Source organism: Pelodiscus sinensis, chromosome 26 (assembly GCF_052426305.1).
Source record: "Pelodiscus sinensis isolate ZL-2025 chromosome 26, ASM5242630v1, whole genome shotgun sequence".
NCBI classification, from domain to species: Eukaryota; Metazoa; Chordata; order Testudines; family Trionychidae; genus Pelodiscus; species Pelodiscus sinensis.
In genome coordinates this window covers 15364815-15507094 of record NC_143077.1, presented here as the reverse complement: position 1 = coordinate 15507094, position 142280 = coordinate 15364815, and the positions used below count along the sequence as shown (strand labels likewise).

Below are 142280 nucleotides of genomic sequence, written 5' to 3'. Positions count from 1 at the left end.
CAGGAGCCTGACAGGGGCCGGAGAAGGCGGGCGCCTTCCTGCTCCAGAGTGGAGATCATGGACTTTATTCAGGTTTGGGGGGGGGGATGCCCCCAACTTCCATGATCTCAGCCCTAGACGGAGGAATGCAGCCGTCTATGGCAGGATAGCTGCCAGCCTGGCCACCAAAGGCCACATGCAAACCCAGGAGCAGGTTTGCATGAAAGTCAGGTTGGTCCAGCGAGACCCCCAACCCCTCCCCCTGAGTTTCCCCTCCCCCTTTTTCCCCTTGCTTCCCCCTTCCAGTTCCCTCCTCCCAGGTTTCCCCCACCCCTTTCCAACCCTCTCTCTTCCCCTCTCCCATCTCCTTTTCCCAGTCTCCCCAGAGATCCATCCCCCCTCCCCCAGTTTTGTTCAATAAACCCAGTTTCTATTTTTGAACATACGTGTCATTTATTTGACATCAAGAAGCGGGGCTAGGGAGGGGTAAGTGGAAAGACATGAGGGAGGAATGGGGCACAAGCCCCCAGTGGGGAGGACGGGGGAGGCTCTGAGGGCTTCTTGGGGTGGATGCTCTCCCTCAGGGCCTCCTGGATCCTGACAGCCCTCCGATGGACTCCCCGGATGGCAGCCTGCAGCAAGTGCAGCTGGGCTGATGGCAATGACCCCACAAGATGCACCAGCGTGCCCAGGGGCAGCTCTGGCTCCATGTGGCCGAGTGCTGTGGTGTCCCGAGTGCGGGCACTCAGGGCACTCCAAGACAGGACTGCTTTGCTGTCCCTCATCGAGGTAGACAAGCAAGCGGGGAACCCTGAGAACTGTCTGTCCAGAGTGGGGGTCGGGTCCTTTAAGCACAGAGCTCAGTTAGCCTCAGGCAGAAGCCCCACATACTAAGTCCTAACCTGATGCCCTGCCGGCACTGGTTCTGGCCAGCCTTAGCTTCGGTTCAGGGTCCACTCAGTGTGGATGTGCTATTTCAAAATAGTTTTTGTGTATAGATGCATTATTTCGAATTAGCTTAATTCAAATTAACTATTTTGAATTAAGCTAATTTGAAACAGTGCTGTAGTGTAGACATACCCCCAGAGCTTGCACCTCTCGCCCCTTCCCATACCCAAATCCCTCATTCCTACCCCAAAGCCCACACTTCCTGTCTCAACCTAGTAATAGTGAGTAAGGGCTGGGGGCAGAAAGATGGAGAGGAGGGGAATGGAGAAGGTGGGGCCTCAAGGAAGGGGTGGAGTTTTGGGGAGGGGATGGGGTAGATCTTGGCTTGCCCTGTCACATCCCTGGGCCATTTCCCCAGGATCCTGTCCCATCCAGCCCTTTCTCTAGGGCAGGGATTCCCAACCTATGGGTCGGGACCCAAATATGGGTCGCCATTACATTTCAAAAGGGGCGCCAGGTGGCTCTGCCACCCCTCCTCCCCCCGTTTTTGAATTGCCTTGGGTCACCAAGTCTTCCTGAAGTGTCAAAATGGGCCCCCATCTGGAAAAGTTTGGGAATCGCTGCTCTAGCACCTTGTGGTTGAGTTCCCCTTGTCTGGGGTTCTACAGAGTTGTCTTTGGCTTCTTGGTTAGCCTTCAGTCACAGGACCTGGCTCCGACCAGATACGATGCCCCAGCTCCCACCCGGAGCTGTCCAGAGTGCCCGTGTTCCTCAGTCAGCCCTGAGGTCTGCTTGTGTCAAGCTCCATGAAGGAACTGACAGGCTCTAGCCTAGCAGCTCCTTTTATATCTGCCTGCTGCACCCTGATTGGCTGCAGCAGAGGCTGCCACTCTGTTCTGCTCGGTGGTCAGGGTGCTGAAAGGCCTATTGCAGGGGACTTTGTCCACCCCATCACACTCATGGAAAGCTGGAGTTGTTATTTTGAAATAACCAGCCCATTATCTGGAAATAATAACTCCTGCTACCATATATATAGCAGCCCAATGTCTGTGACTCTGTAACGCTGAAATGCTGGCTGTTCCCTCTGGGCGGCGCTGTTGCCTCCCGCAGTGGGGCTCATCTGACTTCTGCGCCACTCAGCCGGGCTGCCGCGCGGGAGCAAGCAGCACAAGCAGCCGTTTGGGGTCCGCAGCATGGGAATGAAGGGTCCAAACAGCTGCTTGCACTGCTTGCTCCCGGGCGGCGGCCCGCCTGAGCGGCACAGAAGTCAGCCGAGTGCCACGGTGGGAGGCAGCAGCGCCACCCGGAGGGAACAGCCAGGGGGCGGGGCCTGGACGAGCGTGCATCTCCGACATCAGGAAAGGGCGCTGGATTCAAAAGGAGGAAAGCGGAGCAGACAAGGAGGACACGGAGGAGACAGAAAGGAGAACGGAGGAGGCGGAGGACAGCGAGAGAGAGAGTGAGAGAGATGCAGCAGGAGGAGGAGAAGAGAAACACAGTGTGGGAGGTGGGAGGGGGAGAAGAGAAAGAGAGAGAGAGGGAGAGACAGGCAGGAGGTGAACGAGAGCTGAGAGAGAGGGAGTAGGAGGAGAAGAGAGAGAGAGGCCGTTTGCGTTGCTTGCTCCCGCGCGGCAGCCCGGCTGAGCGGTGCAGAAGTCAGCCGAGTGCCACGGCAGGAAGCAAGGGGGACAGGGCGGTGACATACACGCCCAGGGGGTGGGGCCTGGACAAACGTGCATCCCCGACAGAGACAGAGGAGAGTGGAGAGTGAGAGGCAGGAGGGGGAGAAGAGAAGGAGCGAGACGGAGAGGCAGGCAGAAAGCGGAAGAGAGCTGAGAGAGAGAGGGGGAGGCAGTAGGAGGAGGAGAGAGAGAGAGAGATGGAGCAAGAGACTGGAGGCTCAGGAGAGAAGACCGACGTGGAGGAGCAACCTGAAAATCCCGTCTTATGGAGGGCTAATTGGCTAGTTTTGAAATAACAGGTTATTTTGAAATAGTGAGGACGCTCTGCTTGTTAGTTCAAAATAACTCCCTAGCATAGACCAGGGCTGAGTCTAACGTGGTGGGAGTGCGCACAGATAAATAACAGGCAAACAACAGCTGCATGGGTGGTTGGTGAAGGCCCCTTCTTCTGAGGCCCCTCCCCTTCCCCACTCCCATCGGGAGGCAGGGCAGCGCGCCGTGTGTGTGCTCCCCCTCCCAACCATGCTCAGCCCGGGAGGAGGGTGCACCATGTGACCTGGTGCAGCCCAGCCTCTCCAGCCCCGGAGCATTGGGGGAAGAAGGGGGGTGCTCTGTGAAGCCCCAAGGGAGGGAAGAGGGCAGAGGGCGTACAGCATGGCCCCAGCCTCCCCAGCCCCGGAGGAGGTCGGCGGGTGCACGCTGAGTGGCATGACCCCAGCCTCCCCCACCCCGTAGGAGGGCATGTCACCTGGCCTGCCCAGCCTGGCCTCTCCAGCCCGGGAGGGCAGGTGCTAGGGGCAGCAATGCTCTGCCCCAGAACACCTACAGCAGACATTCTGGGGGCAGGGTGTGGGCAGGGCTACGCCTGGTGGTTTGGGAGGGCAGAGCCTTCCCCTGCCTTACATACTGGACACTCATGAACAGCTACACTGGGGGCTCTAGAGGGTGCATGTTACTGGATGCAAGGAAATGGGGTAACAAGTGGCAAGGGAATCTTGGTTTCAAGTGAAGAGAGGAAAAGAGTCAAGGAAGTCAAGGAAGAGATCTCAAGGAAGGCCTTGGAGTCACTGGCAGATACAAATAAGCTGGTGGGGTTGCCTGAAAAGCCCAAGCTTGGAGGAACAGAATTGAGAAAAATCAGAAACGTCTCAAAGGGAAATTGATCGTTGGGAGACTTGGCTTGTCACAGTAATTGATTTGCTACCTGCCCAGCCAATGTTTCACCGGGGGATCATGCCTCTTCAAAAACCGGAGCAGCCATGCTCCAATCCAGCCAAGCTTCAGATCTTTCCTTGCTTTTTCAGTTTTTAATTAGACAGTGCCAAGAGGTCCTCCTTCATTTCCTCTGTTCCTTCTCATCTCCTTGCCACGGCTCTGCCAAGCGGGAAATGTTTACACTGTTCTAGAGGTGCTGCAGCAGCAAACGTGGTCACCTTGCCTTCTCTGCTGTGCTCCGTAGGTCTTACAGCCTAAGCCAGATAGTTTTGCTTGCAATTGGCTTCTTTTACTTGCAGCCTGATCTGAAAGAAGGAGGAAGGAGCAGTCTGATGATGTATTGAATGGTTTCTACAGTTTAGATAGGAAGTCAAATCTAGATATGAAATAAGAAATTATTTTTTAAAATGCTGTTTGTTCTATTGAGACAAGTTGTTCTATAAATAAGACATTGTAGATCCCCTGTGTGGTGTTTTGTTTTGTTCTTTTCGTTTTTCCTCCTATATAATTGCTTTAATTATAAAGATTAAATGAGATCTTTCCCTGGGGAGATTTATATAAAACACAGAATTAAATTACTATTAGCATTTTTATTATACTTGTATCAAGAATCTATTGTTTTAAATAAGCATCTGGTTAGCATTTTTATGCAACATTTCCTGTATACAAGCCACACTAAGATACCTAGCTGCAAGAAAATGTTTTTCCTTGTAAAGAGCCAAATTCAATGTGGTACTGCTGGCCACAGTCGGTTCTGGAAGTTATTGGTGCTTGTTGCCTCTCAGGCTCTGGCCCTAAGAAAGCTTTGCTGCTCCAGGAAATAGATTTACAAATATGTCAGGATCTCATGTTTCTGCATTGCCATTAGTGCAAAGAAGCACATTCATGTTTCATTGGTAAAATAAGGCAGGAAATGAATAAACTAAAAATTCCAACAGTGACAATAGCTCATCTGTACTGCACAGCCATGCATGATCCTGAAGGAAGATAGGATTGGCCTGTTTTCAACCTGGTTGAACATAAACAACTTTCATTGACTTTAGTGGGACCTGTGAGTGCTCAGCGGGTGTAAAACTGAGGCCATAAAGGAAGTCTTTGGGACCCTGTCCCATGCTACCAAAAAATACGAGTCCTTAGTATCATGAGTCATCCTACTGCAATCAAAGACAGAGTTTCCCAAACTATGGGCCCAGTACCGGGCCGCGGGAAAAAAATACCGGGCCTCAGCATGGCTGCCGGGAGAGGAGCGGGGTGGGGCAGGCTGGGAGGAGGTATGTGGGGGGGAAGGGGGAACCGGCTGCTGGGAAGCAGGGTTGGGAGCAATGGAGCTGTCCGGCGCAGATTGGGGGTGGCCAGCTGGCCGGCGGAAGCAGGATTGAGGGCAGCGGGGCTGTCCGGTGGAGATCGGGGCGAGCATAAGGCAGGGGGCTAGCCGGGGGAGTTTGGGAGGAGGAGGACTGGAGAACCAGATTCCAGAAGTAGGGCTGGATGGGGGCAGCAGCTGGCCAGGGGAGATCAGGAGGAGAAGCGGTGGGGAGGGGAACTAATTGGCCAGCGGGAAGCGGGACTGACCTGGGCATATGCAGACCTGGGACCACGAGTGAGTCCGGCCCTGGGGATTCCATTCTCCACCCCCCATCTCCCGAGTAGTTGAGAACTGCCTGGCTGGTAGACACACTCACGCAGCATGAACACATCTACCAGCCAGGCAGTTCGCAGCTACGGACTGATACACCTAATAATAAAACTTACCTAATTAGAAAATACCGCACATTTTATATGTCTGGTATTTTCTCAATTTGTTTCCTGGACAGAACCCTCAAATACTGGACTGTCTGGTACAAAACTGGACATCTGGCAACCCTACCCCTCCTTGCACCCTTCCTCCTAGCCAGATACCCTGCCCTCAATCTGCTCCTGCTTCCGCCTCCTAGCGTACCCCTGCAGCGCCGCCTCCCCCAAGCCCTGGCCCAGGCTGGGCAGAGGATGCAGCCGGGTGAAACACTGAAAATTTATTCATTTTTAATTCTTTTTTTATATATGCATTTATATTTTTGGGCTACAAAAAACAGTACTGAAAAAAAAAACAGGTTCCAATTAAAGTAAAAAGTTTGGGAAACCCTGGTCTAGCCAGCTTTCTATCCATCTTACAGTCCATTTATTCAATCCATACTCCCTTAACTTGCTGGCAAGAATATTGTGGGTGACTGTATCAAAAGCTTTGCTAAAGCTGGCACTGGGGGCTTTGGGAGGACCAGAAACAACTTATTTGAATATTCATCATTTGCTTAATGAATATGCAAATACAGGCAGTCCCTGGGTTACGTACAAGATAGGGACTGTAGGTTTGTTCTTAAGTTGAATCTGTATGTAAGTCGGAACTGGCGTCCAGATTCAGCCGCTGCTGAAACTGACCGCCAGTTCTGACTTACATACAGATTCAATTTAAGAACCCCAAGCTTCCCCAAGTCAGCTGCTGCTGAAACTGATCAGCAGCTGATTCCAGGAAGCCTGGGGCAGAGCAACTCTGCCTCGGGCTTCCTGTAGTCAGCGCTGGTCAGTTTCAGCAGCGGCTGACTTGGGGACGCCTGGGGCAGAGCAGCTGGGGTGCTGCTGGGTTGCTCCAGTAGCACCGCTCCTCGGCGCTACTGGACCAACCCAGCAGCACCCCAGCTGCTCTGCCCCAGGCGTCCTGATTCAGCCACTGCTGAAACTGACCAGCAGCGTCTGAATCAGGACCTGGGGCAGAGGAGCTAGGGTGCTGCCGGGTTGGTCCAGTAGTGCCCAGAAGGCGCTGCAGGACCAATTGGCAGCCCCAGCTGCTCTGCTCCAGGGTCCAAAACAAAAGCCTGGTCTGCTGGGGGGGGGCACACTAGCCGCGCCCCCCCCCCCAGCAGACCAGGGATACGGGAGCAGAGCCGCAGCGGCAGCGGGGTGCCGCGCCTCTGAGGCTTTGCTCTGGCAAAGCCTCAGAAGCGCGGGACCCCCCCCCGCGGCTGCGGCTTCAGTCCCGGTGCCTGTGGTCTGCTGGGGACGGTCCCCAGCAGACCACAGGCACCGCGACTGAAGCGGCAGCAGCGGCGGGTTCCCGCGCTTCTGAGACTTTGCTTTGGCAAAGCCTCAGAAGCGTGGGAACCTGCCCGGTGCCCCTGGTCTGCTGGAGACGGTCTCCAGCAGACCAGGGGCACCGGAGCAGCTTACGAACGGAGCTTTCTCGCCCCGGAGCTCGCAGGTAGCAATCCGCCACCTCGACCTCCGGGGTGAGAAAGCCCCGTTCGTAAGTGCGGATCCGACATAAGTCGGATCTGCATAAGTCGGGGACTGCCTGTATGCAAATGAATGCTACCGGTCCTCCAGAAGCTCGTAAATGGATTTACTGGTCCCCGTGTCAAAAAGTTTGGGAACCCCTGATCAAAGAGATTACAGGCCTGTCTACACTAGCAAATTTGGAGTAGCATAGCTATGCCAATGTAGCTAGACAACTTCAATTAGTGGAGTTTATCCTGATGTGGCTTGGTAATGTACCAAAGTAAATTGCACCATTGCCGCATATTTATACTGTGGTGGATTAGGGGGGGGGGGGGGGGGAAGGGAGGAGATTTCCAGTAGTGTAGCAAAATCTTTCCAAATTTCCATAATGTAAATAGAAATGTAACCTATTTCTTAATGCCCCAGCAGCTGGAACCCTGCTATTGCATGATGATCACCCAGAAAGCTGACAAACCAGAAAGACCAGGAAAAAGAACCCAACATTTCATTTATTTTTCTTTCCCCTTCCCCTTCCCCTTCTCCTTCCCCTTTCCCTTTCCCTTTCCCTTCCCCTTCCTTCCTTAACAATAATGTTAGCTTTAGGTCCAGACTCCCAATGGAATTCCCTTTGGGCTTTAGTAGGGTGGAAAACAGGAAAGCAGCCCAGAATAATCCTGTTTGAAAGAGGAGTTTATAGCGGCACAGTCAGGTGGGCCCAGGCACTGTTTGCACCAAGCAGAGTGTGCTTAACTTGCCATGCCTGTCCATATAGTGCCTGGAGGAGCACAGCCATGCATCCGCTGGGATTGGGGGGCTGCTCTCTGGGGTTTTAGCTCCAGGGAATCTTTGCTTTCTCCCCCTCCCCCATTTCCCAGTCTGGGCCCTTCGCCCCCTCAGCAGGCTCAGAGGGACACCCCATGTTCAGGTCCTGTTTGAAGACATGGGCTGGTGGGATATTGTATGTAGAAAGCTGCTCCGCATCAGACTGTGCTACTTAGAGAGAATTTAGGGACACTGAGCATGCTCAGTAACTCTGCTGAAGCCCTGGCCCTTCGCCCTGTCCACTCTATGTACTGTACACGTTTTTGCTGACTTCATTTTACAAGGGGTTAAAAAAGAAGAAAAGGGGCTAAGAAAAAGAGGGGAATAAAATGTGACTGGGCGGGGGGTGAAGCGGCTGCAGGGAGGGTTAGAATCGGTGATGAGGCAAAATCAGGGCTGGTGGGGGGAGAAGCAGCAGGTAAACTCTACCGCTAGAGGGACACAGAGGGCAAAGCCCCAGCACAGGCAGGGCAGGAGGGATAAAAACAGTCACCCCAGTGGGAATGAGCGGCCATGGCAGAGGGGCTTTTTAATGTGCTTAAACCTGCTTTTTTTTTAATTTACTCAAATCAGACACACTGAGCATGCTCAATAGCTCTGCTGAAGCCACTGCCCTTCGCCCTATGTGTAAGTTTCTGCAGACTACATTTTACAGGAGGTTAAAGACGGAAAAGGGAGCTAAAGAGAGGACGTGAAGTCTCATAACATTTCTCACATTTGTCTTATCTGCTGCCCGTGGCTCACTCCAGTGCACTCCCATCACTGTAACCCATTCTATGGTAGTTTTGCTCCTTTGCAAGTGTTATTTCTATTACTTTTATTACCCTGTGTAATGCATGTCACTGTACTGTTTGTTTTTGTTTTAATAGCTAATGCTCAAAAACACTCAAGTAAATAGTAGTTACTGATGTTAGCAAAGCTTGCTCTGATTCTCTTAGAGCACTTGCTACCTTTTATTTTTACTGTTACAGCGCAGCATTCTTGAGGGCATAATATCCAGTCATGCCGACTAATGAAAAACCTTCCCACAACCTCCCCATCTCCCCAGTCTCTGCTTGAACCAAAGCCAATCAGCAGATATGGGGGAAGACGCACCTAAAACCCTCTGAAAGCTCCCCTAGCTTTATGAGTGTCACTCCATTCGTATACAGAATGGAGAACAGACGTCCAATGCAAGAACCGCATTGAACTCTGGGACACATAAAAGGGAAGCACTGCCTGATGAGAAATCCCCACTCCAGATGCTAATGACCCCTTGCCTACCCACACCCAGAGCAGTAATTATCAGGCAAGTTCTAGGAAAAAGTCCTCTATGGTATCCAAAATACTGAAACTGCCTAGAACATAAGAACAGCCATAAGGTCCATCTAGCCCAGTATCCTGTCTGCTGACAGTGGCCAATACCAGATGCCCCAGAGGGAGGGAACACAACATGTAATCCCGTCTCCCACTTCCAGAGAAACAGAGGCTACAGTCACCATTCCTACCCATCCTGGCCATTGATGGACCTAACGTCCACGAATCTATCTAGCTCTTTTTTTAACTCTGTTAAAGTTCTTGCCTTCACTGTATCCTCTGGCAAGGAGTTCCATAGGTTGACTATGTTAAGAAAAGTAAAGAAAAACTTTCTTTTGTTTGTTTTAAACCTGCTGCCTATTAATTTCATTTGGTGACCTCTAGTTCTTATATTGTGGGAATAAGTAAATAACATTTCTGTATTCACCTTTTCCATACCAGTCATGATTTTATAGACCACTATCATATCCCCTTTTAGTCTCCTCTTTTCTAAGCTGAAAAGTCCAAGTCTTTTTAATCTCTTTTCATATGGGACCCGTTCCAAACCCCTAATCATTTTTGTAGCCCTTTTCTGAACCTATTCCAATGCCAATATACCTTTTTTGAGAAGAGGCAATCACATCTGTACACAGTATTCAAGATGTGGGCATCCCATGGTTTTATATAGAGGCAATAAGATATTTTCTGTCTTATTCTCTATCCCTTTTTTAATGGCTCCTAATATCCTGTTTGCTTTTTTCACTGCCGCTGCACACTGCGTGGATGCTTTCAGAGAACTATCCACAATGACTCCAAGATCTCTGTCTTGAGTAGTTGTAGCCAAATTAATCCCCATCATATTATATATATAATTGGGATAATGTTTTCCAAAGTTCATTACTTTACATTTATCAGCATTAAATTTCATTTGCCATTTTGTTGCCCAGTCACTTAGTTTGGTGAGATCTTTTTGAAACTCTTCACAATCTGCTTTGGTCTTAACTATCTTGAGCAGTTTGGTATCATCTACAAATTTTGCCACCTCACTGTTTACCCCTTTCTCTAGATCATTGTATTAATTGTATTATGAGGTCCCTCTAAGGCAGGGATGGAGAACCTATGGCTCGCAGGCTGGGATGCTCCAGACAACCTGCAACAGGGCAACTCGGCATTGGCGCTTCAGCCATGCAGGGGAGGGGCTCCGAGGCTTGGTGCCCCCCATCCCGTGTAGCTGGAGCCCCAGTGCGTCTTGTTCTGCTGCAGAGGGCAGGGGACCCTGAGCTTCGTGGCCTGGATCCAGGCAAGCCACAGGCTGCACAGGGAAGCACTATCCCTACAATGTCTTGCAAGCTACACCCCAATTGCTCCCACTGGCCAGTAATCATGGCCAGCGGGAGCGGTTGGGTACAAGCGCAGAGCCATGGAGAATAGGGATGTAAGAGTGTAACCGTTTCAACAATCAACTGATAAACATCAGCTTATTGGTTTCCATTACGGTTACATGTCGTTTCCCGGCTGCCGGCCTTGCTCCCGGGGAGACGGCTGTCACCCTGCGCTGTGGGCCCTATAGTACAAAACTCGTACTTCAGAGCCCTCAGTGCACCCAGCATCTGGAGCACGGCCCACAGTTAGGAGACAGTGTGCACTTATAAGGCGGCTCCCAGCATGCAGCAGCCAGATGCACCGCGGGCTCTGCACTATAAAGCTGTGCAGTCTGTAGTGCGTGTAACTGTGTAACCGGTTGGATTTTTACATTGTAGCCGGTTTTATATCCCTAATATACAGCCATTTGCATCCCTCCAGGAGGTGTCCCACATAATCAGCCCCATGTCCCATCCTGCCCGGACCCTCTAGGCCCCCACCCTTTCAGACCTTGCACCTCTACCCACAGCCTGCTCTTGCAGCCCACTTCCTGCCCAGACTGCCCACCTTCATGCTGCTCTTGTCCCAACCAGACCCTGAATCTCCACCACCCCCCAGCCTGCTCCTGCACCCCTCGACCCTTCCAGACTGTCCAGGTACAAGAAGCTCCTGGCCCTCAGGGACCTTGTATGGAGACCACGGCTTTGGAGACCAGGGTGGCTGAATTGGAGGAGCTAAGGAAGGCAGAGAGGTACATAGATGAGACTTTCCTGGAGTCAGTAGAACAGTCCCATCCCTGGTCACACAGCCTTTGTGCTGTTGAGGAGAGTAAAAGTCTCAGGGAAGGCGAAATGTTACCACTCAAGAAAGATCTCTTCGAGTATTGAGGATAGTTCTCTGAAAACATACACTCAATGTGCAGCAGCAGTCAAAAAAGCAAACAGATTGTTGAGTATAATTTTAAAAAGGGATCGATAATAAAGAGAGATAAGAAGAAGTTACTCACCCTGTGAAGTAACGATTGTTCTTCGAGATGTGCCCCATGGGTGCTCCACTCTAGGTGATGGGTCCCGTCCTGGCGCTGCAGCGCAGAGATTTCTCATAGCCGTGCTCCACCGGCTCACGCATGCGTGCTTCCCCAGTGAGGCATTCGCACCTTTGATCAGCCGTGCACAAGCCAGTAACTGTCAGTTCCTCTCACCCGCCCATCTGAAAGAAACAAATAAAGAATTCTGGAGCAGGGAGGAAGGGCAGATCGTGGAGCACTCACGGGGCACATCTCGAAGAACAATCATTACTTCACAGGGTGAGTAACTTCTTCTTCTTCTTCAAGTGGCCCCGTGGGTGCTCCACTCTAGGCGACTCCGGAGCAGTACCTAGGATAGAGTTAAAACGCTCTGGAATCAAGACTACCAGCACGATTAAGTACTGCTGTAGCCAAAGAAGAGTCTGAAGCAAACTGATTGACTATAGGATAGTGCTTCATAAAAGTCACATTAGAAGACCATGTTGCTGCTCTGCAAATGTCATGAAAAGACACTCCACTCAGAAAAGCTGTGGTTGTAGCAACTGCTCTAGTCGAATGAGCCCTTGGAAGAGAAGGGAGAGGCTTCCCTCGTAGCAAGTGACACATGGATATACATGAAACTATCAGCCTGGAGATGCACTGAGAAGTTAGAGGTTGTCCCTTCGAACGTTGTGCTAAGGATACTATCAAGCAGTCTGTCTTTCTAAAATCCCACGTTCTATCAATGTAAAATGCTAAGGATCTCCTCACGTCCAACGTGTGTAGCAGCATTGCTTGCGTTGAGGTATGGGGTTTAGGGAAGAAACATGGTAAAACACCGGCTCATTTACATGGAATTCAGAAGAAACCTTTGGAATAAACACTGGATGGGTCCTCAATGTCACCGAATCCTTGGAAAAAATAGTATATGGAGGTAAGGCCATAAAAGCTGCTATCTCACTCACTCTGAGAGCAGATGTGAGGGCTAGGAGGAAGAGATGCTTGACAGTAAGTAAGCATAATGGTACTGTAGCCAAGGGCTCAAAGGGAGGACGAGTCAAATTTTCTAGGACTAGATCCAAGTTCCATAGAGGTGGAGGAGGTCTCTGCGGAGGATGAAGATTCAAGAGCCCCTTCAAAAACCTTTTTGTAATAGGGTGAGCAAGAGACATCCTCATCCCTATGATGGAATGCATTAATTGCTGCCAGATGTACTCATAGAGATGCGACTGCTAGACCGTTGTCATGCAGTTCTAAGAGGTATTGTAATATACAGGGTAGAGTTGCGCAACGAGGATCTACATCATTATCCGCGCACCAAGCTTGGAATCTGGACCACTTAGCTGTAATAGCTGATCGGGTAGATTGTTTCCTACTATGCATTAACACTTCCCTGACTCGCTGAGAACAGAACTGCTCAGAGTCAGTAAACCAACAAGCATCCACGCCGTGAGGTGCAGAACTTCGGGTCTCGGATGACTGTTGTCTTGGGTCAACAAATTTGGAAGAGAAGGCAGAAGATACGGTACTCTCACTGACATATGGTGGAGCGTTGAAAACCAAGGCTGACAAGCCCATGCTGAGGCTAGAAGGATCACCCGGGCTCTGTCTGTGTTGATTTTTTCGAGAACCTTGGAAATCAAGACTACTGGGGGAAAGGCATATAGTAACGATCTTCCCCAGTGGAGAAGGAAGGCGTCCCCCAGAGAGTGACGTCCTATTCCGGCTCTTGAACAATAGGTGGGACATTGCGTATTGTGTTCCGTCGCAAATAAATCTATCGCCAGAAACCCCCATCGGGCAAAAATACAAGTCAGTACGTCCATGCGAACCTCCCGCTCGTGGTTGTGGGGGAAATGCCTGCTGAGAGAGTCCGCTATTAAGTTGTCAACACCTGGAAGATACGAAGCTGTTGGAATGGTGTTGTTGCTGATACACCAATTCCATAAGCGAATGCTCTCCGCACAAAGAGAACGAGACCGGCACCTCCTTGTCTGTTAAGGTAAAACATGGTCGCCACATTGTCCGTCAGAATCCTGGTACAGTAAACTTCTGATAATCCGGCACCTTTAGGACCCAGGGGGTACCGGATTATCAGATATGCCTGACTATCAGAAGGGGGGGGTTTGAGGGGTCTGGAGTGGGGTGGGAGGGGATGCCACCCCAGACCCCTCATAGCCCCCCCTTACGATAGTCCGGCTCTGCCCCAGGTGTCCCTGATTCAGCCGCTGCTGGTCAGTTTCAGCAGCAGCTGAATCGGGGATGCCTGCAATAGAGCAGCTGGGGTGCTGTCGGGTTGGTCCCGTAGCGCTGCCCCACAGGGCTGCGGAACCAACCCGGCAGCACCCCAGCTGCTCTTGGGGACGCCTGGGGCAGAGCAGCTGGAGTGCTGCAGGGTTGGTCCCGCAGCACCAAAGGACGGCGCTGCGGGACCCACCCAGCAGGACCCCAGCTGCTCTGCCCCAGGGGTCCCCGATTCAGCTGCTGCTGAAACAGATCAGCGGCTGATTCCAGGAAGCCCCGGGCAGAGAAGCTTGTCAAACGGGAGGTCGTCAACCTTGCTTTGCAACTCCCTTGGGGCTCCTGCAGATGACAGCCATGATGATCTCCTCATGGCAATACCTGTGGCAGTGGCTCTAGCTGCTGTGTCAGCCACATCTATGGCAATCTGCAGTGCAATACTACACGATGCGTACACTTCTTACACTATTGCTTTCAAGAGTGGTTTCTTGTTGTCCGGGAGATGATGCAGTAACTCCGCTAATTTTGAATAATTATCAAAATTATGATTGGATAAATGGGCTGAATAATTAGCAATGCGCAGTAGAAGTGTGGCTGAGGAGTAGACTTTCCTACCAAATATATCTAATTTTTTGTTGTCCATGTCCAGAAGCTTATTTTTGTACTGTGGCGTCTTAGCCCTATGTTGTGCTGTGTCCACCACTAACGAATTAGGCTGGGGATGACTGAATAAGAAATCTAATCCTTTCGCCAGTACAAAATACTTTCTGTCTGCCTTCTTTCTCGTAGGTGTAACCGATGTTGTGGTTTGCCATATCTCATCCGCCACTTCCATGATCGCATCATCAATGGATAAGGCGATCTTTGCACGTTGTTGTGAACGGAGGTTTTTCAAGAGACGGTGCTTTTTAACCGGAAGATCCGTTAGCTGTATTTCCTGTGTGTCTGCCAAACGTTTAAACAGGTCTTGAAATTGTTTCAGATCATCCGGTGGAGACACATCACCTGGGAATATCGCCTCATCTGGAGATGATGAGGAGCAGTCTGCTGGAGAAGTTTCCAGTTTGGGGTCTTCAACATCAGACAACTGCCCCTCTTGCAGCTCGGACTGATCTAGTTGGATCGTTGGACTCTTAGATGGAGAAGGTGAGTCTAGGTGCTGTGATTGATGTTGTTGCCAAGGAAAAGACATTTAGAGCTGTTATGTTCAAGTCTCTTTAGATTCCATCTTGTTTTCCTTCTTCTCTCTTTGTTACCCTTTTCCCGCCAAAACCTAAGTGCACCCCACACTATAGTTTGCACTCAGTCCAAAACTGTGCACTGGGCACTCAAATGAGCTGCACACCGCTCAGAAATAGTGCACCCCTCCCTACTGGAATGTTGCACACGGCACCGATTGCTGCACACAGCCCTTACCACCCTTTTCCCGCCTTGAAGGGCTTATAAACTCTGACCAAGGAAGAGTTCGGGTTCGCCACTGTCCGTCCGTAGTGTAGTCTGTCAGTCATTATCTGTCGTCCTAAGTCCTGTCAGTGTTTGTTCGCCTCCCGTGGTGCTCCATTTTAGTTTGTGGGTTCGGGTATAAGGATTTTGTTCAAGCTGAGAGAGAGAGAGAAAGAGAGAGAGAGAGAGCCTCGCGAGTGTGGGAACGCCCCACTTTAGGATTATTGCTTTCTGCCACACGGACTTGAACTTATCTACCGCTATCCTTACCTGCTGGATTGGACTGGAAGTCGAAGGGCTACCAAATACCAACCCCAGAGGGAATCTACCCGACCCATTAGAGGCAAGATCCACCAGCAGGAGGGCCATTCAACTGGACCACCTTTCCTTGTCAGCGAGGGACTCCCTGCCGTCCTCCCCTAAGGCTTTACATTAGCTGCAGGGTAGAAGGTCGCAGGCCTCAATCACCGCCTGCCTCTGACACTGTAAAGTATACTCCCTTTGTTGTATCCGGGGCTTATATATCTTCTTTTCTTCTGGGATAGGGTGAGTTTGTGCTGTTGTTGTTGATGTATGTTCCACTGTTCAAAATATATGATTTGGCCCTAAACATTAGTCTAGCCTGATTTGTGGTTACCCAATCCAACGGTGACTAGATACATAACAATGTGGTATTTAATTTGCACTCGATGGTTGACAAATGCAGGAGAATCCCCTACGGGAGGACGATGTATGATCACACCAGGGACGATCATTGTATGGTCTATGGTAGCTCTCATAATACCGCTCAGAACGCAACAGGGAGGAGTGGCATGACAAGCATGCACTACCATGCTGAATTTAATAGACGCGGCATGGGGAGCGTCTAACAGACTCGTATCTTGAGGATGGACCGGGTGAGCGGGATCGTGAATGGGTCCGACGTGTTTCTAGATACACTGCGTCCCTATAATTACACCGTCCATACGTGACCCGTGTAGGAGAAACTCTACAGTCACGATAGCGACCATACCTTTCTGGTGAAAAATCTGGAGACAGGGATCTGTTTCTATAATGAGTCTTTGATAATGCCTTCTTAGGTAGGGAGGTGTCTTCTACCCTGACAGCCACAGGAGAGCCAGGCACCGAATGGCAATGGAGTGGTGCCGGGGAAAGCAGCTGTTGCTGCGTTGATGCTGGCGCTGGCAGAATGCCCGGTGCCGGAGTCAGCAGCGCTGCCGAGGCTGAGGCATCAAGACCTTCTGCCTCGGAGCCCAGTGCCAGACGAAACAGTGCTGTGGGGGACGGTGTCACCATAAGCGGGGCCGGTGAGGCAGGCACTGTTTTAGCCGGTGCCGCTGAAGCCGGTGCAGAGTGGCTGGTCAATTGCGGCACCAGCGTCAATTTCAAAGAGCGCACAGCTGAGGCCGGTGCAGGCTTGCCGGCTAGCTGTGGCACCACTCCCGATGCCGGTGCCGAAGCCGCTCTCGCTCTCCTCGGTGGGGGCTCTCTGATGGCTGCCCCAGCAGATTGTCCACACCCCCCTGGGGTCACTTTAGACGCCCCTGAAGACATTCCAATTGCAGGGAGGGATCATGCGGGAGACGGCTTCGAATGCTTTGAGTCGGCCAGTCCCGTTGAAGCCGCCCTCCATTTTTGTTTTTGTTCGGGGGCTTTTGTGGTTGCAGGAAAGATCAGGTCAGGCTGCAACGCCTTCCCAAACATCAGCATGCATATCTTCATCTCCCGCTCTCTCTGGGCTCTTGATGTTAATTTTCTGCAATGGGTACTCTTCTCAGTGACATGTGCTTCCCCTAGGCCCCTAATACTGGTGTCATGGCCGTCAGCTGTTGCCATGGGCTCACGACATGCCAAACACTTTTTGAATCCGGTCGATCCAGGCATTTTCAGTATGGGTACAGATTAAATGACTATACAATGGGTACAGATTATAAGCCCGGCGTGAAGCCTTGTCAATTTCACTTTTAGCGCTTTGCGCAGTGCTTTAAGAGAAGCAGCTTGAGGAAAAAACTTCTTTTTTTTTCTTTTTTTTTACTTTCTTTTGAACAGGAGAACAAACTAACAGGAACACGACTAACACTAACAAATTTAACTATTTACAGATGCAAAAACTAACTGAAACCATTCTGAAGAGAGAACTCAGGGAGCTCCGACCACGACCTGCGGCGGTTGAGAGGAACTGACAGTTACCGGCTAGCGCGTGGCTGATCAAAGGCGCGAACTCCTCGCTGGGGAAGCACGCATGCACGAGCCAGCGAAGCATGACTATGAGAAATCTCCGAGCTGCGGCGCCAGAACAGGACCCGTCACCTAGAGTGGAGCACCCACGGGGTCACTCAAAGAAGAATATCTTATTACTGCTATAAAACTTCATGGTATACCCACATCATGAATAGTGCATGCAGATATGGCCTTCTCATCTCAAAAAAGATATTCTGGGTACATCAGCTAGAAGTTTGTAACTAATCAGGGTAAGTCAGCACATAACAATCTCATGTTCTCGTGGTAATGGGGGGAGTTCAACTGTTTAGACATCTGGTGGGAAAGTAGCACAGCAGCACATAGATTATTCACTAAGTTCTTGGAATGTATCGGAGATAATATTTTATTTCAGAAAGTGGAGACTCCTTTCTGGGAGCCTGGGGGGAAGCTGCTCTACATTTGGTTACGACAAACTAGTTGAGAATGTGAAAGTGGAAGGCACTTTGAATGAAAGTGATCGGGAAACGACAGAATTCATGATTCTAAGGAATGGGAGGAGGGAGAACAGCAAAATAAAGACAATGGATTTAAAGAGGGCAGACTTTAGCAAACTCATGAAGATGGTAGGTAAGGTAAACAAGTAAGTCCAAAGAGAAAAACAATTGAAGACAGCTGGCAGTTTTTCCCATTTGGTAGAGAAGACTGGAAGTATAGCAAGAGACAGCCCTGGCTTAACCATGGTGTCCTCGGTGGTCTAAAAACCAAGAAAGAGTCCAACAAAAGGTATAAACAAGGTCAAATTACAAAGGATGAATATAAAAAAATCACACAAGTATGAAGGCACAAAATTAGAAAGGCCCTGCACAAAACAAGCTCAATCTAACTAGAGACATAAGGGTAACAAGAACGCATTCTATAGAAAAGACCAAAGGACAAGGTAGGCCCATTGTCAATGAGAGGGGAAAACGATAACAGAAAATGTGGAAATGGCAGAGGTGCTTCATGAATTATTTGTTTTGGTTTCACTGACAAGGTTATTGGTGATTGGATGCTTAATATAGTGACTGCCATTGAAAATGAGGTAGGATTAGAGCAGGGGTCTCCAACCTTTTTAAGCATGAGATCACTTTTTGAATTTAAATGCAATCCAGGATCTACCTCAGCCCAAATACTCTTGCCCTGCCTCCTTCCCACCTGTTCTCAGAGGCCCCGCCTCTTTTTACTCCATCTTACCTCATCCTCACTCACTTTTATCAAGCTGGGGGCAGAGGTCTGGGGTGTGAGGGAGGGAGATACGGACTCTGATCTTGGTCTAAAGGATTTAAGTGTGGGAAGAGTTCTGAGCTGAGCCTGGGGCAGGGAATTGAGATGTAGGTTCAGGGTGCAGGCTGTGGGAGGGAGTTTGGGTGCTGGGGGACTCAGGGCTAGGGCAGGAGTTTGGGGTGCAGGAAGGTTCATCTCTGGAGATGGGGTACAGAGTGGGGGGCATCCTGACATTAGTGCCCTCTCCTTTTCTTCCTGAGCCCTGCACAACAAGTAAGAGGTTCTGGGGGGGGGAGGGGTGAGCAGCCCCAAGGCAGAGGGCAGGAGCAGCATGGCAGTGCTGAGATGGCAGATAAAGTGCCAGCACTTGATAGCCTCCTATCCAAACCTGTCAGGATCACCTGTCAAAGGCTCCAAGATCTACCAGAAGATCCCAATCTACTAGTTGGTGGGCACTGGATTAGAGGCAAAAATAGGAAAAGAACAAGTTAGAAATTACTTAAATTAGATGTCTTCAAGTCATCATGGTCTGATGAAATGCATCCTAGAATACTCAAAGAGTTGTCCAAGGAGATATCTGAGTCATTAGCTATTATCTTTGAAAAGTCATGGAAGATGGCAGAGATTCCAGAAGACTGGAAAAGGGCAATTGCACAGCCAATCAATACAAAGGGAAATAAGGACATTAATTTGTATAACAGGAAAGATCACAGAGCAAATAAATAAGCAGTTGTGTCAAACCAACCTGATAGCTTTGACAAGGTAACAAATCTTGAGGATGGCAGGAAGCGGTTGACATCTTGACTTTAGCAACGTTTTTGATACTAATGAAATCGAGATGGAGCTACAATAAGGTGAGTGCCAAACTGGTTGGAAAACAGTGCCCAGGGTGCAGTTATCTGTAGTTTACAGTCATGCTGGAAGGGCATAAGGATTGGTGTCCTGCAGGGATCAGTTCTAAATACATTTCTGCTCAAAATCTTCATCAGAGCTGTAGATAATGGCTTTGAGATGGGGAGAAAGGGGGCGATAGGGGGAGAGGCACAAGCGGTAACAATCTCCCAAAATGTATGGGCAGAAGCACAGCGATGCGGCCAGGAGAGCAAAGAGAACTGGGGCTGGCTTGCTGTGCTTTTCCCGTTTATAGCTGGTCTGTGGGGGGTGTCAAAGTTAGACAGGACTCACAGATTTGTCAGACCGCTCTGTTTATTCAGCAAAGCTGCTCTGCTAAATTAACCCAGAAAATGTGAGTACCATACAAGGTTCAAACCCCTTGATTTATATAGTAAAAAAAAAAAAAGCCAAGTTAACAGGATTAAAAGGAGGGGCAAAACTTCACATGATTAGTGTGAGACTTAGTCAAGTATCTTCATTTCAACATCAAGCACACAGCAATCTCCTGTCCATATCTCCCTGGTTATTTTAATTGCTTTCTGCTTAACACTTAATGTTCCTTTTCCTGTTAACTCAGGCCCACCTGGCTAGCACATTGATCTGCATACCTACAAACAACATTAACATACTTTTCTTCTTCCCGTTCAGAGACAAACAGTATTCCTTCAACTTATTCAACAGCATAATTCATCTTTCTCTTACAGTATAATTCTTTCTATTTTCACAAGGGATGAGGCAGGGCAGAGGAGGAGAGAGAGCAGCAGTTGTTCTGGTCCCCCCTCACCGGTCACCTCTGCTTAGAGAGTGCACTTAGAAAGGCTGTGAATGATAACACAGTCAGAGGGGTGCAGAGGGGTTTGCAAGTGCTTTGGACCACAAGCTAAATAGGAGTCAACAGTGTAAAACTCCTGCAAAAAAAGCAAACCTCAGTGTTGTAAGCAAGACACAAGAAATCATTCTTGTGCACTGATAGAAGCCTGAACCATGGGAATAGTCACTCGCGGCTATAAAAATGTGCTACATCTGGTATTAGTGTTTTACAACAGCAGTTTCTTACACGTTATAGGTACGTAACCGCTCCCTGTAGGCTTTTGCTACATTCTGTAGCAATGTCTTATAACAGAGGTGTTAGTAACTGCCACTGGTAGCACATTCCCTCAAGGAGCAGTTCTACACAAAGAACTGATAAGTAACTGGAAAAACTTAAAAAACAACAAATAATCCAGTAGCACCTTAAAGACCAACAAAACCTGTAGATGGGACCATGAGCTTTCTTGGGCACGGCCCACTTCTCCAGACCACCATGGGTTGCATATCCAGAACCAAAATAACCCCAGGCAAGGGGCGGGGTCTCCCGGGCAGTGGGCGGGGCTGACTGGGCGAGGGGCGGGGTTCCCAGGCAGTGGGCGGGGCTAACCCGAGCCAGGTGCAAGCGCTCCAGAATAGTGGGCTGGGTGAGCCAGAGCGAGGGAAGGCGGGGGGCGCGGCTCCCGTGCAGTGGGCGGGGCTGACTGGGCGAGGCACACGTGCTCCAGGACAGTGGGCGGGGCTGGTACGAGCGAGGGGCAGGGTCTCCCAGGCGGTGGGCGGGGCTGACTAGCCGAGGGGCGGGGTTTCCAGGCGGTGGGCGGGGCTGGTACGAGCGCTCCCGGGCCGAGGGGCGGGGTTGCCAGGCGGTGGGCGGGGATCCCCCTCGTGACGCGCATTGCCGCGGCCGCTTGTCGCTGCTGCCTGCGGGATGCGGCTGGCGAAGGGGGCGCAGCTGCTCCGCGGGGCCCGGCCCCTCCTGGGCACCTTCCTGCGCCCTCGGGCAGCGCCAGCCCCGGTCCCCGCCCGCTCCCTGGCGCTGGTCTATGAGCGGCACGGGGAGCCGGCCCGGGTTCTACAGTAAGGGGCTGCCGGGCGGGGGCAGGGCTGCAGGAGGGAAGCTGGGAGGGTGCTGGGGGGCAGGGTGCAGAGGGGGGTCCCAGGCTGGGGGGCAGAGCTGCAGGAGGGAAGCTGGGAGGGTGCTGGGGGGCAGGGTGCAGAGGGGGTCCCAGGCTGGGGGGCAGGGCTGCAGGAGGGAAGCTGGGAGGGTGCTGGGGGGCAGGGTGCAGAGGGGGGTCCCAGGCTGGGGGGCAGGGCTGGAGGAGAGAAGCTGGGAGGGTGCTGGGGGGCAGGGTGCAGAGGGGGGTCCCAGGCTGGGGGGCAGGGCTGCAGGAGGGAAGCTGGGAGGGTGCTGGGGGGCAGGGTGCAGAGGGGGGTCCCAGGCTGGGGGGCAGGGCTGCAGGAGAGAAGCTGGGAGGGTGCTGGGGGGCAGGGTGCAGAGGGGGGTCCCAGGCTGGGGGGCAGGGCTGGAGGAGGGAAGCTGGGAGGGTGCTGGGGGGCAGGGTGCAGAGGGGGGTCCCAGGCTGGGGGGCAGAGCTGCAGGAGAGAAGCTGGGAGGGTGCTGGGGGGCAGGGTGCAGAGGGGGGTCCCAGGCTGGGGGGCAGGGCTGCAGGAGGGAAGCTGGGAGGGTGCTGGGGGGCAGGGTGCAGAGGGGGGTCCCAGGCTGGGGGGCAGGGCTGCAGGAGAGAAGCTGGGAGGGTGCTGGGGGGCAGGGTGCAGAGGGGGGTCCCAGGCTGGGGGGCAGGGCTGCAGGAGGGAAGCTGGGAGGGTGCTGGGGGGCAGGGTGCAGAGGGGGGTCCCAGGCTGGGGGGCAGGGCTGCAGGAGAGAAGCTGGGAGGGTGCTGGGGGGCAGGGTGCAGAGGGGGGTCCCAGGCTGGGGGGCAGGGCTGCAGGAGGGAAGCTGGGAGGGTGCTGGGGGGCAGGGTGCAGAGGGGGGTCCCAGGCTGGGGGGCAGGGCTGCAGGAGGGAAGCTGGGAGGGTGCTGGGGGGCAGGGTGCAGAGGGGGGTCCCAGGCTGGGGGGCAGGGCTGCAGGAGAGAAGCTGGGAGGGTGCTGGGGGGCAGGGTGCAGAGGGGGTCCCAGGCTGGGGGGCAGGGCTGCAGGAGGGAAGCTGGGAGGGTGCTGGGGGGCAGGGTGCAGAGGGGGGTCCCAGGCTGGGGGGTAGGGCTGCAGGAGGGAAGCTGGGAGGGTGCTGGGGGGCAGGGTGCAGAGGGGGGTCCCAGGCTGGGGGGCAGGGCTGCAGGAGGGAAGCTGGGAGGGTGCTGGGGGGCAGGGTGCAGAGGGGGGTCCCAGGCTGGGGGGTAGGGCTGGAGGAGGGAAGCTGGGAGGGTGCTGGGGGGCAGGGTGCAGAGGGGGGTCCCAGGCTGGGGGGCAGGGCTGCAGGAGGGAAGCTGGGAGGGTGCTGGGGGGCAGGGTGCAGAGGGGGGTCCCAGGCTGGGGGGCAGGGCTGCAGGAGGGAAGCTGGGAGGGTGCTGGGGGGCAGGGTGCAGAGGGGGGTCCCAGGCTGGGGGGTAGGGCTGCAGGAGGGAAGCTGGGAGGGTGCTGGGGGGCAGGGTGCAGGGGGGAGTCCCAGGCTGGGGGGCAGGGCTGGAGGAAGTAGATATGGGCTACAGGGCACACTTGGTGGGATGCAGGATCCTGGGCTGGGAACAGGGGTAGAACTGGGCTGGAGGAGGTAGTTGGGGAGTGTGGGGACAGGGTGTAGAGGGGATCCCAGGCTGAGGTGTAGGGGGAGGCCTGGAGGACGTAGGGGAGGGTGTACTGAGGGGCAGCGGGCAGGAGCAGAGGAGAGCTGGAGGAGGTGTGTGGGGAGGTGAGTGCATGGGTAGTGGGGGACCCTGAGTTGGGGGTATTTAACAGAACTGCTGGTTTGACAGCTTTGGCTGGTCTTCTGTGTTTCCCCTGTAAAGTGTGTGTGGAGAGGGGAGGGGGTTAGAAAGAGGGTCTCCAATGAATGCCAGTGCCCTGCTGCATGGCTCCCATTGCCCTGCCAGAGGAGGGTACATTAAGAGACCTGTTGGCTTATGTCAGGGCTGCCCCTGTTACACTCCCTGCTGGTGTGATAGTGCCAAGGCCACTGCAAACGCTTTGTATTGGGCCTCCAGGACATGCACGTGCTAGCTCCTCAAATCCCATCCTGTCCCCTGGCCCATGTGAAATGGGATGGGAAAGACCTGTGGTATTGTGGAGCCTGGGTGGGTAAGCTGACTAGAGACCCATCTCATTTGGGCTGCTGTGAATGTAAGGTAACAGTTCCTCCAGGGTGAATCCAGTGCAACTAAGACTGGGGTTTGGCCTGCTGCTCTTGTGGTTGACATTCGGTAGGATTCCTCTGGAGATCAGGAGATGAGAAGTGTAATAGCTAGTGGAGGGAGTTGAAACTCCTGACTTCTTTCTAGCTGTGTGACCTTGATGACTCTCACTCTTCCTGAGTTTTCTGTACTATATGGACGTTACCACCTCCAGTATTGACAGGGTTAAGTAAAGGCACTAGACTCACTGTCGGGTCCAAATTGAAAACATTACAGATTGTTTATATAGTTCTCTTGAAACTTTTGTAAGTTTCTTTGAAGCAATGTAAAATAGAGCTCTCTTGCTCCCCTCATGTTTGTAAGGAAAAGCAACAATGAAATGGACTGGCTATAGCAGTGGTTTTCAACCTTTTTTAATTTACGGACTCCTAAAAAATTTCAAATGGAGTTGTGGATCCCTTTGGAAATCTTAGACAGAGTTTGCAGACCACAGGTTGAAAGTAGGGATGTAAAGGTTAATTGCTTACTCGGTAAGCATTGCCTTACAGGCATGCTTACTGGATTAACCGGCCTCTAGCCTGGTTAGAGCAGTCCCTGCCTGTGGCATGGTATGGCAGGCCTGGCCCAGCCTTGCTGGAGCAGCCCACAGCGTGGTTGGCCCAGCCTCACTGGAGCAGCCCCCTGCCTGCAGCGTGACGTGGCAGGCCTGGTCAGGGTGGAGCAGCCGGCTGGACGTGGTTAGCCGGTCATTCGTAATGTTTAGCCGGTTAATTTTTTTAATGGAATTTTACAGCCCTAATTGAGAGCTACTTTTCTTGGGTAACAACAGCATTTTGCAGGGGCCATTTAGCTGTAGTGTGTGGACCATCTTTGGACCACAGACTGAAAACCCCTAGGCTATACGAATGAAACAGCCAGCATACAAAGTCTGCCACATGCCTAAAGTAAGCCAACGGGGGAAAAAGAGAAATCTTGTTGCCAGCTTTTCCATTGCCATGATTTTAAGCGGTGTTTGTAATTCTTAGAGGGATGTAATTTTTTAAGGTGACTGTGTCTCTAAAATTTGCACCGTCATTGCATTGCCAATATCTGGGTAAGTCTCATTAGGCTCATCTGATTCCTTTAAAAAACGTAGACCTTTCAGACTTGGCTGGGGAATCCCACAGTTCAGCATATGGTGGCGTTGGCTGCTGTGTAGCTGGCGCAACTGATTTGGTATTGATTTCTGTAGTATCTTTAGTAATATATTGCTGAGTCAAGTGGAATTGTCAACTAAAAATGTACTTGTAGTATAAGCCAGTTGCCAGATTGTATAATTGATTTCCTCTGGGGAGGTTATTCTGCCCTCTCAAAGTCCTATTTTTAATGTGATGTTTTGGTCTCTCCCAAGAGTTATCTTCAAACTGTTGGTATTTATGCTTGTTTTCAGATTGGTTTTACTATTGGTGGTTTTGAACAGCATGCATACTGCTTTTTAAAAGTATGACTTTGAATTCCCCAGAGATATGTATAGAAAAAACAAGGTGTGGGTGATATAAAGAAATCAGCATTACGATGTCTAGTTCTGCATTACCTCCAGCCCCAGTGAAAGAGATGACAGACTCTGATGTCCCAGTTGCACTTCATAACAATCCATGGTTGTACAATTGCAGCCAGTTGTCCTATAACTACACACAGACAAGTCAGTCAATGAATAGTGCCAATAGCCAGTAAGGAGGACTGATCCACTGAATTGGATCCATGATATTCCATCGAGAGCAGTTACATTGATATGTGAATCTTGCAGCTCTTTCTAATGTACTGGGCCAACACGACTCACTCTGTTGCGCCGTACACAACAGGCGATATAAAGTATGCGTGTTTGGTTCAGTTTATAACTGATGCAAACATGTCAATGAGTGTTGCTATTGTGGCTTAAAATGGGAGAGGGAAATCGTTTAAGAAGTACGTCTACGCAAGATGTTTATGTGATCTTGACTCTTCCACTCTATACACTGCCTCCTGGTTCCAGCAATGTCCTCTCCAGTAGCATCTGCTGCAGACCCCAGATTCTTTACAGCAGTGGAAAATGCTGAGAGAAGGGGATTCTTAGACTTCCTTCACCACCTCCACACTGACTGATGCTGTGAGCTCATGGCATGAATGCAGAGGTGCCATTGCCTACTCCACACAGGCTTTGGCTGGCATAGCTCTGCTAGCAGAGATGCAGCTTGTACTTACTCAGGACCTTCTCTTGCCAGCCTAGTTCAATCACCTCTTTAAACAACGTAAGCTCTGACAGCACGAAGGCACCTTTACTAGTAGACACAAGGGCTTTTGCCAGCATCACTAGGTGGGTTTGGGAATCTTCTGTTTCCACATACCTATGTGATATAGCTTTGCTCTCAGAACTACTAGTTTAGACAAGGCTTATATTTCGTAACCCTATGGAGGCTTTTCATAGAATCATAGAGCTGGAAGAGACATTAGGAGGTCAAGTCCAGCCCCCTGCCCAAGGCAGGACCAATCCCAATTAAATCAACCCAGCCAGGGCTTTGTCAAGGCGAGACTTAAACACCTCTAGGTATGGAGATTCCACCCCCTCCCTAGGTAACCCATCCCAGTGCTTCCCTACCCTCCTAGTGAAATAGTTTTTCCTAATATCCAACCTAGACCTCCCCCACTGTAACTGTAACTTGAGACCATTGCTCCTCATTCTGCCATTTGTCACTACTGAGAACAGCCTCTCTCCATCCTCTTTGGAACCTCCCTTCAGGAAGTTGAAGGCTGCTATCAAATCCCCCCTCGCTCTTCTCTTCTACAGACTAAATAAGCCCAAATCCCTCAGCCTCTCCTCTTGGGTCATGCACTCCAGCCCCTAGTCATTTTGGTTGCCCTCCGCTGGACCCTCTCCAATGCGTCCACATCCTTTCCATAGTGGGGGTCCCAGAACTGGACACAATACTCCAGATGTGGCCTCATCAGAGCCAAATAAAGGGGAATAATCACTTCTGTGGATCTGCTGGCAATGCTCCTCCTAATGCAGCACCCCACACTGTTGAGAGTGGTGGTGCAACCCTCTTGGGAGAGAGCCCACCGCTGCAGCGTCTCTGCCGGGCGTGCTCCCGGGCAGCGGGACTAGATCCGGCAGGCACTAGGACCCAGGGAGAAGGCTGGGCGCCGTGCACATCAACGCAGAATGCCCAGCATCAGACACAGCTGGGGGAGCCGGCACCGGCCGATAAAACGGCCGGGATTGGGGCCAGGATGGGGCGGGGGGCGGAGGAGTAGAACAACCTGCCGGACAGGTAGGGCCAGTGACACAATTTATTTGATATTTATCATTTGCTTAATGAATATGCAAATATGCAAATAAATGTTACAAAAGCTTGTGAATGGGTTTACTGGTCCCCAGTATCAAAGAGATTGGGAACCACTGCCATAAAGTTTGTTTACAGCAGCCAATCTTGGCTCTCAGTGTTCTGTGCTGTTGTTTAGCTTTGTTTAACCCCTACATGTCCTGTAAGAGCGCAGCAAGCAGTGGCAGTGTTGCTAATGCTGTTAGACAATGTTGACATCCTGTTGTCTGGCAAATTCTGTGGTTTGGCAGCGGTCAGGTTCTAAGGGTTCCAGATTAGAGAGGTTCAACCTATATCTTAGAGTTTGGGCATAGACATTTTTTCCTTCTTCTTCAATGTATGAAAGTGCTTCACATTAGTCTTCGTTCTGGGGTTTGCTGCACAGCATCAGCTCTCAGAAGTCAATGGTAGTTGTAGGCGTCTGGCATGCCCTTCATGCCTCAAAGCTACAATCCTGGAGAATTCTGGGTCCAGTCTTGTGCTCTTTGAACCTTGCCCAAGGAAGGCGTGTAGGGGTAGGGCATGGTTTGTTCCTTCCATGTGATATTGGAGAAAACACTAGTTTTGTGCACGTGTCCCCTATACCATTAGATGACCCAGCCAAGTATGTGTTCTGGGAGCAAACAGGTGCATATCCAGGGGCTTTCAATGGGGCTGATAGGGGGTTTGGGCTAGAACAGGTTTCCTACCTGCTGTGTAAATATACCCTCAGACAAGGAGACAAAAGGAGCCGTATGATCATTCTCGTACATTCTCTTTCCCTGCTTGTTGCATAGGAGTAAATGCTGCCTCATGATGATCTAACTCTCCATTTCTCAAAATCATGTCCTGCTTTCTGAAAATGCCACTGCTGTATCCATCTTCCTCCTGAAACCAAAGCCAACATGTCAGGAAAATACGTGGCCAGCATCTCGTAAATTAAGCAATGGGTTTCTTACACCATTTCCTGATCAGTCAAGGCTACTGACCATTATTCAGTTAGATGGCATAATAATGCCAAAGTTGGGTGACTATAGCAGTGCTCTGTTAGTACTCTTGTAATTAATGACTTGGCAGAATTTCCATTATAAAACCATTTTTTCAAGGGAATTATAAATTAATTGTAAAATCTTGTTCCAGCCTACATTTTCGATTAAGGGCTCAAATAGGATTACTCCTCTACTGGCTTCTAGTGGATTCCCTGAAGGGATGTTAGAGTTTAACCAGTTAACCGATAAGCTGATGCTTCTTAGTTAATGTTACTGGTTGAAAGCTGCCTGTCTGGGAAGTCTCTCCCTTCCCTCCCTCCCCTCCTCCCCCCGTGGCTCTACATTTGAATTTGGAGCCAGCAGGCAGGCTCAGTCCCGGCACGTGCTGGGACCCAGCAGCTGGCCCTGCTCATAAGCTGCTTCCTCTGTGGCTCTGCATTGGAAGGTGGAGCAGCCCGAGAGCCGGGGAAGCTATTAAGACCCAGCACGTGCCGGGACTGATCTTGGACCAGTCTGTAGCCAGGTTAGCTATTGTGTCTACATCCTAGAACAGCTACCTTTCTCCATGCAGTCTTTGATATCTGTACATATTGTGCATGCATACATTCCCATTGGCGCTAATGGCTGTAAATGAACCAGCGGGTCCATGATCCATTGAGTTAAATCACTGGGATTTTACAGCTTTGAATGGAGTCATTATAGCTTCTGTGGAAGAGCCTTAATAATTGTTGAAATAGCATTGTATCAAACCTAATTCCAGTAATTCTGGGCTCTCTTTGTATAGAGGCTAAACATACAAAAAGTCTGTTAATATAACTCTAAAGCCATCTCGTCTAAAAACTTTTGCCAGAATTTCCCCTTTAAAGGATTCCACAAAATCAAGGAAATTCAGAGTTGTCCCCTCTCCTTGCAGCAATCATTGGGTGTTGCAGTATAGTGTCCCACTGGTGAGTTAACCTCCTTGTGATGCTTTGTGTGGATAATTGTTCAGTCCTGAGGAAAGGCTATCTCCACAGTTCCCTCATAACAGCTCTCTTCATTCCTGACCCACAGAAGTACTGCAGTTCCAGCCCAAGGCATCACAGGATCTCCCCTCCCTCTGCTTGACTCTGCCTATGTATCTCTCTTCCTATTGACTCTATTTAAACTATTTCCACCTTGATTAAAAAATGCAAGTTGACAACTCTGCGGTTCTGACGCGGGATAGCATGTTTTGGTGAAACTAGCATTCCGCTGAATGCCAGGAGCGCCTGTATTCTAATCGTGGAGCTGCTACCAGCTCCCTCCATGGTCTGGGATAAAACACTTCACATCCATGCCTCCATTTTTCCCATCTGCAAAATGGGTATAAGTTCCCTTGGAGGGGTACTGTGAGCATGTGTGGGTTACTGTTATTGTGTTGAACACAATGCTATGAATTTGTTAAACTTTATTGTCCTGGGGACATGTAAATCTCCTGCTAACCTCTGCATAGTTGTATCTGATACCTTGTGAAAGACTGAAAATGCAAGTCCATCTTCAAGTGAATCCTTGAGCCTGCTTGCTTGGCAGGTCACAAACAAGGCACGAGCCAAGGGAGAGTGAAGTCAGATCTTGCTCCTGAGGATCTTGCTACAAGGATGTGAGTTTGCTTCAGAATCCCAGGCCCTGCCTTTTTTGATTGACCAAGATCCATTCCAGGCCTGGGCCACTCTGGAGAAGCCTACTGTGCAAAACAGAATGTGGCCACAGTAGCCATGGTGTAAGTAGCTGGTTACATCAAGGGAGGATTTGACGCAGTGTGGGGTGGCTTTGGAATGTGAACAGGTGGCTTTGAAGGCAAAGGGCTATGTACTGTGCTCAATTCCTGTTGATTCAGGGCCCTCAAACATTAGGCTAACGTCTTGTTTCATTTGTGACCAGCCAGAATATGAGCCCAGGCCTCCGTGGACGCATACATGCACATTTTGCTCTCAGCCCCCTTAAAATCTTAGAGCAGCTTTTTGTCTTTAAATGCATGATTACAGGATGCAGATTTCTAAGTGCTAAAAGCCTTCTCGCAAGGACATCTAACTGGTTAATTGAAAATTCAGTTTTATCAAGACATCAGCCATTCAGCTTAACGGGGGAAACATTTTGCCAGCACAGGGCAGCAGTGAAGAGAAGTGAATTTATTGCTTCTAATGGTACATACTGAACAGGATGTGATCCTAGCTAAAGTTCCTAAAATTGGCAGCTGACGTGCAAGATCCACATCAGGCCCTCTTCATCTCCACTAATGCCCTAATTTTTAAAACCTTTAATGGGTTTGCTTCAGCTGACCCGTTTGTCCGCAGTAATCTAGCACTGGGCTTCTGCGTCTCCTTCCATTATCTCACTACTGTTGGTACAAGAGATGCCATTGTAGCTCCTGGAGTTGCTCTCCTGTGTGTATCCAGCTTGGCCTGCAGCACATCTGAAAACATCTTTTTATTCCTTGCCAATACCTCTGTGCTGTGTAGCTCACAGCTGCAGAATCCAAGGCTTTGTCTACAATGGAAAGTTTCATTTTTTGTATAACTTCCCCATGTGGACACTTACTCTGGTATAAGAGGGGCTGTTGTTGTTTGTTTTAACACAAACCCCTTTCCAAACAATATAATCTAAACTGCAAAAACACACTCGTGTTCCACTCTGTGTCCACACAGAAGCAGGTTTATTGGTTTAAATTCACACCTTAGTTTATAGTGAAAAACTTTTCCCCATGCAGAAAAGGCCTAAACTTTGCCTTAACAATTCACAAAGGTCTTTCCTGACACTATCTCTGAGAGGTATGAACAGCTCTAGTTGTCTTGGAGGGCTATGAACACAGCCACTGCTTGCTGTAGAAGAAACAAGGCTATGTACAGCACTAGCAGCAGGGTTCCCTGTAAGCTTGTGGTCAGAGATTCCAGTGCCGCCCAGCTGATTAGTAGAGCGCCTACTGCTAGGATTTCTGTTTCTACTAGTGGTGCACATTTGCATATGCTTGGATGCACATAAAAATTATTCCACACAAGAATAGAAACAGTTCACATAAGGTTGAAAAAGATTAGAGGGAACATTGACTAGCAGATAAGGTGGACCAGGAGATCATGAGTTCGAGTGTTTCCGTCCAAAAGGGGAAGGAATGCAGAGTTGTGCTGATTAGCCTAGGGGGCATTGGAGGGCAGAAGGTGTGCAGGAAGGCATTGCTGTATAATTCTGGGCTCCTGGCTGCATAATACATAACCTGCTGTGCAGGCCATGGAGCGGGAGGGATGGGATGGAATGGAATGGCCTTTGTTCTAGGATACACTTTGTGTCAAAGACTTTTGTTATACAAATGTTAATTCCACTGAATTTTGTATATTCCTTTGTTTAGATTAAAGGACCTAGAGCGAGGAGAGCTAGGCCATTCTGGGGTCTATGTGAAGATGTTGGCAGCTCCTGTCAATCCAGCAGACATCAATATGATCCAAGGTAACCTCAGTTTCTTTGGCTGAGTTGACTTGATTACAAACAATTTCCTTTTCTTTCCATTTCTAAAGTGCTGTGGAATTGGCTGATTGATTGGCCATGTGCTGTCAAATGAATAATTTACATAAACCTACTGTCAAACCTATGATATCCCCTAGAGGATTTGTGTACAGGAATTAGGGCTGGAGTCCCAGGGCAGCAGGGGTTAGAACCAGGCCTCAGAGAACAGAATTTGAGAAAGCAACTTGCAGTTTGTTCCTTTTTAAAAATGCTGTGACATTTCTGCTTCTCCTGCAGGGACATATGCCCTTCTCCCTGACTTGCCTGCAGTAGGAGGGAATGAAGGTGTTGGACAAGTGGTGGAAATTGGCAGTCATGTGACTTCTTTGAAGCCGGGGGATTGGGTTATTCCAACAGATGCAGCATTTGGTGAGTGTTTTTGAATAAATCATCATGGTTCTAGTGACTTTGTGGCAGTTTCTTCCACTCAGGATCTGCCCATTGGCCTTTCTCTGGCATTGCTAATCTACATATCTCAAAGTGTTGTACAGCTGTTAGTGAGGTACATAAGTATCTCTCCTTACAGATGGACTCAGGAGAGAACTGAGCCATGGTGAGATACTGACTTAGCCCAGTGCATCAGTCACAGAGCAGAACTGAGTCTAGACCGCAGACTTCTGCTTTGCATTCCCCTGCTCTGCCCATTAGATGATTGCCAGTAAGCTTTGGCTTAGGGATGTGAAAGTGTAAATGTGTACATGATTAACCAATGAGCCAACTGATGTATCAGAGGCAGCAGAATGGGGTGGAGGTGGGGTCCATGGGAGCTGGACTGCCAGTAAGCATGGGGAGCCGAGTTAAGAACCTGCTCTCCATGCACACCAGCTCCTGGGAGCTGCCTCCCCCATCCGCCTGCATCTAAACTTCTGTGACCTTAACACTAATTAATCCATCTTCCAAAACTCCTATGAGGTAGGGCAGTATTATCCCCACTTCAGAGGTTTGGACTGAGGCACAGAGTGAATTTTCAGAGGTACTGCACACTTCAATCTTCCAGTGTAGTCATATGTCTGGGGTCACACGGGATGATAACTAGATGCTAAAAATCATGGTTTTAATAAAGACAGTGGGTTTATGGGCGTGCTACAACAATCTGTAACCCATTAACCTCCCTTTTTTGTCCTGTTACTATGGGGGTCTTAACATGCCATTTCACCTTGAATGGTATCCTCTTTGGGCCTGTATTTAGCTGTGACACTCTGGGTACCTGAAGAAGAGCTCTGTGTAGCTCAAGAAGTTGGTCCAAGAAAAGAGATTATTTCACCTACCACAGGAAACTTACAGTGTAGCTGGGATTGGACACAGCTCTCCCCAGGGTACTGTCCTAATCACAAATCATCCTTCCTCTACAGCTTGCACCCATGTGCTTTGCCTGATGAGCTCCTAGTTTAACACTCTGAAGGGAAGGGCTGTGAGATCTTAAACACCTGGCGATAATGCATCTTGTAGCAAAATTGTTACTCTCCAAAGTGCTGTTTTAGCTTGGTGCAGCCTCAGTCATGTACATAGCTTAGTTACAGCAATTACATGTAATCAGATGTGATTAAAAAAAACTCAAAAAACTCCATCAGAGAACGTTCCAGGCGAGGGAAGCAGCAGTTGGAATCCATTTAGCACCATATTAGTCAAATTGCAAATGTAATAGGTTATATTGTCTCAAATGAGAAGCATCTGTGTAGCCAGTGGAGTTGCACAAGGCACTCAATTTCATAGCTGTTTTTATGCTGCTTCTAATCTTTTTGGTCTTTTTTTTTAATTTTAAGGGTTTAAAACTCGTATTCTATGCAGCCATACTGACTCAGGTTATGAGCTCATCGGTTTTCAAAGCTCAGAAGAGACTGTGTTTATCTGCTTAAATGGGAGATGGCCAGAGAAAATCCAGATGTGGCAAGGAGTAGTGTTGGTGATTCAGTAGTTAGCACAAATTCTTGTGAATCATAAAATCCTAGCACTGGAAGGGACCTCAAGAGGTCATTGAATCCAGCCCCCTACCCATACAGCAGGACCAAGCATGGTCTAGATCATCCCTGACAGGTGTCTGTCTAATGTGCTCTTAAATATCTCCAGTGATGGAGATGCCACAACATCTCTAGGCAATTTATTCCAGTGTTTCACCACCCTGACTGTTAGCAAGTTTTTTCTAATGTCCAACCTAAACCTCCCTTGCTGCAATTTAAGCCCATTGCTTCTTGTCCTATCCTCAGAAGCCAAGGAGAACAATTTTTCTCCCTCTCCTTGTAACACCCTTTTAGATACTTGAAAACTGCTGTCATGTCCCCTCCCAGTCTTCTCTTTTCTAAACTAAACAAACCCAATTCTTTCAGTCTTCCCACACAGGGCATGTTTTCTAGACCTTTAATCATTTTTGTTGCTCTTCTCTGGACTCTCTCTAATTTCTCCACATCTTTCTTGAAATGTGGTGCCCTGAATACTCCAACTGAGGCCTAATCAGCACAGAGTAGAGCTGAAAAATGACTTCTCGTGTCTTGCTCACAATATTCCTGTTACTGAATTGCAGAATCATGTTTGCTTTTTTTGCAACAGTGTCACACTGTTGACTCATGTTTACCTTGTCATCCATAATGACCCCTGAATCCCTTTCAGCAGTTCTCCTTCCTATACAGTCACTTCCCATTCTGTATGTGTGAAACTGATTGTTTCTTCTTAAGCGGAGAACTTTGCATTTGTCCTTATTAAACCTCAGAACATTTCTCTAGTTTATCCAGATCATTTTGAACTTTGACCTGTGAGTCAACACATCAGTCATCAAGACCACTCATAATAATGGAAGTTCCCAGGACACTTTTGCAAGACTAGAGCATTGGCAACATTTTCCATTCTAAGTTCTACTTTCTGTATCATAAACCAGATGTTGTTGTTTTTTACTTGCATCCGGACTTGTTAGTAGCATCACATTCCTCCCCAGAAGAGCTGTGCTCCATTATTCCTTCGTGTTATCTGTACTAAGGCTTTTACATGGCAAGCGTGATATAGACACGTTTATTATGTTTAGCTGCTGTCATCTCCTTTAAATAAAAAAGTGGGGGTTTTCAAAACAAATGTCTCTTCGCCAGAAAAGACAGTGGCCCACTGTTTGCCAATTCCATTTGCTCTGTTCCAGTTTCATTTTTAATAGCTTTTCTACTGAATTAGGAAGGTAAACAATCCGCTGAGGGGGAAGGGCATTAAGAACATTCTGCTGAATCAAGTGTACCTGTTTTCCATAAGCTATAATGGGAGTTGGTAAATATTTGAAGGCAAAAATGAATATTAGATTAATTCAGAGATGAATGAAGGGGTTTATTACTAAAATCACTAACTTTTTGGACTTTCAAAAAAAAATTATTTCTCTGAAAGATTACGGGAAGTTTCCAATGTAGTACATATTCTCTGTGCTCAGGCTGTTTCCAGTAAAATCCAGGTGTTCTCATAGGTAATTGCTATCAGTTCCTTAAGTATTATAGGATGAATTTTATCAAGCTGAACTTCTGCCTGATCAGTTACCTACTCATATACATCTAACTTAGCTAAATATTCTTTAAACTGTTATTCCACTGTTTTGGCCTATGTTCCTACCCCCTTGTTGTTAATATTAATTGTGTTAACTACCTGATCACCATTAACTGTTGCAATGGATACTAACCCAAAATAATCATTAAAATCCTCAGCTTTGTTGATGTTCTCCTTCCCCACTAAATAAAAGACCTACATTTTAAAAACAATTTTACTTTTTACTTTTGCTCCTGAATTATTTAAAGATCCTCTTCTTATTATTGCTTATTATATTCCTTGCTAGGTGTATTTCATTTTGTGCTTTAGCCTTTGCGATTTTTTGTCCCAATTGGATTGTGTGATTCTTTTGTATTTCTTCTTAGCAATTTGTTCATGTTTCCACTTTCTGTAGATTTTTTTTTCAGGTCATTAAATAGCTCGTGAGGGAGCTACATTAGCTTCTTACAGTTCTTCCTATCTTTCCTGTTCATCAGGATAACTTTCAGTTGTGCCTTTCTCTCATAGAGAAAATGCCAATGCTCCTGAACTTCTTTTCCATTAGTCTTCTCATGGGACTTTATCTACCAGTTCTGAGTTTGTTAAAAACTGGGAGGAGGATTAAGTCCATCATCTTTATTGTGCTGCTCACTTCTGCCTTTCCTTAGCATCATGAAATTGCATCCAAATTGTCTTCCACCATCAGATTCACAACCGGTTCCTCCCAGTTGGTCAGAATCAAGTCTGAAATGGCTGTCTCCCTGGTTACTTCCTTCACTTTCTAAAACAAAAAATTCTCCCTGGTACATTCCAAGAACTTGCTGGAAATGTGTTTTGCTGCATTATGTTTCCAACAGATGTCTGCGTAGTTAATGTCGGCCATTACTACCGGGTCTTGTGGTGTTTGTTCTGGAATTGCCTCATCCTCCACCTTCTCTTCCTGATTTGGTGGTCTATAGTAAACCCTATAATTTTGGGTGTCAGTGATAGGTAGGTTGCATCATTGCTAATTAGCCACCTTAAATGTTTCGTTTTAAAGCAGCTTTCTGTTTTGGGAGGGGGCTGGACTCACCCTCCTGAGGTTTCTTCCAGCCCTATGATTCTATGATTAGTTGTCCTTACAACTTTAATTTTTCCTTTGTTGCACATAAATGTAGAACATGAAATATAAAAATAAAAATGACACAGGAGGGACAAGTTATGAGTTGTGCTAGCCAAGCTAATAAAGGCAGCTGCAGTGTCCTGCCTCATTCACTGCACACCAGAGAAGATGTATTAGAGAGCTACATTAACCATGTACAAAGGGACTTTAGCACCTCAGGAAAATCAAGCTTCAAGTTGCTTGCACAAAGCAGGAAATGGAATCTGTGTCCAAACCAGAACTGGGATACAGGAGTCTTGCCTCCCTAGGCTGCGCTTGGACCTCAAGGTCACATTTCTCTCTCCAGTTTTATTGAGTCTGAAAACTTTCACCTGATCAGTTACTTGCTCAAATTGCCTGCAGCTTTCTAATGCTTCTCATAGCTTGAATGAGCTTTGTCCTTTCAACCAGGAACGTGGCGAACTGATGCAGTGTTCAATGAAGACACCTTGGTGAAACTCCCACGTGACATTCCTTTGCTGTGTGCTGCCAACTTGAGCGTCAACCCCTGTACAGCCTATCGGATGCTGATTGACTTTGAGACCCTGGGGCCAGGTACGTCTCTTAAACTGCACCCTGCAATTCGTTGAACATGTAGCTGATTTTTACACTCTCCTGGAGCATCCCATCATTGAGCAGAATCAGAAATTCCTTCTAATTAGTAGTTTATCCATGCGCGTAAATAAAGCTCTATTTTCTTCTGTATGAAAGTACTAATACTGAGTAGTTAGAATAGGGCAGGGGTGGCCAACCTGTTCCAGATGAAGAGCCAAGATCCAGATGGATCCAGTGAGAAGAGCCAAAGCAAAAAGTTGTAGGGGGGGGAAAGGAGCCCTCCCCCCAAAAAAAAAGAAGAAAAGGAGCCTCCAGGCTTTTTGGCCTCAGCAAGCGCCTGTCGGTGGCCGCCATATTAGATCTGTCATTTTGATCCGGACGATTCCCCTACCCCGGTGAACACAGGGGAGCAAGGAGGCATGGGCCATGTTCAGGGAGTGTGGGGGTGGCTTTGTGAGCCGCACTGATTGGGGGGGGCGGGAAGAGCCGCATGTAGCTCGCGAGCCACAGGTTGGCCATGCCTGGAATAGGGGTTTGGGTTTTATCCCCAGCTCTGCCACTGGCTGCATGACCTCAGGCAAGTTGCCACTAGGTTTCTTACCTGCTGTTTCAGAGTTATTTATTATTTATAGTGTGATGCTCATGAACCAGGTCCGCATTGTGCTGAGTTCTGCATAAACATAGCCAGAGAAATGGTCCCTGTCATAGCTAAGGGAGCCAACAACCTGTGCAGGCCCTGGGCAAGGTGTGGGAAGGGGGTGCTCCACATTCCCAGAAGGGACTGGGCAGAGGGCAGCCAGCCCAGACTGCATGCCCCACCTCCTTGGCTCTCAGAGCCACATGGAGCACACAGCAGTCTGGCACTGATTTAAAGGGCCTGGAGCTCAGCCACCACCGCCTTTGGGTCACTGAGCCCAACCCCCTTCGCCCCTCATGTCTGCCCTATTGGTGAGTCTGCTCATAACTCACTATTTTAGAACACTACATCCTACTGAGATGCAGCATTTCAGCCCCTTGGCCTCGCCCTCCTTCTCTGGACTTCTGTGGTCTGCTGGTGACTTTTCCCTCTAGCCTGGGCCCTATGAGTCCCACCTTTTCAAAGTAACAGCGTCCACACTTAAAAGCATGGAAAGTTGTCGTCTCTCCCTCATCTCTGTTCTTTGCGGCTCTTCACCCCCTCTCAGGCTTCGCATCTTCTATTTCAGCTGCCTCTGAGGGCTTAGTCTCTGGTGGCCTGGCTTACCTTGAGCTGCGGAGTCTCCATCTCACCAGCTTGCCTCTTCTTTCAGGGAACAGACTCCTTCCTGCATACACCTCAATAGTTCCTATTCCAGAGAGAAAATGCCCAACCACCTCTCTCCTGGGTCCTTCTCCCTTTTGCTCTCTAGTCCTTTCTTTCTAGGAATCATGTTGCCTAGTTGTCCCCAAATGGGCCTAACCCTTCCTTACCTAACCATTCTCTCCTCCGGGTGCCAGAGAATGGGCAAACTAGACTTTCTTTTCCCCCTGTCTTATTCTACCGTATCGCTGTCAGCATAGGGTTTAGATACCCTGTCTCAGACTCTAGGGTGCTTACCAGCTGAGGCTAAAGGAGTGTTTGTAAAGTACCTGAAAGAATGATTTGATATGGGGGGCAAATTTTAGGATCAGTATCATGTGCCTTCAAGGTTCTGGGTCAGAGGCAAGTCCTTCTGGCAAGCCTAGGAGGAATAAGCCTCGGCTTATAATAGGTTGCTGAGTATAAATCAAAGCCGTTCCAAGCAAGTTTTAATAAATGTGTCTATGAAGTTCTCAGATGACTGTATAGTGATGGAATTAAGCCTTTCAGGTGTTGTTTTTTAGTTTAAATGTAGTTGTAGTGGTAAAAAGGCTGTTTCCATCCGAGGACCTATATGAAATAAGTTGGTGGGTCTTAGTTCAGCTTTTGGAAACATCTCTGCATCAAAACCCACCACCTCTGTTGACCTCATCTAGCACTGAGAAGCCTCCCTTGTTGGCTCTCAAAACAGTGAAATTATTTCCTTACACCTATGGCTGGCCTTCCAGGTAGGGATGAGCCACGGTGCCAGGGCAGGGAGCATTGCTTCGCAGCAGTCTGTGCTGTTCCTGTTCTTGACCATGTTCTCAGCCCTGAAGACTGAGCATGGACCTTTCACTAGCACTAAAACTGCTTGAAGCCAGAGAGCATGTGGGTTTGTTTCACTGCAGGTGATTCCATCATCCAGAATGGAGCCAACAGTAGCGTGGGACAGGCTGTTATTCAGATTGCAGCAGCTTTAGGCATCAAAACAATCAATGTGATCCGCAATAGGTGAGTGTATGATGGGCAGTGGCTTTTAGAGACTTACAAACTAGGTCATTTGTTAAAATTGTCCTGGTTTAACAACTCTGTTTACTTTATCCTGGCCTGTTTGGTTCCCTTTCCTTTCATTCTGCAGTCTGCTCTGCATGTCTGAGTTAGATTCTCAGTGAGCAGAGAGGGGATTCTCTGTTGGACATGAGAAAGATGTCCCTCAAGGTTGTGTTGTGGCCAGTTGAGGGTAGCTCCATTTAAATGTTTGTGTCTTGGTCTGTCTCAAGTATTTCACTTCAACTGCTCTGATATGAATCTTCACGAGGGAAACTCACCTGCTGGAATTATGGTATGGAAAGAGGTGGGGACTAAGAGGATCACCGTTCCAGAACATGCATCAGTTTTTGTCTCCAGTCTACAAATAGTCTGAAGTAAGCTGAGAGAAACATAAGAACGGCCGTACTGGGTCAGACCAAAGGTCCATCTAGCCCAGTAGCCTGTCTGCCGACAGTGGCCAGCACCAAGTACCCCAGAGAGGGAGGACCAAAGACAATGATCAAGTGATTTGTCTCCTACCATCCCTCTCCAGCCTCTGACAAACAGAGGCCAAGGACACCATTTTATCCCCTGGCTAATAGCCTGTTATGGACCTAACCTCCATGAAATTATCTAGCTTCTCTTTAAACTCTGTTATAGTCCTAGCCTTCACAGCCACCTCTGGCAAGGAGTTCCACAGGTTGACTACACGCTGTGTGAAGAAGAACTTTCTTTTATTAGTTTTAAACCTGCTACCCATTAACTTCATTTGGTGTCCTCTAGTTTTTCTATTATGGGAGCTAATAAATAACTTTTCTTTATCCGCCCTCTCCACACCACTCATGATTTTATATACCTCTATCATATCCTCCCCTCAGTCTTCTCTTTTCGAAACTGAAAAGTCCCAGTCGCTTTAACCTAACCTCTCTTCATATGGGACCTGTTCCAAACCCCTAATCATTTTTGTTGCCCTTTTCTGAACCCTTTCCAAGGCCAAAATATCTTTTTTGAGGTGAGGAGACCACATCTGTACACAGTATTCAAGATGTGGGCGTACCATACTTTTATACAGGGCAGTAAAATATTTTCTATCCCTTTCTTAATAATTCCTAGCATCCTATTTGCCTTTTTGACCGCCGCTGCACACTGTATGGAAGTTTTCAGAGAACTTGGAGCTATCGTGGATAGTTCTCTAGCTCGCCAGTAATTTCTGCCAGTCTTTCTGTCTTTCCTGCCCAGACCCAACCTCCAGGAGCTGGTACACAGATTGAAGTCCCTTGGTGCGGACCATGTCATCACAGAAGAGATGCTGAGAAAGCCCGAGATGCAAGACATATTTAAGGTACTATACTGTTGAGCTCTGCAGAAAGAAGAATCCTAGAAGGGAGGCAGGAAGCTACTTCCCAGGATTCAGAGACAACACAGGAATATCTGAATGGCCAAATTGGATCAGACTGGGATCTATCCAGCCCAGTGGCCAAAACTAGATGCTGCAGGGAAAGGTGCAAGAATCCTGTTAGGGGCAACTATGGAGTAAACTTCCCCTAGGGGAAGCTCTTTCCTAGTCCTTGGGCATATGGACAGTTGTCTGAGGCCCATATTCTCAAAGGTATTTGGGCTCCTAACTTCTGTTGAAATAAATGGAAGCTAAGAGCATACGTATCTTTTAAGGGTCAGAGCCTTATTCCCTAAAATCATGAGTGTATATCCCTTGCTTTATTTTCTCTTGTAAGTGAATGTCTCATTAATCCATATAAATATCATTTAAAACTGCTAGGCACTTGGCTTCAATCATATCCTCTGGCAGTGAGTTCTGTTGGAGTAAAATAATAATCTCCTTTTTATCGCTTTTAAAGTTGCTTTTTAGTTTGATTTGGTTTTGGGATGATTCTACACCTGCCTTTGGTTTGAGCAAACTTTCGGGCTGAAGCACATGAACCTGCCTCCCTCAGCAGTTAGAGCGCTAACCTTGGAATTCAAAATATGGCCATTAAAAGTTTCTTGATGGACAAAAAATCTGACTTGAACCTCTATTTTGTCTGTAAAACACGGACTCTTTCAGAAAGTCCCAAAGCCCCGGTTAGCTCTGAATTGTGTTGGAGGAAAAAGTACCACTGACATGCTGCGCCACATCCAGTAAGTGTTGTCGTTGTATTTGCACTCGGAGAAGTACCTGTTCAAAGAATTGATTTGTCCAGCTTGGGGGTAGCGGTCAGGACCAGGTCAATAAATGGATATAAACTGCCCATCAAGAAATTTAGGCTCAGAATTAGGTGAGGGTTTCTAGCCATCAGCGGAGTGAAATTCCAGACCAGCTTTCCAAGGGGAGCAGTGAGAACAAAAAACCCAATTGGCTTTACGACTGAATGTGATACATTTATAGAGGGGGTGGTGTGACAGAACGACATTCAGTGGCATGTGGCTCATCATGGACTGCCAGTAGCCAAAATCCACGGTGATTGGAAACAGGACACTAGATGGGGAGAGCTCTTATTTACGACAGAGATTTCTTGCCCAGGTATCTGCTACGTGTGCTTAAGATCTAACTAATAGCCATATCTGGGGTCGGGAAAGAATTTTCCCCAGGACCAATTGGCATAAACTTTGGGAGTTTTTCACCACCTTCTGCAGCATGGGACATGGTTCACTTGCATGTTTAAACTAGTGTAAATGATGAATTCAGTATAACTTGAAGTCTTTAAACCCTGGTTTGAGTAGCTCAGTTAGAAGTGAGGGGATTATTTCAGGAGTGGGGGAGGTTCTGTGGCCTGTGCATGCAGGAGGTCAGATTAGATGGTCACGATGATCCCTTCTGACCATAAAGGCTGAGTCTGCGTATGAGTCTCTTGTTTAAAAGTGAGGCTGGGGGTGGTTTTCGGGCAATACAGTGAGTGAAATCTAAGACTTAAAGCAAATCTGCAGAAGTGACACACGGCAACAGACTTCTGAAGACTAGTAAGAGTGGAAGGTCATGTCCAGCAATGAGGGCAGTATATAGCAGATGAGGGCAGTATACAGTACTACAGTCTCTTGCTCGGTGTCTTGTGGCTTTTGCATTGGGAGGGGTCCATTAACTCTTGGTCAGCATTTCAGTTAATGGCTCTTTGGAGAATGAGGGGGAAGCCAAGAAGCAAATTGAGCAAGTAACAAAGTAACTGTTCAGCAATATAATTGAAAAAGCCCCTGTGTACCAGCATCTGTATCGGGGGTCAGAACTAACGGAGGAAAGCAGGTCTTGTTGAAGATCTTTTTTGGGGGAAATCATTAATTGTCTGACACCTGATTATCCATATAGACAGAAGGGGACCATGGTTACATATGGCGGGATGGCAAAACAGCCTGTGACTGTCCCTGTGGTAAGTAACAGATGCTTGTGACACATTCTCTGTAGTCACGTCAGAAAGCCCCTATTCAACAATGCCAAAACATTCCAGGCAAAACATCCGCTGTGGGCAACTGGCTGCCTCACAGGGTTGGCTTCACCACATCTATACATGGTCCCTTAACTCCTCCTCCGTTCCCATGCAGCAGCATTGCTCCCATTATGAGTGACTGGGTGAAGTGCATCTTTGACTTCCCAGGGCTCCAGTGCTAGCACACTTGCACACCACAGCCAATGTCCCACTGGTTGAAGTGTGCCAGGAATGAGTTAATTCTTGTTGGTTTTATGGGGTTTGGGTGGGTGTCGGTACCACTCCTGGCAGTGTTTATGAAGCGACTGGCCTGGCGTGTGTGACTGGCCCAGCCATTGCAAGCTGTAACCGCAGCATCTGCCAGGCAAATCCTCATTGCAAAAGTGGCCTTCTAAGGTGCACACGTAGAGCAGATCTTCCCCATGGCAATCCTGGTTGCGACCTGGAATAAGTAGTTAAGGCATCTCTTGCCAGATCAGAACGATTAACCTCTGCACTCATGGCTGTGGAGAGTCACTGCTCATGCAGAACATTTTATCAAAGAGAATTTTTAAATTTGGGGCCAGATGGACATCAAGAGAGCCTGAAAGTGTCTTGCCACAAAACAGGCAATGGGCAGTGTTAGTTTGCAGTTCTGACAGCTTTGGCAAGAATGTGATAACTTCTGAGAGAACCAAACTGTGGTCTTATCTCGTATTTACAATCCAGCATGTTGTGAAGGAAAATAAGGTTTTGCAAGTGTTGTGTAAAGTTTTTTTTTTTTTAAGAGAATCTGAGTTGTCTGAGTGAATTTATGCCAAGTTAAAGCTCTTTCCTATGGCCCGGGTGTAGCAAAATATGCTAACTGAAGAATGCACATTGTAAATAGTTTCCCCTAGAATCATAGTGTGTCTCCCCTTGTTTCTACAGAGTGCATTCATCTTTAAGGATGTGAAGCTTCGTGGGTTTTGGATGACTCAGTGGAAGAAAGACCAGGCCCAGAGTAAGTTGAAGATCATTTCCATGAGGCAATAGCCCAGAGGAAATCTGTTGAAGTATGAACATGTTCTCTTAAGGGCTCCTTTTCCCAGAGGAAAGTAAGCACTGTTCCTGCTTCTCTTGGTGAGGCATTTGATGCATAGATGTGGAGTGATTGGTTCAGAGCCACAGAAGGAGTCATTGTCAGAACAGGAAGTAGCACTTGAGTACTTGTGTTCCTGTCCCATCTGGGCAACGAGTTACTGCTTCTCTCATTCCTGCTCTTAGGGCAGCCCTAGAAACCGAGCCCAGAACACATCCTGAAGAATCGCCAGGTTTTAGTTGAGCAAACGCCCTTTTGGGGAAATCCTGACAAAGCAGCCCTCACCCTCAGTGCCTGAAGAGCAGATAACTGTTTTGCTAGCTGGGTTTCTAGACATCAGAAAACAAGTTGAGTGAAGCTGGTGACAAGTTTTGACCCAGAGAGTTTCCTTCATTAATCCAGGGAGTGACCAGCTGAATCGTTCCCCTGCCATGGCCTCAGCAGAGTGGGATAGAAGCACCTGTTAGTGCAGTTTCCTGACCAAATGCAACAAACTGCAGTGTTGAGTCGACTCAGCTCTACTCTGATGTTGCTCAGCGCTTAATGAGATGTAAAAAGAGTCAGGCATTTTACATGTTTCAGGCCCTTTCTGCTTTGAGGCTGTATGGACCGGGCAGAAGCTACCTAGACACAGCCTTAAGTTCAAAGCAGTGGGCACCAATGGTTGCTGACCAAGCTGCAGTGCAAGGGGCAGGTAATCTGGAGTAGTGAGCAGGCCAGGCAATCAAACAGGATTGGAAAGAAAGGTCATAGGGGCCGTCTCCCCTCTCATCAGAATAAATGAGTTGTCCTGCTTGGCAATCCTGCGGTCAGTACAAGGGAGTCATGTGGGATCATCTGCCTTGTGCCAGCCATATAAACTGGATGTATTTCCCTCCAAAGCCAGTGAATGCTGCTGTGTGTGTTAAGTGTGGAAGGTGTTGCTGAAGAAACTGAGGCCACCTGCCCCTATACCGAGCTGCTGTCCCAGGGAGCTTCACACCTAAATTCCACTCCCTTGTGTTGTATTGCTAGGCAGCCAGGGCAGCCAAGACCAACTCACTTTGCTTGTCAGTTGTCTCATTTCCTCTGGGGGGCGCTGTGGGTCTTGGTCACCCTCCGCTCTGGAAGGAGCAGGATTACTCTCTTCTCTTTCCCATGCAGATAAGGACAGATTTTCTGGGATGATTCTGAACCTGTGTGATCTTATTCATAAGGGGCAGCTGAGGGCTCCAGCCTGCACAGAGGTCCCTCTGAAGGACTATCAGATTGCCCTGGAGGCCTCTATGAAGCCATTCACCACATCTAAACAGGTGCTCATCATGTGAGGCTGCTCTCATGGACAGTCGTGCACCCTTTGTTTCCAGAGGATTTTTAAGAGGGAGCGGAATCACAGCCAATGCTGGCGACCTTGGAAACAATACAACGGGTTTCAGGCAGGGCTTCAGGGCGTCCCCACTACAACTCATCCCTGTATACATCCGTTCCACACTAAAGTCATTGACGTTTTTAGGAACTGATGCGTTGTAAGTCCTCCCATTCCCCGCTATAAGTCATGCAAAACACTCCCTCCAATTTGCTTAAATGGAAGTCAGCCGCAGGAAAAAAATGTAAGTTGTTTTACTATAAGTCCAATTTTTTGGAATGTATCTTGGACTTATAGTGAGGACAGCCTGTACCCAGTATTCAGAGGAGAGTTGTTGAAGAGGTCCCCCCAACAGTGGCCCTGCTAACCCCAATACTGTCCTGTACAATCCTTAGGGAAATTTTAAATCTGTAGTTTGATATTAAGGCAGTTGCAGCTGAAATAAAGGTGTGTCACATTGTATTGCAAACCTGTCATCCAAGTTCAAGAACTGTGAAACAAGCCCCTGAAATGTCAATGATTGTTCAGAATAAATGCTATAATTTTGAGAGACTGTTTTCTTCCTGGGCTGTTTTTCCATCAGCTGGGTTTTTGCACAATGTGTGCTATGTAATAAAATGTAGTTCCTCTGATGTGCTTCAGTTAGAGTAGTACAAATTGTCACAAGTAGTTTATTTTGTTAAAATGTTATGCTATAGCCTCCAAGGCTATGTCTACCTTATAAGGTTTTTGCGCAAAAATAGTTGTGTTTGTGCAAAAACCGGCAGAGCATTCTTACCTCAAGCGTGTTTTTGTGCAAGAAAGTTGACAGAACAGAGGGCTTTTGCCGGTAGTTATTCCTCTTCCCACGAGGAATAACTCCTTTTTGCGCTACAGCTCTTGTGCAAAAAAGGAGGTGTGGACGCTCCCAAGGGGTTTTTGCATAAGAAACCCCTATCGGAAAAAACACAGGTGCTCTGATGGTCATTCTGTGAATGGCAATCAGAGCTTTCTTGCACAAGAGTGTCCATGCAGTGTGGACACTCTTGTGCAAAAGCACATCACTTTTGCGATGCACTTTGAGGTCTGGACGCGCTTTTGCACAAGAACTCTTCTGCAAAAGGCTTCTTGTGCAAAAACCCTGCAGTGTAGACAAAGCCCATGTGTTTGTATTCCAATGCTTTTCGAGGTTGCATTCTAGCTTGTTCATGCAGACTCCCAACACCAGTCAAGGAGGCATGAGCAACTCAGACCAGCACTGATAATCACTGCCCCTGGTTACCTCTGGGCTAATGTGTGCAAAGCATAGAGGTCTGCCTTCCCAAAGTGAACTTCATTATCTGAGAGCTCACTGAGGGGGAAAAATAAACTGTAGGGTGTGGGACAAATGGCAGCCCTCATCACATTGTTACACGTTCCCCTGATAGGTGCCTAGTATTTCACGCTAGGTGTGGTTCCTGACAAGCAGTGGCAGGGAGGAGGGGCCATTTTCAATAGTCCAGTGACTCCCAGCTGTGTGCTGCTAGCATGGCAAACTACACAATGGAAGTTCTCATTGCTCAGGGTCTGATGTTTTGACACTGCTGGGATTAGCAGAACATAGCCTGCCTTCCCTTTGCAACCAGTCTCCCACAGAAACTAGACTGACTGATGTTCTGATCCTGTATAGCAACCATGTAAATTATCCTGTATAGCATCATGTAAAGAGGGGAATCTCAAGTCGAGAGGTCATATTAATTCTTTCTGGTAATGTTGTAACCACTGCTGGAATCCTGTATCCAATTCTGACATGCACAATTCATGAAGGATGCTGCTAAATGGGAGAGTGCTCAGGGAAGAGCCATGAAAATGGCTCAAGGACTGAGCTCTTGGTGTTATCCAGTCAGTTGAGCATCATGCAGAGAAGGTGAAGGTGTGACTTTGATCAGTCTGTAATTACCTGCTTGGGGAACAGCTATTTAATTAGAGTGCTTTCCAGTCTAGCTAGTGAGAACACCAGCTGCTCAGTCAGGATTATTTTTAGGGACAGGAGCAGGAGCCTTAGCCTCTAGACTATGGGCTCGTCTAGAGTACGCTGAAGTTTCGAAAGAGGATATGCAAATTCGGCAGGAGTGGAGCTTTCGAAAGTAAAAGTGGTTGGGACACATGGGTTTTTTGGCAAACCCCTCCCCTTTTTCGAAAAGCCGCTTAAACCTCATTTTTTGAGGAAGATCTTTGCTTTTGAAAGTGAGATTGGAAGAACATATGCAAATTCCATGGGAATTTCGAAACTTCAGCGTAGTCTAGACATAGCCTAAGACTAAAACGTAAGTGACACTTGATTTGCTCTGACACTTTTGAATCCAATTCTCAATGTGCTTATTTAAATGCAAGACTGCAAATTGGATTTGAACACACATCTTAAACAATGGAGGAGAGATTTACAGCACTCCAAATGCCTAGAACTGCACAGCAATCCAAGGGGGAACTTAACCAAATACACTGTCAACACCTTTCACCCCACAGGAGAATAGTCCACACTTCTAGCTTCTCTCCGCCCTTCCTCTCTCAAATGAAAAGAGTTTAATGGCTTTTATTCATGCCAAACTGTGCTGCAACAGATTGAGATGGCTAAACAGGAGTTGGGTCTCTTCAGCACTTGTGGTGCATAGTTATTCCTCTGACAGTGCTGTGTGTTTCTGTTTTAGCCTGGCTACTTGAACTCACGGCAGCCCCTATAAATATTGCTCAGATGAAATGCTCAGGTTTGGAGGCCTAGGAAGTAAAGTACCTTGATCTTGAATCTCTTGAGAATGTCAGTAGCTATCCAAAGTGAGATTGCTGGAGTCTGAGCAAGCAAAGTGGGTCACAAGGTGTCCATTGCAAATCATGATAAAGAGGCCACTGCCTGGAAGAAATAGGTAAAAATGTATTTGTAATGCACTGCCAATATCTGATACTGCATCCCCACTATTAGCTTAAAAACCAAACTCTCTGGGCTAGATGCCGGGGGTGCGTCAGTACTTTAACAAAATTGCTTGTGGTTAAACCAAAGCAGTTGCTGCTAGACTGCGGTCAAACCATTTCAGCTTTGTTATGTTTGTAGGGCTGGCCCCCGCATGTATGCCCCTTTAGCAGCTGTAATAGGAAGGGGAAATGAAGGGAGTCCACCTGAAAATAAACTGAATGTCAACCCAATCTGATAACTTTCTTTGATAGGATATCAAGCCTTGTGGATAAGGGAGAAGTAGTGGACATGGTATACCTAGACTTTAATAAGGTATTCAACACGGTCTCATGTGACCACCTTATCGATAAACTAGGCAAATACAACCTAGATGGGGTTACTATAGGGTGGCTGCATAAGTGGCTGGACAAATGTTCCCAGAGAGTAGTTATTAATGGTTCACAATCATGCTGGCAGGACGTAAGTGGGGTTCCACAGAAGTCTGTTTTAGGACAGGTTCTGTTCAATATCTTCATCAATGATTTAGATGATAGAATAGAGAGTACGATCATTCAGTTTGCAGATGATACCAAGCTGGGAGGGGTTGCAGCTGCTTTGGAGGGATGAGAGCTTTAGGATCTACCCCTGGCCCCAACACAATCCCATTGGACAGAAACTGGCCATTGCGAGCTGCCTGTTTCAATAATAGGCAGCCAGGAAGCCCAAGAGGCTCCAGAGCACAGGGCTGCAGCCTGTGCATGTGCAGGGGAGGCAGGGAGGCTTATTCAGGAATGGCTGGTAAGTATCCTGGCAGAGCCTACCTCTGGCACCCAGTCCTTCCCTTCTCCAACACTCTGCCCCCTACTCAACATACCCAAATTCTTTGCCCCCTCCTGTACCCATATCCCCTCCCACATCCAGCACCAAAACCCCTGCCTCAGATCACAGTCCCTTCCTGCCCTAGCTCAATTCAAATCCCTGAACCCCCTCCTATACCCCAATTCCCTGCCCTAGGTCACAATCCAATCCCCTGTACCCCTGTCCAGTGTTCCAGGTCACAATTGCCTCCTTGCCCAAAATCCCTTCTGCACCCAACCTCCATCCCAGACCCCGCACCTCCTCCATTAATATCGATCACTTTCCAAATTCCTGGAGTGCCCCCCTCCCATCAAAAATTATTGCCCACCCCGATCTAGACAGTGCTTGGTCCTGCCATGAGGGCAGGGAACTGGACTCGATGACCCCTTGAGGTCCCTTCCAGTTCTATGATTCTGTAAATGCTTACCAAGTGCTAGCCACCAGTGCCACACCAAAGGGAACTGTTTCATCACTGTGAAAGACACATCACACATGTCAGTGCTAACAGCCCCTTTCTCCAAGAGAGTAAACCCATCAATAATCTGCTAAAACAGTGCTGGCTAGAGATTCGCGCTACGGCCTAAAGAATCAGGACTCTTGGGTTCTATTTCTGGTTCTACCACTAACTTCCTGGCTCTGTGAGTATTTATGATTGGGTTTGTTTTGCTTGTTTTTTGGCTGGGGCACAAAGCACTTAAACTGTGTCATATTTTTCCTCATCACTAAATGGCTAATTGGATTTCTCAGGATGGGCAGTGGAGAAAGTGACATGGCTCAATGTGAAAGATATTGAGAGCCCTAGATTAGAAGGGGGCAGTGCTGTTTCTGGAGTGTGTAGTCCTATTTTTAAGGGGCATGCTTATTTTAGTTATCACCAAGCATTCAAAAATCATGAGTCAGATCCCTTGCCAAAAATCAAGTCTTTAAAAAATTCTGGGTTCTTTTTAAGTGCTTTCTGGTTCTGAACCTTTAGGAGTCATATTAAGCTTTCATTTACCCTCAGAAGGGCTAGAAGTATGTATGTAAGCTGAAGCTATCTCGAACACTTGGCTCTAGAAGCTGGGGCTTAAAGAAAAATGCCATATGCTGTGAAAGTTACATGCACACAAACACCACTGCTCCTAAGGCTAAAGTGATATTTGAAAACACACTTAGTTTGCAACATCTTCAATATAAAAATGAGAAAAAAATTCAGTTCACCATTTGCCCTGTTTTGCTCTTCCTCCTTTCCACCAATACACTTCTAGCCTGCCTCGCCTGCCCTGCTCTAGGCTTTTTCCGTACATGCATGGAAAAGCCCAGAGAAGGGCAGAGTAAAAGGAGATGTGTTGGAGGGATCTGAAATAATGAATGGGATACAGAAGGACAATCAGGCTGCTTTCTATCCATTTGATTACCAAAGGGCACTTCTAATAAAAAGGCAACAAAAGAAGGGATATATTAAATGTCTATCCAGATTGCAAATGGCTAAATACTAGGATACAATATGGCTTAAGCCAAAGCCTACTGCAGTCCCCGGAGAGACTCCCATCAGTGTCCATAGTCTTTGGATCAGGTTCTATATGCAGTGTGGTATTGTGGCAAGCAGCTTAGTGTACTTCAAAAAAGGATCAGACATGTCTATAAATGAATCTAGCATCACATTAGCGACTGGAATTACAGGGACTCGTGAACGCAGTGTTGCTGGAGTCGTGATGGTCTCAAGATCTTGGATTAAGGTGACTAAGCTCATATGTTTTATTGGACCCACTTCTGTTGGGGAGGGAGACAAGCTTTTGAGCTGTGGGTATTACCTCACCCACGTTGCTGCTCCAAGGTCCTTGTGAATGCAGACACCCTTTCAAATTTAGTATTCCATAACTGATCAAGTGCAGCCTGTGCAGCCGAATGCATAGTGATGGGAGGGCCTTCCACTACTGGCCACAAAGGGATGCTGCACTGGATAAGCTATTGCTCTGTTCTGCTACAGCAAATACTATGATCCTAGGTCATCCATCTTTTTGCTAGTCCATCCATCTGTTCATAGATCTGTTCCTCATTCCTTCCCTCAAGTGTTTCTTCACTCATCTGTCACCCATTAATTTGCCTACCCTACTCTCCCTGTCCATCTATCTCAATCCTGGAGTACTAAAGTTCCTCTCCGACAGTTAGGAAGCTGTGCTGTTGCAGCGGAAGCAGCTGCAGTCGATCATGACAAGGCTTGAGCATATAAATCATGCCATCTCCGAGACCAACACCGTGGACTAATAGGCAGGCAAAATAAATGTGGATCAGACACTGTATGGCTTTCCCATCCCTCCCCATGGATAGATGGTAGCTGTTTTTCACCTGGTAAAATGGCTTTGTGTGTAAGTAAGTGATTAGTTTCTCACTAAAAACCGAAACAAGAAGCTAATGGCTGGGGGTAGCAAGCTTCCAGCCCCTTTGCTGAGAAATGATGGGGCCATTTCCACTCCATTAGCACCAGTGGGATGCAGATGGTGGCATCTGCCTCACTGAACTTGTGCTGCAAGACAAATGAAGCCCTCTTCCCCTATGTTCATCAGAGCCGCAATGAGTAGGAAGGAAGAGGCTGTTCCATGTAGCACAGGAGTTAATGGGACAGAACAAACATACAGGCCAGGACTGGGGAGAGAGGAGGGAATGGAAGTGACAAACCCATTTGGAAACCATTTCCATAGCATTGCTTTTTGTAATGTTCATATTTACTTTGAAGCTGTTTTCAATTTTTGGTCTCACTGGATCATTAGTCTTTTAAATATTATTATGTTCAGTTGTAGTGGGGTATAGCGTGAGGAGGGAGAAAGGAATAGAAAGGAAATTTGCATCCTGATATGCCCCCTGCCATGGACTCTTTGGAGCCTGAGGTTCTATCCGCCAGTCCTGTCCACTGCCACGGATCCTTCAGACCTCGCAGCATTCCAACTGCCATGGATCCTTCAGACCCCCAGTGTTCCATCCACTAACTGCCATGGATCCTTCAGATCCCCAGTGTTCCATCCACTAACTGCCATGGATCCTTCTGACCTCCAGTGTTCCATCCACTAACTGCCATGGATCCTTCTGACCTCCAGTGTTCCATCCACTAACTGCCATGGATCTTTCAGACCCCCAGTGTTCCACCCATCTATCGGGTCCTCTAACTGCCACAGAGCCTTCAGGGATCTCAGTATTCCACCTGGCAGCCCCTCTTGCCTTGCCCAACTGCCACAGAACCTTGAGGGCCTCAGCAACCCACCTGAAGCCCCTATACCACCTCCAGCTGGGCTAGGCACGTTCCTGAACAGTGGCTAGCTCCAGTTTATGCCTAGCAGAGAGAAAGGTGATCCACACACTTCAGATCTCAATTCTGAACAAACAGCAAAAAAGGAAGGGGTGCAGGGGAGGAAAGGGCGGGAAGAGGAGAAAAGGATACATCTGAGGTAATAAGTTTAATACACCCCACTGAAAGGAAGGCAGCTTTTAAAAGAGGAAGGGGAAAGCATATGGTGACTGGATAATGGCACATGAGTATTTTGCAAAAGTCATGGTCCAATTAATGAACAGTTTCAGGTCCAATTACAGGGAAATTCCTGCTGGATTTATTCTTAAAACCATGCTCATGCAGAGCTATTAGGAAACACTGAACAGTCACCACTGCTAGGGTGGAAAACAGCAGCAGAATAAAACCACACAGCACTACTATACTATAGCTAAGGAATCCCCTACACACTTCCAGCTGAAACTGTTCTGAGAATTGAAGCCTGCAGTAGAATGCATTTAGCTAAATTAATTTGACTGGAACAACCCACCCCCTTTCAACTCACCTACAGAGGTCAGTGCCACGTGGACCAGTGTGACAGTGATGGCGTAGTCCCAGAGCCATCGCTTCAGCAGAATAGCAAAGAGAAGGCTGCTAGCAAAATAGGTCAGTTCCATGGACAGCAAGTTGACTAGAGAAATGGTAAGGGAAAACAACCCTTATTCTGAATTAAAGACAGATACAGAAAACCCCCGAGATGCGACCGCTCGAGTTACAACCCCCCACACTTACAAACATTTTTGTAAGTGCGGAAGGGGCCGAAAACCCACAACTTACATCCTCAGCCTGCATTTACAATGGTGCACGGCACCTATCGTAAATGAGGGTTAGAGTAAATGATGGAACTAATCACATCGCAAGTCGGGGGCCACATGTACAGCTCACAGCAGGGAGCAATGTTCCCTCTAATTTTTTCCATCATGTGCAGAATAAATTTTGTTATGCACACAAAGCCATGTGTGAATGTGCCCCAACAGTAGAAACACATGCTGCTGGCAGTGGGCACTCTGCTAATCAGCTGGGAGGCATTTGAATTTCTCCTGGATGGCTGCCCAAGCGCTCAGCTTACATGGGTCACTGGCAGGGAGCCCCGGATGTACAGAGTCCTTGCCCATAGGGTGCAAAAGAAAAACCTCAAAATCATCCTGGAGTTAATTTCCTGGCAGAGTTTATCAACATACAGTTTCTGCTGATTCTAATGGGAGGTACTGTGAGGGGATATACACAAAGTCCACTTCCATAAGACAAAAAAATCCAGTGGTGTCTCCTTACAATAGTGGGGACCAGTTTACTGTTCTCCCAGTGACTATGCTCAGAGAATCCAACTTCACACATCCTTTCCTCTCCCAGTTAGATGTTAACACATTTTAGGCCTTGAAAGATCCCTGTGATGTTATCCATTCGAAAGTGATTGTTCACATCACTTACCCAGATATTTGGGATTTGAGTGAGATGGTTCTGTGTTAAATTCAAAGGGGATAAGTCCATCAAATGTGTCCAGCCTGAAAGGAAAAACAAAGAAAAATTTTAGGAAATTAAAAATGATCAAAGACTTTTAAACTGATCCCCACTAAAAATACATTTGCCAACAGTTACTGCACAGAGAGATCTGAGATAGCACATGTCATTGTTACAGGGCCAGCTGCATCTCTTGCCCTTTGTGGTCTCTCTAGGGTGTGTCTACACTGCACCCTTACCTTGAAATAAGCTACTCAATTTGCATAGTGCAAATTGCGTAGCTTATTTTGAGGTAATTTTGAAATAAAGTGCTATTCCAACAAGTCCCTTAGCCCTTGCGGAACAAAGGTTACAGGGACGCCAGAATAGCGCACCTGTTATTCTAAAATATACTTTGAAATAACAGGCATGTTTAAAGACATGGAATAGCTGTTTCAGGATACCAAAACCAAAATCAAAAGAAAAATAAAAAACCCCTCACTGATGCAACCCCCTGCTGAGAAGGAGAAAGTGGGTTATTTTCTGCCCTTCTTTCCCTTTCTGTGTGGTTTCCCCAACAGCCCCCTATTAAACTAAGCCAGTGATACTATCTATATTTTTTGTTAGTCTCTAAGGTGCTACAGGACCACTTGTTTTATACATTTTTTTTACTTACAGACTAACACGGCTACCCTTCTGAAACTTTAAGTCAGTGTATTCATAGCATAAGCATCCCAATAATCAGGTTAGCATACAGGGCCCGTACATTAATACAGAGCAGCTACTAATCCATCATATTGCAACCACCCTACATTTAGAACAGAATATAAACATGGCTCCCGTGCAGTACTGATTGACAAGTTTTGACATTTAAATGGCACCACCATGCCGTCTGCAAGCTGGTTTGCTGCCTAGAGGGTAGCCTGTCTTGCATCCACGGACTGGTGTCTGCTTCATACAAATTGCCTTCTCCAATTGATGCTAGCTGGCCCCCTTTGCTGATACTCTTAGCAGAGAGGCTGGCAGTTTAGGTTGGGATTTTCAAAAGAGACTCAGGTATCAAGAGCCACTTCTATTGAAATTCAGTGGTGCTGAAGTCCACATCTTCAAAAGTATTTAGGTATTCAGTGGGAGTTAAGTGTCTAGTATCTCTGTGGCTTTGGGCCTGCATACTTGACTCTTACTTCCCTTGAAAATCCCAGCCTGACTGAAGATGTAACTCTTCTGTCAACCATTGAGGTGATAGGTGGTTTCCCTACACAGACATGGTCTTGCTGGACCAGGGCCAGTGAGATGCTTGCCCTCCCATTGTCAGGGCTGTCCTTGTCCAATGGATAAAGAGAACCTCAGGCTCCATATTTCACTATTTACTAAACTGAAAATAAAGTGGTCAGCTGTGGGACAAACCACTGAGCAAGAGTCACATGACTCTGGCTGGGAAAAGAAAAGCAGGAGTCCCACAGCGTAACCCTCACATTTTGGAAGAGTCCAATCAAGGGAAGGCAACACTGAAAGAGGTCCTTATTTCACTAGGACAACTCCGTGTAATATCTGCTCTGCTCAGTTAAAAAAGAACAGAAAGCTGAAAGCTCACCTGAAAGCTCCAGAGCAGATGCTTCCAATCATGTAATAGACTGTGTAGAAAGTGACCAGGCACAACAGTAAGTGAATGAGGATGGTCTGGAAATCATAGCAGAAAAGCACAGGGATCAGCACCTGCCGTAGTGAGTGGAACATTTATTTACATCCCACCACACAGAAAGACTGTAGCAGAGGAAAGTTTCTTGGGAATTCTGTGCCAGTTGCAAACAACTGGATCTGAGGCTGAGCCCTGTGTGAAATGAGAAGCTCTGTTCTGTTCATCCAGCTGGCCATTTCAATGATGAAGATTTAAATACATTCCTAGTGCTTCATGGGATATGTGCAAATGTAACAATGACTCCAGCTCAGTCATTTGCAGGGACTGAAGCTGGGAGCTCTGGATCTAAAACAAGCCTATGTTATCTGAGCTAACACAACAGATTTGTATATTTCCAGACAGTAGCAGACTCTAGGGAGACAAAAAGCCACCTTGTGATAGTGTAAATCCACAGTCAGGCAAGCACTATGCAGCTATAAATGGATTGTCAATAGTCGTACATTTCTGCAGCTCCAGTCAAGGACCCCCAAGAACTTCACAAATTGGTCCATCCCCTACCACCGGAAAGCAGTCTCCTCTGAATTGGAAGGCAACAGGTAGACAGAACAACACCACACAACTTTAGGACAGGGCATTTTGGAAAGGACATCAGGGCAAAAACCCTCCTCTTCTGGCAATTGTCTTATAATAGTTTGTTTCCACTTGGGACAGAAAGGACTTGGTTTTTAACATCTGCATTGGGAAGACAATAGAGGCCATACATCCTGCCAGTCCACTAAGGTGCCTGGATCTTCCACAGAGGTGCTCAGAAAATGGCTCACAAAAGCTCTGCTGTGTGCTTTATAAGAGGCAGCAAGACCCAGTGCAGCATGAAGGAATGGCTAGCTCCTCCTGTCTCTGTACACACCATGCAGGGTGGGAGTAGAGGAGCTGTAGAGCCTTCACACCAGCGAGGCCGTCCCCCTGCACCAGGGTATTCCCAGGAGATGGGTTTATTTATCTAACTCCATCACTGTAACTTCTGAGCTCCTCATAATTTTAATGTGTCCTACTCACACCCCCTGGCTGCGTCTAGATTGGCATGATTTTCCGGAAATGCTTTTAACGGAAAAGTTTTCCGTTAAAAGCATTTGCGGAAAAGAGCATCTAGATTGGCACGGACACTTTTCCGCAAAAGCACTTTTTGCGGAAAAGTGTCCGTGCCAATCTAGATGCACTTTTCCGCAAAAAAGCCCCGATTGCCATTTTCGCGATTGGGGCTTTTTTGCGGAAAACAAATCTGAGCTGTCTACACTGGCCCTTTTGCGCAAAAGCTTTGCGCAAAAGGGACTTTTGCTTGAATGGGAGCAGAATAGTATTTCCACAAGAAGCACTGATTTCTTACAGTAGGAAGTCAGTGTTTTTGTGGAAATTCAAGCGGCCAGTGTAGACAGCTGGCAAGTTTTTCCGGAAAAGCGGCTGATTTTCCGGAAAAACTGGCCAGTCTAGACACAGCCATGGGAGACTGAGGCACAGAGAGGCTAAGGGGATTACCCAAGTCACATAGGACATCTGTGTCAGAGCAGGGATAGATCATAGCCCATCCTCTCACTGGTACAGCACCCTACCCAATCTGTTCTTCACTTCACTTGACCCAATATTTTTGTGAGCATGGAAGTGGTAGAGAATGCATCCAACTGCTACTTACACAGCAGTGTGTAGGAGAATGGTACAAACACAGGGCCAGAGGGCTCAGGGAAAGCCAGGGTGTCACGTTACTGGATTTTAAGGGGATCAGCCAGATCACTGCTGCACCCGGGGGAGGAGGTATTTGCCCCAAAAGTGTATGATAAGGGGGCCATGTGAGGTTTCCAATGAAAGCTTGTGTTCTACTGATTCTGTATATGCTATTCATGTACTTGTATAATATCTGTATGTGGAGTTATAAACATGTACTCTGCAAGGAATGCTCAGCCAATGGCTATACTAAATAGCAAGGAGACAATGAATCTCTAGGTGCCAATACACATCTCAGGAATGTGACTGATACCTAAGGGCTACCAGCATGGAACACAGGGATAGGTCACAGACCAAGTGACCTGCTGCAGCCATAAAGATGCCAGGAGATATATGTGCCATGTGGCACCCTCCATCTTGGTCTTCAGCTCCACTCTTGAGCCCAGAGGCAGCCTTGCAGGGAACCATGAGCCAAAAAGAACTGTGGACCCATCCTGACATAGAATGTACACCAAAGACTTATAAGCCAGCAGTTATATCTCTGCTACGAACCTGTATCGAGAACTGGGTGATTCGATGCATGTAATGTAATATCCTTTAACAACCTTACTCTCATGCTTTTCTTTCTTTGAATAATAAACCTTTAGATTTTAGATTCTAAAGGATTGGCTCAGCATGTTCTTGTGGGTAAGATCCAGGGTATAAATTGACGTGGGAACTATGGCTGGTTTATTGGGACTGGAGAACCCATTCGGGGTAGGTGAGATTGGGTCCTATAACCCCTCACCTGTGTGTTAGGCCCGGGGCTGTTTGGGGCATGGAGAGAGCTGGGATGTCAGAGGGGTTTTGCTCGTGAGGCTTCTGGCTGCCCAAATAGGCAGCTGAAGTACTCGGTGGGACTGGTTTGTAGCCTCTTTGGGAAGGGCCTCCAGTCAGTGGCCGTAAGGAGCCCCGAGTTTGAGCAATTCACCCTGAGCAGATACCCTCAGTCGTGCCCATACCCAGCACGGTCAGTTACACAGGGCCAAAGAGCCAAGATCACTTTGCAAAGTGCACTGATGGATAGTTCGCTATTAACAGTAATTGATCTTGAGTTAGCTCTTAAGGGGTCCCAAGCACCTGTGACTCCACCAGTGACTAGATGCACCTAGTCTGGGAAAGAGAGAGACTGGTGGGGGGCATGTCAGGTATCTGGCTGGGAAACACATATCCATCTAAGGAAGGCTACTGATGCCCGGTTCTTGTAGCTGGGAATTTCACTTGCATAGTCAGTTTCTCTGTCCCTGCCCCTGATCCCGGACTCTCTTTGAATCTAGCAAGGTAAGAGAGGGGGTTATCCCAAGCACCGGGGAGAAATGATTCTGGCTTCTGTGCCAGAGTTAGCTCCAGTGTGAATAATTATGCTTGGAACAATTTCACTAGCTGCCTTTTAAGTTAATTAAACTTTGCTTTTAACTAAACCACTCCTGCTCCTGGCTGCTCTCCCGTGTGCCCCACGCGACTCAGCAGCAGGACTGGAAAAGCCTTGGGCTTCAGCATGTCTGGGAGGCCAAGCTTTTGTTCTGTGAAGCAGCAAATGCCCCCCCGTTGACCGCCTTCATCTATTGCCTTTACTACTTACAGCAGAATCCATGTCACATGATCCTGCAATCTAATCAGGCCCAGATGCCGCTGCTGATCCACAAACCCTTCAGCAGCCAGCTTTGCTACGCTTTTCCCTGCTCCCCAACAGAGCAGCAGTCCTATGGGCTTTACCTTGATGCCTGACCCACTGCAGCTTTGGGGGGCCATCCGTGGTGATGGTTCGCAACGGCACAGGGCAGGCTCCAAGGCTGTAGCCTGGGATATCTCTTGCTGAGATGCTCTAGGAGAGATAATCTGGGCTTCTGAGTCACCGGAAGAGAGAAGAAGCTGCAACGCCAACTAGAGGCAAAGATCAGACAGGCAGAGAGAGGAGGCAGTGAACAGAAGGAAGCCAGCTGCTGCTTAGGCTGTGCCTGGGGTAATTACAGGCCATCCATTTCTAACACCAGCACCTTAACTCCAGCTAATTTTATTTCTGAAAACACAACAATAGCTGGGTCCATATGGAAAGCAATGGCTTCATACGTGACGTATTTTATGCCCCTTCTTCATTACTCACTAGTGCAGTGGTCACTGAGGATACAAACTTCTTCTGGTGATCCTGCTAGGTCTCTATGCATGACTTTGCTCTGGACTCCTAGTGACTCCAATGGCAGTGCCACATATGCAGGGCTGGTGGGATCAGGCCCAGTGTTATTAAGGGGTGCTAGTGTCAGGAAAGTGCAGTGGTGCTAGGACTACAGACTAGCACAGAGTGTGCCAGGTCATGGCGTGCCTGGGCTTCACCAAATCCAGGAGTTGAATAGGAAATGGGTCTCCCAGCTGTGGTGTTTACATGGGGTAACACACTACCAGATCAGGAATGAGCATTCTAAATGTACTGGTGTAAATGACGTCACACGGTGCAGGGCAAGGAAATGTAGGCAGCCCCAAGACTACCAAGAGTGAGGAGACAGCTGGCTACTTCAGTGTACCAGTGGAACTTTTCTCTTTGATTGGCTTAGCCACTGAACAATCCAAGAAGCTCAGGGTAAATCAAGGCTGGGAAGAGTGTGGTACCAACCAGAGACTCAAGTTCAGGGTTTGTTTTTTGGAGGATGGGATAGTGGTTGATAGTCCCAGTATCAGGGAGAAGTTGGACAGTAAAAATGGGGTGGGGTGGACAAAAGGGGCTGGAACAATGGGGCAGTGCCTGCTAACCAGGACAGTGTTTTAGCAGGGAGCTGCATCTGCAAGCTCTGTGTCCCACAGTTAGCACCCGACTGGAAGAAGGGGGAGCAAAGTTGGTCTGAACAGATAGAAGTGCAGTTATGTGGTGGATCCAAGGCAGCACAAGCAGACAGTAGTTCTAGTGCAGATGCTTTAGCAGAGCTGAGGAGAGATTGGGACAAGACTGTAGTAGCAGAAGAGATTGCAGGCCTTGACTGAGGCATGGAAATCTACAGAGCTCCTGGCCCTGTAGTGGCTGGCTCAGGCTCCCATTGGTGCTATTAGTTCTTCATTTAGCCCATCACTTAACTTGCTCATGGTGCTTGGAAAAGAAGAAAAATTGAGACATATGGAATGGAAGAATATAGCCATAGCTTTGTAGCCAGTGAAGCGTTGTAGCCCTGGGACTTAGAAGTGAGAAAGAAAGGATGTGTCTTATGAGCCTGTGAAAAGATCTGTTATCAAAATGGACCTGTCAGTTTTTTAAAATTCAGAAAACTGCCATTGTGAGAAAACACATCAGACTTTCAGCCATGTCAGCAGGGAAAGTTATTGCAAATGACAGCTGGGTCTGATAAACTATTACAGGAAGAGAGTAGAGGCGGTTTATGCCAGCATGGTCAGCTATGCAGACCTGAAGTAAAAAAGCTAAACACCTCCCCCCTTCCCGCCTCAGTCTCCAGTATATACAGGAATTTGGAGTCAATGGGATTTGGACTCAGGTTCTTATCTATGGAAAAACTGGAGCCAGATCCTCACTGGGTGTAAATCAGCACAGCCATATTGACTTTATTTTACTCTATCAATGGATCTCTGCTGATTTACACATGTTGATGATTCAGCCAGCCTTTTATTTTGTAGCCAAACAAATGATGGACAATTATCAGTTAATTGGGATTTTAATGCAAAATCTGAAGAATTTAGCATAGGTGCTCTCAGAATAGTAACACCAACTACCACTGTTTGTAATCCTGAAAAAAGATCCCAAAGCAATCTACAGACTCAACATATTTTACACAGGGATCACTTCTTCCACTACACCCACATCTGGGGGGAATGCAGCAGCTGTTTGACTGTGCACGTCATGGGGTGCCTGGCTCCTTAAAAGGCGATGGGCTCCAGCTCCACTTGTGGTAAGACCCATTCACCTCCCCAGGTGGGAAAGTGACTGTGGTCATGGGATGAGACTAACTTGGGCCAAGCCTAGGGATATAGGGTTGAGAGGCCTGCAACTCTGCAGTAGGCAGGGCTTGGACCACCAGCTAGGATAGATACCTGTGAAGCTATAGCTGGCCTGAGGAAGTAGCTACAGGGAGCAAACTGGTTACTGCAAGGAATCAAAGGCCTGTTTGATTCTAGCCCAGCTCAAGAAGAGTGAGGCACTCAAGTGACAGCCAAAAGCTGGAGAAAGCAAGGCAGCAGGTGGACACTCTATTTTGATCTTAAAGTAAAATCCCCAGCAGGGGAATTTTGTCTTACACCTTTTTGGTCGGTGTGGAGCTGAAGAGGAAACTGTGTAATGTGCTGCAGAACCATCCATGGGGGGTGTTCAGGATGCAAACAGGTCTTTGACAGTTCAAAACAATGGTACTGAGCAGCTGAGGACAGAAAACGAATAAAATACCATGTTGCCAACTGACATTCCTTCCCTCTGCAGCTACTACAAAAATTAGAAGACTTTTGCAATGTCAGAGCGGGGATTAGAACACAGGATCCTGGATTACAGATTGGAGCTTGGCCCACTAGGTCATGTGACCACATTTTGACTACGTGGTGGTCTTAGAGGAGAAGGGACAGGCCACTCCTTTCTGATTGTGGACTACAAGGAAGACAAAATGGAATCCTATCTAGAATTATTTTTTCCTACCATTTTTCAAAGCTCGTTGCTGGCTTTTGGGCAAAAGCTCCTGAAGACTCATGATTTGCACTGGAGAGTGAGGCATTGTTAGATAGTGATAATATCTTAATATTAACTAATGCCTTCGCACAATGCAATTCTACTTCTCAAGATTATAAGAGATGCTAAAGAAAGCAGTAATGATTTCATTAAGTTGTCCAAATTTGTAAGTCTTTCAAAACACAAATGCACCTCCAGCAGTACCTAGTATATTTCTCACTGCTGTTGGGCTCACCAGTGCACATGGAACTGTAACAAAAGCTTATTTCAGCAGGTGTTGGATCCTACTGTAGCACCCTACATGGAATTTAGAGGGAGGAGTCCTGGTTGCAGGAGGCCACCAGTCATACTGTGTGCACATGGCTAGAATGCTGGCTGCAGTGGCAGCATCTCTGCAAATAGTTATCTTAACAAAGAGACAGTTGCTTTATAAGCCTGGAATCCTTTTTTGTTGTTACGCAGTATGTAATTACAAAACACCTGCTACCTCACTTTCCCTCCTTCAGGAAAATACCCCCCCCCCCCACACACACACATCCAGTGCATTGGGGTCATTCTCCTGTGTTCAAGTCTGGTTTATTAACATAAAAACTAGAAATTCCCAGCCTTCTTCTAAAAGGCCAGGAGTCCATTATGTTATTCCTGGGCTTCCAAGCTTTTTCCTGTGGCTGATGTGGAGAGCCCTCCTGGAGGTCCCCTGGAGTCTTTCTCCTCTTTACCCTGGTCTCCAGGCCCACTCTGGTGAAATCTTCTTTAAGTCTGCCATAGCCTTGATTACTTTCTTTAATGCAGCAGACTCCCTCTATTAGGAAGTGTCCCAGCAGTTTGTCATGTGATACCTGTTCACATGGCCTAAACTCAAACCCATCCCATATAGGTCATAAAGCACAAGGTGAGCTAAGGGGAACACAGGGACACTACCCCTGGAAATTTCTTTGCCCTCTGTGTAAAAATGCATTCCATTTTCCCTCTAAATTCTTAATCTGAGGTCTGAGCTACACAACAGACATATTTCTTTATAACATTCAGTGTGAAAAATCCATGTGAGATAAACTCAGCAGTGGCAGACATTCTCAGATTGTAAGTCTCTATGCAATTTTTTTCAGAGGCATGAGACTGCAAAGACTCATAGAAATAAGGTAAACTGGAAACCTGGGAAATCATCCTCAGTAATTTGGAAGAGATTCAGAGTATTCTGTCAGACTGCATGAATGGGTATGCTGATCTGTCCATGGAAGCAAGAGGACTGTTGGAAGTTACAGAATCATCTACATTTCTTCATCTTTGCTGAGGTTATGAGAATGATTTTGAAAGCTTTGGCTTCTGTGAACTATTTCCTTCAAAAGAAACTAATGCACCTTGCTAAAGGAGGTGAATCGATGTCTCTTGCCTGTGAAGAACTTCAATGGAAGAAAAATGTTTGAAGATTTTTCTCAGAGATTGCACCCAAGCCCCTGGTTTTGAAAGATGCATTCGATGGAAGCATCAACATTAAGATGTGCCACCAAAACAGCCATGGTACTGCCCCTGAAATTTTAAGAATCCATAGTCACTGAAGTCTTACCAAGATTTCAAAGTGTAAATGAATATCAGCGATCCCAAACTAATCATTAATTCAGTTTAGAAAAGAGGAGACTGAGGGGGGATATGATAGAGGTCTATAAAATCATGAATGGTGTGGAGAGGGCCGATAAAGAAAAGTTATTTATTAGTTCCCTAAATAGAAGAACTAGAGGACACCAAATGAAATTAATGGGTAGCAGGTTTAAAACGAATAAAAGAAAGTTCTTCTTCACACAGCGTGTAGTCAACCTGTGGAACTCCTTGCCAGAGGAGGCTGTGAAGGCTAGGACTATAACAGAGTTTAAAGAGAAGCTAGATAATTTCATGGAGGTTAGGTCCATAAAAGGCTATTAGCCAGGGGATAGAAATGGTGTCCCTGGCCTCTGTTTGTCAGAGGCTGGAGAGAGATGGCAGGAGACAGATTGCTCAATCATTGTCTTCAGTCCACCCTCTCTGGGGCACCTGGTGCTGGCCACTGTCGGTAGACAGGATACTGGGCTAGAAGGACCTTTGGTCTGACCCAGTACAGCCGTTCTTATGTAATTGATTGCAGAAACCATTGGCAAATTGCAAAGGAGACTTTCTGCAAAGAACTCCAAGTTATACAAAAGCTCGTCAGCAATCTATTTATTATACCAGCTCTCCAGACTTCTTGCAACTGGAATCATTGTAGACTTTTATTGACTTGCTTGGATTAGATTTTGTTCAAAGTTCAAGATGAAATGGCTGGGCTGAAATCATTGATAGAGAAGAGAAACTGCAAAGAATTTGAAGAGGTTGGATGTGCGGCCAAAGAATTAAAGGAGGCTTTCCCGTGTATTTCTGACACGTCTGCAAGTGGTCTTGTCTGGAGCATCCATTGCAGAGTATGAAAACTCCTTTTCTTGCTCGAGAAGGAAGTTCTCTCTCCAGAGGAGAAAGGGACCCGACTCTCCTGTCGTAGGAAAGCGATTTGACTTCACAAGGGAACGTGGCGCCCTGGGGGTGGCGGAATTCAGGCAGGATTCCCCAGGAAGACACTGAGGAGCCACAATGTGATTTCTCCTTATTCGACACACACACGGTGAAAAAGGCGTCTGGGAGCGAGTTGTTCAGGGGCCACGGGGAGCACGACGCCCCCTCCCTGTCGAGGGCCGCGTCATGCTCCGGCAGCGCCCGCGCGGACAGCCCCACATGCCCGCCCCCCGCGCGCGGCAAACGCCGCCTCGGGCCAAGGCGCGCGCTAACGGCGCAGCTCCCCGCTGTGGCCCCGCCCCCCGCGCGGGAGACGCCGCCTCAGGTTAAAGCGCGCGCTAACTGCGCAGCTCCCCGCTGTGGCCCCGCCTCCGCGGACAGTCTCCACGTACCCGCCCCCCGCGCGGGAGACACCGCCTCAGGTCAAAGCGCGCGCTAACGGCGCAGCTCCCCGCTGTGGCCCCGCCCCCCGCGCGGGGGACGCCGCCTCAGGCCAAGGCGCGCGCTAACGGCGCAGCTCCCCGCTGTGACCCCGCCCCCCGCGCAGGAGACGCCGCCTCAGGCCAAAGCGCGCGCTAACGGCGCAGCTCCCCGCTGTGGCCCCGCCCCCCGCGCGGGAGACGCCGCCTCAGGCCAAAGCGCGCGCTAACGGCGCAGCTCCCCGCTGTGGCCCCGCCCCCCGCGCGGGAGACGCCGCCTCAGGCCAAGGCGCGCGCTAACGGCGCAGCTCCCCGCTGTGGCCCCGCCCCCGCGGACAGCCCCCACGTACCCGCCCCCCGCGCGGGAGACGCCGCCTCAGGCCAAGGCGCGCGCTAACGGCGCAGCTCCCCGCTGTGGCCCCGCCCCCCGCGCGGGAGACGCCGCCTCAGGCCAAAGCGCGCGCTAACGGCGCAGCTCCCCGCTGTGGCCCCGCCCCCCGCGCGGGAGACGCCGCCTCAGGCCAAGGCGCGCGCTAACGGCGCAGCTCCCCGCTGTGGCCCCGCCCCCGCGGACAGCCCCCACGTACCCGCCCCCCGCGCGGGAGACACCGCCTCAGGCCAAGGCGCGCGCTAACGGCGCAGCTCCCCGCTGTGGCCCCGCCCCCCGCGCGTAGTTGGGCGCAGGGAGGCTCAGCCCCTTTCAAGGTGGCGGCCCCTTTAAGTGGCGCGGCCAGAAACGCTCTGGGGGCGGTGTCTGATTGCGGCCTCGCCCCGCCCCTTCCCTGCGGCGCAGCGGCGACGTGACGTGCGGCCGGCGCCCCACCCCCCTCCTCTGCGTGCGCGTTACGCCGCCGACCCCCATCGCCCCCCCTCCCCCGCGCTGAGTCAGCCGCCCCGGTCGCGGTGAGGGAGCGAGGCGGGGAGATGCCGCGGGTCTACATCGGCCGCCTCAGCTACCAGGCGCGGGAGCGGGACGTGGAGCGCTTCTTCAAGGGCTACGGCAAGATCCTCGAGGTGGATCTCAAGAACGGGTGAGTGGCGGGCCCGGACCGGGGGCGCAGGCCCGTGGGGGAGGGGGGCCCGGCGGGCGGGCGAGGGCCGAGCTTCGCGGCCCGGCCAGGCAGCGCTTCCTGCCTCCCGCGCGCTGAGCGCGGCCAGGCCGGGTGCTGTGTACGCATGCGCAGACAGGTGGGGGGGGGGGGCTCGGTGCGGAGCCTGGCCCCACGCGGGGAACCAGGGCCCCTCAAATCCCGCTGCCCACCTGCGTGGCCTCGTGGCTAGGGGCCCGGGTCTGGCCCAGGACGCCAGGATTCCCTCGCTAGCTGACCTGCCAGGCGTGGTACACCCGCCCTCATTCCCTCCACCCGCTTGTCAGTGGCTCTGACCCAGACTGCGGGGGTGGCCTGTGCCTAGTAAAGCATTTTCCTTGGGGGAGAGGGGGACCAGTAGCCTCCCCAGGAACTGAAATTAGGGGGGGGGGTGTTCGTGTTTACAAGGGGTGTGTCGGCCGATGAGGGGTGAGACCGTGAGGGTGAAGGTGGGCTGTATGGCACCATAGTTCACAAAACGGCGGGTATTGGGGAAATTCAGGGGGGTATACACATCTATGGGGAGTGTAGGGAAATCCCTGAGGGGGACGACACATAGCTAGAAACCCCCCTTACTTAGGCTATCATAGCCTGGCAGGCCTGTACACAGGCCTCTTCCCCTTGCGCAAATTGTCTGTTAAGAGGATAACAGTCCTTGATGATGGTAACAATATTTGCTTTCTTCATTGATACCACTTGGAGAATGTGATGGCTGTGAATTGGCAGACTTGGGAAAATGGTATGGGGGAAGATCACTGCTGTGCTGAGTCCTAGCTTAGCTGCTGCTTACATGTGCTGTGCTGGTAATTGACAACATACCACAACAGGGTCCTTACATCCTGCCGTTGCGTTGCTTTGCAATCCATTCAAACTTAGATTCTTAATGTAGGCAGAATTGGTGGTTTAGATTCTGGGACTGACTTAGGTGAGTCTTGGCATTTTTACTTGCCAAGCAAGATCATAAGCAGTGATGTAAAAGGTTAGCTGGTAAGTCTTACCCTTGACGGGTGAGGCTTATAGGTACTCCAGCCCCATAGGGCCTGCTGGAGCAGCCCCTGTCCATAATGGGCCAGCCAGCCCCTGCCCCTCCTCCCCCCACCGCAGGTTACACATTCTCCCTAGGAGCAGGCCAGCCCTGCTCCTAGGGAGCTGGCTGCAGAGCCTGCAGCGAAACCCTCTCCCCAGGAATGGGGCCAGCTGGCCCAGCACTTGGGAGGCTTTGCTGCGGGCTCTGCAGTATGAAGCTTATATAGAACAAATGCTTATTGGATAGTTGACACACTAGTTGACCAGTCGCTTCGTGTCTCTCTCTCTCCACTCCCCCGCCTTCCCCCATATGTTTCCTTGGGTCTCTTATCGGAAAGCGGCAGCAAAGTTGGGGGGAAGGGGTGCTTCAAAGCGGCAGCGTTGCATGGAGCCCAGGGTCTGCTGCTTTGAAACACCGCATGCAGATCTCAGCTGGCCCGGGCTGCAAGCAGTGTTTCAAAGCAGCAGCACCATATGGAGCCTGGGGTCAGCTGGGGACTCGGTGCTGCCACTTTGAAATGCCATGGAGAGTACCCTACAGCGCTTTTGCCTTTGAAGTTTGGCAGCAGCCCCTGGGGCTGTTCCACACTTCAAAGGCAGAGGGGCCTTTATCGACTAATCGAATAGTCAATGCAAATTATATTGACTATTCTATTAGCCAATTAATCTACGTTTAACATCCCTAGTAACCCTTATGATTTTTAGCGGTTACATGATTACACTTTTAACCGCATTTTTATGTCCCTAATTATAAGTATCATGAAAGTGTAGACTGGAGTGTAGGTTATATAGAGCTAGCCAGGGCTTGTTAGTTTTTGAGCTAAAAGGACTTATCACGAGGACATATTTGTCTTGTCGGGTTTAAAGGGTTAACAGGTGGTAGCTGAAGGCACAGCTTTTCAAAAAAAAAGTCAGTCTTTCGCCCAGTATTGCCCCAGGTAATGCTAAAGATTCCTGTTACTGAAAGATTTGAACAGTCTATTTTCCAGTTCTACTGTGTACACTTGAGAGCACTTTGTGTAATCACTGTCTACCCCAGTATAGACAGAGCTTGCTGTGTAAAAGCTCCATGCAAGGAAATAGATAGGAAAGTTTCTTAAAATAGGAAGGGGGTAAACTACAAAAACTGGCAGGGGAATCAGACAGTTATGCCTACTGTTGATTCTCTGAAGTCACCTGGATTTCATATTGGTGCCCCTTTATTAAGTTACTATATCTGAAATGGGTTGTGCCCACGAAAGCTTATGATACCATATACATGTTTTGTTAGTCTTTAAGGTGCTACTAGACTATTTGTTGTTTTTTAAGTTTTTCCTGTTACAGATTAACTTGGCTAAATTAGGAATCTCATAATGGAGTGATGATTTTAGAAAACCTTTCCCTCTAGTTTGCTGCTGTGCATTTGACTTTCGCTACAACTGAATGCAAGTTAATACCATATGGTAGGTATTTAGCCTAGGCCAAGGATTCTCAGGCTTTCTCATAATGTGGACTAGTGATGTTAGCACGTAGTCGTTTACACAGTTAACCAATAAGTCTGGGTTTATTGGTTAATCCTAATTACTACACTTACTCACCCCACCCCCCCAACTTCTGTATCAGGCTGCAGGAGCTGATATGCATGGGGGGCAGGCTTTTAAGATGGCTCTCCATGTGTGTCAGCTCCCTCAGTGCTGCCTGCACCTCTCCCCGCCTTACTGCTTCCCACAGAGGCAGCAGCATGGGGGAGGAGGGGCCAGCCAAGGAGCCAGTGCTCTGGGGGAGCCGGCTTAAAAACTGGTTTCTCCTAAGCACTTACTCCTGTCTTCCTCCCCTCCCCCGACAGGTGAACCTGTAACCATTAAAAATCCAGCGGTTACACATTTACACAAATACATGTTAGTTAAAATCCCTAATGTGGACTCTGTCCTAATAGCATTTCATGGATCAATGACTCACCCACTTGAACATCCATAGTAACGTCCCTGAGGCAACTGCAATTGCTTTTTAGGGAAAATATTTCATATTTATCTTAATGTTTATTTAGCTGCTCAAAACTGGGAAAGTTAGCACTATACAGACCTACGTACCAGCATCAGCAAATGTTCCAGACCACCAGTGGTCCATCAATCATTGTTTCAGAATCTGACTTCAATGTAATAAACTGGAGACAGCATTACAGTTCCTAGCAGACAATTTACATTACAAATCCTACCATAATAATTGGCCTGTGGACCTTTGCTCTACTTTTGTTGGAGATTTTAGCCCTTCCTTGAGTTACATCTCCGGTTGATTTCATTTAGAATGTGTAGGATCGGAATCCATCTTCTAGAGCAGAGGTTCTCGAATGTCATTGCACTGTGACCCCCTTATGACAACAAAAATTGCTATATGATCCCAGGACCCAAGCTTGAACCTGCCAGAGCCCCAGTGCCATGGAGGAGAGGAAGAGAGAGGAAGACAAGGCTGAAGGGCTTGAGTCCCAGGCAAGGGGCCTGTAACCTGAGTCCCAATGCCCCACACAGTGGCGCTCACGCTTTGGCCCAGGACAGGTCTAATGCCAACCCTGGCGACCCTATTAAACTGGGTTGTGATCCACTGTGGTGTCCTAACTCAGTTTGAGAACCACTATTCTAGAGAATTGTTTTGAAGCAGAGATTTTGATCGGAAGATGCTAATACTATTTGCCTAGCTAGCGAAGTGGGATTAATCTTGCTTTAAACTTGTCTTCAAAACTTTATAAAGGCCTAAGGATTGAATGGGCCCTGGATACTGAACCTACCCTCTGTTGCTGGGATCCTGCCCATCAGGATTGACGCACATGCAGAATTCCCTACAATTAGTTGCTTAGCCCAGTCAGTTACTAAGATTTAAACTCCCAGGGCTTTCTTGGATGTCAGTTTTCTAAAATTGTTAGATTCAGAATCAGGAGCATCAAAATCAGAGTGATCTGAAGAAATTAATCAGGAACAGCATTAATCCAGGCATTAAGATTTACATGCAACTAGGAAAACAGGATTAGCGAATAAGAGAACTATGTGCAATATAGGAGTATGATTCCCAAGGAAGAAAAACCCTTAAACTTTGCAATTTCTTGACTGTTCTGAATGCCTGATTTCTTAACTTCAGAGTTGCACAAGTGCTAGTTTTATGCATTTAATTTCCCTTGGAGAGAACTTCTGATTAGTTGGAATTTTTTACTGAAAATAAAAGTCTGTAAAATTTAACTAGCATATTTTACAGATGATATGTTAGGGTAGTCTTTAAATTATGCAACCTTTCATCTTGCTTGTGTTCATACTTTACTTCAGGGGTGGGGAACCTCAGGTCCGGGGGCCGGATGCAACCCTCGGCTTGCCTGGATCCAGCATTGGGAAGCCCGGGCTGGCACTCCAGCTCTCCATAGCACCCCTCCTACCTCCACTCCTGCCTTCCTGCAGGTTTGGAGCACACAAAATCTACTAGTTTAGGCCCCCACACTCTGTTGTGTATTGGGAGTGTCTTTCTCCTTCTGTCTGTTCTGTCTTTTTTGCTTCTCACTTGTGTGCAGCCGTGCACTGATTTTTTTTTCCTGTGGGTCAGCAGCCCCCGACCCAAAAAAGGTTCCCCACCCTTGCTTTACTGAAACTGGTATAAATGCACAGTCTTGATACTGTAATTGGATGTGTACTATTGGCCCCTTTTGCTTACTAGTATTCTTTGTGAGTGAAAGGGGCTGTCTGTGGGATCTATTTGTAAAACTGAAGCCCAAGTCCGAAGTTTCTGTTGTTCAGCATTTTAAATCTGAGAGCACACATTGTAATTTGAACACATGGGTTCCAGTGGGGGGAGGAGCTGTTACTCACAACAATTAATCAAGTTCACTCCATTTCCTAGAAAAAAAAACATTCTGGAGCCAACAAGAGATATGAAGCAGTTCTCTCCAAAAAGAGTTGAAGAAAGTTATGAATAACTAAAAATTATGGGGGGGATATAAAATAGGCACCTGCTATTGCTGAAATTAATCTCTTCAAATAGCTTGGTGGACTCAATCTTGTGTGTGTTTCTAGGAGTAACTGAACAATTTCTCAAACAACCCACCCTCCACTCCTCCAATATTTTTATTTCAACATCTGTTTTGAAGTCTTTCAACAAACTGTTGTTAACTTGGCTTGGATTTAAAATGGCAGATTGACAAAAATCTACTTTTTAAAAAATGAGGTGTTACGTCTTTATACCAGCATAATCTTGTAGTATGCTTTTGTCAGGGTGCTTTACAGTTTGCTTTGTTTGCCCTTTGATCCTTTCTCCATAACTTATTTTTAGCAGCGCTTAGCAAATGATTAAAAATTACCGCACAGTGTGTAACTTATGAGATTCTTTCAGCTTCTTCTAGAAAGATGTGGGTTATCTTAACTGCTTAGCCTGCAGGAGATTAGCTATTTAGTAGTTTGGCAGTTGGTGAAGCTAAGATGAAATGCATTGGCAGAAAATGAAACTGGAATGCAGTATTATCAGAAAGTCCAAAAAGCTTAGCTGGAGCTTGATCACTTACTGTAGTTTACAGTTTCAGGCTTTAAAACATTTATCTAAAAGGAGAAGGTGGAAATGAAAACCTAGTTCATACTGAAAGTTTCCATTTTAATTGCAGATTCTTCTCCCTTAGATTCCACCTTCACCTTGCTCTTAGTCAGTGTTCTACTAATGACAGCTGGATCCATGCATGTCAGAAGTGCATTAGATGTCTGGGAAGGGATTTAGGCTTTCACTTAGCTTTGTCTTTCTAAAAAGTAGCTAAAAGCAAGCAATAATTCAAGATCTGGAAATAGTCACTTAAAGGGACACCAATTTAAGAAAAAAACGTGTGTACATGCTTATCAGCCTTCCATTGCTCCATCTGAGCACATTTCAAGTATTTATATATTTATTCTTGTAATACCAAGGTAGAGAAGTATTACTAAAGCCTAGGTAAGAGAAGTATTCTATTCTATACCTAGCAAGGTAGAGAAGTATTCTATTCTGCTAAACAGATGGGTAACTGAAGCCCAGAGAGAAACCCACAAGTGTCAAACTTGGGTGCCTAAAGGTAAGTTCCTAAAGCCACATTTAGGCACATAATAAGACTTTGATTTGTAAAGCTGCTTAGCACCCATTAATTTTAAAAATCAGTCAGATCAATGTAAATGTCATTTAGTGACATCCAATGCATCTAGATGGACCTGCAAGAGATGTAAATGAAATTCTGCTGGTTCCTTTCTTTTCTGCTTTATTAATATGAAGTCCTGGGTGGTGTATACACCTCGGCATCCGTTGGCTCTCTCAGGTTGGTGGAAGTTTGTTTCTGGGGTTTCTAAATTCTTGTGAATTTTAACTTTAATTGAATGAGCAGGAGATTTAAAACTTAAATATCTTTACGTATTATGGGGTAAGTTTAGAAGTTAAAATAAAGTTAAAATTACTTAAAGTTAGATGTCTGCCAGTCACCAGAGCCTGATGAAATGCATCCTAGAATACTCAAGGAGCTGATAGAGGAGGTATCTTAGCCTTTAGCCTTTGGAAAATCATGGAAGACAGGAGAGATTCCAGAAGACTGAAAAAGGGGCAAATATAGTGCCCATCTATAAAAAGGGAAATAAGAACAAGCCAGGAAAGATAATGGAGCAAGTAATTAAGGAATTCATCTGCAGACATCTGGAAAATAATAAGTTGATAGGTATCAGCCAGCATAGGTTTGTAATGAACACATCATGTCAAACCAATCTGATAACAAGGCTTGTGGATAAGGGAGAAGTGGAGGATGTGGTATACCTAGGCTTTAGTAAGGCATTTGATACAGTTTCTGATGAATAAACTAGGGAAATACAACTTAGATAGGGCTACTATAAGGTGGTTGCATAACTGGCTGGAGAACCATTTTCAGAGAGTAGTTTTTAATGTTCATAATCATGTTGAAAGGGCATAACAATTGGGGACCCAGAGGTCTATTTTGGCTCCGATTCTGTTCAGTATCTGTCAGCAAGTTAGTTGATGGCATAGAGTACAATTATTAAGTTTGCAGATGATAAGCTGAGAGGGGTTTGCAAGTGTTTTGGAGTAGTTTTTCTCAACCAGTGGTATGAGTACCCTTTGGGGTACTTGAAGTCTTGTGAGGGCATACACAACTGAAATTTGGAGAAAACTGAATTTTTGTTTTAAGTTTTACGGCGCTTCATTATTTTTGTACTTTTTACACCCAAACATTTCAACACCCGCTCAGCTATGATTAAGTTGTATAAACAAATGTGTTGCAAAGGTAGAAAAAAATTTGTGCATCTGTAAACTGTAGGTACTGGGAGTACTTACCCCTTTAAGAAAATGTACTTTATTTAAAAAAAGGTTGAGAAACGCTGCTTTGGAGGATAAGGTCATAATTCAAAATGATCTGGACAACGTGGATAAATGGTCTGAGGTAAACAGGATGAAATTTAATAAGGACAAATGCAAAGTGCTCCACTTAGGAAGGAACAATCAGTTTCACACATACAGAATGGGAAGTGACTGTCTAGGAAGGAGAACTGCTGAAAGGGATCTAGAGATCATAGTGGACTGTAAGCTAAATATGAGTCAACAGTGTGACTCTGGCCTGGGGACAGGGGGAATCATGCAAAATCTCTCATTCCCTGCCTGTCAACCATAAGGGTTGACTCTTAAGCACGACTCTTAAGCCCTGATTGGCCTCGGGGTGGGGGAGCGGCAGAGCCTCCGTGGGCTGGATCCAACCCACGGGGGCCTTTTGCCCATGTCTGGTCCTAGACAGTGCTGGGTCCTGCCATGAGTCTCAGGTCTGGACTTGATGATCTCTCAAGGTCCCTTCCAGTTCTAGTACTCTAAGAGTCTATGAATAGAAACTGCCTTTTTCCAAAAGTCAGTAAAATTAATTATATATGAAATTTTAAACATTATAAAACATAAAAAAAATCTATCCTATCTGTGTTAATAGGTCAATTGTTGCACTATTGGTTCTGGTGATGTTATTTTACTAGTTCTCCAGAGCTCAAACAGCTGCTAAGATGGTACTGACTGCAAACATGCACTGTACTTTGAATCAGTGACCTAGAAGTAAAAGACTGTGTATCCTATTTAACTTTTAGTTAGGTAATGGGACAAAATATTGAGCAGTGTTTCCCACTGAAGCAGCTATACAGTTAGAGCAGCAATAAATAGAGATCCCGCTCCATGAATCTACCTGGTCTTCTGTAGCACCAGCTAGTGTTCCATGAACCAGTTTGGAAATTTCACTGATTTTACAGTGATACCAGTAGGTTGTATCATTGTGGTTACTAATGTTTTCACAAGATTGAACTATCAGTGAACTCCACAGAAAGTGTTTCCATTGTCTTAGGGTGGAGGAAGGATCATGGATTATGTGGGAACTACAGTATCGTGGCTGAATTCCATACTTGTTCCTGTAAACTTTACATGTGGATTACTTTTCTACCAGGCCAGATCACAAGGAGTTCATGGATCGCTTAATTATTGGCCTCTGTCCTAGTTCCTATTTACTACTAGGGATGTTAAAGATAAGCATTTGCTTATCAGATTGACTAGTTGACTAGTCAACACACTATTTCTCCAGCGAGAGGCAGCAAAAGGGAGGAAGGGGTACTTCAAAGTGGCGCTGCCACTTTGAAACCCCAAGGCGGAGTTTCAAAGGGGCAGCTGTGGAGCCTGGGTTCAGCTGGGGACTTCCCAGCTAATCCAGGGCTCTGCATGACATTTCCCCAGAACCTGGGGTCAGCTGGGTTCCACTGCCGCACACAGCCCAGGATCACCTGGAATCACAGTGCTGACCCCTTTGAAATGCCAGAGGCAGCATTTTAAAGGGGCAGCCACCCCACAGCCGATCTGCAGAGGAATGCGCAAGTGCCCACAAGTAGTCGATGGAAATTCCGTCAACTAGTCAATTAACTGCATTTTAACATCCCAATTTAGTACCTCTCCTCTCCCTCAGTATGTTGGCATCAGTCCCTTTTGAAGTTCATAATTTGGAGTGTCTCTGTAAATATGTTGTTACTGGTTCCCTCCCCTCTTCTCTTTCAGTTACCACCACTCTTTGCATTTTGCTGTAATTAGATTTTAAGCTCTGCGGTGCAAGATGTGCTCAGCACTTAGCCCAACTGTACCCCGTCCTGAGTGGTGATTCTCAGTGCAATACTGTACATCGGTAGTTATTCAGAGGTCTAATGCAGGACATTAATTACACTTAATTTACTGGAGTGTTATGTAGCAAAACTATTTAAGTGTTCTGTATAACAATATTGCTAGTGACAAATCCACAAGTACAGTCTAATGTTTAATAAAAACATCTTTTGAAAAAATCAGGAACACTTCTTCATATACATAGTTAAGATATATAATGTGCATCAAACTGAATTAACGCTTCAAAGACAAGATTCTAAACACAGAACATTTGGAATAAAGATACAGTTTTAGAAGAACACACTAGTTCAGTGGTTCCCAAACTTTTTGGCATCACATCCACTTTTTGATTTTTGAAAAACCCTTTTGGGCCCCCCTCCCTCTCCCCTCCCCTGCCAAAATAGCAGCAAAACTTGTTGAGCAAAAAAAAAAAAAGGGGGGGGGGACTGACCTGGGCCAAAAACTAAAAATAGCAGCAAAACGTGGGGGGCGGGGGCTAGGTTGCCTTGCTCTCCCACCCCCTGGAATTTCTTCACACACCCCTCCCCCCAGTTTGGGAACCCATGAATTAGTTAGTTCTTCATGGCCAACCATGTTGGAAATACTGTAGACAGCTTTTACACTGCCATTGTATCCATATCTATCATTTATGTTAGCATCATATGCAGCTTGATATAAATGTGAGTCTGCTAGAGGGTGAAATCCATTCAGCTCCCAACGGGCCTGCCCACAGTTCCCAGCTTAAATTTTTAACATGGGTTTATGTAACACACAAGGCCTTGTGAAGGGCCTCTGGGAATTTTATTTTGAGGATAGGCCAGAGAATAACAGAGTAGTGCGGCTCATCATTCGCTGAGCTGTAGCAATTGGACAACTCGACCAGAGTTAGGATCACAGGGGTAATGTGCATACTCTTAACTCTAACCCGAGAAGTGGTAACAATCTCAGAGCTTATTACTACCTTTTCCCTAGTGCATGTGCACTAGCATTGGTGCTGAATGGAAAGATGCCAGGAGTTGATTATGGTCCGTTCTGTCACAGATGAAGGCAACTGTACCAGTATTTGCCCCTGGAGAGTACCCACTCTTAAGTCCCCTGTTCCTCAACTGGCACTTTCTTGGGTTGAGATCCATATCCATCTCCCTCTTGACTGGGGATTTTTCCAGGCTCCACAGTTTCCCTGCTTCTACTGAAACAATATTGAGTAGTCTAGTAGTACATTAAAGACTAACAAATATATTTTGGTATAAGCTTTTGTGGGCTGGAGCCTGCTTCAGAAGACTCCTTAGGTGGGTTGTTTTGTTGTTTTTTTTTCTGAAAGAGACTAACACAGCTACCCTTCTGAAACTTGCTTACACTGTAAAAACAAGCAGTTCTGTGGCACCTTAGAGACTAACACATTTATTAGGTCATGAGCTTTAGTGGGTAAAACTCACTTCACCAGATGAGTTGGAATGAAAATTACATCTGTAATTACGTAATTTTCAGTCCAACTCATCTGATGAAGTGAGTTTTACCTGTGAAAGCTTAGGATCTAATACCGTGGTCACCAACAAGTCGATCGCGAGGCGTCCTGTCCGCCCCGCCCCCATTCCCCTCCCACCCCCGAGAAGCCCCACTACTTACCTCAAGTGAAAATGGAGGTAGTGTCGGCTTCCCAGGGATGGACAGAAGTCCCGCAGCTTAGCGCCACTTCTGGCGATTCCGGAAGTGCACTAGCTGCTCTGCCTGCTGTACTGCGGGAGGGAGCATCGGCTCCCTGCACCGCACAGGAGGGGTGAGTCAGCCCCGCGGGAGGCGCGTGCGGGGGGGTTGGCCCTCTGGGCAGTTGCGCACGTTGGGCTTCCCTGCACAGGAGTGGGGGGTTGGCCCCGGGGCCGGTGCGTGCAGGGCTTCCCTCTGGTGGGGGGGAATCCTGGGAGGAGGCAGATGCAGGAGACTCTGCCTCCACTGGCACCCCACTCTCCAGCTACTGAACGCTGTCCCCACTCCTCTGTTCCCAGCTACAGAACTCTGTCCCTCTTCCCGTCCCCACTCCCCGAACTCAGTCCCCACTGGCACTCTGTCCCCTGTTGCAGAACCCTGTCCTCTGCCCTCCCAGCACCCTGTTCCCTCTCCCCTGCCCCCAGCCGCAGAACTGTCCCCACAAAATGTATAATTATAAATGCTTCATTTTAGATTTAAATATCATGAATAAAAATCAGACCATTTATTTCATAACTATAAACACGTGATTTTAATTTTATATATCACATAATTTAAAAATAAACAGTTTATCAGAGTGTGTAAGTAAGGGCTGAGGATAGCAAGTGATGGACAGGAGGAGAATAGAGAGGGCGGGGCTTAAAGGAAGGGGTAGGGCGGTAGATTTTCACCTGTTCTGAGATGTAAAAAGTGATCTTGGGTGTAAAAAGGTTGGAGATCACTGATCTAATACATTTGTTAGTTTCTAGGGGAAGAGTGGGCAATAATTTTGGAAGAGAGGGGCCACTTTCACAAATTTTGAAAGTGGCCATGGGCCAACCTGGAAGCGGTGGGGTCTCAGGCAGAAGGGGGCGGGGTTAAGAACTACCCTACTGAGTATGGTGACCTTGTTTTCTGAACCAGCTGCAGATAGTAAGAACAGTTTAATTTAAATTGTGAAACAGATTAAGCGTTTTAACTTTCTCATGTTAATTTATCAAACTTAATTTTAAATTAAAATATTATGTCCAACACACAAGGTTTCAATGTTTTCTTTGTCGGGGTGGGGAACCCTTTTGGGGTCTGGGGTCACTGACTCACAAAAAAAAATCAGTTGGGGACCCCACAAGTGATAAGCCAAAAAAGTCCTCCAGAACCCCCCAACATTCACTGATGTGGCCCCAGCTGAGAGACCTCACTCCTCTAGGGCCACTACCTCATGAGATGAGGTGAGGGGAAGGAAAGGTGGAAACTGAGCTTCAGGGCTTCCCATAGACCAGATTTACTTTTCTAGGGTTCTGGAGTTAGTGGGTTTTATGGATCTCCTTTGGCTCTGGGGTAGGGAGAAAAATGAGGGATACAGTGCTTGAGACAGAGCTCCTAGCAAGTAGGATAGGGATGGGGTGCGGCATCTGGGAGGTGGATGGGGTGCAGAAGCAGGCTGGAAGTAGAGTTTCTGGCCAGGTGGAGGGAGCAGGAACAAGGGAGGGTGCAGTGCGTGGCCAGGAGAGAGGGTACAGTAACAAGGGAAGGTGTTGGAGCAAGCTGGGGGTACTGGGTCGTGGGGGGGGGGGCAGGAGGGAAGTAACGAGATCGGTGTGCAGAGGTCTGGGCATGAGGGGGGACCTTACCTGGCTTTGTGCTCCCTTGCAGCAATGGCTGCAACCATGCTGTCCTGGCCGCCCTGGAAGAAGGCTCCACTTCCGTGGCCATGAAGTCCCAGGTGCCAGAGACACGGCTGCTGCAGCCATGTGATTCGGGGCTGGCCCCAAGATACTGCGGCCACAGGCTGCCCCAGAGGCGCCACTGCCATGGTTTGTGGCCGCCCAAGAGGCGCCCCAGTCACATGGCCCTGTGCTACTCTGGAGGCACCGCAGTCACGTGGCCCCGGGCTAGTCTGGAGGTGCTGTGGCCAGCCCCGGAGGCGCCTTCAACCTCCAGGGCCAGCCCCAGGCAGGGTCTCTCGTAAGAAGCCATGACAGTTTTTCTGTAGCAAAAGCATGGGGAACCTAGGAAGCTATGTGCACGCTGAATGTCTTCCCTTTTCCTTTCCAGTCCGCTCCAATGCTCCTTTCTGTGCTGCTGCCGTCCTTTCCTATATGTTGTCTCTCTGGCTTTAAATAATTGATTTTTATCCATCCTGCTCTCCTCTGAGGAAACCACTTGGCACTGTTTGTCCCAAAAGTCCATTCTTGTCTCCCTGGCTCTTGCCCTCTGCTCTGGGAGGGGGAACTAGGCCTGCTCCACAGTGCTGGGGCTGGGAGGCCTGGGCTATGTCAAGCTGTTCCTCGCAGGCTGTGTGTGGGGTTGGGCTGCCCCTTCCCCAGTGTCTTGCTTCTCCCAGCCAGGCTGGAGTTAGCTCTGGGGAGCCCCATGCTCTTTCTGCCTCAGCCTCAGCCCCAGAGCTGCTGCCTCCAGGAAAAAGGCTGGGCCACACAGGGAAGAGACTCTCTCTCCCCCCACCCCACCTCCCACACACCCCTCTTCTCTTTGCCCCAGTGTTGCTCCTGGGAGCCTGCAAATCTCAGCACTGCTGTCCTGCTGGTGAGTGCAGTGGGAGTGTGTGGGTGTGGGGGCAGACTGGGAGGAGACAGGGATTGCACTGAGGGGCATGGGGCATTGCGGGGGATCATGGGGCTGAGCGGAGTGAGGCTGGAGCAGAGGGAAGGTGTGAGAGGGGGTTACAATTTTACTTTGCAGAAGCTGCACTTCCCTTTTCTCCCACTTTTCCTCCCTCCCCAACTAGCTATTTGGCTGCATTCTCACCCTTTCACCTTTTCTATGTTACTCCCCTAACCCCCTTCTACCCTCAACCTCCCTCTAGTAACCCCACCCCACACCCTTTCCTGCTGCCAAACTCCCTTCCAGACCCTGCCCTCCTCATCCCATCTGCACCCCATCTCCCACCCAGATTCTGCGTCCCTGTCCCACTTGCTGGCAGTCCTGTCCTGCACATTGAGCTCCTCATTTGTCTTCCCACCCCAGAGCCTAAGGGGGGGGGTCCACAAAATCCACTAACTTGGGAACCCCAGAAAAGTAAACCTGGTTTATGCGAAGCCCTGAACCTCAGTTGTCCCTGTCCCTTGCCTCACCCCATGGGGCTGGAGCACCAGAGGTGTGAGGTGTCTCAGTTGGGGGCCATCTCAGTGTGGATTGGGGGTTTGGGAAGGAGTCTTTTTGCTTCTCACTTGTGTGGTCCCCAACTGATTTTTCTGTGGGTCAGTGGCCCCGGACCCAAAAAAGGTTCCCCACCCCTGCCATAAATAAAGAAAACATTTAAACCTTTTGTGTTGGACATCATATTTTACTTTATTTAAAACAAAGTTTGATAAACTAACATGAGAAAGTTAAAATGCTTAATCTGTTTCACAGTTTAAATTAAACTGTTTTCCTCAGCTGCAGCACTAACAAAATGGCTCGGGTGTAATTATGTAATTAACGGTGAGTTTTCATTAGCCATAGGTAGTCTGCGGAAAGGTTTGGAGAGGGTGGGGCCTCAAGGAAGGGGTGAGGTTTTGGAGACGGGATGGGACACATTTAAAAAGTGATCTTGGGTGTAAAGAGGTCGAACTAGGCTACAGTGCTATTATTACAGCCAGGGGGCTGTTGCACATTTCAAAGCGGAAGCACCTGTGTGGAGCCTGGAGTCAGCAGCACTTCTCGCTGGTCCTGGGCTGCTCACAGCGTGCCAGCTTTGTACATTTCAAAGGATGAATGCGGAAGTGCCTATTGACCATGCAGCGCTGCCACTTTGAAATGCCACGCAGTCCCCAGCTGACCCCAGGCTCCACACAGCATTTCCCGGAACCCAGGGTCAGCTGGGGACTCCCCTGCTCTGTGAGCTTTGAAATGCTGCGCTCGAGCCTGGGGTCAGCTGGGGAGTCCCCAGGTTCCGTAGAAAGGCCGTGCGGAGCCCCTGTTCAGCTCTGGTCTCTCAACTGATCCTGGGCTCCGCTTGGCATTTCAAAGCGGCAGCACTTCATGGAGCCTGGGATCAGCTGAGGACTCCCCAGCTGACTGGGTCCCACAGAAATTCAAAGGGGCAGTACTGCATAGAGTCTGGAGTACAGGCTCCATGCGGTGCTGCCGCTTTGAAATACCCCCCCTAGTTGACTAGTCCTTAACATCAATCAACTAGTTGACTAGTCCTTAACATCCTTAATAGGGAGCATAATCTGTTTAGTATGGTAGCACAGAATTCAGATCATGATCTTGTTATAACAACCAACAAATCAAATGTCACTATTCTCATATATTTCAGATGCTTCTTGAGGCTGGTAAAGAAGTGCTGCCTTTGGCCTTTACCATATGCAGGGATCCAGTGATCCTATAATAACTTGAACAATCTAGCTTTCTTACCTTTTACTTATAGAAACTGATTCGGCGCAGGGGTAGGTTTTGGGGAAATATGGGTTCCATTTCTGGCTCTTGCTTGCTATTACCTCCAATAAGTCAGTTGTACCTCAGTTTCCTCACTTGAAAAACGAGGTTACTTTATTTAATGCTGATAGCTTACTGGCACACTTCAGCAAAGGATATAGACCGTGTCCCCTGCCCCAGAGCTTCCCCATCTTTGTGAAATGCTTTCAGATCTGTGGATGGAAAAGTGCAGTAGGAGCCAGGTATCTGTTTATTATTGGCAGGGCTCGACAATTAATGTAATCTACTCACCCACGGCAAGTAGATTTTAGCCTGGTGCGGCCGCACAGCACAATCAGCGCATGCACAGCGTGCAGTTCCACGTGGCTGGCGAGCCCTGATTATTGGTACCAGCTTATTTTTCACCATTTATTCATGTTGCTTCTATTTGCATTCAGCTCTGCTTGGCCAAAAATGAAAGAAGTGTCTTGCTTTCATATTCTCCTGTGCTAGTACTTTGGTGCAGTGTTTGCATATACTGTGAATATTTGTAAATATTCTCCCATTGCATTTATTGCTTTGTAGGCTCAGTAAAAACAAGCCTTTAAAAACAAAACCTAAGCTTTCGGACACATTTGATTGGAATTTTTTTTACTTGATTAAAGGACCATAGTCCTATTTAATGCAGACTCTGTGGCAAAAGGAGAATTGTCTTTTAGAAGCTTTAGTAACAGTAAATGTCAAGTGAATTCTTTCCTATAATCATAGTCCTAAAGGTGCCAGATTATCGGAAGTTTACTGTAGTACCTGAAGAGTTACTGTGGGTGTCACCCAAAGTAGCATGGTTCATATGCAGATACATGGCTAATATTCCTGACTTCAGGTAAAAAAAAAAATGCATGCAAATAGGATAAGCATATTCAGTAAATCGTGCTTTCCAATAATAACTTGGATGAGTTATCTTGCATAAGGCGCATCTTATGTCACATTCATATCATAAGCACATTTTCAAAAGAATGAGTGTAATATTGCAATCATTTTATATCTATCTCTAGCCAGTACGTCTGGAATATAAAACGCTTGTTAATTCATTGATAACATTTCATTTAAAATGGTGAATGCAAAGTAACCATCCTACAGCAACTAACTTGGCTTGAGTACACATTCTGTATATCTTAAGACCTCTAACCCCATAAAAATGCATCCAGGGATAGTTTAACAAGCATGCTGGAATAGAATACATATACATCTTGGCCAAAGTTAATTGCAACTGCCGCACTGCTGACACAGCTGTTTGTGATAGCTTTGGTCTACTTAAAGCGATGCTACAGCTCTCCAGGAGGGTATGCAAACTCCATTATGGAATCTTAGTTAACTCCTCATAGTGCTCTCAAGACTCCTGTGGTGAAATTGACCTCTCAGTGTCTACTAAAATACATTGCTGATGCAAGAATGTGTAGCTCAGTAGTCCCAACTACAGACTGTCAAATTTAGTAACACTTTGTACTGGACATATGTGCAGTGTGCAATTTTCAGATGTTAACTTTTAAAAGGCTTTCTCTTTCAAACTTATGGCTTGACTTTCTCTTTGGCAGCTATTTGCATGACATTTTCAAAGTTCAGCCTTTCATTTATAAGTGGCTCATTTGATAGCAGGAAAAGTTTCTCTTGTTGCATCTTTCCCTTTCCCACTGGTCATAGTTCAAAAGCAGCACTTTGTTGTTTTTAGTAAATCTGCAATAAAAAAAATTCACCTTTTTGCAGAAACCAAGCCAGTTGTTTGAGGTAGGTGCAAGTACAAATTAGATAATTAACTAGCATTTGCTATTAAATGGATGCTGTAATAAAGAAAAAGTCCTTGTGGAAAGCTATGTTACTAATGTAAGCAGTGACTTCATGATATGTCATCTCACCAGAACCCTTGTAATTCCCTGGAAGAGCTTCCTAATTAAATTCACTGTATTAACTCATGTCACCACATTTAGAAAGCACTGCAAGGAAGTATCATCAGCAGTAACTGGAGTATTTCAGTATTCTTGCCCATGGCTGGATATTTGTCCCAGGGATGTTAGCTATCAGTTAATTGAATAGTTGACTAATCACATGAATTCTTAGTGGTTAGTCAGCTGTTTTATAGTCCTCCGGGGAGGGGCTGGTAGCAAGTGCAATCCAGTCCTACTTCCAGAGAGCCCCCTGCCACCCTGCGCTGCTGCCTTTCTATCAGAGGCAGCAGTGGAGGGGGCCAGGCAGGAGCCGGTCCACATGGGGAGCCAGTTTAAAAACCAGTTTCCCTAATGGACCGGCTGCCTCTTGCCCTGATACGAGGCAGCAGTCCCTGTCTGCAGGGTTTCTGAGCTCCCCACAGAGGCTGCTTTGAGACAGTCTCCCATTCCCTCCTCCCCCCCAGAAACCTCTGTCCATGGCCAGCTCGGGCTGTCTTTGCAGCAGACTCTCCTGTCTCCCCTCATTTTCCTTCTCCCTCCCTCCTTTCCCTCCTCCCCCAGCTGCTGCCTCTGATAGGGGCAGGTGGCAACGCAGAGCCAGTGCTGGGGGGAGAACTAGCTTTTAAGCAGGCTCCCCACCAGCTTCTGCTCCTCTTTCTCTCCCCCTCTTCCCTCTCCTGCCCCACTGTCTCTTATACAGAGGCAGTGTGGGGGTGGAGGGGAATGCGAGTGGTCAAGTAGATTAAGCAATGAGCCTAGGCTTATTAGAGTCCATGTTTGGGAAGCATGTGAACTGAAACTGTGGTTTGGCTTTAAAAAAAGGAAGATACTGTAGCTAGCTTTCCTTATTCTATTTAGAATCCGGTTGGGGTCAAATGAAACACTAAGCAACTCTGTCAGTAACTAAGCCACAGGAGACTACACGCCCATTGGGGTCCTGGTGTAGAGCCATGCATCTCCATTGAAGTTAGTGAAGGTTTAGCATAAACTGGCAATGAGAAGAGTGACCATTTTTAGCACCAGCTGAAGTATGTGCTTTTTAGAACTCTACCAGATTTCAGCCTGTCAGGGGCTCCAGAGGAGTCCATTCACAAGCACCAGGAAAGCTTGTTGACACCTCCTTTGTGCATCAGGAACGGGCATTCAGTACCTAGGTGCATGTAGAGCAGTATGTGATCCCAGTTAGGGATGTTAAATAATGGCTAATTGAATAGTCAAGTAACCTCTAGAATTCTGATCAGTTAGTCAACTAAGTCTATAGTCCCGGGGACGGGGCTGGTAGCCAGTGCGCTCCAGCCTCTGTCCTGAGGGGCCCCCTGCCACTCCACGCTGCTGCCTCTGTCTGAGTTTAAAGACCAGATCCCCTCGTAGATCAGCTGCCTGTGGCCCTGATAGAGGCAGCAGCATGGGGTGGCAGCAGCCACTGTCTGGGGCGGGTCTGAGCTCCCAGACTTGGTTTGAGCCAGGCCACCTGTCCACCTGGCTCCTAATAAACTTTAAATGCAAAGCAGGGGTAGGTCCTGGACCCATTTCAAGCTAGAACTGAGCCAGACTGCTGGCCAGACTGCTTTAAAAATTTCCTGGCAAGTGAGGATGGGGTGGGAAATGCATGTAGTCTATAGCATTAACCTGTAAGCTTTTGCTTATTGGTTAATTGACTACACCATTACATCCCTAATCCCAATAGTCAATTACTGAGCAAAGTGCTGTGTTAAGTGCTACCACCAGAGCAAGGAATATTTAACTGGCACAGGCGAGGACAGGTCAAATATCAGTATTCTTGCCCATGGGCAGAATGGAGAATATGGATCCAATGTCCCTAAAGCATCATATAGATCAGGAAATGGCTGAATAAGTGAAGTAAATTTCCAATTATGATTTGGGACCTTAAACAGGTTAAACAAATCCCATTTCTCTTCAGCTTTAATAAAAACTCTTTAAGGTGGCCTCATCTGTTGAAGTTAGTAGAAATCAGGGTGCATGCTTTTGCAGGGTTTTTTGGTTTTGATCATGGACAGTAAATGATGGTGTTTTACCCAATACAAAGTAAAGGGGATTGATGCTTTTATTACATAGTTTTATGGCACATTGAAAGCAGTATCAGTAGATCTTTAAAAGAAGATTTACTTGCATACTGCCACATGACAACAGATTAAATTGCTATAGTTAGGGTTGTGTCCACAGTTATGGTTTCTTGTGGTATGAATTTACACTTCTAGATAGTAGTTTATGGTTTTGAAACTGTGGTGTGATGTGTATATTTTGAGAGGTGGTTCAATATAACCCAGTATCTCTGGGTTGTGTGGTTTGACTTTAATGTTCTTTAAAAACAGTTATCCCCCTTCCATGATTTCTCCTCCCCCCCCCATCCATCACATGATACCTGTTTAACATGTAAGCAACCCTAAAATACATACTGTTGATCCTGTTGTTTTTATGCGGGGGATGAGACAAATATACAGCATTCTTTTGGGGACAGGAGGAAAGAAGGCGTAACATGGTACCTATTGGAGCCTGCTAAGCAGTTCTGGTGCTGATCAAGGAAAATTCTGTAGACGATGGTGTCAGTAACTCTGAAGACAACTGCATTCTTCTGGCAGTCCTAAACCAGTGCTCCAACCTTGCTAGATTTTACAGTGCTGCTGGAGGTTGCCTGTTTAAGTTCCCTTGACGCTTTAGAACAGGGATGGGGAACCTAGAATCATAGATCCAGCTTCAAAGGTCCAGTCCCACCCCGCCCTCCCCCCCCAAGCACTAGGCAACCTGCACTGGCGCTCCAGTGTGCCCCATCCTCACCCCCTGCTGCCCCGCCACAGTGCTGGAGCACATAAAATCTACTAGACTGGAACCCCCTAGACTGGTGTGTGAGGGGGATGTGGGGGAGTGTCTTTCTCCTTCTCAGTTGGACGCCATATCAGTGCGTCCCTTCACCCTACTGCCATGTCAGACTAATTTTTTGTGGGTCATTGGCCTCCGAAAAGGTTCCCCACCCCTTCTTTAGAAAGAATAGGTTTGTAGATCGGATATTAGGACCTGAAATTCCCACTCTTGAAGTGTATTTAACAATATTTTTGTTCATTTCTTGTCTCGAAAGCTTTGTCTGGCATTCCTGTCACTGAGGGAAGCACCTAATCAAGGAGTGGGATAACTACAAGTAGAGTGCTGCAAAGTAATTGAGATATTAACTCAATATAAGGGGATTGTTTCTTTTTTTGCAAACAGAAAGGGGGCGGGGTAATGACAAAGTAAAGCTGGATTGATCCATCTCATAGATCTGTTCACTGCTGTGATGAAACAATTATAATGTACAGCTCCAAGCTAGGGATGTAATAGTACAGTCGATTAACCGAGTAACCGATAAGCAAAAGCTTTTAGGTTAATGCTATAGACTACATGCATTTTCCTCCCACCCCTTGCCAGTAAACTTTTTAGCAGGCTGGCCAGCACCCTACCTCAGTCCCGACTTGCACTGGGTCCTGAACCTACCCCTGCTGCAGCTCTGTATTTAAAGTGTATCAAGAGCCAGGTATGCAAGCAGCCTAGCTCGGTTCTAGCTCATGGCGGGTTCGGGAGCACAGACCCCTCCCCTCCAGACAGGGGCTGCCCAGGGATTATAGACTAGTCAACTAACTGATAAGAATTCACGAGGTTAATCAACTATTCAATTAACCAATATTTAACGTCCCTACTCCAAGCCACCATTCAGCGCACATTGCCCCCCCTTTGAGACCAGTATTTGCATGAAAATGCAGCTATGATGATAACTTGCAGTGGCCAGACAAGCATTTTTATGTTAAATATTTAATCAAATGTTTCATGTTTGCTTAGTAAAGCTATTCTAGTGCTCAATGGGTACTAAAGGAGGAAATAAAAACATTTATTATCTAAACAGCCCAAGCTGAGAGAGCAGAATTTGTGCACGTAAATTGCATAGATGTTTAAATTTGAAACAAAGATGTGTAAAACCATTTCCTCCTTTACTTGCATGCTCAGACCTGAGTTCAGGATTCTGTTTGCCCTACAGCAGCCAGAGATGTTGCAGCCAGCTGAAACGGGGCTCCCTGTACTGCTGTACGGGGCTGTGATGCCATCAGCTATTGCAGGGGAGACTCTGAAGCCTGAACTTGGGTCTTGGAAGGTAAGTGAAGGGGAAATGGATTTCAAGCATAGGTGAACTCTGATTATCTGAACCTAGATTGTCTACAGTTTCTGGTATGTTCCCCCCAGCCATTTGAATAATTGGGGTTGGTTCATATTTTGCTGTAAAATATCTGTTACTGTTAATACAGCAAGGAGATCGGATTGTTTTTCCCAACTTTGTTGCCACGTGGCCCTGGACAAGTCATCTCATTGCCTTAAATTTCCCATATGTAAAATGGGTTATAGTTTATGCTTGGCAAAAAAATAGAAAAACTCTTGTTTAAAAAAAAGTGTCCCTGTTTTTTATTAACTTCAAATTTGAAAATTTTTGACCATGACCAATTATGATCTCAAACTTCAGAAAAGATAAATATCAGTATAATTAAAAAAAAAAAAAACCCTACTCCTGCTATTCTTCAGTGTGACAGATTAGCAGCTACCTAGCAGCCTGCCCTTTTCATTGATTTCAATGGCACCTCTGAAATTGGACCACTGAATGGATTTAGATTCTTTGAGTCTGAGCATTCGCATTGGAAGTGTTGGCATTAACTTTTTAGTGCACCTTTAAATCAGCACAGTAAAGGTACGTCTAAACTATACCCCTCTGTCAGCAGAGGGATATAAATTAGACGTATTGAAAGTTCAAATAAAGCCGGGATTTAAATATCCTGTGCTTCATTTACATTATAGCGGCCACCACTTTTTTTCAAAACAAGGCTTTAAAAAAAAAGGCAGTTTTTTGAGGAGTATAGGATCCTTCGAAACGGGATATTTCTGTCAAAAATGCCCCATCTAACCTGCTCGGTTTTTTTTCCCCGAAAAGCCCCATTTCGGAAAAAAGTGGCGGCCGCCATTATGTAAATGAAGTGCAGGATATTTAAATACCAGTTTCATTTGCACTTTCAATGTGTCTAATTTACATCCCTCTGCCAACAGAGGGGTATAGTTTAGACACGCCCTAAGTGACTTATTATGGCTCTCCTGTATTGTTGTCTTGCAGTAATTAACAGTGCTCAGAAATGTCCATTTAAATTTACATCTTAGTTTTAAGATTCATCTTCCACCTCCTGTCTCCCCATGTGTGTCCAGAGTAGGATGTAAAATCCTCTTTCATTGTTTAACTGGTTAAACTTAAAGGAACTAGGTGGAAGGGCACTCCAACCTGATTGGGCTGGAGTGGCCCACTCTGGCTGGCCTGGAGTGTCCGTCCCCCCCGTTCCCCCCCCCCCCCCCATGGACAGAGGCTGCACCAACTGGGCTGCAGCAGGAACAGCAAACAGGGAGCTGTTCCAGCCTCCCCTGGTTAACCAGAGCCCATAAGCATCACCTGTTAAGGGTGATGCTTATAGGTTTAACCAGTTGACCATTCACATCCCTAGTCCAGAATCCTGAGCAAAGCTGCTGCAGTTTTTGTTTCAAGCGTAAGCTTGCATGAGTGTATTTTTGTGGAAAGTTTTGCAAGGTCTCTGTCTGAAGGTCTTATGACTAGCAGAACTAGGACCAGTACTGCACCACTCTACTCTGCATGCAGCTTCCGGATTCAGGCCTGGGACATCCACACACCCAGCACCTGCAGTATTGGAGCCATTCATATCCTATTCATGACTCTCATTCGTATTAAATGATAATTTCTAGGTGGCTTGGTAGAGCAGTTTGAATGGTGACTTTATGGCCATGGTGTCCAACCAGTTCTGAAGCTACAGCAAACTAGCCACTCCCAACCGGCCACATAGCTACATGTAGCTAGCATGTTGGACACCATGGCTTTAAGGGAAGCTCTTTAGTACAAGGCTACCTTGAAAATCCTAATGAACTATGTGCCCAATCCCAGTGCCATAACATCTAATCACATTTCTTGGACACCTCAGTACTGCCTCCAGTGGAGTTATCCAGCCTCTCTGATAAACTCCCTTTCTTGACATGCCTTAATACTTTCCTGTCTTGTAGCACCTTCTGATTCAGGAGTTCAAGCCATTTGCAAACACTGAGGTGGTTGAATGCCTCTGGTTCAAGTGAGAAACTGAGGTCGCTCAAGATCTCCTAGCTTCTAGCAAAGCCTGTGACAGATCCAAGAATGGTACCCAGGTCTCTTAATAAACCAGTCCTGTTTGCCAGAACCACTGGACAGCTCTAGCTTTACTGTAGTAAATGATGAAAGAGAAGTGTAGTACCATGCCTTGTAAGCCAACAGATTGGGAAGCATGTTCTGTGGCCAGGTTCCATCAACAGGGAACGTACATATGTGATAGGAATTGCCCTTGGTGAATACCAATATGGGTCATTCGGCTTTGCCTAAGTCGCGTTTGTCTCCTCCTAGGTATGGTTTTGTTGAATTTGACGATCTGCGTGATGCAGATGATGCTGTTTATGAGCTAAATGGCAAAGACCTTTGTGGGGAGCGAGTTATCGTTGAACATGCCAGGGGCCCCCGACGTGACAGCAGTTATGGTTCTGGACGCAGTAAGCACTAATGCATTTGTATCTCGGTGACTTTTTTATTATATTTCACTTTTAAAAACCAGTAATTTTTTAAAAGACAGTAATGATATGAAGTTTGAATAGTTGTTTTTGTAATTGTTAATGTAAATATTTATTTGGATATTTATCAATTTGCTAATTGTATAAACTTATTTTAATTTACTTAATTAACTAATTAATAACTGTATGAACACTATTTATTGTACCATTATTGATTTGCTTATTTTGTAAGTATTTGTTTTTGTGATGTGATTGTTTAACATAGACTTAACAAAGACCTCAATGTTTTAATTAAAAGTGTCCTTTGAGGCTAAGATGACTGCCTGTTCCATTTGCTGACCTTGGGTTACCTTTCCATGAGTGGCTCTTTGACCTTTGTGGCCCTTGGCTGACCAAAAAAGGAAGCCATGTGACGACCGCAACCTTTTCCCATTAGACCTGGGTGGTGAGGATCCCAAGGGTTAGAGACAGATGAGATTAAACTGAAATAGGTGCCTGAAAATCTATATTCATATCAAATATTCAGAAAACCTTTAATCAATGTAAGTAACATGAGTAAACTGGTTTTAGTGATTTGGTTTCTTATTTCAAAAATTAATGTTTAATATTAATTTAATTGCATGTTAACTGTAACTGTAATTATAATTTTACAGCCTTGTAATTATGGGGTAGTAAATGTTACATTTTTTAAATGTTTTTATCTCTCTAATTTTATGTTTTAAATGAGGAGAATCTATTTTAGATTAGAGGGTGGGGTGAAGATTAAATGTATTTGCTGACATATTGGATAGAGTAGTTTATTTATCTGGGGGTAGACTAAGCCACTCTATCTCCTCAGCTGAATATTACTGTCTGCTTGTCACCTCCTAAAGGTGGATATGGTTATAGAAGAAGTGGAAGAGATAAGTACGGTCCTCCCACCCGTACAGAGTACAGATTGATCGTGGAAAATCTGTCAAGCCGTTGCAGTTGGCAAGATTTAAAGGTAGGGGACGCCTTTCTTTACTCTGCTAGAGTTGAAGATCAGAAAGGGTGAAAATGACGTGGTGATTGTGAGTCCAAGGAAATTGTGTGAACATATGGTGATTGTACCAACTAAGCATTGCTTCTTAAGAGAGAACGCTATCTAGAATCGCTCCAAACGTATCCTCTGCACTGGAAATATTGGACTTCAGACACTTTCTCCCCCCGCCCCCTCCACTTACCTCTCTCTCTAGTAAGTGCAATGAGTAAGAATACATGTTTGAAGTAGTATGCATATACAAATACATGCATTCAAAAGCAATATGTCATTGTATGGAATCTTGAGACGTTCCACTTTAGGTACATATACATGCATGTTATAAATGGTCTTTTAGGAGATGTCATGACTTAGTTTCCCAACCTGGCACTTCGTGTGTAGATATGGGGGCCGACTAGCAGAATAAATGCTGTAAGAACCTGTTTCTAACTCCCAGAGGCAAACTTGTTTGGTCTGTTTCTCTGTTTCCCTGAGATGCAAAAGAAAGACAGTTGGTTTGCTACCACCAAGTATAAATAAAAATATAAAATTAGCCTTTTCTAGGGAAGAGATCACTTGAACTCCCCTCCCTGAGGCAAAGCTCTCTCCCTGCCCCCAACCTCCATTTTGCTTGGAGTTGGGAAAACAACCAGAGGTAATCCGCAGAGAACGATGTGGCTCTGCTTCTCCTGGGTAACTTAAGCACTAGGTTTAAGAACACAAAAATCAACCAATACCAGTTAACCAAAACACAAAGAAAACACTTTTATTATTAAAACAAGACTACTGTTGCAAGCATAGTAAATGACTGGGTGTTAAAAGCCATGGATTGAAATCTGATGGACTATCTAAATTTTTCCCTACTTACACGTTTCAAGAAGTCTGTTCCTGGGAGAGCCCATTTCTCCTGCTGCCTGGGGAAAACAAAGTAAGGGGTTGGGGGGGAGGGAGACCCCTCTCTTGGTTTGAAATTTCTTTCTGCATTTCATTGGCTGAATGCCCAAAGTCCCCTTCCCCAGGTGCATCTTCAGAGTTGCTTAACCCTTTCCTCACTCTCCAGGTAAATTAAACTCTCTTTAGCAGCTCCTATTCATGACAGGAGAACATTAGTTTAACACAAGCTTGTGCATGTAAGTCAAGATGAAAACAAACATACCTTTAAAACTCTGCCAAGTCAAATCAGACTTCTGTCAGACCAACGGAAGGCTCGTCTGTGACCTAGGAATTAGCTGTTAAATTTGAAGTTTCCTCCATCAGTTTCTTGAGGGTGCTGGTGTTTGAAAAAAGTTCCAATCCTTAGCCAAAAGGATGTTTTCACATGAAAGCAATTCATCCATTTTTGAGGAAACTTCTGGAAAAATTTTCTCCCAACCCAAGAACAATCTGACAATTTCAGTTGAAAAGGTAAAAATGATGATAAATGAAGGAGCTGAATGTGATTTTCTGTAATAGGCACTCAGGTAACTCTCTAGGCCACAGCACGTGTAGTGATTATGATTGTGTGTATGTGAAATCTCCTCCTGTAGTGCTTTTATCCTGTGCCTCCAGTTGTGTAAGAGATTACTTTTTTTTTTTTTATATAAAGAGCATTCTTATGATGCTGGTCAGCCATCCTGCCAGCTGTGAATGGCTTAAACACACTTATTTGTTCTTCAGGTGCCTCTTCAATTTGTGCTTTTCCCCTTGAGCCACCAAGAATTCATGTTTCACTTGCTGAAAACTTGCAAGTGGATCAGAGGCCTGATCTTTGGGTCTGAGTGGGAGCCAGAACTCCGGAGAGGCAGTCCCGGCTCGGCCATGAGTACGCTCTGCACCCTTGAGCAAATCACTTAACTGCTTTGTCTTGGTAAAATTGAGAGAACACTGATGTATCACAGGGTTGTTTGGAAGCTGAATATTGTTCAGATATAAAGCGTATCAACTGCTTCTTGTTCTGTGAAAACTAATTTACTAGATCTATCATTTGGGTCTAGTTTAAATAGCAGTTTGTGTTGTTGAGAACACTGTAAGCCGCCAGTAGCTTGTCTTTATATCTCACTTTATTACTGGAAGCAATTTGAGCTTGGAATGGAGTAATCATGTGCTGGATTCAGGTTTCAGGGAGCTGGTGGGGTTTGAGTAGCACTAAAGCATCTCAAGACAGGAGTCTGACTTAAGAACTGAAAACAATTCTGACCTCTCACACGAAGTGCAGATCGAATCAGTGCTGATAGAAAGTCGGCTGTTTGGGGTGGGGCAGAAGCTTTGTGGTCATGATAAACAAATGTGTGGAGCAGTTGGAGAGACCAGAGACTGAATTTCTCTCTCCTTCCTGGAAAACAGGATCTGCAGGGCAAATCTGCAAGACGCTAGCTAGGCAGTAGGGTGAGGGTAAGCGGCAATGCCTGGGCTCGCCCTTTGTGGTGGTGGCCTTCTGTCACTTTTTACTGTTCCCATTTTTTAAAAACAAGGCTTCATAAACATGGTCGTAAAAAGTCCGAGTGCAAATGTGCAGTTTTTAAAGTGAGGAAACACTTGCTTCAATCCAGAGCATATTTACTGCATCCAGGTTACTCCTTTCAAATAATAATATGCATCAAAATGACTGCTGCAGTGTTTTTAGTTGGCCTGTTCAGAAATCTGGACCTGCTCCTGCAAAAATCATTTTTGTATAAAATTTCCACTACCATCAGCTGGTCCTTGCAGATTGGTTGTTTTATTCCATGTGGGCTTCTGAGCACAATTACAGGAACCTGGCACAGTACTAATTAGAACTAAGATGGTACAAAAGTGAGCTATTCCCCCCTGCTTGCCTTAGGCAAGCCAACCAATACTACTTCCTGCATGCAAAAGAGAAGCTGAAATGAGCAGTGTGGGGGAATAAACAGAATCAGTGTGAAACCCTAAATCTGTGGATTCAAAGGCAATGGTTTTGTTCTTTCTTCCCAGGATTATATGCGTCAGGCAGGCGAAGTGACATATGCAGACGCACACAAAGGGAGAAAAAATGAAGGTGTGATTGAGTTCAAATCCTATTCTGATATGAAAAGAGCCCTTGAAAAACTGGATGGGACAGAAGTAAATGGCAGAAAGATTAGGTTAGTGGAAGACAGGCCGGGATCCAGACGGCGCCGCTCCTATTCCAGAAGCCGAAGCCATTCGAGGTATGTGTGTTCGTAACACAGCAATGGCTCTTGTAGTCTAATCTGGTGGTTCTCAAACTTTAGCAACCCAAGGCCCTCCATTTTGATGTAAACATTTTCAGGGACCCCTTGCCCTGTCCCTTCACCAAGCCCCCCGCCACCACCTCCTCACTCCATCTCCCATCCTTCCATTGCTGGCTTTCCCTCCACTTCCCCTCCCCCCTCCAATATACACTCACTTGCACTGGGCTGGGGCAGGAGGATGAGGTGTGGGAGGGGTGAGGGCTCTGGCTGGGGGTTCAGGGACTAGCATAGTGCCAAGGATGAGGTTTTGGGGTGCAGATGAGGGTGCTGGGCTGGGGGTTGAGGGCTCTGGCTGGAGTTTTGGACTCTGGGGTAGGGTGAGGGATGGGAGGGTTGAGGTGCTGGAGGGGGTTCCAGACTGGGATGGAGGATTGGGGTTTGGAACAGGTATGGGGTGCAGGCATCAGGAGTGGAGTTTAGGGTGGGAAAGTACTTAGGATGAGGAGCAAGCTCTGGCTATGGATGCAGGCTCTGAGGTGGGACTAGGGATGAGGAGCTGGTGTGCTAGTAGTTTGTACCCTGGCTCCCAAGAAGCTGCCATGCCCTTTGGCCCCTAAGTGCATGGACAGCCAGTGAGGTGCCGCATGCTGCTCTCCCACCCACAGTCTGTGCTCCCCATAGCTCCCAGTGGTCGCGGCTCCCACTAAGTAGGAGCTTCAGAACTGGGACTCAGGTGGGGTGGAGCACTGAGCCTCCCTGGCCATCCATGACCTATGGGGCTGCAGGCACCTGGCGACTGCTTCCAAAAGCAACACCGAACCAGAGCAAGAAGCCTGCCTTAGCCCCAGGCTGCCTGCCCCACGAGGGTCAGGGAGAAAGGGAAGAGTTGGTCAGTGGGGCCCATAGACCCCCTTGGACTTCCCTGGCGGACCCCAGCTTGAGAAACCCCAGTCTAATCAAGTATCGAATGCCAGCATATCATTCCTTAGAGGGAATGGGAGTTTTGGTGACAGACCAAATCAGAGGGAAACGAAGGCCTAAGGAGACTGGAGCCACTGTTTATGGGGTGGCGTGCGACTATAATAACTATTTGTTTTACCAAAGTACTGAGGAGTGCCTGTCACTGTAACGCCACCGGACTGGACACTGCACAGACAACACTGGCGTGCTGTAGGCTCCTGGACTAAACTCTAGTGCCCTTTAACACAGCGTGAAAGCATGGAAGTGGCAGAAGTAAATGTACAGAAGTGTCCGTAGAAGTCCTCCACTCCATTGCCCACTGTATCATTTCTCTTTTGGGAGACATCCACTCTTCCCTAGAGGTTGGCTATTTACGTAGTGTGTTCAGTTTAGCACAAGAAGAGGGCTTCAACTGAATGGAAAATCTTCATGGTCAACTCTGTAGGTTAGTAGTGTGGGATTTGGTAAGACAGCCCCGACACATACTTGAAGAAACGCAGACCCTGTAATTTACAGGCAAGACTTGAAGTTTTTACTCCAGGAAAAATACGTTTGACTTTTGGGTAAAATCTCTGCGTAAATGGAAGAGGAAGTACTGTTAGACCCACACACTTAGGATCATCAGCACATAGCATTTCTTGCAGGAGAAGGGGAGACGAACCATGTCCTGACTAAATTGTCTTTTGGGTAAATGTCTCCTGTACCCAGAATTTCCCTGATTGCATTTGAAAAGGGCTAGTCTTTAGGGATGTTAGATAGCATGTAACTGAATAGTTGTGTAAAAGCCTCAGATGGTAGTGGTTACATGGCTATTCAGTAATCCCCGGGGGGCAGGACCAGTGCATTCCCAGGCAGCCCTGTGCCACCCTGTGTGGGATGGCAGCAGCCCTGTGCCACCCTGTGTGGGATGGCAGCAGCCCCTGTGCATGGAGGGTCTGAGTTCCCCATGGACAGAGGCTGCTCCATGGGGTGCCGAAATAGCTGCTGTCTGTGGGGAGCTCGGACCCCCCCCAGACAGGCTGCTGCTGGCTCTGACAGAGGCAGCAGTGTGGGTGACAAGGGAATGCTACAGGATTAAACAATAAGCCCATGTAGTCATCTACACACTGACATCCCTACTAGTCTTCATTTCCCTCACTTGCAGACTTGTGCTTTTGCTTCAGATTGGCAGCCGTGTTCAATTCAAGAAGTCGCAGCATTTCCAGTATATATAAACGAGCAATAAAATACTGTGCTGGGGTGATTCATAGGTTTTTCTAGAGCCCCCATCTACAGTCTGTAAAATACTTTCAGGCAGAAGAATCCCAAAGTGGGGGAGAAAGCTGTTGGTGTGCTGTCACTCCTTAGTCATGTGGGTTTTTACAGATCCAGGATCAGGGGTGTTTCTCTTTCCCTGGGTGTGGAATGTCTTCATGTCAGTTCTCTCGTTTCAGGTCTCGCTCTCGAAGCAGACACTCTCGTAAGAGCAGGAGCCGTAGTGGAAGTAGCAAAAGCAGCCATTCCAAGAGTAGATCAAGATCCAGGTATATTTTTGTGGGGGAGAAAGTGTGGACAGATGTTCTGAAGTGTAAGCAGCATCAGTCTAACACTGCAGCATGGGCACTCTTTCTTTATCAAAGTGCAATAGAAGATGAGAACCAAGGCATGTTCAAAAGGCTGATGTGTCCTCATCCACTTGGACTTTTTCAGGTCTGGGTCCCGTTCCAGAAGCAAGAGCCGTAGTCGAAGCAAGAGCCGTAGCAGAGGCCAAAAGGAAAAAAGCAGGAGTCCCAGTAAAGACGATAAAAGTAGGAGCCGTAGCAGGAGTGCAGAGAAACCCCAGAGCAAAATTAAAGACAAAGTGGAGGATGCTGTTCAGAACAATGATGATGCAAAAGCAAAGAGCAGGAGCCCCAGCAAAGAAAAGAGTAAGAGTAAAAGTAGGAGCAGGAGTGGGAGCAAGGAGAGAGTAGAGGAGAAGGGGAGTGTGAAGAGGAGTAGGAGTAAGGAGAAAAGTAGGAGTAGAGAGAGGGAGAAGAGCAAGGCTAGAAGCAGGAGCAAGAGCAGAGAGCAGAGTAAAAGCAGAAGCAGGAGTCGTAGCAAGAGTCGTAGCAAGAGTAAAGACCGAAGGAAAGGACGGAAGAGGAGTAGGGATGACAGCAGAAGTAGGAGCAGGAGTCACAGCAAGAGTGAGAAAAGCAAAAGGCGCAGCAAGCGAGACAGCAAGTCTAGCAGCAGGAAGAAAAAGAAGGAAGATCAAGAGCGATCCAGGTCCCGGTCCAGGTCTAGGTCTAGATCCAGATCCAGATCCAGATCGGAGTCCAAGGAAAAGGAGCATCTAAAACCAGAATCTGACAAAAAGGAGGTAAAAAATGAGGGTGAGGAAATGGACAAAAGTCACAAATCTCGGTCCAGGTCTAGGTCAAATTCTAAATCTAAACCAAATGTCAAATCAGAATCTCGTTCCCGATCAAAGTCAATTTCCAAAACTAGGTCCCGGTCCAAGTCTAGATCTAGGTCTGTCTCTAAATCACCTTCCCGATCTAGATCAAGATCTCGTTCGAGGTCCTAAACTTGCTGCAACCACACTTGAAACTATATGAAAAGTCTTTTGTACATGTTTGGTAGTTGTAGCACAAGTGATTGAAGTAGAACACATGTCAATGCTGTACATTTTTAACTGCCCTAATGGTGTGTCTGTAATTGTTCAGTACAAGGGTCCTTCTCTGCAATGCTTTCTGGATCAAGGCTATGCAGCTCATTTGCTGACCAGCAGAAAGATCTCCTTTTGTAACCCGATCCTCACCAGAACACCAACATTGTCTTATTTTTCAAAGAACAGCCTTACAGAGAGGGAGCATTGTACTTTGATGGGTTTATAAGGTTGGAATGATGACTGATAGGTAGGTATGGTGACTTCAACTATTTTTGCCCTTGAACTGATGCCCTTTGATGTATGCCATTTAGTGAAAGTGCTAAGTCTTAAGTTTCATACTACTTTTTGTTTCATATTTTTGGATTTACAGAGTTGTGAATAGCACAGTCAAGAAAACAGATACCTGCAGTAACCCATAGGGGAATAAAAAGTAGAGTTCCATATTCTGGTATTGTGACAATATCCTTGTTTTATATTAAATTTTTTTATTTTATTTTCCCTGTCTTGCAAAGTACAGTGATCCCTGTTTCCATGAAATTTGAATAAAGACTATTTTTGCTTGACGACATTTGGTGGTGGTTTAAATGAAATTGTCATGAGCCATGTTGGATTGGTTCTTCTCTACTATTGCTGTAGCTAACTCTGCAGATTAGTTTAACTGAAACACTAGGGCAAAACCAGTTTTCTGCTTTTCAGTTTTACTGTGTGCATTGGACAGCACTTTGTATTGTCCATTCCAAAGACAAAGGGGGTCATAAAAGGAACCTGCTGCATGAATGCCAGAGTATGCTGTTGTACACACTGGTCAAAGTTTGCAGCACCTTGTATCTACAAATTTTGAAATAAAGTGCTATTCTAAACCATCCCTTACTCCTCCTAGAATGAGGTTTACAGGGATGTTGGAATAGCCCCAAATAACAGGCTTGCTGTGAAGACGCAGGATACCTATTTCAGCATACTCTGGGGTCCTGATATAGCATTGCAGTGTAGACGTAGCCCAAGTGACTCCCCAAGATCCTACATTGTGTCAGTGGAAGGGCTGGGAGTAGAACCCAGGAATCCTGATTTCCACAATACCCTCAGAGTCCAAACGGCTGCTTTCACTAATAAAATGTAACCTCCCAGTCCTAAGCTCCCTCTAAGCTGCGCAGCTGCCTAACAGGCCCTACACAAGTACTCAGGTCGCCTGCATAGAGCACTGCTGGCCCCAGCATGGAGCTTCCGCAGGCAAGACAGAAGCACCTCTCCCAGCCAGCCCCAACACAACTGCTGTGGCCAGGCCAGAAGCACCTCTCCCCGCCAATCCCAGCATGGAGCTGCCAGGGCAGAACGGCTGCAGCAGCTCCGTATGGGGCTAGCGGGAGTGGGTGCCTCACCCTGTCCGCAGCTGCTCCGTGCTGGGCCTGAGGAGGGTGCCTCCCCAATGGCCACGGTATCCGGCCCAGAGCTGCTGCTGCTGGACAGGCACCCCTTCCCTGGCCCCAAGCTGCTGCAGTTAGAGGGAGCTGGAATAGTTCTTTCTTCCCAGGGCAGACAAAACCCAGAACTCATCTCTGCCCCCCCTAGCCAGAGACCGCATCCCACCCTCTGCACCCCAATCCATCAGCACCACCCTTGCCACATACTGTCCGTGAATGGAATAACTTGTGATACAGCACTTCCAACAAACGTCATTCTGTACTTGGGTATAAAACATTCAAAGGGACACTGCTGCATATTCATTTTTCTTCTAGCAGCTAAAGAGGGGTTTTTTTAAAAGCCCATGTGATTACCAATGAACATAGCATTACTGGGTAAAAATGGTAGTCTTTACAAGTGGAAATTGACTTTATAGCAGCAAGAAGCTTCCTATGCAATTCAGCATTTTAAAATATCCATCACTCTGTAAAAGATGAAATAATGATACACGAATAAGAATAATTTTCAGCATATGAGAAAAGATCTGTAGAGTTTAAGAAGTGTCACAGCTAGCTGACTCACTCTGACTTAATCAAATGTCATATTGCCAGTGCATCATCAAAACCCTCTGGAAGTGATATTTAACTTCCTTAGAAGTCTGAAGGAAAAGTCTTTTCAACTAGATGTTGAGTGCTTGAATCTCTCTGGCTTTTATAAAAAATGTTCAGTCAAATCCCTCCTGCTTCACAACCTCTCCGCAGAAATAAATCAAACTGAGGCATCTGTTTGCTAACAAATGAGGAGCAAGGGAAATATTTAAGAGAATGCTGCAAATGCAAGGTGGTAGGGCAAGATTTTCAAAAGTGACGGTGATTTTGAAAATCCAAATGTCTCCAGTTGAGCACACCTGGAACTCCTAGACAATTTTGAAAATTTTGGCTGTAATTTTAATTTTCATTGCGTCTGTTATTGACCATTCTCTATTGATGTGTTAAATGCCAACGCCTGCATGAAGGTTGCTTATGCGAACTCTTGGAAGACCATGTAGTCTGCCACCACTTTGGCATGAGTCACTTGAGCCATGTAACACGATACTCCCAGGATACTCCGTCACACTGGGCACACTTCAGTATCTTCATTGTTTCTCTGCTGGAGGTCCTGCTGTTTTCAAAGCAGCTGCTCAATCTGTCACAGACAAGTTCCTGAGGGCTTGGCCCTGGGTTCAGGACATGACTGCCCCAGGGGCCCTGTGTGACTTTGCCTTGCCGCTTTAGCACTAAATTTGTAAAGCTATTTAGGCATTTAACTTCCATTGAAGGAAGACAGGCAGGTGCCCCAAAACCTTTGGAGATCTGGGTCCTAGAGCCTGGCTTGATTTCAGTGGCTGTTCAATTTTAGGTGCTTTTCAAAATCCTTGGCACTTGTCTGCCTCTTTAGATTCCTAAGGACCTTTAAAAATCTGGCCCTTCAATCCTCTAGCTGGCATGTAAGCCCATGATTAACTTCACACCTACGGGCAATCCCATTGAAGTTAGTGGGTCTGGTTGTGTGCTTGAAACAAAACATGCTTACGTGCTTGTTGGATCAGGGCCTGTATCTTTGTCACCTCGGTTTGCCTTGAAAAGTAGGTGAGATCTGTAGGCAGAAGGTGCTAGATAAATGCCAAGAGCTAAGGGGCCAGATCCAAAGATATTTTGAATCAGCTGCTGATTGACTTGGCAGGGCTGGTGATGCAGCTGTTGAGATGAAGTGTTTAAAAGATCAGTGTCTGGCTGGACTGGTCAGGGCTTCGGACACAGTTGGAGGCTTTACTGCCTCCATCTCCCCGCTGCTTTTGTGAAAGAGTCGCTCGGCTCAATGAGTCTGTATCCCCACTTCAGATGATCAGCTCCCTCTGTTTCACAACAGACACAGCCCCTGCGTGGTGGCGGCAGGAGCATCACAAAAAGGCTCGTTCCACACTTCACTGCTAATCCCCCTGATGTGCTCAGCCACGGGCCAGTGAACGTCTCCTGGGGGGAGGTGGGGAGAAAAGGGAAGGTTCCAAACAACAAAGCTGAGCTGTCCAATGAAGTGTGTTTAAAGGGTCCCTAACCCCGTTACCTTGGAATCCTTCAAGCCAGTGCTTTCTTCCTGCTCCACAAAGTGGTGAAATAAAAGGTGGCATTAGCAGCCCCATCTCCAGGGAGATTTAGCACGTGAAAGCATTTATTGCCTGTTTCAAGATTCCCCAAAAGTTGATATTAAACATTATTTCTTCTGTTCCCCGCCCTTTTGGAAGAGGGAGAAGAGCCATTAAAAGCTGCCTTTGTTCCCTCTCCTGCCAGCCTGTGACACCTGGGCTCTTCCACTACAGTTGGATTTAATCCATCAAACTAGTTCTGTTCCAGCATTGCACTGAAGTGGCCTCTCTGAGGAAATAATCCCTTTGTTCCCCATTGCTCCAGCCTGGCGCCCCGGCGCTGCGGTGCCTCCTGTCTGAGATGATCTCTGATGCTCGCTTGGGGGCTGGCCGCCGGGTGCAAGTCCCAGACTCTCACCCCACATAGGGCTGATGTGCTAGTGCTAATGGATGCTCCTCAGGCTTCTGCCTTCAGGTGGGGCAGCTTTTCTCTCACTTGCATCTATCTCTGGCCCTGCCTCCCTGATGCCCCAGAAGTTGCTTTGATTGTGGTGTGAAAGTATCTACTGACCACCCTACACTGGGCCAACACCGCCTGACCAATCACTGTGGGGCCGGGTGACCACACCCCTGGGTCTCTGCTGCACATACTCCAGGCGCAAGGGACAGATCAAAGGAGGCAGCCCAGCCCTGCTCTGTCTAGGCTGAGGATCCTGCAGAAGCACTTGCAGCTTCCCAAGCAGCGGGCCCTGGGCTGCACTGCAAGCAGCCAGCAGATTACAGAGACTGAGTGGGATGCTGAGCCGCTGCCAGCCCAGGCGCTCCCCGAGGAAGCGGCCCAGGGACTGGCTAAGAAGGCAATGCTGAAATCTTTCACTGGAACTCCCCTGGCTTCATAGGGCTCTGGGTTGGAGCCCTGAGGAGTATGAATGGCCCTGGGTTCCCCTCCTGTCCCCCAGCTACATGTGGCTACTGTTTGTCTGCTGGGACCTGCTTGGGGCTGATTGATCCCAGGAGGGTCAGAATCCCCCAGCTGTTATTCTCTGTCCCTGCCAAGAGGTTTAGGGGCCATAGATCATCTGCCCTGCCCTGCCTTGCCCTGCCTGGGGGCTGCAAACTGATTGTTTGGCCTCGCCGGGGGTTGTCCTGAGTCCATATTGCAATTGCCCGATGCTGCAGGGAGTCGGAAGGATCGTGTGGTAGGGAAACCCAGCCCTGCTTCATATGCAGGACCACTTGTGACACGTGGCATCTAGCCTGTCTCTAGGGAGCGCTCTGTCCTGTGCCTCTGTGAACTGGGCCCAGGGGAACTGACAAACTTGCCAGGCCCCTGAACAAGGGGGTGTGGTGGGGGGGGGGGGGGAAAGGGAAGCCAGTCCTTAGCACTGTCTGGAGCATGCCAGCCCCTCCCGCCTGGCCTCAGCACTGCCGGGAGCTGTGCAGTACTCCATGCTGGGCTCCGACAGCGATTTAAAAGACCCGGGGCTCCAGCTACCACCACTACTGGGCTATGTCTACACTGGTGAGTTATTGCGCAAGAACGGCCGTTCTTCCGCAGAGCGTCCACACTGCCCACCTGCTCTTGCGCAGGGAGATTTACAGTAAACTGTGGTAAGAGGGCTGCTTGTGCAAGAGCTACGCTCTTTTTTGACAGGTGTAAGCCCTCTTGCGCAGGAGCTCTTGCACAAGAGGGCAGTGTGGACTCTTGGCAGGGATTTCTTGTGCAAGAAACCCCTCTGGCTAAAATGTCCATCAGAGCTTTCCTGTGCAAGAGAGCGGCCACACGGCCATGGATGCTCTTGCGCAAAAGCACAGCTCGCACATGGCAGTGCAGACGTGTTCCTGCACAATAACCGGCCAATGTAGACGTAGCCCTGCAGTGGCTGGAAGCCCTGGGCCCTGGGACACCTGGCCCCTTGTCAGCAGGCCTGACTGGGCCACAGTGTTTCCCTCAGAGTTTGGCTCAGGAATTGCTTTGCACTCTACTTTTAAGTGCTGAAGTCTAGTTGGACCCCGTTAGTAGGGGTGTCAGTGGGTAGTTGACCACACCAGTCAGTGGTAAGCCTGGGTTTATCAGTTAATCCGGGGGTGGGGAACCTAAGGCCGGGGGGCTAGATGTGGCTAGGGGGTCCCCCCGGCATTGGGAAGCCTGCACTTGCACTCCAGCCTCCCGCCATCCCCCTGTCAGGCAGGAGCATACAAAATCTACTAGCTGGGTCCTCCTAGGCTCTGGTGTGCGAGGGAAGATGGGGAGTGGCTTTCTCCTCAGTCAGGGGCCACGGCAGTGAGGGTTTTGTTCTGGTTTTTTGCTTCTCACCTGTGTGCAGCCCGTGACTGGTTTTTCTGTGGGTCAATGCCCCGTGACCCGGAAAAGGTTCCACACCCCTTGAATCCTATTGACTACATGCATTCCCCACACACAGACAGTGCTGCCTCTGTATCAGAGGCAGCAAGTGGGGGAAGGTGGGAGCTGGTAGCACCAGATCCCATAGAGCCACCTATCCTCTCCACCCCCATGTTGCTGCTTCTGACACAGAGGCAGCAGTGTGGAGGATGAGGGGGGCGGGCAGGTGGCTCTGCAGAGCCATTAGACGCAGAAAGCCGGCTTTCAAGCCAGCTGCCCGTGCGTATCAGCTCCCGCGGAGTCGCTTGTCCTCCTGCATTGCCGCTCCCATGGAGTCGCTTGGAGGCAGCACTGTGGGTGGGGCAACAGAGGCCACCGTGGAGCAGCCTCTGTCTGTGGTGGGCCCAGGCTCACCGCAAACAGAGGCTTCTCCGTGAGATGCTGGCGCAGCCCTGGTCCACAGGGAGCTCGGCCCCCCATGTACAGGGACTGCTGGCTCCCCAGGAATGGAGCCGGAAATGTATCAGCCCCACTTCTGGGGACTATAAAATAATCGTATAACCACTAAGTTTTGATGTGGTTACACGATTATTAAATTAATCAATATCTAACATCCCTACCAGTTCGTGCCTGTTGTGGTGGTTGGTGCTGAGGACTCTTGGCTCTGAGGCACTGGAAAGGGACTCCTCCGTGTTCAACTATGTCGCCCTCTGTGCGAATTACAAATCTGCAAAGGGAGATTGGTCACTGGAGCAGATTCAGCAACACCAGCAAACTCAACCACCAAGCCGGAGAAATGGTCTGAAATATGCAGGATAGATGCAAAGTACCCCACCTAGGAAGTAATGAACAACTTCACAATTCGGAAATGGGAAATGGCCACCGAGGAAGGATACTGTGGAAAGCGATCTGGACATCCCAGTGGTTCACAAGGTACACACCAGTCGACAGTATAACACTGCTGCAAAAAAAGTGCACATCATTCAGGGGTGTATTAGCAGGAGCTCAATAAGCAAGACAGGAGAAGTAATTCTGCTGCTGTACATGGTGCTGAGAAGACCGGAGCTGGATCACTGTGTGCTATTCTGCATCAGTCTTCGGGAAAGACATGGACAAGTTGGAGAGAAAAAGAATTAAAGGCCTAGAACACATGATTCTGAAGACAGATTGAAAAAAAAAAAGGAGTTTGTTTAGTCTCCAGAAGACTGAGGAGGAACCTAAGAGTCTTCAAGAACATAAAAACAATGTATCCTCCTCCTCTTTTTAACACTCTTATCCCCTAAGAGCAGGACAAGAAGTAATGGGCTTAAATTACAGCAAGGGAGATTTAGCTGAGACACTAGGGGAAAAATCTTTACTGTAAATGTCCGTAAGCACTGGAACAAGTTGCCTGGGGAGGCTGGGGAAGCTCCATCATTGGAGGTTTGTAAGAACAGGTGAACACCTGCCCTCGCTGGCCTAGATAATGCTTAGTCCTGCTTCAGGGAAGGGGCTGAACTAGATGTGTGTGATTCTATAATCAGAGCTTTCTCCGGCTAGGATGGAGTGGATGGTTGGAGTTTTGCAGGGGTCCTGAAGGAGTCTCTCCTGTCCTGGCACAATACTTTGGAGGAAGTTTGGGTCTGGGTCCACCACTGCAGACGTGCCTTTAGTGCATAGGCAGAGGAATAGGGGCCGGAATTGGATGCTTTTTAGCCACAACCGAAACATTTTTACTGGAAAACTTGATGATTTGTAGTAGCCTAACAAATGAAGCCGTCTTCGCCGTCAGGTGGGCTTGCACTCTCGGCTGGCCAGCTGCCCAGCTGTTGTAAAGCAGCAGCATCCCACTGCAATCAAGGGATCAATGCTGATTTACACCAACTGGGGAACTGGGCCAATAAGGCATTTCCAAGCATCATGACATCATATTAGTTCACATACTTTTGTTTTTTGCATCTGTCTTAAAAGGTAGCAAAGCACCCAGGAGCCAGCTAGAGAGTCCACATCTAGCCAGCTTCGTTCCTTGGTACCTGGGCGCCCAGTTCCTCGCCAGAGGGAGGAGCTACTCCCAGAGTGCGCAGGGCGATGACCCCGCTTTAGAGTCCAGGGCAGCCGGGCCGGGGAAGGCATTTCTCCGATTTGCTGCTGTGAGGGTTAGGATGTGACCAGTGTGCTCCTGCCAGTGTCCCCTCAGCCTTATTCCAATATTGAGCCCACAGGGCCAACGTGCTGTGCACTGCCACACGGCGGGAGGAGTCCAGCTGCTCCCCTGAGTGAGCCTGATCCTGTGCCGAGCAGCTGGAACGGACATAAAAACCTCTTCTGGAAAGACACCAGGGGGTCTCTGGACTTGCTAGCTGGTGGCAGCAGCAGGATAGTGGCGCCGTTCAGGAGCGGTGGTGCTTGTGTTCGGCCGAGGGAGCCGACCTAAGGGTGTGTCTACACAGCACAGTTATTTTGACAGAACTGACGTATCGAAATAACAATAACACAGCAATTCTGTTACAGCCTCTCTCCGAGTTACGATCGAGTTACGGACCAAACACTTGGGCCATAACTCGATCCGTTCAGAACTCGGACCCCATTGAGTTACACGTGGCCGCGCTGTTCGTAAGCACGGGCCGAGTTCGTAACCCGGGGACCGCCTTTATGACCGCTCCATGGGAGTTTGGGTCGTAAGTGCGAACGGTCGTAACTCGACTGTTCACAACTCGGGGAGCGGCTGTATTTTGAAATACAGGTGACCCCCGACTTACGCCCCCCCGCATTTATGGCCGCCCTGCTCCGGGAGCCCCAGGGGCTGCCCGCCATAGCCCCCAGCTGGCTCTGTGCACCATTCCCCACCCCAGAGCCGTGGGGCCACCTACTGCCCAGCACAACTCTCAATCCACTTTGGGTGCCGTGGGGCCGCCTAGCGCCCAGCACAGCCCCTGACCGGCTCTGGGCTCTGTTCTCTCCCTGGAGCCGTGGGGCCGCCTACTGCCTGGCACAGTCCCCGGTCAGCTCAGGGCGCAGTTCCCCCTGAGAAGCCGTGGGGCCACCTATTGCCCAGCACAGCCCCCAACCCGCTCTGGGCGCCGTTCGCACCGTGGGGCACCTACCGCCAGCGCAGCCCCCAGCCAGCTCGGCACTGTTTGCACCATGCTGCAGGGCCCAGCCGGCTCTGGGCACCGTTCGTGCTGGCTCCAGGAGACTGCAATCCCAGGAGGCAAAGTGGGCCAGGAACGGAACCCCCATTCATAACATTGCCCCATGGACAATAAGGGTCCGACTTACGACGGTTCTCCAGGAACCAATTAGGTCGGAAGTGCAGAGTCGCCTGTAATTTCGAAATCACGGACGGCTTATTCTGACCTCTGTAACCCTCATTCCACGAGGAATAGCGCCTCTTCCCAAGTAGCTGTTCCGGAATAGCAGTAGTGTGGATGCTCCACTGCTGCTATTTCGAAATAGCTCCTCCCCGGGGCCATTCAGAGTAATTACTCCCCAGTGCCTCCTGGAGCTCTGAGTCGAGGTAGCGCGTCTACATTAGTATTGTTGCAGGAGTCAATGTACCTTAGGGCGAGCTGCCACGGGCTCTCCACTGCGGGGGAGGGGTCGATGGGAGGAACTTTCTCGCTGACTTCCCTGACTCTTCTCGCACTGGTGGGCTACGTCTACACTGGCCCCTTTTCTGGAAGGGGCATGTAAATTTCACCTATGGTAGTAGGGAAATCCGGGGGGGATTTAAATATCCCCCGAGGCATTTAAATAAAAATGTCCGCCGGATTTTTCCGGCTTTTAAAAAAGCCGGAAAAGAGCCTCTACACTCGCCCCGATCCTCCGGAAAAAGCGCCCTTTTCCGGAGGCTCTTATTCCTACTTCAAAGGAACATGGTAGAACATGGAGTCACAGCTCATGTGCTGGGTGGATTGTAGACTAGAAAGATATGGAAAACAGATGGGACAAGGAACCTTGTTGGGATCAGGATTTGGCTGGGGCTTGGTTTGGGGGTTTGGAGCTGAGGCCTGATCTACACTAGGAACAGGGGTGACTTGGGGGTATGCAGGGGCACATGCAAGGGGGGGTAGGGGCTTGTCAGCAGCTGGTGGAGCCAAAGCCATTTAGGTGGCCCAGGGACTAGTTTGTGTCTGGTGCCTGCGGTTCACCATTCAAGCATCTGTCAAAGATAGCTGGAGAATCCAGACAGCATACAGCTGTCCCCACCACCGTATAGCAGATCGAGGGAGCTCAGCTTTCTCGTTGGCATTCAAGTCACCCTCCAACTTCTGGTGAGGGGAGTGCGGGGGGGGATTTGCATCTGCCTGTTCAGAATCCCCAGGCCATACACAATGTCTGATAAGCATTTAGTCACGAATGAGAAGAGCTTCCAAGAAGATGCCTTATCGCTCAGCTTCAAAATCCCTGTTTGAAAACGTTGCCGGGGAGCACATGTGTCTGATTGGCCGGAAAGGCTCAGACCTGAAGTTATGCTGCGAACAAAAGTAAATATTTCCTCAAAAGATCAGTCATTCTGAAACAGAGCATGTGTGTATGTTGGCCGGGGGCGGGTGGGAGTGGGGGTGGGGGAAACAGAGCCATGGAGAGAAATTACCTACCTCTGCCAGGTAAGTGACTATGTATTTAGAGATACGTATAAATGCATATTGCACCTGGACATAAAACAGCTCTGAGAAATCCCACTCCATTAATTTTATACTTCCAATCATAACAGATTGAAGGAGCCGTTTGGGTGGGCGGGCTGCTACTTGTGTGCTATTTAAACCACCGCCCAAATCCAGGTGAGAGGTGTCTTGTGGTTAAATTCCAGTCTAGATAGGTTCTTAAACTGCACTCTCATCATCATGTATCTGAGACCCAGATTTCTAAAGGTACGTAGGCACCTAACTGCCAAATCAGTGAGAGAGGCACCAAAACACCTTTAAAAAGCTGCTCTTGAGCCTCTTCCAGGAGTGCACTAAGCCATGGGAATTGCATGGGTCATGTAGAAGCAGGTGTCAGGACTCGTGGGTTCTTTTCTCAGTTCTTCCACCAACTTACGTGATCTTGGGCAAATAACTTGGGCTCTCCTGGGAACGCCGAATCGTAAGCACTGAGGGTCTGGTTTTCAAAAGTGCAAGCACCTTGTTACTGACCTCATATGGAATTAGTGATGCTTAGCACCACTGGAATTCAGGCCCAAGAGGTCTAATGACAAGATCTGAAAAACAGCAAATTTAATCCAATTTGTTTTTATAGTCTCTGTGCCTTCACTGTGTAGGAAGTGGTAGGGGCAATTCTGCAGGTGATAGTACAGGCTGTACCTCCCTTAACTGGGACTGCCTGGTCTGGCAGCATCTGTGATCCGGCACTGACCATGGTCTGACGGTGAGGCAGAAGCACTGTAGGAGGCACTGGCAACCCAGTGTGTGTGGGAGGGGGGCCAGGTGGGAGTTGTGGCCCCAGCAGTGGATGGGGAGCTCCAGCTCCAGTGATGGCCAGGGAGCTCTGGCCCCAGCTGCAGAGCCAGGAGGCTGCGGAGCTCTGCCTTGGTTGTGGAGCTCAGGCCCGTGCTGTGGAGCCAGGTGGCTGTGGAGCTCCAGCCATGACACTTGGAGGCTGGGGCAGCAGCAGGGACAGGCTGGAACTCAAACCTGGTTGCAGCCCAGGTCAGAAGAGAAGGACCTCCCCTGGTCCAGCAAATCCCTTCGTTCGGGACCAGTCGGGTTCCAGGGGTGCCGGGTCAGCGAGGTCCAGGCTGTATTCTATCTAACTCTGTATTGAACCAATGACCCCGGGGTTGAATGAAGTCCCTGACAATTTTGGCCAATAAAGTTTCCCCAGAACTTTTTGTAAGGGAAGGGGTCCTGGCTGCATTTCAGCTTGGCCAATTACATTCTCTACTACAGGCCCAAAGGTTCACACACTCTGAGAGACACTCACGAGAGGGCCTTAAACACCAGGGCTACGTCTAGACTGGCATGATTTTCCGCAAATGCCTTTAATGGAAAAGTTTTCCGTTAAAAGCATTTGTGGAAAAGAGCATCTAGATTGGCACGGACGCTTTTCTGAAAAAGCACTTTTTGCGGAAAAGCGTCTGTGCCAATCTAGACGCACTTTTGCGCAAAAAAGCCCCGATCGCCATTTTCGCGATCGGGGCTTTTTTGCACAAAACAAATCTGAGCTGTCTACACTGGCCCTTTTGCGCAAAAGGGACTTTTGCCCGAACGGGAGCAGCATAGTATTTCCACAAGAAGCACTGATTTCAGACAGTAGGAAGTCAGTGTTCTTGCGGAAATTCAAGCGGCCAGTGTAGACAACTGGCAAGTTTTTCCACAAAAGCACCTGCTTTTGCGGAAAACTTGCTGGTCTAGACACAGCCCGTGGGATTGAAAAAAAAAATCAAAGGGGTTATTTTAAATTGCCTTTTGGTGTTGAGTCTCTGGGATGCCTTCAGTTCACACTGTCAAGCTTTTCTCCACAGCCACGGCTATGGACTGTCTAATATAATCACATGGTTCCAAGAGCTGGGGCATTAAGGAAAACACGATATATTGTGAGAGTCATGCTAAAGTCAGGAGAGCTGCACAATGCGACATCCTAATTCTTTACTTGTGCAATTGGACACAGGATACTTCACTTCCTGTCCTAAACAGCTGTGTGATGTTGCTGCACATTGAAATTCAGCCAGGTTTTCTGCAATGGCGTTCAAGGAGGGCCCAGTGTGGGGCCTAGTGAGTAGGCTGTTGCATTTCCGGGTACATTAGGGGCTTTCATTTTCCCTGCTGCACAATAGAGAGGCAGAGGATGGATGAGCTTGTGGTTACGGCACCGAGCTGGAACTCTGGAGACCTGCCTCAGTTCCTTACTCCCGCTAAGTGACACTGGGCAACACCCCTTCATCTCTGTGTCTGACCCCCGCCATCTGCAAGATGGAGGAATCATCCTCCCTTTGTTTCTATTGCAATCCCTTTGGGGCAGAAACGGTCTCTGACTGTGTGTGCATACAAGGCTTAGCACAGTGCAGCCCTGATCTAAATGGTGGCTTCTGCTAAAATAACAGTCACGTTGCTATCCATGACCAACAAAGCCCTGGCCCCACAGTAGCTCATCACTTTTTTTCTTCCCCTGGGTGAGGGAGGGTGATGTAACAGGCTGAAATACGAAGAGAATCAGCACATTTACAACTGGGAGCTGCTGACAGTGCACTGGAAAGCCTGGCATCTGCCCACAGGCTGTGTCCATGTGAGCCAGTGGCTCAGGTACATTATGCAGTGAAGCCCCTGCGGTGCTAAGACATTGGAAGCAGCAAAGATCTGCTTCCAATGGGTGCCGTGGCTGTTACGGGCTGGATTCTGCACCCTGCTGTCAAACTAGAGTAGCACCACCCAGGGTGATGGGTTTCTCCAGGTTTACACGAGTGTCACTGAGAGCAGAATCTGGTTTCATATCTTCAGGAGCAGACCTGGCTGTGATTGTTTGGGGGATGGGTTATTCCACACAAACGCAGTTTCACTCAACCTGCAGCTAGTTGCGAATTAGATATTCACAAACTGGCCAGAGGAGGTGGTTCTGCTGTGCCCCCGCCCCGCTCTGCCTCCTCCTGGTAACCCTTAGCTCAATGGTTAAGATACTCCCCTTGGTTGCAGCACATCGGGTTTTAATCCCCGCTCCGGAACACGTGAAGTCAAGCAGATTTCCTTTTGATTCAGCCTGAATCACATTTGGTTTTTTCAGATTTTCAGTTCTGCTCCTCAACTGAAAAATCACATACTCTCCCAGTTCTGTTAAAAAGGAAATGCAAAGTGAAATCCATGGAAGTCAATGTCAAAGCCCCTGTGGACTTCAGTGGGGCCAGGATAGAATCATAGAACTGGAAGAGACCTCAAAAGGTCATCAAGTCCAGCCCCCTGCTCTAGGCAGGACCAATCCCAACTAAATCAACCCGGCCAGGGCTTTGTCAAGCCGAAACTTAAACACCTCTAGGGATGGAGACTCCACTACTTCCCTAGGTAACCCATCCCAGTGCTTCACCACTCTCCTAGTGAAATACTTTTTCCTAATATCCAACCTGGACCTCTCCCACTGCAACTTGAGCCCATTGCTCCTTGTTCTGCCATCTATCACTACTGAGAACAGCCTCTCTCCATCCTCTTTGGAAGCTCCCTTCAGGAAGTTGAAGGCTGCTATCAAGTCCCCCCTCACTCTTCGCTTCTGCAGACTAAACAGACCCAAGTCCCTCAGCCTCTCCTCATAGGTCATGCGCTCCAGCCCCCTAATCATTTTGGTTGCCCTCCACTGGACCCTCTCCAATGCATCCACAATTTGGAGGATTTCACTCCAAATGCTCACAATGCCATTGCGCCAAAGCCTTACCTGGGACACAGGCAAGCAGGGAAGGCGCAAGTCACTGCAGGAAGGAGGCAGTATAAGAAGAATTTTCCCTAAGACGTGTGTAGTGGTGTCCATGACACCAAAGCCCACTGACCCCATGCTACTAGCCCTGCTGTACTAACCTATTCCAGGGCCTGCCCAGGCTTTGTAGGCAAGATACATGAATCCTAACTAAGAGTTTGATCCAAAGCTCACTGAAATGAATGGGAGACTTTCCACTGAGTTCACCGAGCTTTGGCTCAGGCCCCGGACTCGCTCTATCAACACTGAAACAGTGGTCAGTAAGCCTACTTCTCTATTTTCTTCCATTCTCTTCCATTCTGCCAGCAGAAATGGGCCCCACTTAGGACTGAATTGACAGATAAACGACAGAGGCGCGGAATCTCAAAAATAACAAGGAGGTCCAAGGTTGTTTAGTCCCTAATTCATGGTGCTACTGTGGTTCACATGAGGCAGATTTCTGTGTGAAGATGAGAAACCCACTATAATTGAGGTGAAGGGAGCCACCCTGCCAATCATTTTGCTGCATTATGCTAAACTCTTATCTAAATTAGCCAGCCTCCAGAGGTGGAACTAAGCAGGACTGGTCTTGAATTTTCCACGTATGTTTGAATATTTTTCTTTTTTCTTTCCTAGTTCTACTTTTGATTTATGTTTTGTCCAAGAGAAAAAAGGAAAATATTAAAAGCTCATCTGGAAGGAAGAAAAAATGGACATGGTTATTTTCATGTCCATAGGCTTTTTGCAGTACAATCCAGGGCAGATTAGAGGGAACAGAATTCAATGAATTCGCTGCAGTTCTTTGAGAGGATGACACGAAAGGCACAGATTTGTGAAAACATGAATAACCAGAGGGGGAGAAAGTAAAACTTTGCAAGTGTAACCCTTCTGCCGGGTAGGCCTGGCATTAACTAGGGCTGGGTTTAATATCTTGGGGTCCATCTCACGTAGAACCGGCTCGAGCCCCCACCCAGTAATCTGGGAAATTCACACACCCCTGGGCTCCTCTGAGAGGCAATGCTTCCCCACTCGCAAGCACTGAGTCTGAGTGTAGGAAAGAAACATTTAATGAAACAGAGAGAGAAGTCATACGGTATTAACTTGGGGAAAACACCACAAACAGAGTTCATAACCTAAACATGAGCCAAGTCCCCCCCCCCCCCCCAGCCAAGACTCACGCGACGTCCAAAGAATCCGACACCACAAAAGTCTCTGTCCCTGGTCCGTGCCAACCAGAGTCCCAAAGTTCACCCACAGGGTTTCACCTCCCAACCTGGGTAGAAATGGGGGTGGAGGGATAGATAGAGGGCACCTTATACGAAACTCGGCCACACTCCACCAGCTGTCTCGTCCCACGCCACTGGATGCTCCGCTGGGCGCCTGCTGCCGCTCCTCGCCTGCTGCTGCTCCACGCCATGCTGTCAGTCGCTGCTCCTTGCCTGCCACCACTCCACGCCACGCCACGCCGCTGGTTGCCACCACTTCACTGGCTGCAATAGGTCTGGCTCTCAGCCAAACTAGTGATTTCAGCTCTCCGTGATTTCAACTCTTTAGCTACCAGCTGGACTGGCCAAGGAATCCAGCTTCCACTGGACTAGCAAAAGAAAAGACTCCTCAGGGAGTCTGCTTTAGGTCTGTCCTTAAAACAAAGATGGCTGCATCTAGACTGGCAAGTTTTTCCGCAAAAGAAGCTGCTTTTGTGGAAAAACTTGCCAGCTGTCTACACTGGCCGCTTGAATTTCCGCAAGAACACTGACTTCCTACTGTCTGAAATCAGTGCTTCTTGCGGAAATGCTATGCTGCTCCCATTCGGGCAAAATCCCTCTTGCACAAATGCTTTTGCACAAGAGGGCCAGTGTGGACAACACGGTATTGTTTTGCACAAAAAAAGCCCTGATCGCGAAAATGGCAATTGGAGCTTTCTTGCGCAAAACCACATCTAGATTAGCACGGACGCTTTTCCACAAAAAGTGTTTTTGCAGAAAAGCATCCATGCAAATCTAGACACTCTTTTCCAAAAATGCTTTTAATGGAAAACTTTTCCATTACAAGCATTTGCAGAAAATCATGCCAGTCTAGACATAGCCAGGGGGAAAGGGGCAGGTTGGGCTAGTCTCACAGCTCACACCTGGCAGGTGTGAAACAGGCTGACTCAAGTCCTTTAATCCTTCCTCCCAGCTTAATTCACACAAGTCCGGAAGGGGGGAGGCTTGTTCCTCCGAGACGTCTTACCGTGACGGTGGTGTGTCTCCTGCGAGCACTGGTGGCATGTTTTACAGTTCCCACATTTAGGGGTAGCATGATTAGTGACCCCCACAGCAGTTCCAAATTATTTACAATTCTCCACATTCCATTCCAACACTGACCTTCCATCAGCCCTGGCTGAATGGGATTTCCATAGCCACACCTCAGATTCTCTCCTGAGCTGTATTTACGTATCAACAGTTAACAGTTAATTACCTTGCAGAACTAAACAATTGGGCTGTGTCTACACTGGGCCACTTATTCCGGAAAATCAGCCGCTTTTCCGGAATAAGCTGCGAGCTGTCTACACTGGCCCTTGAATTTCCGGAAAAGCAACGATTCTCTACTGTACAAAATCAGCCGCTATTCCGGAAAAACTATTCTGCTCCCGCTCGGGCATAAGTCCTTAATCCGGAACACTGTTCCGTAAAAGGGCCAGTGTAGACAGCCCAGTAGTCTTTTCCGGAAAAAAGCCCTGATCGCGAAAATGGCGATCGGGGCTCTTTTCCAGAAAAGCGCGTCTACATTGGCCACAGACGCTTTTCCGGAAAAAGGGCTTTTCCGGAAAAGCAGCCTGCCAATGTAGACGCTCCTTTTTCGGAAAAACTGAAAACGGAATAGTATTCCGTTTTAAGCAGTTCCGGAAATTCATGCCAGTGTAGACACAGCCTTGTAGTGGGCACACCCACCCCTCCTTTTAGCTGGCTGATGGCAAGCAGCAGTTCAGTCCCAGCTTACATAAGCTTAGATAGTGTCCTGCAATGGTGATAGTCGGGTATTGGGAGACAAGATTCTTGGGTTCTTTCTCCAGCTTGGCCACTTTTAACCATAAGGCCTTGAGACAATCAGCTATAAAATGGAGAAAATGGTACTGACATGTCTCCTGTGTCATCTGTGAAGCTCGCTTGATTCATCTCTGTAAAATGCCTTGAAGCCTTGGAATAGGGCACCTATACAAGTCCCTTATTACTACAGGTTGGACCTCGCTGGTCCAGCACCTCTGGGACCTGACTGATCCCAAATGAAGGGATTTGCTGCACCAGGGGAGGTCCCTTCTCTCATGACCCAGGCTGCCACCAGGTTAGGGCTCCAGCCTGTCCCCGCTGCTGCCCCAGCCCTCCGGGGCTCTCTAGATGCCACCCGCCCCCCTGCTGCCAGAGCCGGAGTGCCATGGCTGGAGCTCCGCAGCTGGGGCAGAGCTCTGCAGCCGCCTGGCTCTGAGGCCGGGGCTAGATCTCCCTGGATGCCGGTAGGGCCAGAACTCCCTGCTGTATTGCCTGCCTGCTCCTCCCTCCCCTGCCCCCTGTCCCATTCACACACACTGGGGTTCCCCGCACAGTCGCCAGTGCCTCTTATGGAGCTTCTGTCCCACCGCCAGACCCCTCTGTTCCTGGGATCTGTGGGCCAGGAATAAGTTGAATAAGTTGAAAAGGATTGGTCCCAGGACTGACCCTTGGGGTACACCACTAGTTACCCCTCTCCAATCTGAAAATTTACCATTTATTCCTACCCTTTGTTTCCTGTCTTTTAGCCAGTTCTCAATCCAAGAAAGGACCTTCCTCCTTATCCCATGGCCATGTAATTTACACAAGAGCCTTTGGTGAGACCTTGTCAAAGGCTTTCTGGAAATCCAAGTATACTATATCTACTGGATCCCCCTTGTCCGCATGTTTGTTAACCCCTTCAAAGAACTCTAATAGATTAGTAAGACAGGATTTCCCTTTACAGAAGCCATGTTGACTTTTGTCCAACAAATTATGTTCTTCTACATGCTTCACAATTTTATTCTTTACTATTGTTTCGACTAATTTGCCCGGTACTGAAGTTAGACTTACCGGTCTGTAATTGCCAGGATCGCCTCTAGAGCCCTTTTTAAATATTGGTGTCACGTTGGCTACCTTCCAGTCATTAGGTACAGAAGCCGATTTAAAGGATAGGTTACAAACCACAGATAATAGCTCAGCAATTTCCCATTTAAGTTCTTTTAGAACCCTTGGATGAATGCCAGCCGGTCCCGGAGATTTAACAACATTAAGTTTTTCTATTTGTTCCAGGTTAAGGGAGGTACAACCTATATTGGATCTAAAAATTTTATTGTAAGTCGTTGGTTGTGTAAATGCTGGAGCAAAAACCATAGCACTACATAAGACCTGCCCAATGGGCCAACTAGCTCAGTATCCTGTCTTCCAACAGTGACCTATTCCAGGTGCTTCCAAGGGAATGAACAGAACAGGGAATCATCACATGATCCATCCCCTATCACCCATTCACAGTTTCTGGCAAACAGGTCAGGGAAACCATCCCTGCCCAGCCTGGAACTTGTCTGGTTATTTTTTTAACTCTGTAGCCTTAGCCTTCACAACACCCTCTGGCAAAGGGGCTGGACATGGGGGCTACGTCTAGACTGGCACGATTTTGCGGAAATACTTTTAACGGAAAAGTTTTTCCATTAAAAGTATTTCCGCAAAAGTGCTTTTGCGCAAAAGCATCCGTGGCCAGTCTAGACGCTCTTTTGCACAAGAAAGCCCCGATCGCCATTTTAGAGATCAGGGCTTTTTTGCGCAAAACAATTCTTCCCTGTCTACACTGGCCCTCTTGAGCAAGTATTCTTGCGCAAGAGGGCTTTTTCCCGAGCGGGAGCGTGAAAGTATTTGCGCAAGAAGCACTGATTTTGTACATTACAAAGTCAGTGCTCTTGCACAAATTCAAACGGCCAGTGTAAGACAGCTGGCAAGTTTTTGCGCAAAATCTTGCCAGTCTAGATGCACCCCTGTTGTGTGAAGAATATTTCCTTTTGTTTGTTGTCAATCTGCTGCCTATTAATGTCACTGGTTCTAATGTTATCTTTTATATTTATAAAATATATACATAACATATAAATATATATAGAAAGTATACATATAAGGTACATATAAAAATAGAGAGAGAGTTATATAGTCTTCAGCTTGGAAAAGAGGAGACATGGGGGATATGATAGAGGTCTATAAAATCATGACTGGTATGGAAAAAGTGAATATGGAAAAATTATTTACTTATTCCCACAATATAAGAACTAGGGGTCACCAAATGAAATTAATAAGCAGCAGGTTTAAAACAAACAAAGGGAAGTTTTTCTTCACTCAGCGCTCAGTCAACCTGTGGAACTCCTTGCCAGAGGATGTGGTGAAGACTGGGACTTTAACAGGGTTCAAAAAAGAGCTAGATGGATTCCTGCCACCTGTAGCATGTGATCCTTATAGAGTTCATATGAATGTATGTTCAGGTCAAGTCGATAATTGAATGAGAGCCCACCAAAATCCCACCATGCTCTCTCTGTGGTTTACTAGGTAGCACTGTGATCTGGCAGGACCAAACCAATACTGAAGGCAGCAATAGGAGGCGCTTCTGGACATATTTAGACTGAAACCAAAACCCAACATCTTTTTGTAAAAATATAGGTTTAAGCCCAAGGTGCTGGGATAATTCCAGCTCAGGGGATTATATTTTGCCTAGCTAAACATTCACGTGCACTTTCAAATGTAATATCACACACCTTCTCACCTGCAGCATTAACCAGCTGCTATATCCCATCACAGAAGGGACATCCTTTCAGTGGTGTGTAAAGTCACTCATATATAACCCTAATTTACACCACAGGAATTGTGTATGGCTTAATTAGCTAATGCATGTAAAATGCTTTCAAATACTATGATGGAAAGTGCTATGGAAGTGCAAACTCTTGTCTTAGTTGTGGTAACTCTTTTCTGCAAATGTAAGGGAGTGATTTTAAATTCAACCATAGTCTTCACGGTAGCAGACACATGGCTCTTATTTGGCGTTACAGCCAGAATTTCAAATAAGGGTCTTTATGGATCACACCTTCCCGTGTAAATATGTGAAGCACCATAATCGTCTCTTTCAGCATGTCTATATGGCTTCATTGTTGTCACCCTGGCGCAGTGTTTCCCAAATGGTGTTCCACGGAACCAGTGAAAATAAGGGTTCTGTGAGAAAATTCCATTACAATAATATTTTATCATTTAAAAAAAAATTAATATGTAAGCATTTATAGATTTTATTAAAAACACTTTTCATTTGTGTTTGCCACGATAAGTGCCCCTGTGTAATGCCAGCTTAGCCAGAGAGTGGGGACGATGATGTCACTACTCAGCGCTGCGCGCACAGTCAGTCGGTGCAATCGCCTGCGATCTCCCACCATAAACCCCCGCACTCGCTCTCAGGGAGCGTGGCTCACGTGGGTGACTGAATACGAATACACTAGCGCCGTGTTGGAGAAGGACGAAGCTTCAGCTGTCAAACCAGTTGCTTGTATGAGCGTGCGCAGGCAGTGCTCTCGCGAATACTTTACTTCAGCATAGTTGCGTCATTTCTTGTATTTAAAAATGTACCTATGACAAATATAAATTGACTATGATGATTAATCTACGTGCAATTAAACTAAATGTTGATCTCATGACCTTGTTTAGCATTTGTTTATTATTATCCTTGCTTATTTGTGGTCTACTGTTTCAGCTCCATATAAAAGACTTATTAGGGGTTCCGCAAAATTCTCTCGAGTGTAAAAGGGTTCTGTGGCCAAATAAAATTGGGAAACACTGCCTTAGCAGTTCACAGAGGCATTGGGGACATAACTCAGCTATTGTTCTATAGACCTTTAACAGAGAATTTCTATTGGCCGCCTTGTGACAGGTTATTAGGCAGTTCTGATTCCATGCAGGGCTTCACTCAGGACCGGATTATCCATTAGCCACAACAGGCACAGTGCCTAGGGCCCACAAAAAAGTTTAGGGCCTACAAAAATTAATAATTGACTTGAAAACGAGAAAAGAAAACGGCTAAATCAGACTTAATAATTTGGTATCTTTGGTCAACAAACAACATAGGAGGGTATAACATACAATTAACCATGAGGCATATAGGCAATATTTAATTTAATGGATCCGAGGGTACTGAGGGAGTTGGCAAATGTCATTGCGGAGTCTTTGGCCATTATCTTTGAAAACTCGTGGAGATTGGGAGAGATCCCGGATGATTGGAAAAAGGCAAATGTATCGCCCATCTTTAAAAAAGGGAAGGACAATCCAGGGAACTACAGACCAGTCAGCCTTACCTCAGTCCCCAGAAAAATCATGGAGGGGAGCCTCAAGGAATCCATTTTGAAGCACTTGGAAGAGGGAAAAGTGATCAGAAATAGTCAACATGGATTCACGAAGGGTAAGTCGTGCCTGACCAATCTGATTAGCTTCTATGATGAGGTAATGGGCTCTGTGGATATGGGAAAGTCAGTGGATGTGATATACCTTGACGTTAGCAAAGCTTTTGATACGGTCTCCCACAATATTCTTGCCAGCAAGTTAAGCAAGTATGGATTGGATAAATGGACTGTAAGATGGATAGAAAGCTGACTACACTGTCGGGCCCAACGGGTAGTGATCAATGACTAGATGTCAGGTTGGCAGTCGGTTTCTAGCAGAGTGCCCCAAGGATCAGTTTTAGGACTGGTTTTGTTCAACATCTTTATTAATGACCTGGATGAGGGGATGGATTGCACCCTTAGCAAGTTCGTGGATGACACTAAGCTAGGGGAGAGGTAGATACGCTAGAGGGCAGGAATAGGGGTCCAGAGTGACCTAGACAGATTAGAGGATTGGGCCAAAAGAAATCTGATGAGGTTCAACAAGGACAAGTGTAGAATCCTGCACTTGGGACAGAAAAATCCCAAGAATTGTTACAGGCTGGGGACTGATTGGCTAAGTAGCAGTTCTCATAGACTCATAGACTTTAAGGTCAGAAGGGATCATTATGATCATCTAGTCTGACCCCCTGCACAGTGCAGGCCACAGAATCTCACCCACCCCTCCTAAAATAATCCTAGTTCTGCAGAAGAGGACCTGGGGATTACAGTGGATGAGAAGCTGGATACTAGTCAACAGTGTGCCCTTGTAGCCAAGATTAATGCCATATTGTGGAGCATTAGGAAGAGCATTGCCAGGAGATCTAGAGAAGTGATTATTCCCCTTTATTTGGCTCTGGTGAGCCCACATCTGGAGTAGTGTGTTCAGTTCTGGGCCCCCCACTATAGAAAGGATGTGGACGCATTGAAGAGGATCCAGTGGATCCAGAGGATCCAAAATGATTAGGGGGATGGAGCACATGACCTATGAGAAGAGACTGAGGGATTTGGGGTTGTTTAGTCGTCAGAAAAGAAGAGTGAGGGGGGATTTGATAGCAGCTTTCAACTTCCTGAAGGGAGGTTCCAAAGAGGACGGAGAAAGTCTGTTCACAGTAGTGACGGATGGCAGAACAAGGAGCAATGGGCTCAAGTTTCAGTGAGGGAGGTCTAGGTTGGATATTAGAAAAACTATTTCCCTAGGAGGGTGGGGAAGCACTGGAATGGGTTACATAGGGAGGTGGTGCAATCTCCATCCCTAGAGGTTTTTAAATCTCGGCTTGACAAAGCCCCGGGTGGGTTGATTTAGTTGGGACTGATCCTGCTTTGGGCAGGGGGCTGGACTTGATGATTTCCTGAGGTCTCTTCCAGCTCTATGATTCTATGATTCCATGATTCTAATAGGGCATTTCTCCCTTAGGGTACGTCTAGACTACATGCCTCTGGCGACAGAGGCATGTAGATTAGACTACCTGGCATAGGAAAATGAAGCAGCGATTTAAATAATCACCGCTTCATTTAAATTTACATGACTGCCGCGCTGAGCCGATCAGCTGTTTGTCGGCTCAGCGCGGTAGTCTGGATGTTCCATGGTCGACATCAAAGGCATTTGTCGACCTCCCAGGCATGCCTCTGCATATAAATAATACTAATACTAAAGAGCCAACTTTGAAATGGACATTTTCACTCAGCTGCAATTTTAAAAATAGCTTGAGTTTAGGACTGGGACAGTTGTGTTCACAGGAAGTGAAAGTTTAAAGTTAATTGCAGCCAGAGAGAGCATGAATAAGAGTCACCGCAGATGGCAGTTTCCGTTATAAAATGACTTTGGAGGGATGGAGGCAAAAAGGGACCTGAAACTTGTTACTAAGTGTGTGTGAAGCTAGTGTTGGTAAAAGGAGCCAGCATGACAGGCCTGGAGACTGATGTCCTCCATCTAGCCACACAACAGGACAGCTGAGGCTCTGGCTCTACATAGTTCTTCCAACATGACTGTGTCGGTGCATCTCACCCTGGCGGGATGTCCGATAGGGGTGATAGGTAATTCACACTCCATGACCCATTCTCTCCTTGGCCCCATTGTTGAGTTTGCCAGTTAATGACAAATATATTGGTATGATGATGATGAAGACATCTGGGAATGAGACTGGAGCCCCAAAAGCTAATTTCACATATTGCGTTTCACAGAGCCACTACCAGATGGTAATAATTTCAGGCACAAATGATTTGGGCTGGATTTGAACCAACTCGAGACAAAAGGCTCTATCCCATTGCAGACCCCATGAGCCATTCAGTCTCCCATTGCAGACCCCATGAGCCATTCAGTCATGCTTTAATTTTTTTGTATAAATAATAAGCTACATTAGCGATGATACAGCAAATAAGGATTTAAATACACACTGGTGGTGATGAGGGAGAAAGCACAGCTGGGCTTACACATCCCTACCATGGTTTGCAAGTAGAAACATCGGGTCTGATTCCTACTTTACATCAAAGTCCCTTTACACCACTTTGACAGTGCAAGTGGGCTTTAGCAGAGTGCAAATGTAGTCTCTGAAATGGCATGTCTAGAGCAGTGTCAGGGGCTGTTAGTGTAAAGAAGCAGGCCCAGCATCTTGTTAGCCCTGCAAGTTTGAGCCAGAATCAGGTTGGTAGGGTTTGATCCAGCCAAATGTCTCCTTAGAGATGCTGAGCATACTCAGCTCCCAGTCCAGGCAATGGAAACTGAGGGCACTCAGCACTTCCCAAGATTAGGCCCCAAGAGGAGTGGAATCTCACTATGTGATTTTTACAGTTGCTTTTTGCTGTCAGAATTCTGTCCTGAGCTGCCATCTTATAGAATCACAGAATCATAGGGCTGGAAGAGACCCCAGGAGTTCGTTGAGCCAGGGCTTTGTCAAGCCAGGACTTAAAAACCTCTAGGGATGGAAATTCAGCCACCTCCCTAGGGATCCAATCCCAGTGCTCCCCCACCCGCCTAGGGAAATAGGTTTTTTCTAATATTCAACTTAGACCTTCCCCACTACAGCTAAAGACCATTGCTCCTTGTTCTGTCATCTGTCACCACTGAGAACAGCCTCTCTCCATCCTCTTTGGAACCTCCAATCTCCTCTCACTCTTCTCTTCTGCAGACTAAATAGACCCAGTTCCCTCAACCTCTGCTCATAAGTCAGGTGCTCCAGCCTCCTAATCATATTTCTTGCATTCCGTTGCACTGTCTCCAGTGCAGCCACATCCCTTCAGTAATGGGGAGCCCTGAATTGGACTCCAGATGTGGCCTCACCAGAGCCAAATAAAGGGAAATAATCACTTCTCTAGATCTGCTGGCAATGCTCCTACTAATGCACCCCAATATGCCCTTAGCCTTCTTGGCTACAAGGCACCCTGTTGACTCACACTGTTATCCATTTTAATCCTCAGATCCTTTTCTTCCAAACTGCTGCTTAGCCAATTGGTCCCCAGCCTGTAAGAGCGCTTGGGATTCTTCCATCCCAAGTGCAGGACCCTGCATTTGTCCTTGTTGAACCTCATCAGATTTCTTTCAGCCCAATCCTCCAATTTGTCTAGGTCACTCTGGACTCTATCCCAACCCTCCAGCTTATCTACCTCTCCCCCTAGCTTAGTGTCATCTGCAAACTTGGTGAGGGTGCAACCCATCTCCTCATTCAGGTCATTAATAAAGATGTTGAACAAAACTGGACTCACTCCGGGACACTCTGCTTGATACCGACTGCCAACTGAGCTGTTGGTCACTACCCATTGAGCCCATGATCTAGCCAGCTTTCTATCCACCGTACAGTCCTTTTATCCAATCCATACTACTTTAACTTGCTGCCAAGAATGTTGGGGGGGATTGTATCAAAAGCTTTGCTAAAGTCAAGGTATAGTACGTCCACCGCCTTCCCCATATCCACAGAGCCAGGCACCTCATCATAGAAGGCAATCAGGTTGATCAGGCACGACTTGCCCTTGGTGAATCCAGGTTGACTGTTCCTGATCACTTTCTCCTGTTCCAAGTGCTTCAAAATCGATTCCTCTTGGAGTGAGGCACCAAAGGAGTCAGCTTTTCAGGTGGCTCAGGGCCCAGCAGCCAAAACCGTGTCACTCTTTTTAGACAGCTTGCTCACGCTTGCCCTACATTTCCCTGTGCATTTTGTGGTGGAGCTTTGATACCCTTCACCTATTGGTGGCCTTCCTTTGAACCTGAATGTGGGAGCTGACAATTAAGAGGTATTGGGCATGCTCTGACATGTGAGGGGAGTCAAACCCACTCGGTAGAGAAAATGGCTGTGAGGCCTCTGGAGCTTCAGCTTGGGCTAGAGCTCAAGCTGTGGGGTAATGCCAGCACTTAGCTAGCTTTGCAATGCAGACTGGCAAAAACGTAGACAGCGATAGTGTTGGTCGGCTGCTGACAAGTGGCTTTGAAGATGTCAGTGGCCCCCAAAAGATGGACTTAGGCAGATATCTCAGGTGCGTCTACATAGCAGCGATAGCTTGAAATAAGCTACACAATTTGAGCTACGCAAATTGTGTAGCTTATTTTGAGCTAGTCTATTTCGAAATAGCCCGCTATTCTGACAAGTCCCTTAATCCTTGTGTAAAGATGTTTACCGGACATCGGAATAGCAAATCCGTTATTTTGATTGCATTTCGAAATAGCGGGCGTGTTGTTAAGACGTGGAAAACACTATTTCAGGATACCAGACATATCCCAAAATAGTGCCGCTGTCTAGACATACCTCCTGAGTGCATTTAAATATCCGGGTCTTGCAAGTGCTTAAAGAATAAGGCTCTTGTAATGAAATCACTACAGCAGATGAGGTGAGAGATGTTGTTGGTTTCAGTTTAGTTTTTTAAAAGTATCTAACGTTAGTGATGAAGAATGTATTTCAAATGAGCCATTTCAAATCTCACTATTTTACTGAAATCCCATTCCATTCAAATTGTCACAGCTTGAGACCTACTTGTGCTTTTTTTCTGTCTTACCAATGCAGAAAATAGTGTCATTAAAAAGCTCATTATTTTTATTGTTTCAAAATTCAAACCCAAGTGAAAATTAAAACTTTTCCAGATAAAAGGCAATTTAATGAAATGCAGAGAGAAAGATAAAATATGTTACATTAAAAATTGTCAAGATCTGACAATCTGTCACAAAATCCACTGAGGCTGAAAGTATCTATTAAAAGCATTCCCCAAACCTGTACTAAGCAAATTAACATATCCTAACATTCTATGCATGTCTGTCCTCCCATATGGAGTAACTTCAAGGATCAGGGCATATATGATCCTATCAAATCCAGGTATTAAGTGTACAGACTAGGGGATTGGAGGGTGAATCCCTGGCTAATAAAACACTGCCTTAAGAGTTGGGTTGATGTTTCCCTTTGCCAATTCAAGTAGCCAGGAGAAACCACCTTCTTTATAGAAAACGTCCTTGTGGATCTCTCTCCACTCCCCCAAGCGTTTCCCACTTCTCCACGCTCCCAGACACTATTTCTCTTTCATTTATCTAGATATCAAAGATACTGCTCACAAACCCATTAGCATAGTATCCGAGCACCTCACAATCTTTACTATATTTATCCTCACAGTGCCCCTATGGGTTAGGGAAGCAGCTTTATTCCAATTGCACAGGTAGGAAATGAAGTCTCAAGGGCTCAAAGGAAGATTATGACACAACAAAGACTGGAACCTAGGTCTTCCAAGGTCTAGGCTAGTGCTCAGATCTTGGACCTGCCTTCCTCTCCCAGCAGTCAGTCCCCATCGACTGTCCTCTTTTATCATGGCCAGTCCCAAAGTGCTGTCGCCTTCCTTTTTCTACCCCCCCCCCAGACTTCTTACAGTGCTCTCTAGTGGCACCCCTCTGTCCCTAAGGCCCCCCAGCTTTTCCATGCCCTGCGCTCTCTTGCTCCTCCTCCTCCCCTTTTCTCTGCCCTGTGTCCCTCTTGCTACAGTCCAATAGCTCGCTCCCAGACTCTCTCCCCTCAGTCCCTCACATCCTTCCCCCGCCTGCCCCATCAGGGTGCCTCCAGGGCGCCCCAACCTGCCACTCACTCTGACCCTTCACCCTGCCCTCTAAATCCCCCCCCTCGACTTGCTCCCTCACTCTGCCCCTGCATCTGGGCCCCCCCATCCTACCCCCCACTTTGCCCCCCCGCCTTGCTCCCTCACTCTGCCCCTGCATCTGGGCCCCCCCATCCTACCCCCCCGCCTTGCTCCCTCACTCTGCCCCTGCATCTGGGCCCCCCATCCTACCCCCCCACATTGCCCCCCCGCCTTGCTCCCTCACTCTGCCCCTGCATCTGGCCCCCCCATCCTACCCCCCCCACTTTGCCCTCCCGCCTTGCTCCCTCACTCTGCCCCTGCATCTGGGGCCCCCCCATCCTACCCCCCCACTTTACCCCCCCGCCTTGCTCCCTCACTCTGCCCCTGCATCTGGGCCCCCCCATCCTACCCCCCCACTTTACCCCCCCGCCTTGCTCCCTCACTCTGCCCCTGCATCTGGGGCCCCCCATACCCCCCCCTACCCCCCGCCTTGCTCCCTCACTCTGCCCCTGCATCTGGGGCCCCCCATCCTACCCCCCCACTTTACCCCCCCGCCTTGCTCCCTCACTCTGCCCCTGCATCTGGGCCCCCCATCCTACCCCCCCCACTTTACCCCCCCGCCTTGCTCCCTCACTCTGCCCCTGCATCTGGGCCCCCCCATCCTACCCCCCCACTTTGCCCCCCGCCTTGCTCCCTTGCTTCCTCCCCCCTCACTCTGCCCCCGCCCCCTGGCTCTCTCCGCCCTTCTCCCTCGCTCTGCCCCCCCGGGGCTTCCCATCCTGCCCCCTGGCTGCCCCCATCTTCTCCCCGCCCCCCCGCTCTCCCCGCCCCAGCCGGAGCAGCAACTGCGCATGCGCCCCGGCTGCCCACTCCAAAAACAAACTGTCCTGACAAGAGTTAAAGCGGAGGGAAGGCGGGGCCGGGCCGGTGAGTGGGGGCGCCGCGGGGTGAGCCTGCCCCTCCCCCCTGGCCTGGGGGGTCCCCGCCCCCTTCGCCCCAGTCAGTGAGAGGCCAGGGGCCGCCCCTGGGGGGGGTGAGTGGCGCCCCGTGCCCCCAATTCCTGGCCCTCCCCCGGGGGTGTGGGGGGGGCCCGTGAGGGGGGGGGGCTGCCTGATTCCCTGGCCGGGGCGTAGGCGGAGCCCCCATGGAGCTCTGTGGGAGGGTGGGGCTGCGCTATGTACCTCTCCCCAGCTTGTGAGTGGAAGGGGCTGGGGGGGCCCAGTCCAGACTGTCCCCCCCCCAGTCAGACCCTCATGGGCTTAGGCAGGAGCAGGACGGGGGCACCCCTAAGCCCTCTCCACGCGCCGCCTGCCTGCGCTGTGACCATCCCTGTGTCCCACGCTGTGCCTCAGTCCCCTCCCCTCCCCGTGCTTCTGTCAGGACCCCCTAGTCACCACACACCAGGGAACAGGCCCTTCCTGACTGGTGATGGAGAGGGAGTGATCGACCATAAATGTCAGGGAGTTACCCACTCTACTCCACGGGGAAGTTTTCTAAACTCTCTGAGCTAGAAGTGTGAGGGTGAGATTAAAAATCCATTTTGCTGTTATTTTAACACTGCTAATTGGAAGGCTTTGAACGCATGTTTTAAAAATAGCGAAGCATTGATGATACAGTCTCTCTCTTTTTATACTCCTGGAATCGCTGGCAGGAACAAAGCATATTTATAAAGAAAAATGGAATCTAGTTATTTTATTAGCTGCATTGTTGCTAGCACAGCGCAATTATTAGTATTTGTTACGAGGCTCTAGTTGCCATAAACATTATGTATTTTTAAGGTAACTGTTTGTACAGAAGTCAGTCTATAAAACAGCCTCAAAAACTTTACAGAGTTAAGAAATAATAGAGAGTGGTTTTAGGGACTTAGGTAAGACAGAAAAAAAGTTTTCATTTGAGATGGATATTTGATGTATGGGAGAAATATCATAAGGGTTTTCTAGAAGCAGATTCTTCAGAGGAAAAGTTTTTTGAACCAGCAATATCAAGTTTTTATTAAAGGGAAGGATGCTTGTGGCAGATGATTGCAGGGGTATATTTAATACTTCAGAAATAGTGATTATAGCTCTTGGTGAGGATCATCATATAGGGATAAATAAGTAGTAATATAAGACAAGTGTAGTGAAGTTTGATACTGGGAGGAATAGGATTACATTTTTAATCTGAAAATTTTAATGTAATTTATTCAACCACTGTCTGGGTCAGCAAAAAAATTTAAATGTTGTTGTGTAGTTAGGATTAAGGGATAAAGAACTCTGAGCTTTTGTGCTGAATTGCACAAGATCTCTCTTCTACAATCAGCTTTGCAGCCTTTTGGCTAAGATCAAGTGCATAGTCTCCTTAGTGGGCACAAATGCCCATTATAATAGTCACTATGGGCCCAATTTTGACATAACCATGATTGTGCCTTTCTCTGCAGGTATGCCCATTAAAATTGAATACTTGTGGAATAAGATATAACTTAGCATGAGCATGGATGTCAGAACTGAACTCTGTTAGAGTTGCTTAATAGAACTCCACTATGAATATTTGACAGACTGCAAATTGATTCCCATTTGTTTTGGTCTTATACTGTTTTTCTTGCCACAACAAGTAAATGGCAAAGTTGTTTTTAATGTGATGAATGTAACAAAACAGAGGGGTGTTTTGCAGTTATTTATTATCTCAGCCAAACTTCTCATGGCCTCAGGCTGTATCTTACTTGCACCAAGCATGCTATTTAATAGTCTATGTACTAGAGTTGTAAAAGGTTAACCAGTTAACTAGTAGGGGCTGGAGCAACTCCCCACCCTCCCGGGGCAGGAGGTTGCTCCAGCCCTGACATGCCACAGCAGTCCTTGTATGTGGTGGGCCCACACAGCCTGCAGCAAAGCTTCATCTTTGGTACCAAGGCTCTGACTATTGTGGTCTAGGTCCTCTGTTGTCTCCTTTTTGTCACCCAACAGAGCTTTTCATCTGAAGATCCCGAGGCCAAGGTGTTGAGCTCTGGGGGATGAAATTCTTAGTAAAACAGAGCCTATATAAACTGATTGTATGGCTGAGGAATAGAATCGGTTTGTCCCTAATGTGTGTGCATGCAGGCAGGCAGTTTTGTGAGGAGGAGGAAGACCTTCAACCCATTGCACACCCCTTGTGGAGAATGGGTTTAGACCAGTGGATGTGTAATAAAGGCACATTCACTCAACCCACCTCTAACTCCACCACCACCAAGTTTCAGTGCATCTTGCCTTTGACTATCCTGCTCGCAACCTTCTTTCTGGTTTTAGGGTGTTGCAAATTTAAGAATGTGGTGCAAAGTGTGATTCTTGGTGCCCAAAATAACATGGAAGATTTAGATGTCAGGTCAAAGAAAAAAACAAATTATTTTAAATCTTCATTATTCTGCTGTTGAATAATGAGAGATGAGCCCAGGCGGAAAGATCTGATTATAGCCAGAAGAAAGATTTCGTGGTAACGAATATGCTTTGTTTTGAAATATCTGTGCAACTAAGCTTTTCTTTTTTTTCTTGTATTCTTTACAAGTGCTAGGATGATTTTTGATGGGGATATTGGAATATTCAAAGACACATATTAACATCTCCCCCACTCAATTAAAATGCTTTTGGTATTTCTGTTAACTCAGGGGAAGGAAAATATCAACTGTAATATATATACGAACATGAAGTATTTACATAGCAGAATAAGATGTGCTGTTATGGGAGGGAACCGTAGTGCTTCCCTAATTCAGGTTGAGGATTTTCACTTAAAGTTAAAATCCTGTGCTTCACAGTTTAATATATTTAGTTTCTAAATGTGACACAGTTAGTTGTCTGGGAATAGCAGAACCTGATATTCATTTACAGATAAAATTCTTTCTTATATTACTATTTTCATATAATAGTTTAAAAGTTTTGTAAAAATTTTTTTGCTTTGTGTAGTGTGAATAATGGAGTAAAACAGACTTTTCAAAGTAAGCAGAGCAGTAATATATGTTTATAATGTGTCATAGAATCATAGAGCTGAAAGAGATCTCAGGAGGTCATCAAGTCCAGCCCCCTACCCAAAGCAGGACCAATCCCAACTAAATCAACCCAGCCAGGGCTTTGTCAAGCCGAGACGTAAAAACCTCTAGGGATGGAGATTCCACCACCTCCCTAGGTAACCCATCCCAGTACTTCACCACCCTCCTAGGGAAATAGTTGTTCCTAATATCCAACCTAGACCTCTCCCACTGTAACTTGAGTCCATTACTCCTTGTTCTACCATCCGTCACTACTGTGAACAGCCTTCCATCCTCTTTGGAACCTCCCTTGAGGAAGCTGAAGGCTGCTATTAAATCCCCCCTCACTCTTCTCTTCTGAAGACTAAACAACTCCAAATCCCTCAGTCTCTCCTCATAGGTCATGTATTCCATCCCCCTAATCATTTTGGTTGCCCTCCACTGCATCTTCTCCAATGCGTCCACATCCTTTCTATAGTGGGGGGCCCAGAACTGGACACACTACTCCAGATGTGGCCTCACCAGTGCCAAATAAAAAGGAATAATCACTTCTCTAGATCTCCTGGCAATGCTACTTCTAATGCTACCTAATGTGCCATTAGCCTTTTTGGCTGCAAGGGCACACTGTTGACTCATATCCAGCATCTCATCCACTGTAATCCCAGGTCCTTTTCTGCAGAACTGCTACTTAGCCAGTTGGTCCCCAGCCTGTAACAATGCTTGGGAATCCTCTGTCTCAAGTGCAGGATTCTACACTTGTCCTTGTTGAACCTCATCAGATTTCTTTGGTCCAGTCCTCTAATCTATCTAGGTCACTCTGGACCCTATCGCTGTTCTCCAGCATATCTACCTCTCCCCTCAGCTTAGTGTCATCTGCAAACTTGCTGCGGGTGCAATCCATCCCCCTCATCCAGATCATTAATAAAGCTATTGAACAAAACCGGTCCTAGAACTGATCAGTGTCCCCCAAAACTATTTAAGATAAAATTTTTAACAAAAGGTGAGTACTTTGGGAATAGTTGAGGCGATTCTTGAGTGATGTCTGCCGACGTCAGAGGTAATTTAATCAGCCACCTGTCTCCTCTACTTAATTTGTAGGTTGCAGTTCATTTGTGATCGTGGGAGGAGGAGAAGAGGAGGAGTCAGGAAGGACTGTACCAATATGATGATGTTTCTCACTGGTAGATTCTTTATTTATCTTTACACAAGCAGTTTACCCTAAGTGTCACCATTTTTAAAAGGTGTGTGCTGCATGCTTAAGCTTGATCTCTGTAGTAAGGTTTGTTCAGTACAGTTGAACAGGAGTTGTGGAAGGTGGTTAACCTCTTTTTAATAGAAAGAACAGGAGTGTATTGTATCTTTCTAAACTTAGACAGTATCTCATGTTAAAAGATTCTGTGACAACTACCTCAATATCTCTGTTCTCTGACCTTGCCTCTTCACATTTCTGTTCACGTCTCTATGTCCTCCTTACACAGTTGCTTATGCGCCTTTTTCCCATCCTTGCTTCTTATGGTGGTACTTTCTGGTTTTGGTAGGGGCTGTGCAAGTGGTAGGGGAGTGACTGGGTCTGTGGAAGAAAGGATGTGGGGGCTTCTGATATGTACTTTTAGCTTTAACTCTAGTATAATATAACTTTTTTAATCTGGGGATAATAAAGGAGGACTGGTACAATTCGCAGATTAACAAACTAATCCTATCAAACCAGAAACACAGACCAAATCCCATCAAACTGCATTTCCTTATCTTTGAAACAGCATGAGGCCCTCTCTGAATTTGCCAGCACATTAATTTCATTATATCGCTCAGTTATATATAAACAAAGTGCCTTTGGACATGAGAGAGGCTGTCAATAAGAATAGCGTCTATAAAGTGTAGACAGGGCCTGACGCCACTCACCTTAACTCAATCAAAACTCCCATTGAGTAGAGACTGCAGGTTCAGAGATGGAATGTGAGTGAAATCTTTAATACAAAAGTCCTTGGACTGTTTGGGATATCAAAGGTCAATACCATTTGAAGTCTGCTTCATACATTTTAAAATACTAAAACTATTGGACTCAATCGCAGAAGTGTTGGATATGTGTTTTAGAAATTGTGCTTGAAATGAGGCCCAGAAAACATTAATACTTGGTGTATTAAGTTGGTCTCTGTCTCTCTAGGGAGAAAAGTATATTATATTTAGTACTGTTGATTAATCACAATTAACTTGTGATTAATTAAAAAATTAATTGTGATTAAAAATTGTGATTAGTTACATGATTAATTGCACTGTTAACTATCGAATATAGATTGAAATTTATTAAATATTTTGGATGTTTTTCTACATTTTCAAATATATTTATTTCAGTTCTAACATAATACAAAGTATACAGTGCTCACTTTATATTACAGTATTATTTTATTACAAATATTTGCATTGTAAAAACAAAAGAAATAGTATTTTTCAGTTCACCTCATAGAAGTACTGGAATGCAATCTGTTGTGAAAGTACAATTTGCAAATGTATATATATTTTTCTGTTACATAACTGCACTCAAAACCAAAACAATGTAAAACTTTAGAGCTTACCAGACCACTCAGCCCTACTCTTCGGTCAACCAATTGCTAAGATAAACAAGTTTGCTTACTTTTACGGGAGTTAATACTCCCAGATTCTTATTTACCATGTTACCTGAAAGTGAGAGCAGGCAATCACATGGCACTTTTGTAGCTGATATTGCAAGATATTTACGTGCCAAATATGCTTAACAGTCGTACGCCCCTTCGTGCTTTGGCCACCATTCCAGAGGACTTACTTCCATGCTGATGATGCTTGTTAAAAAAATGCATTAATTACAGTTTGACAGTACACCTTACGGGGGAGAATAATATTTTTCCTGCTCTGTTTTACCCACATTCTGCCATATTTTTCATGTTATAGCAGCCACAGCCCAACACATGCTTGTTTCAAGAATGCTTTCACAGCAGATGTGACAAAACACAAAGAAGGCACCAATGTGAGATTTCTAAAGACAGTTACAGCACTCCACCCAAGGTTTAAGAATCTGAAGTGCTTTCCAAAATCTGAGAGGGATGAGGTATGGCATGTTTTTCCAGAAGTCTTAAAAGAGTAACACTCTCGTGAGGAACTTAGAGAACCCAAAATCACTGAAAAGGAAAATCAGCCTTCTGTTGGTGGCATCTGACTCAGATGATGAAAGTGAACATGCCATGGTCTGCACTACTTTGAATCATTATTGAGCACCTATCTTCAGCATGGACACATCTCCTGGTATGGTGGTGGATGAATGAAAGAACATATGAATCTTTAGTGCATCTGGCATGTAAATATCTTGTAACACAGACTACAACAGTGTCCTGCAGGGCTGGATTAACTCTTCTAGGGGCCTGCTGCTATTTTGTGGGGCCCTCTAGGCTCTGGGGTGGGACCATAAATGAGGGATTCAGTGTGTGTGGAGGTACTGTGGGTCGAGGCAGGAGAGTGGATATGGGAAGGGGTGAGGGCTCTGCTTGGAGGTGCAAGCTGTGAGATGGGGTGGGGATGTTTGGGATGCAGGCAGGGGCTCCCGACTGGGAGCAAGGGGTTTAGAGTGCAGGAGAGGGCTCAGGATAGGAGGCTAGAGGGGCTCGTCTACACTGGCCCCTTTTCCGGAAGGGGCATGTAAATTTCACCAGTCGTCGTAGGGAAATCTGCGGGGGATTTAAATATCCCCCACGGCATTTAAATAAAAATGTCCGCCGCTTTTTTCCGGCTTTTAAAAAAGCCGGAAAAGAGCGTCTACACTGGCCCCGATCCTCCGGAAAAAGTGCCCTTTTCCGGAGGGTCTTATTCCTACTTATTCCTGCATATATCCCTTTGAAGTAGGAATAAGACCCTCCGGAAAAGGGCAGTTTTTCCGGAGGATCGGGGCCAGTGTAGACGCTCTTTTCCGGCTTTTTTAAAAGCCGGAAAAAAGCGGCGGACATTTTTATTTAAATGCCGCGGGGGATATTTAAATCCCCCGCGGATTTCCCTACGACGACTGGTGAAATGTACATGCCCCTTCCGGAAAAGGGGCCAGTGTAGACGTAGCCGAGGTGTGTGGAGTCTAGGCAGGAGCTAGGGTGTTGGAACAGGCTCAGAGCTGGGATGCAGAGTTAAGGGGTCAGGTCTAGGAGAGAGTTAGGAACTTGGGGTGCAGAAGGGGGCTCAGGGCCACGGGTTGGGGTGAAGGGTCTGGGTGCGGGAGGAGGGCTCAGGCCTGGGGCGAGGGTTGAGCTGTGTGGTGCTTACCTGGAGCAGCTCCCTTCTTGGGAGGGGAAGCAGGTAACTCAGGGTGGGCCATACTGCCCTGTGCTTGCCTGCAGGCACTGCAGTCACCACCCCTGCAGCTTCCTTTGATCATATTCCTGGCCAGCGGGAGCTAGGAGAGTGGAGCCTGCAAGCGAGGACACTGCAGGGATGGAGCTTCCCCTGGTGCTCATGGCGACGTGGCTCCAGCTCAGCAGTGGGGATGGCCGTGTGGGGAGCCATTTCCCCTCCCCTCATGCAGGCAGTGCCAGAGAACATGCAGGACTGTACCTGCAGCCCAGGGCCCTAGGCTAAAGGGGCTTTACAAAAAGATCTGGACATTTGGTAACCCAGAGATCTTTTTGCGGGACATCCTTTTATCCTGGGACCCTGCATATATCCCCCAAAGCCCCTTGCTTCATTCAGCCCTTGAGAAGCATTTGAGAAGTCTGTGAGAAGTCAATAGAACTATTCATATTCTTAAAGCTACCGTACTTATGTGCTTAAATGCTTTGTTGTATTGGGGCCATGAATAAAAATGTATTCTCAATTAAATGTGCAGGCCCCAAAGTGCAAAGCTAATATTATGTCTTTATTTTTAAGCTTCTGATGGATGAAGGAGGATGGCAAGTATTGTGTGTGTAATCCTAGATTTTTACCTATTTTAATCAGTAAAATGAAATGATCAGCTGAGGAACAGAATCATTCTGTTTGGAGGATGCCATTTTTGTTGTAACTTTTTCCTGACATAACAACACTTGAGCTTTTGCAACTTTCTATTATATTTAACTAGAAGATGTACTGGATATTGCTCAGTCCTTAACTGAGATAAGTTTTGTTTATCTTTATTTAAATCATTGGTCTGGGGTGGGACTGAGGATAAGGGGCTCAGTTTGCAGGCTGCCCTGAGGAGAAAGGACAACCCCAACCCTCTCTTACCACAGCAGCTTGGGACCAGGTGAGAAGCGTCTGTCACAGCTGGAGGAGGGGTGCATGTCTGGAGGACATACACACACACACACACACACACGGGATGTCAACATGTAGACAACTACATGATTAACTGATAAGCCTGGACTTATCAGTTAATCTTGTGAAAGTGCATGCCCTCTTCCCCCACGCCCCGCTGGCTCTGTATCCTTGGCAGCAAGGACAGGGAAAGCAGGAGCATGTGAGGAGCTGGTTTTAAGCAGGCTCTCCATGAGTACTGGATCCGTCCGCCCTCCTCCTCATCACTGCTGCCTCTAATAGAGAGGCAGCAGCATGTAGGGTGAGGAGGGCAGGCTGGAGCTTTCAAGCAGCCTCCCCACACTTGCTGGCTCCGTGGACATGCCGCTCACCTTTCCCCGCTCCCTTCTACAGCCCATTGCCTCCTTAAAAGCTGGTTCTCCCCAGCACCATCTCTGTGGTGCTGCTTCCCCCTCGCCACTGCTGTGCAACCTGGGCTCACCGTGAACAGAGGTTTGTCCATGACAGCAGCCCCTGTCTGTGGGGAGGGGGGTCAGCGTCAAGGTCCCTGTGGACAGAGTCTGCAATTGTGGATCAGCCTCTGTCCACAGGGAACTTGGACTCCCCTGATAGTGGCTACTGCCACCCTGCACTGCTACCTTTGTAGCAAAGGTAGCAGCACAGGGCGGCAGGCAGCCAGTCTGTGCAAGGAGCTGGTTTTTAAACAGTTTCCACTGATGGACCAGCTTCTGCCTCCACCCTGGGCTGCTGCCTCTAATACAGAGGCAGCAACATTGGTGGCAGATGGTTCCCCGTAGGTGGGGCCCGGAGTGCACTGGCTGACAGTCCCACTTCTGGGCGCTATAGAATAGTTGTGTAACTGCTAAGATTTCATGCAGTTACACAATTGTTCAATTACACGGTATCTAACATCCCTAACACACACACACACACACAGACTCACAAACAAACTCTCTGAAATATATAGTGGATACCTTTTTCCACTCCTATCCCCTGCTGGCCCAATGGAGTTAAAGCTGTCCCGGTCTCCATCTGCTGCCCCCTTATGGTCATTCTACAGCAGTGATCCCCAACCGTTTGGGGTTGCCGGGCGCCAGGGGGCGTGGCCATTCACCCGCCGGGCGCCCGGGGGGGGACGGGGCCCCCCCCATAGCCGCATTCCGGGGCCGGAGCTCTCCCCTCAAGCGCCGCGTGCCCGAGGCCGGCGCTCTCTCCCCCCCCCCCCCCAAGCGCCGCGCGCCCGGGGCCAGCGCTCTCTCCTCCAAGCGCCGCGCGCCCGGGGCCGGCGCTCTCTCCCCCTCCCTCCCCCAAGCGCCGCGTGCCCGGGGCCGGCGCTAGCGCTTTCTCTCCCACCCCCATGCGCCGCGGGGGGTGAATCCGCGGCGCCACGCGCCCGGCTCCGCGCATGCGCCACGTGCCCGGGGCCAGGCCAGCCCTGAGCACTTGGCGGGCGCCGAGAAATGCCCCCGCGGGCGCCGTGTTGGGGACCACGGTTCTACAGTATAATTCCCTTCTAGTCCCTTCCCTTCCTTTTTATAAGTAACAATTGAATTTAAAGGCACATCCCATTTAGGGATGTAAAATCCTGTTTAAATAGGTTAACTCCATGGTTACCAATCCGTCGATTGTGATTGACTGCTCGATTGCGAGGGCTCGCCCAGTCAATCGCGAGGCATTCAGCCCCCCCCCCCCATGTCCTCCTACCCCCCAAGAAACCCCACTACCTACCTCCAGTGACAATGGAGGTAGTGTCGGCTTCCTGTGGGGTGGATGGAAGTCCTGTAGCTGCGCACCACTTCTGGGGGTTCCGGAAGTGCGCTGGCTGCTCCCCCTCCTCCAGGTCAGTGGCATGCCAGGAACTTGCTTGCAAGGGTGGGGGGAGTCCCCAGAGAAGGCATGTGAGCCAGGGCTTCTCTGCTCTTCAGGAGGGGGGTCATCGTCCCTGGAGGAGGCGCACCCTGGGGCTGCCCTGTTCTGTGGGAGGGGGGAGTTGTCCCTGGAGGAGGTGCATGCCGGGGCTTCCCTTCTCTGTAGGGGGGGAGAAGGAGTCTCGGGAGGCGGCAGGTGCAGGGGACTCCCTGCCCCCACTGGCACCCTGTCCCCTACTGCAGAACTCCCTGCCCCCCGGAACCCTGTCCCCTCTCCCCTGTCCCTTACTGGCACCCTCTCCCCTGCCCCAGCACCCACTAGCACCCTTTCCCAATACCATGTTCCCTGCTTCCACCAGCACAGTTGGGGCCACATTAGTGAGGGTTGGGGGTTTTTGGAGGAGTTAGTTTTTTTGCATCTCACTTGTGTGGCCCCAACTGACTTTTCTGTGAGTCAGTGACCGCTGACTCAAAACAGGTTCCCTGCCCTTCTCATAAATAAAGACAATGCAGAAACTTTTTCTGTTTGACGTATTTTATTTAAAAATGAAGCCTGGCCAACAAACCCCCAGTTGGGGCCGAGCCCCCATCTGGCTGCAGCATCATAACTCTCTTGCACCCCCCCCCAGACCTAAGCCTATCATACACTGGACCCTCGTGCCGTGAGCCCCTCACATACCCCAACCCAAATTCCTGCACCCTCACATCCACAAGCCTGCGGCTTGCTTAGTACCCCAATCCTCCATCTAACCCCAACACTCCCCAGCCTGGAGCCCCCTCCCCGAGCCAGCGTTCCCTTCTCCACTTCCTCCTGCATCCAGATTTCCTCCCAGAGCTTGCACCTCTTACCCTTTCCCACACCCAAATCCCTCATTCCCACCCCAGAGCCCATACATCCTGTCTCAACCCATTGAGGGTATGGCTAGACTGCTGGAGTTTTTCCAGGATTCCAGAGATATCCCGGAAAAACTCTTCTGCATCCAGGGCTTTTTTTAGTGGAAGAGCAAACATGCTCTTTCAGTAACCCCTGTATTCCTCGTTTCATGAGAAATAAGGGGGCTTCCGAAAGAAGGGGTTTTTCTGACATTTAGTCCAGTCTAGACAGGCCAAATGTTGGAAAAACCTCTTCCTATAGAAGAATCGAAAAAAAGCAGCAGTGTAGAGTGTATAATGGCTGGGGATAGCAAGTGATGGAGAGGAGGAGAATGAGAGGGTGGGGCTTCAAGGAAGGGGTGTGGTTTTGGAGGAAGGATGGGGCGGTAGATCTTGGCTTGTTCTGACATTTAAAAAGTGATCTTGGGTGTAAAAAGTTGGAGACCCCGGGGTTAACTGCTTAAATGGGGGCACATTGGGGGCATGGCACAGCTGTCTGCCCACAGTGTGTGGTGTGGTATGCCTGGCCGTTCTGGAGCAGCCTTACACTCCAGGCGAGTAGCATAGGCCTGTAGCATCGGGCGGGGAGTGGGTGCTTCAACCCAGCTGGGCTGCTGGTTAACTGATAACTAATCCCATTGTCCTGGCATAACCACATTTTATCTTGCTTTTCGTTATGATAAGCGGAAGGTGCATATCAAATTTGGTGATCCTAGCTCTTACTGTTTAGGAGGAGTTCTTGAACAAACGGACTCATGGACGGACGGACAGATAGACTCACATTTGTAAAACATATACAGGTTTAACATCTCTAGTCCAGCACCCTTGGGACCTGACTGGTGCTGAAGCAAAGAATTTGCCAAACCATGGGAGGTCAGTGTTGTCTAGCAACATTACCAACACTTCCACTGCTTACTGGGCATTTGGGGTATACTAGAGCTAAATAACAGCATAGAACACTGAGAGCCAGGACTGGTGGCTGTAAACAAACTTTATGAGACTGCAGAAAACTTGGCCACACCCATAATAAGTGGACATTCAGTTAACTAAAATCATTTCGGATCATGGATGTTGCTAGACCACAGAGTGACGGACTAGAAAGGTTTAACCTATCGTAAGATATGGGGAAGACATCTTGATGTTATACTGTATTTTAGTATTGTAGTGTTGAGCAAAATCGGAGACAATTTAACTGTATTATATCATCAGCTAGTTTAGCAAATAGCTACCATGTTTCTTTAATTGTAATTTGCAATTTTTATTAAGCTGCTATTAGATAGAATGTGGATACTCAGACTAGCTTTTATATTGACTTCAAGGTCCGATGAATTTTCATCACCTATCTACATATGTGTAGGCATGTGTGCATATATCATCATGTCTGTATTCCTTTATGCTTATTTTGGCCAGTTCTGTAAATATTTGTATATTTAAAAGTTTTTGTACGTAGTTGACCCGAAGGTGAATTAATCTAGCCTTGAAAAGAGCAATGATTAATGTCTGCTTATAAAACAATGCTTCCAAAACTGAACAGTGAGTAGCTATATTATTCTCCTTAACCTTGCCCTCTAGGTGATCAATCATATACCGTTCTCAGAGAGTAGTTATTAACGGTTCACAATCCTGTTGGAAAGATATTATAAGTGGGGTTTCACAAGAGTCTGTTTTGGGACCAGATCTGTTCAGTATCTTCATCAACAATTTAAATATTGGCATAGAGAGTACGCTTATTACGTTTACAGATACCACCAACCTGGGAGGGGTTTCAACTACTTTGGAGGATAGGGTCATAATTCAAAATGATCTGGACAAATTGGAGAAATGGTCTGAGGTAAACAGGATGAAGTTTAATAAGGACAAATGCAAAGTGCTCCGCTTAGGAAGGAACAATCAGTTTCACACATACAAAATGAGAATCGACTGTCTAGAAAGGAATACGACAGAAACGGATCTAGGGGTTTTAGTGGACCACAAGCTAAATATGAATCAACAATGTGACGAGGTCGCAGAAAAAGCAAGCATGATTCTAGGATGCATTAACAGGAGTGTTGTGAGCAAGACACGAGAAGTCATTCTTCCACTCTACTCTGTGCTGCTTAGGCCTCAGTTGGAATATTGTGTCCAGTTCTGGGCACCACATTTCAAGAAAGATGTGGAGAAATTGGAGACGGTCCAGAGAAGAGCAATAAGAATGATGAAAGGTCTACAGAACATGACCTATGAAGGAAGACTGAAAGAATTGGTATTGTTTAGTTTGGAAAAGAAAAGATTGAGGGAATTTTCAGATATCTAAAAGGGAGTCACAAGGAGGAGGGAGAAAAATTGTTCTTTCTGGACTTTGAGGGTAGAACAAGAAGCAATGGGCTTAAACTGCATCAAGGGAGTTTTAGGTTGGACATTAGGAAAAAGTTCCTAACAGTCAGGGTGGTTAAACACTGGAATAAATTGCCTAGGGAGGTTGTGGAATCTCCATCTCTGGAGATATTTAAGAGTAGGTTAGATAAATGTCTATCAGGGATGGTTTAGACAGTATTGGGTCCTGCTGTGAAGGCAGAGGACTGGACTTGATGACCTTTCGAGGTCCCTTCTAGTCCTAGTATTCTATGAGTCTATGATATGCGCAATCTGACTTCTTTTTACTCCCATTACCAAAAGGATATCTGAGGTGAAATGTTCAGAGTAAATAAAATTTAACAAAGTGCCTTAAAAGAAAAACTAAGTCAAAGCTTTACAGTTTCTTTAACTTTTCTGTTTGGGAATCCATATCAAGCAATTGTCTTAAACTTCAAGAAAGACATTTTTAGGGAAAACAACAAAATATTTTGGATAGTGGCATTTTCTTGTGGTTGGAAAGGTCCACTATTTTGCATTATACACTTGAATTTTCTGAACATGTAATGGAAATATTTCATTGTGACATTCATGGTTTATGTTGGTGTTAAACTTCATCACATTACTTCACATTTTAGTTTTCCATTGAAAAAACATTATGATGATTTTTCAGAATTGTGACTCTTTCAGTGATGTTACTAGTTAACCAAAATTTTATTGTTTGTCTTCAGGTTATTAGATCTTGAATGAAAATAATTGAAATCCAAACTGGTGAGAAGTACCTGCGCCTTATTGTGGTAAAATATACATTTGGGAATAATATAGATTAAAGCATCTGGGTGATGAATATTTCAGGTAAGATGCTTTTACAAGAAATTCTGAAAAATCTCTTTTCAGTTGTCTGTCTTGTTAGTTCCATGTAGTGTTGGCTGAAACTCATAAAATGTTCATATTTTTTGGGGAAAAGGTACCCCTTTGATTGCTGTTGCAAAAGAAGGACTGGGACTGGGTGAGACACGGAGCCTGAATTCCCCAATTTCCCCTATATGTGACCTCTTCAGGCATGTTGGTGGGACAAGATTGTATTGCCACTTCTTGTACTATACTTGTTCCTTGGCTATCCAGTGGGGGATTGTCAGCGAGCATTAAAAAATCACCAACATTTTCAAAATAGCAGATGAGAGGGCTAGTAAAAGCCTTGGTAGGACATTTTAATGCAAGCCACCAAAACAAGTTAATGAATGGTGTGGTCACTTAACAGTAATTGAACACACACTGTTAACATTGTGGATGCACAAGTATGTTTTGTACATTCTGCTTCACTCTTCTTTTGGGAAAAGACTGAAATATTTTTTCAGCATAGCACTAAATGCCTCATTTTGTTTCTGTAATGAAAAAGGCAGGAAAATGACTGCTTTCTAGTTAACATCAACATTATACAATGTGAAGAGAAGGGCAGCAAAGCACATATGATCACACTCTGAAGGAAATTTAACTGGAGGAGACTTGAAGAACTAAATGGAAAAACTCACAGGTTTTCCTGTTTCAATCAGGTAGAAATTGTGTGAATTGGAGCACTAAAGCACTGACCTTTGGAATTGCATTTGCTGCACTTGATTTGATATATGTTTTCGTTTCACTATGTTTCCTGCTGAAACTTCTCTCTAATACACAGTGGCTGGTGATTGGAGGTGGGGATTTGAGTATGAGAGATGGCGAGAGATTCTTAAGCAACATAGATGCTTGTCTCATAATTGTGTTATTTTGGAGTTGGCATGTGTATGTATATATGAGCAGGGGCTTCTATGAGAGAGAAGTTCTGTGGATTGTGTTGCTGGTCTGGACATACTGCAAGAGTAAGGATTTGGCTTAGAAGTGCTATATTGCTGCCTGACCTTATTCATTGATAGGGGTTGGAAAAGCTTTGTTACTATTTTGTCTATCTCCCCGCATCATGATATAGTACCACACAGATGTAATGAATTTATCCTCACCACATCTTTGACAGATAATCATTTTACAGATGAACAACTAAAACACAGAGAAGTAAAGTGTCTTGCCCATGGGGAAACTGGCAGAGCTAGGAAAAGACTTGGATCTCCTGAATCCCAGCTCAGTGTCTGAACTAAAAGGGCATTCTCCCTTTGCTACACCATCCTTCTCTAGTCTTTCAGTCTGATAGCATTTTGATTGCTTTTGTTGTCATAACTGAACTTTTTCTTCTTTCCTACTGTGAACACATGTACTAGGAACAGGAGATGAATGGAAATAAGCACAATGAATGAGGGCTATAGCTCAAACAAAATGCTCCATTTCATTATGTGTTTTTCACACGGAGATAGAGGATAGTATGACCAACTATATCTTACTGATGCAGTAAGTGCTTGCTGGATTCTTCACGGCAGGAGGCTGATGGTGTGGGGGTGCAGGAGTCAGGGCAAAGGCTTGGGGATGTGGGGAGCTCAGGGTAGAGGGCTAGATATGCGGGAGATATAGGAGCTGGCGGGGGCTGCGCTGGCCAGGAGACAGCTCCCCGGGGCTAGCCACCTTGCTGCCTATGTGACGGGCAGGAAGCTTGCTTCCACCCGTGCCGTCTGCTGCCCTAACGGAGTTATAGCTATCCTGATCCCCATATCTGGCCCGTTGCTTCCCCGCGGTGCTCATTACATGGCATAGCTGTCACTACTAACAGACCCCTCCCTTTCCATGTTATATAAAACAATTGCCATAGTCCTGGCACAACCAAATCCTTACCTTGTTATACTAAGAGGAAGCTATTCACCAAATTTGGTGGTTCTAGTTCTTACCATTTAGGACAGGGATGGGCAACTAGGTCTTCAGATAGTGACAGAGGCCTGGACCACTTTGAGTTTAGAGGCCCCAGCCCAGCCCCAGTTCCCCAACATATCTAACTTCTCATCCACGGGTTCATACTAAAAGCAAAATAATATATGAAAATGAACACTTGAGACATTTATACATTGTACCAATAGCATGTACATTAAAATGTAACTTTAATTGTGAGTTTCCAACTGCAAGCAAAACTCTTCATTTTAGGAATGCTTTTCTGGTTTTGTTGTGTGCAAACTTGTTTATAGTTGAAGAAAAATCTAATTTACATGCAGCTTCATTGTTAATGATAAGCATTGCAAGCCCATTCAAACGCTCTTGTCCCATTGTAGGACAATGATAGTTATTTACTTGTTTTAATATATTGAATGTGCTTTCACCTGAAGCCACTGATGCAGGGAGCCTAACAAAAATATATGATGCAACTGTGAAATTAGTTAATACAGTCGACAGGCCGAGATCGAATATTTCTTGAAGCAGTTCTTTTGGCTTGCAGTCTGATTTATAGTTGGTGGAATGTACATGTTTTAGGAAGACGATCTCAGCATAGATGTCTTGAAATTTCATTGTTATATGTTTGTTAAAACTGTTCAGT

General features: G+C 47.4%; 3 protein-coding genes across 8 annotated transcripts; 2 read left to right on the top strand and 1 right to left on the bottom strand.

Moving 5' to 3' along the window:
- Positions 1 to 21215: 21215 nt before the first annotated feature.
- MECR (mitochondrial trans-2-enoyl-CoA reductase) lies at positions 21216 to 45344 on the top strand. 2 transcript variants are annotated; one of them, XM_075908806.2, is made up of 10 exons: positions 21216 to 21408; positions 31306 to 31403; positions 31698 to 31829; positions 36502 to 36645; positions 38854 to 38956; positions 40214 to 40316; positions 41037 to 41110; positions 42270 to 42330; positions 43297 to 43369; positions 44644 to 45344. In XM_075908806.2, the coding sequence occupies exons 1-10, from the start codon at positions 21260 to 21262 to the stop codon at positions 44733 to 44735; spliced, it is 1029 nt and encodes a 342-aa protein (XP_075764921.1). In that variant the 5' UTR covers positions 21216 to 21259; the 3' UTR covers positions 44736 to 45344. The 2 variants fall into 2 exon arrangements, with proteins under 2 accessions (XP_075764921.1, XP_075764920.1); XM_075908805.2 differs by having other exon boundaries at positions 21217 to 21408; positions 44591 to 45344.
- On the bottom strand, positions 26870 to 58612 carry LOC102463350 (putative transmembrane protein 244). Of its 4 annotated transcripts, XM_075908808.2 has the most exons (7): positions 58404 to 58602; positions 54888 to 54973; positions 53285 to 53358; positions 52362 to 52487; positions 48983 to 49027; positions 47542 to 47658; positions 26871 to 27843 (listed from the first exon to the last, which is right to left on the bottom strand). In XM_075908808.2, the coding sequence occupies exons 1-6, from the start codon at positions 58437 to 58439 to the stop codon at positions 47567 to 47569; spliced, it is 459 nt and encodes a 152-aa protein (XP_075764923.1). In that variant the 5' UTR covers positions 58440 to 58602; the 3' UTR covers positions 26871 to 27843; positions 47542 to 47566. The 4 variants fall into 4 exon arrangements, with proteins under 4 accessions (XP_075764925.1, XP_075764923.1, XP_075764924.1 ...); XM_075908810.2 differs by lacking the exon at positions 48983 to 49027 and having other exon boundaries at positions 26870 to 27843; positions 58404 to 58609; XM_075908809.2 differs by lacking the exon at positions 26871 to 27843 and having other exon boundaries at positions 47328 to 47658; positions 58404 to 58604.
- A 6307-nt stretch (positions 58613 to 64919) lies between these two features.
- Positions 64920 to 97431, top strand: SRSF4 (serine and arginine rich splicing factor 4). 2 transcript variants are annotated; one of them, XM_075908801.2, is made up of 6 exons: positions 64920 to 65305; positions 88967 to 89109; positions 90000 to 90112; positions 93056 to 93270; positions 95667 to 95756; positions 95923 to 97431. In XM_075908801.2, the coding sequence occupies exons 1-6, from the start codon at positions 65199 to 65201 to the stop codon at positions 96782 to 96784; spliced, it is 1530 nt and encodes a 509-aa protein (XP_075764916.2). In that variant the 5' UTR covers positions 64920 to 65198; the 3' UTR covers positions 96785 to 97431. The 2 variants fall into 2 exon arrangements, with proteins under 2 accessions (XP_075764916.2, XP_075764917.2); XM_075908802.2 differs by lacking the exon at positions 64920 to 65305 and having other exon boundaries at positions 89027 to 89135.
- The last annotated feature ends 44849 nt before the right edge of the window (positions 97432 to 142280 follow it).

Coding starts and splice junctions, on each gene's coding strand:
- MECR (XM_075908805.2), top strand. CDS start 21,260: ATGCGGCTGGCGAAGGGGGCGCAGCTGCTCCGCGGGGCCCGGCCCCTC. Junction 31,830..36,501: donor TCCAACAGATGCAGCATTTG/GTGAGTGTTTTT, acceptor CCTTTCAACCAG/GAACGTGGCGAACTGATGCA. Junction 40,317..41,036: donor AGATGCAAGACATATTTAAG/GTACTATACTGT, acceptor GGACTCTTTCAG/AAAGTCCCAAAGCCCCGGTT.
- LOC102463350 (XM_075908809.2), bottom strand. CDS start 58,439: ATGGCCCCCCAAAGCTGCAGTGGGTCAGGCATCAAG. Junction 53,359..54,887: donor ATCTGCTCTGGAGCTTTCAG/GTGAGCTTTCAG, acceptor TTTTCCTTTCAG/GCTGGACACATTTGATGGAC. Junction 49,028..52,361: donor CGTGGCACTGACCTCTGTAG/GTGAGTTGAAAG, acceptor TGTCTTTCACAG/TGATGAAACAGTTCCCTTTG.
- SRSF4 (XM_075908801.2), top strand. CDS start 65,199: ATGCCGCGGGTCTACATCGGCCGCCTCAGCTACCAGGCGCGGGAGCGG. Junction 65,306..88,966: donor GAGGTGGATCTCAAGAACGG/GTGAGTGGCGGG, acceptor GTCTCCTCCTAG/GTATGGTTTTGTTGAATTTG. Junction 89,110..89,999: donor CAGTTATGGTTCTGGACGCA/GTAAGCACTAAT, acceptor CACCTCCTAAAG/GTGGATATGGTTATAGAAGA.